Consider the following 144,179-nt stretch of genomic DNA (forward strand, 5'->3'; position numbering starts at 1 on the left):
TCAGACACTATGTTATGTTTTTCAGAAAAAAAACAGGGTCAGTTTTTCGTGCGCGAAGGATTTGACCCCCTTAATCTTATCCAATTTTGAAAAAGTTTAGTAGTTTGGAAACTAGATTAAGAGTACGACAATATTTGTTCTTTTATTATCTTCATATCTTGAGTGGATGACTTCAAATTTTGCCTCTAAGTTCAGGTTCACCTGATTTCAGAAAAAAAAGTGTCCACTTATACCCCCCTTTTTAACCACCATCTTTGTGCACTTACCCTAGGAACCCATATAGCTTTTGAATTTTCTTTCTTTTTTCTTAATAGGCCTTTTTGGTTTTTTAAATATTTCTTTTTCCTTTTGGATCACATTTATAGATTACTGGACTTAGAATTTTATGATTGGCATCTAAGTTGCTTCCAAAGGGAATGGAATTTATGGACAAATAGGAATGATATGAAGGTCTTCTGGATGGGTTGATGTAAGTAGATGGTGGTAAGGTTCTTAAATATGTGTACCTTTGTTGATCTTGAATAGGGAATGGAGGGATATAAGGGCCTAAAATGGATGGAAGGGATGAAGGGCTATATGCATGTTTGTATTTAGACAAAGGGATGTGGAATTTAGTAGAGATACCAATGTCTTGAGAGTGAGCTATGTAACCAAGGCCATGACCATCAAGATTTTTTTTGATATGGAGGAGTTATAAAATGCTTTGTTCATGTAGGCCTAACCCTTTGCCTTGATAATGCATGCACTTTGATAAATCTTTTTATTGATTGGATATTTGTTGCTTTTAAAACAATAGACGAGTCCATTTGGAGGTGGACACGACATGGAATAAATGATACTAGGATCATGGAGTAAACTCGATCAGATGAAGGTGGAGGAACCCATTCGATATATAAGGGGTTCATGAACAACTTGCGTAGAGGTGTTGGTATCATGAGGGGACTAGGAGAATTGATGGGGTCTTTAGGTGGAATAGGTGGAATGATAGGTTTATCAAGGGAGATGGAATCCGAAAAGATAATGGGATCTTATGGTAGATATCTAGAGGAATAAGACATGGAGATCAAGGGATGGAAGGATCTTGATAAGGATCTGAAGGAATTAAGGGATATTGTGGTAGATATGAAGGTGAAGCGATGCTTTGATCTTGACTTGGAAGAGGATCATTGAACTTCATTTTAAGGGTATTTTTCTCTTGATTTTGAATGGAATCATTAGGAAGGATGGAAGGGACATCATGATCTTGCTTAGGAAGCATTGCATCAATACAAATTGAAAGGACAATGTGTTCTTGAGGCAAAAAGGGATCACCTTGGATAAGATGGTCAGGGATAGTGGGATTATCAAAAGAAATGAGATCTTGGTCAAATCTTAGATGCAATGGGAAAGCTTTAAGATCTTGATCTTGATATATTTTTGGACTTGTTTCTTTATTTTTGAGATTATCCTCTTGACATGGGGTATGATTTTGAATATGTATGGGTGATTCCAAGAAGGAATTAATGTTTTGATGTGAGGGAAATTGATTTGGAATGGGACTCTTTGGAGTCGGTTTGCTTGGAAAAACATCATATAGTGACATTGGATCTAGGATGGGATTTGTGTCAATAAATAGAGTAGCTTGGATTTTTATTGTAGATATCCCTTAAAAGGTTGTTGTTGCCACAAAATTTTGCACCCTTGGTGATTAGGCTTGATCACCAACCTTGTGAAACATGGAAACAACCTCTCAAGTATGGGACCTTGTGCTGTTATGAGGTTGAATCTCTGGAGAAGGTCGGATTCCTCTTCAATCTGAAATGTAGAGTGTTGGACCAACCCAACACTTAGTAAAACTAATCTATTGATTCTCAGGAAGAGAGAGAGAGAGAGAGAGAGAGAGAGAGAGAGAGAGAGAGAGAGAGAGAGAGAGAGAGAGAAGGGAATGCATGAAAGAAGGGAAAAGGGTTTGCACCCAGACTGAAATGATGATCTCCCATGCCTATGACTGCATAGAACATCAATAAAACTACCCCAGGTATGCACTAATTTCTATCCTAATTTCTCACCTAAATGTGAGTGAAGGTTGGAATTTGGAAAATGGAAAGAGGAACTGAAACCAGTTCACAGGTGCCACCCAAAGAGGAATCAACACTACACCTACAACTCAGGAAAACCAACAAGAATGTATTCAAACAAAGAGGTAAGACATTACACAAATTGAGTGAAACGAAATGAGGCAAATAGACTAATTTTATTCATGAGAAGGCAAGGCAATTTTTACAAGTGTAGAGAAACATGAAGAGTCCTGCAGAAGAAAAAAAAAAAGGACCAGATCCAATCAAAATGTTATAGGTTTGCCTTTATAGATCAAGCATAACTCGGATGATTTCATTGAGAAGCCTAACCCCACCTGGGTCAGATTAAAAAAATATCAGAGGAGAGAGAGAGAGAGATCAGATAGACAGATCTGATGGCATGGTGAAACATCTCTGAGAGCATCCTATGCCTCTGAAGAAACAAAAATTCCCACAAATCGGGGAAAACCATGCATCTAAATGTGTCTCTGTGTACTTGCAGAGCCCAAAAGTCTCTGAACTGCATTGAAGAGGGAATGGGTGGTGTCAAAAATTGGTCTGTAGGGGTCACCTTTGGAGTTATGGTGTTGAAATGTGGTGGTTGCACTGAAATCGGAACCAAAATCGGGTGTCAACTACGCAAAGAACGTCCTCGACCATCAGGTCGACAACCACCCTCCTGCAGAGCATTCAAGACTCAACGACATAGAGAAAATCAAATGTCCACCGTTGATCTGACAGATTCACGTGAAGATGGATGTGTGATATCTTTCCACATAAGCATTCAATAGGCCCAATAGAAGATTAAATCATGGTCGTCGGATCGGGCCTTTATGAAGATCCGACGGTCATAATTGGCTGACGTGGCACCCCGGGTCCATGTTTCACTTACTATATTCGACCACTGAGAAGCCCTGCATACCGCACAGGATAAGGGGGAACAACCATCCCCTTTGGATTTGCTTTGCCTTCTTATCCCGCGGGTTCCTTTGCACTTCCTGTTTACCTCGTGGGATAAGCTTTCTTTATTTTTGCCTCACTTTCTTATATCTTGGGCCTTTTTCACTCTCTATTCTACCTCATGGGATAAGCCTCCTTGAGTTTTCCTTTATCAACCTTCATTGTCTCTTATCCCACAAGCTCCTTCTTATCCCCTTTTATCTTCGCAGGATAAGTGTTCCTTGTTTTGTCTTCCTTGTTTTCCTATCATGCAACATCTCCCTTGTCTTTGTTCTATTCTACGGAATAATGGTCTCTTTGATTTACCTTTATTTTCTTATCCCGCGGGAATGCGCGGGATGAGAAAGTCCTTCATTTTATCTTCGTTCTCTTATCCCACGAGAGCTTTGATGCCTTTAATTTACCTCATGGGATAAGAGAGGTTGACCCTCTTCTTTCTTGGATCTTATCCCGCGAGGTCTTCTTGTTGACCTTTTCACCCTACAAGATAAGGCGAAAGCCTATACTTTGTCCCCAGAAAGCTTATCTTGCGCAACCCTTGTTGCATTTATTTTATCATGCAGGATAAGGGAAAATCTTCCTCGCCCTTTGTTATTTTCTTATCCCACGGGTCGTTGCTGATGTCTTTCTAACCCCGCGAGATAAGCAAAATGCTTATCATTATTTGTTATCCTCTATGACCTTATCCTTCAAGACCGTTCTTCTTTTCTCCTTGTTAAGGTTGGCACAAAAATTGCCAATATTTTTGGCAACTCGGAGGGGATGGCAAGCCTTCTTGGCACATTAATCAGTAGCCTTATGAAGTCCATTGGGCGTAGAGTCAAAGCCTGAAGCAAATAGATAATCTCTACCCCTGCAACCTGGATTACATCAAAATTTTCTACCACACTAAAAGAGAAGACTGTGCTCGAGCACTTCTTGGAAAGCAGAAGGACATAAATTAAATACAATGTGTCAAAGCACTTGAAGGAAAGAAACCCTACACTATCCTACTCTGACCAATCAACTTGAGGCTACTAAACAAAATCATTCATAGACTGGTTAAAATAGCTTCCCTCCCTAAACATGGAAGGGTGATTTACATGGATATAAAAAAAAATACAGAGCTGGAAAAGTGAAGGCAGAACCATGAATAGTTGCAAGAAACCCTGCAACTTAGAAATGAAAATATATACCCCAATTTGTTGATCAGACACACTGTTGGTCTGAGATACACTTGGGACATGGGTATGTGGCTCTGCAACTTCCTGCTTGGACCCAATCATGGAGAGATATCTGATTGGACAACCCCTTGGTATGCCAAAGGTTGAGGTCTCTCTGTTGGCGTGCTCTCGCTCAACTGTCTCCTTCATCAAAATCTGATCAGGCTCACCAGATTGCCCTCCCCTAAGGGGATGAACTCAACTTCACGAAGGTTGGCACAAGAAGTGTCAATTATATTTGAAAATATGTGGAGATCAAGCTCAAGATCAAACTTGACATCTGCCACATGTTCTACCTCAACCTCATCATCAAAATTAGAGAAAAGAAAATCTTCTCTCTTACTTAGCTCTGATTTATGTTCATGTTCACCTTGAACAGCTACCTCATACAATTCATCATCTTGACTTTCCAAAAGCTGAAAGTCCTCATTTGATTTCTTCTGGACTTGCATGGGACAAGGCAATAAAGTGTCCAAACCTAAACAAAATCCTTCCAATTCATCACAAAAAGAGTCATCTTTCAACTCCTCCTTGCTCTTAAAACACGGGGGATTGACTTGGGCATTATTGCAACTCTCCCGAGGGACTGAAAAAATGGAAGTGGGAGCATAACTGATTTCTCCCAATATTCCATAGTCACTAGGACTAACCTCTTCAAGTGTAGGCCCCTCCTACAGAGAATACACCACTGTCTCAATGTAAGGGAGAGCTCCTTCATCCTCAATGAAGGAGGGAAGATGATCAAAACTTATCAAAGCTTCCTCCTTGTTGCATTCTTCCTTCTTGGTGTCCAAATACTGCAAGTTGTCTTCTTTTTCTTCCTCTAGCACCTCAAGCTCCACCATGGAATCCTCCTCATGAGCAGACCGCCCATCAAAATTGGGAAGAAGATGGCCACCATTTTCCCTCCAAACAATAGGGCCACCTTTGCAAAGATGGATCTCAACAAGGCCAAACCACTGAGGAGCCTGGAAAATTGGCTCTTGCACATCCATAGCTGGTATTCCCATGAAACTTGGGGCTTTGAAGTTAGAGCTCTCTTGGATAGGCTCAGTGTAAGGGTGGATATGCTCAAGTACATGCTTCTCAAAAGATATAGGAGGGTTCCCCTGTCTGAAACTTGGAAATCTTCTTTTAGGGGAGAAAGGAGTGGAGGCCTCTACGTGCATGATTCTGACCTCTAAGACTACCAACTGCCTGATTTTTTCCTTTTGCCTTGCAGAAGCAAGTTGCTCTGGAAGGAAGGTCGCATGTTGTTGTTAAGCCTCCAACTTTTGTTGTTGATGTAGTTGAGCTTGGTAAGCAAGCTCCTCTTATTGTTGTTGGTAAAAGGCCTCCTCCTGCTATTGTTCCCAGAGTTGTTGTTGCTTGATCTCATCAAGTTGTCCTCTGTAATCCATCACGGTGTCTCTTATACCCTGAGTTGCTTGTGACACCATAGCCTCTACAAGGAGGGATATTTCATACTTTCAGGATGGGCTAAGCTGATAAGAAAGCTGAGCAGGGGTGGGTGGGTGGTAAGTATTAGAGAAATACTCACCTGTTGATGGAGCAAAAGTATTTGGATTAAAACTAGGAGCAGTCCTAGTTTGTTCATATTGGTAGGATGGGGAGTGTTGATTGGTATTTTCAAAAAATGGGGGTGAATAGAAATTACACCCATGGTAGAAGCTCATATTGAAGCATTTAAAAGATTATCTTTGTTACATGAAATGCTTGAAAGGCAAAAGATCTGCCCTACCAGAGAGAAAAGGCCACATACCAAGATCACCAAAATAGGTACTTGAAGAAGGACTGCCTCCAAAGGCTTGAAACTAAAGAACACGCCAATCCTTCAGGTGTTTTGAGCACTAGACTACTTAACCAGTAGATTTGTTGCAGAGAGTCGCCAATTATGTAATTTATTGCCTCCACAGGCTGAGTTGTTCATCCACACACCAAGATCAACAAAGATATGGCCACTAACTAAGATTTTGTATCCCTGATGGTCATCTATGAACTAAAAGTTCAACAGTCCCACCATTCATGCCAAAAAATGTTGTCACAAAATTTTGTACCCTTGGTGATCAAGCTTGATCACCAACCTTCTGAAACATGGAAACAACCTCTCAAGTGTGGGACCTTGCGCTGTTGTGAGGTTGAATCTTCGCAAAAGGCCAACTTCTTCTTCAATCTGAAATGTAGAGTGTTGGACCAACCCAACACTTAGTAAAACTAATCTATTGATTCTCAAGAAAAGGGAGAGAGAGAAGGGAATGCATGAAAGAAGGAAAAAAGGGTTTGCACCCGGATTGAAATGATGATCTCCCCTGCCTATGACCACATAGAACATTAATAAAACTACCCCACATATAAACTGATTTATATCCTAATTTTTCACCCAAATGTGAGTGAAGGTTGGAATTTGGAAAATGGCAAGAGGAACTGAAACTAGTTCACAAGTGCCACCCAAACAAGAATCAACACTACACCTACAACTCAGGAAAACCAACAAGAATGTATTCAAACAAAGATGTAAGGCATTACACAAATTGAGTGAAACGAAATGAGGAAAATATACTAATTTTATTCATGAGAAGGCAAGGCAATTTTTACAAGTGTTGAGAAACATGAAGAGTCCTGTAGAAGAAAAAAAAAGGACAAGATCTGATCAAAATGTTACAGGTTTGCCTTTATAGATCAGGCGTAACTAAAATGATTTCATTTGAGAAAACCCTAACCCCACCCAAGTTAGGTTATAAAATATCAAAGGAGAGAGAGAGAGAGAGAGAGAGAGAGATCCAATCGACAAATCTGATGGCATGGTGAAACAGCTCTGAGAGCGTCCTCTGCCTCTGAAGAAACAAAAATCCCCGCAAATCAAGGAAAACCTTGCATCTGAATGTATCTATGTGTATCTACAGAGCCCCAAAGTCTCTAAGCTACATTGAAGAGGGAATGGGTGGTATCAAAAATTGGCTTGCAAAGGTCACCTCTGGAGTTATGGCATTGAAATGCGGTGGTTGCACTAAAATCGGCCCCAAAATTGGGTGTCGACTAAGAAAAGAACATCCTAGACCATCAGGTCGACAACCACCCTCCTCCAGAGCATTCAAAAGTCAACGGCACAAAGAAAATCAAATGTTCACCATCGATCTAAGAGATTCGAATGAAGATGAATGCGCGAGATCTCTCCACATAAGCATCCAACAGGCCCAATAGAAGATTAAAACATGGTCATCGGATCAGGCCTTTATGAAGATCTGACAGTCATAATTGGCTGACGTGGCACCCTGAGTCCACATTTTACTTACTGTGTTCGACCACTAAGTAGCCCTACATATCACACAGGATAAGGGGGAACAACCATCCCCTTTGGATTTGCTTTGTCTTCTTGTCCTGCGGTTCCCTTTGCACTTTCTATTTACCTCGTGGGATAAGCTTTCTTTGTTTCTACCTCACTTTCTTTTCTCGTGGGCCTTTTTCACTCTCTGTTCCACCTCACGAGATAAGCCTCCTTGAGTTTTCCTTTATTGGCCTTCATTGTCTCTTATCCCGTGAGCTCCTTCTTATCCCCTTTTATCCTCATGGGATAATTGTTCCTTGTTTGTTTATCCCACAACATCTCCCTTGTCTTTGTTCAATTCCGCAGGATAAGGGTCTCTTTGATTTACCTTTATTTTCTTATCCCGTGGGAACGCACGGGATGAGAAAGTCCTTTGTTTTCTCTTTGTTCTCTTATCCCGAGAGGCCTTTGATGCCTTTGTTTTACCTCATGGGATAAGAGAGGTTGAACCTCTTCTTACTTAGATCTTATCTCGTGAGGCCTTCTTGTTGACCTTTTCACCCTGCAGGATAAGACGAAAGCCTATACTTTGTCCCTAGCAAGCTTATCCCACGCGACCCTTGCTGCATTTGTTTTATCCTGTGCAATAAGGGAAAAGATTCCTCACCCTTTTTTCTTTTCTTATCCTGCAGGTTGCTGCTGATGTCTTTCTAACCTCATGAGATAAGCAAAATGCTTATCGTTATTTCTTATCTCGCGTGACCTTATCCCATGAGACCTTTGTTCTTTGCTCCCTGTTAAGGTTGGCACAAAAATTGCCAATTGTCGCATCATAGGATGTATCATTTGATGGAGATGGTGTGGACTACACTTGTGAACCTTTAAGAGTTGAAGGAATGGTGGGATGAATGGAGGCTACTTGAGAGCCAATTTTCTTGTGGGACAATGAGCCATTTCTAGACATAGGTAAATGATTGACCAGTTCCAGCTATTGATACTGAATTGTGGGTTGGATTTGTTGTTGGTATTCCACAGTTGATTACATTTGCAGTTGGAATTGCACTGTCGATTGAGGACTAAGTTGTTATGCACCTAATTGAACAAATTATTGGAATTGGGGCACTAGTTGCAACTATTCTTGATATTCCGACACGTATTGTCATTGAGTCTGTTGAACTTGTTGGACCACAGGTCGTTGTTGGACAAATTATTTTTCTCGTGTGCTAGAACCAATTATAGGTTTGAATCATTCAACATGGATCGGTACTTAAGACTTGATGTCATTTTTTAATAATGAATTTGAAATACCTTTTAGGATTTTTAAAGATTAATTCCTCCAAAGTTTCCACAATCCTAGGATCATTTATGACCCTATCAACTTCCTTTTGAGGAATGTTGGTCAAAGAAAGGGGACTCACATGTGAGGATTCTAAATTTGATGATGAGTTTGATTGTATGTTTGAGAGTATTTCTTGTTGAAAATTTGAAGGTGATCGAGGTTTAACATAACCGAAATCAAGTAATGAAAAATTGGTTGAGCATTTGATAAGGATCCTTGTTGAATATAACCCTAACCTAGTCAGTTTGTATGAAAACTTGGTTGCACATTTGTTGGTGATATTGGAACACTACTGAAAATTGGTTTGAAATTGTGTGGTGGGATTATAGGTGAAGCCACATTTGCATTAAAACTTGGTTGTATGATTTTTCCTTGTGTTGGATCAAACTGCCTTGGATCAAAATCTAATTGTATGTTATCCATTAGACTAGACATGGGTTGATACGATGAGTCTTGTTGTCTCTTAGAATGCTGGAATCTTATTTCAACCATATGCACTTTGGATTATGCTAATGTTTTGTTTGTTTTTGGAAAATGTAAGATGAAATGCAAGATGAAATTCAACTGAAGGATGTGTCCTATGCTTTTTATGTTTTTGAGATTTTGGGAGAAAATATAGACAAATGCAATCTAAATTTTGACAAATGCACATAAGTTTTGGATTTTTTTGGAATTTTGGAAAATGGAGAAATGACAGGTGCACCTAATGTTTTTTGGATTTTTGAAAATGAGCAAACAAGAATTAAGGATAGGGAATGCACCCATATTTTTGTTTTGATTTTGGGATTTTGGAAAATCTTTGAGACTAAAAATCTAAAGATGTAACCCTAAGAAATTGTAAAGAAGTCAAGACCTTGAATTAGACAAAGTGATTGGACGAGGATAAAGTTGTGCCCATCACTAGACTAATGAGCTAGGGTTTTGACCTGATAGTGATTGATGATGGACAAGTTTTGATAAGGTTTTTGACTTTTTCATAATGATGTAGGGTTTGATCTAAGATTTGATGTTTTAGGGATGGATTTCCAAAACTCGATTTATGTTCTAAGGATGACATAAAATGAGAACTTAAAGATGATATAAGCTAAGATGATAATGATATTATGAATTAGGAAAAAAATGATTTTTGGACGATGAAAAAGACAAACCCTAGATGTAAGAGGGATTATGACTATGCAAAGCTAAGATGATTTTGATGTAGTGTGAAAATTAACCTGAAAATCTAGGAGGGTGACAATGATATGGAAATTAACCTTAGACTAAAGGTAATGACAATTATGTGGAAATAAGCCTAAACTAAAGATAATGACAATTATGTGGAAATGAGCCTTAACTAAGGGTAATGATAATGACGTGGAAATGAACCTAAACTAAGGGTAATGCTAATGACATGGAAATGAGCCTAAACTAAGGGTAATTATAATGACATGGAAATGAGTCTAAATTAAGGGCAATGATAATGACATGGAAATGAATCTAAACTAAGGGTAATGATAATGACATGGAAATGAGTCTGAACTAAGGGTAATAATAATGACATGGAAATGAGCCTAAATTAAGGATAATAATAACAGTGTCGAAATGAAGCTAAAGTGTGGGCAAGGTTGAGACAGTTTAGATTTCATATCACAATGAAGGGTACACGAAGGGTTAATTTTGGGATACAATTTGCATTCCCTGAGTTAGGAAGTATGGATTTTGGTTTTTCTACAACAATGGTTCATAATATTTTTTTGACGAACAAAATCACAATACAGATTCTCAAAGTAAGTTACTTAAATCTCTAACAACCCCTATAGGGAAAACCCTGACATAGGTTGCACTCTAGCCATATGTACCCTTTGGAAAAGCCTTTCATATGTCATCCCAAAGAGACATTTCACTCAAAAAATCACTAAGAGGAGATGAAATCCCCAAAGCTATTCTAGTTTCGAAATACCCTGTGAGGTGATGAAATCCACACAAAATATTTCTTTTAATAAAAAAAAGTGGGCATCGTTGTCACCTTTCTCTTTCACCCAAGATCCCAAAGGCGAAGGGAGAGGATACTTGGTGCAACTGTAGGTCCACCCTATAGAATGAGCAAGTGCTCAAAACATGAAAAACACAGTCATTCTCATTAAATAACTCAGTTGTGAGCTAAGCTAATGAAAAAGCAAACACACTAATTGTTTGGGTTATGAATCTATGACCAACGTCCTACACCAAACATGTTAGTAGTCTAATTTGTTTTTTTTTTGGTCCCACAGATGCAAAAATGTTACACAAAGTGATCAGTAACACAGAAAACCCTAATACTAAATAGATTTGAAAACTCTACAAAACCAATTGAAAAACCATAATCTAGAAATCACTTATACCTATCAACTACATAGGGACAAAGGATCAACTACTCAATAGGATGAGTCAACTGCACTGCAAGATGCTTCAACTACATAGCAGGATGCTCCAAGTACGCAGCAAAATGCTCCAAGTTTGTAAAAAGATGCTTCAAGTGCACAACAGAATGCTCCAAGTGCACAGTAGGATGCTCCAAGTGCATAGCAAGATGCTCCAACTGTGCAACTCTAGTCTCCACCTACAAAATAAAGAGAAAATCAAGTCAATTTGGAAAATTGATGATGCAAAACACTAAATTGAGCATAAAATGACTGAAATTGAACAAAAACGAGGCTTCAATTTTATTATTTGGTTGTGAAGGAGGTGACTAAAAATCTTGATTTCATTCTTGTTCTTGTTATCATTATCGTTCTCATTCTCATTCTCTATATAGGGCTTCTTTGAGACATTGTTCTCTTTCTTCCTCTCCATCTAAGACAAGGTTTGTACGCATGTACTCTTTGAAGCTAGTTTTTATGTTCCAAGTGAGGGTTTTAAACTTTGAGATAATGTCTTCTTGTTCGTCTTCAAATCCTAGGTTGGGGTGAAGCACATGAGTAATATTATCACCAAGGAGAACCATTTTTGTTTATTTTATCAAATTCTAACCAAGTTGAAGTCCTAAATATAGAATGATGTCCTAATTCTACTAAATAGGAGTTGATTTTTACAACCTTGCAAGATGAAATGGAAACTTTGTGATTCATTCAGCCTTCTACTTAAGCTATGTGTGATTATGAATTAAAATGAAAGGTTAATTGACCTCTTATTTTTATTATGTGAGAGTTTTAAACTAAAAAGGAAAGGTTAGTTGACCTCCTAATTATGCTATGTGCAATTTGTAAACTAAAAATGAAAGGTTAATTGACCTCCTAATTAGGCTATGTGAAATTTGTAAACTGAAAAGGAAAGGTTAATTGACCTCCTAATTGTGCTATGTGCAATTTGTAAACTAAAAAGAAAAGGTTAATTGACCTCCTAATTATGTTATGCGAGAGTTTGAAGGAACACAATTAGGTCACTGAGGGGGGGGTGAATTAGTCAATCTTTAAAACTTTATGTCAAATTGTGCAAACACTAATGATGCAAAGAGATTAAAGTCACACACACATAGAGATAAATCTCATAACACAAAGTATACGAGGAAAACCCATTGTGGGAAAAAAACCTTGGTGAGAATCGTTGTTGGAGTCTACTGCTCCAATCCAGCCTCACAATGAAATAATTGATTACAAATGTTTATGGGCACCCACCCAAAGGAGCACCAACCCCTGAAATTCAGAGCACCTACTCAAGGAGCACCTACCCCTACTCTAAGCACCCACTCAGATGATATACATATAATTCATAATCAAACAAAATTTGATACCTTGTTACAAATTAATTTTGTAACTCTTTGTGACTGTGATAGACTCAACTCTTTTAGGCACAACACTTTGTTTTCTTCTACCACTTCTCTTCTCTGATAAGACCTCTATTTTTATCTTCCTCCATTCTTTTGTCTCTAATCTTTGTCCTCTCTCTCTCTCTCTTGTTTACTTAGTATATATTTTCCTTTCTACTCACTCTACCTTTACAAACACACTTTAGTCCCTTCTTTGTTCTTCCCCTATTCTTCAATCAATCCCCACTACTTCACACACACACACACACTCCTCCTTATTCAATCCAACTACTTATTTTGCACACTTAGGTTCATCACATGTACACTCTAGACTTTCCCTCCAAAAATTCATTCAAACTTGTCTTCTTGAGCTTCTAAGAAACTTGTCCATAGCCGCCATTATTAATTGCTCCATATTTCAGTCTTGGATCCATCTCTGAGTATATATTACTATAATTAGTAATCTTCATTTGTTCATCTATCTTAATGTCATGTCAACTGGAGATATCTACTGTGAGATTTTTTTGATCAAAGATCTTCTGATCTATCTGGAGCCACTCAACCATCAGAAACTACTTCTTCATTAAATGTAGTTATATTCTTGTTTCATCCAGCAATCTACTTGATTAGACTGCAAACTACTTCATTTGGAGAATTTATGAAAACCATCCCTGCAAGCAAAGTCCTCCTTATGCACAAATAGAAATTTATGTTTCATACCCTCTACGTGGTCAGCTTCTCCTCCCATGTCATCGGGTCAATCATGGTTAACCCATCCATGTGGATCATTCACCTATCAACTTACATCTATGAAAAGAAAGTGTCATTTTGGCAGATTTCTGACTTTAAAGTATTTCGTCTAGACACTGAGTGCATCGCAACAAAAATGAAGTCTATCACTATAGCATGAAGGATCTACAAAGGGATATTTAAGTCACACTAAAATGTCATGTTACAAAGACAAGAAAGACGGTGTCGGCAGAACATAACACTCATCACACCGAAAATAAACTTTTTCTATGTAACTCCAACAAGCCGGCAGGAAGGAATTTGGGTTACACCGAAAACCCAAGGTCTGTTAGGAATTGGAAGGACAACTAAGAGGGGGGGTGAATCAATTGTCAATGAATTTGAACCCAATTATAACTTAATCAAACTTAATACTTAATACCGGTAAACCAAACTTAATGTCGATTGACAGATTAGCAGTTAATATCAATACCGGTGAAACTTAATGCATGAAACAGAAAGAGAAACAACATCCACAACACATAACACAGATATTTTGATGTGGAAACCCTGTAAGGGGAAAAACCACGGTGGGAAACGTTACCCACAATCAGATGATACTACTGCAAATAGTATGTGTATACAAATGGGGTCTACACATGCAGAAAGGCCAACCGCCTAGAGCACACTGCTCAAATGGGAGTCGCAATGACTATAGTAGGATGGTTAAATCCTAGAATAATGTACTGCTCAAAATAGCATCTCCAATGCTAGATTCAGTACCGGTTAAGCTCTGATAAACACCTTCAAACCTTCCTTGAACCTTCTCTATGGTCTTCTCATATGATCTTCAATATTCGCACATACCATGTTACAATAGCATACCATAACCATATCATATGTTTATCTCATAAATGAGATCTGACATATATACAAAACCTAAGACCAAATGTGTAGGTTGGCTCACTAAGAATATTACAGTTAAATCAATTACAAATAAGTCTTGATATGATGCATAACTAAAATACCAAAACCAAGTATCCAAACCATGTCTTCAACATAATCAAGTGATCTCCAGATGATAACAAGTCATCATCAGTGTCAGTGAACCATATAACCTGTCGGTGAGCATATACCGGTGACTGTGCATAAGTCAGTGAACTTGTCGGTGAACACAATGTGCCAGTTCAACAGTAAACCTATATAACCATAGTGCCAAATCAACAATGTAGATCTCCAGAAGGATAAGTGTTGACATCAATGAAAAAAATAATCCAACACATCCATAATACCAACAATATCCCCATTTGGCATTGATGACAACACTAGATGGAAAAACATCTAAGTGCCAGAACAGAATGCCAAAAACTAAAAACCAACAATCTCCAGAATAGATCAATACCAGAAATCAAAACCAAAATACAAAGGGTATATATCTCGCCCCCAATGAACAATATCTCTCCAAAGAATGTTTTTCCATAGATCTCTCTCCCCCTTTGACATCAAATGCCAAAGCGGTTAAGAAGAAATACCAGAACATACAACCAAATACTCCCCCTGAGAAGTAGCTCTCCTCCATCAAAGCCGGAAAAAGATTTCTATGTTAATTTATGTCGGTTTGATGCCAGTCTTCAATCATCTAAGTCTCTACCGGTGAGGGTATTACCCTAAGCTGATCTCTGAGATATTCAAAGGTTTCCTTAGGAAAAGGCTTTGTAAAGATATCTGCAATCTGCTCTTTAGTATTCACATAAATCAATCTTACATCTTTTGCTTCAACATTCTCTTTCAGAAAATTATATTTGATAGAAACATGCTTAGTCTTAGAGTGAAATACTGGATTCTTTGATATATCAATTGTTGTTGAATTATCACAATAAATGATTATAGGTTCTTTGCATTTTACCTTTATGTCCTTCAACATTTTCTTAATCCATAATACCTGAGTATAACTATTTGTTGCTGCAACATATTCTGATTCTATTATTGATAATGATGTACAACTCTGCTTCTTGCTTATCCATGAAATCAATCTGCTACCAAGAAAGAATGCACCGCTAGTGGTACTCTTTCTGTCATCTACATCTCCTGCCCAATTTGCATCGATGTATGCACATAAATCAAAATTTTCATCTTTAGGATACCATAAACCAAGATTTGTTGTGCCTTGTAGATACCGAAAAATCCTTTTTATTGTTGATTCATGATTTTATTTAGGATTACTCTAAAATCTTGAAACAATACATACTGCATTCATTATATCAGGTCTGGTTTGTGTCAAATACAGTAAACCTCCAATCATTGATTTGTATCTTGTCGGATTAACAAGAGTTGAATCATCCTTCAATGTCAATTTATCAGTTGTAGTCATAGGAGTACTTACCGATTTAGAGTTTTCCATACCAAATCTCTTCAGTAGTTCCTTCAAGTATTTTGTTTGACATATGAATAGACCTTTATCAGTTTGTGAAATCTATAATCCTAAAAATAATTTTATCTCCCCAATCATAGACATTTCAAATTCTTCCTGCATCTTGTTAGCAAAGTCCTTACACAATCCATCTCCTCCTCCAAAAATGATATCATCAACAAAAACTTCAATAACCAAGATGTCATCATTAGTCACTTTGTAGTATAAGTTGTTCTCAGCATTACCTTTAGTGTAACCAAGCTTCAAAAGATATTTGTCCAATCTAGCATACCAAGCTCTAGGAGCTTGCTTCAATCCATACAAAGCTTTCCTTAATCTGCAAACCATATCTTTAACATTTGTCAATGAAAATCCATCAAGTTGTTCAATGTAAACTTCCTCTTCAAGATCACCATTTAGAAATGTACATTTTACATCCATCCGATATACTTTATAGTTCTTATGAGCTGCAAATGCAAAAAATAATTTGTCTCAATTCTAGCTATCGGTGCAAAGGTTTCATTATAATCAATTCCCTATTTCTGTGAATATCTTTTACAAACAAATCTTGCTTTGTTTCTGATTACCTTACCATCTTCATTAATTTTATTTCTGAATACCCATTTGGTTCCAATTACATTTTTATCTTTAGGCCGAGGAACTAATGTCCATGTATTGTTCTTTTCAATTTGTTGTAATTCATCTTCCATTGCTTTTATCCAATGTTCATCTTGACATGCTTCAATAACAAATGTTGGTTCAATTTGAGGAATTAAGCATACCTCTTCATTTACTAGTCTTCCTCTTGTCATAACACCTTGATACTTATTCCCAATTATTTGATTTTCTGAGTGATTCAGTCTCACATACCTAGGTTTATTCACATGTTGTTGTTCTTCAGTCACTATGGAATTCTCTGATGATGCTGGTGTGACTAGATCCACATTTTGTACCGGTGCAATCTGTATTGGTTCATTTATAATCATCTCAACTGTCGGTTCAGAATCTACAGACCTTGAATTTCCTCTAAAGTGTTCATCTATCTTCACATTAGCACTTTCAATGATCTTCTGCAATCTTTTATTAAAACATATATATGCCTTTCTCTTAGATGAATAACCAAAAAATATTCCTCCATCACTTCTAGGATCAAATTTACCAACATACTCATCTCTCCTAATATAGAATTTGCTTCCAAATATTCTAAAGTATTTAAGAGTAGGAGTATTACCAAACCATAGTTCATAAGGGGTCTTACCGGTTTCACCTTTGATGTGAGCTCTATTGAAAGTGTAAACTGTTGTATTTATTGCTTCTCTCCAGTATACATGAGTTAGATTTGCTTCCAATATCATGCTTCTAGCTACTTCCAGAATAGTTTTGTTCTTCCTTTCCACAATTCCATTTTGCTAAGGTGTTTGGGGTGTTGATAGTTGTCTTTTGATTCCATTCACTTCACAGAATGTATTAAATTCCTTAGATGTAAATTCTCCTCCTCGATCAGATCTCAAACATTTGATTTTCTTACCGGTTTCATTCTCTACCATTGCCTTGTATAACTTGAATTTTCCAAAAGCTTATGATTTCTCCCTGAGAAAAGTAACCCAACACATTCTAGAATAATCATCAATAATTAGCATAAAATATCTATCTCCCTGTAGACTTCTTGTTCTTGCCGAACCACACAAGTCAGTATGAATTAAATCAAGAACATTATTGTATTTCTCATAAATACTCTTAAAGGTTGTTCTAACTTGCTTTCCCATTTGACATTCCTTACATACTGGATTATGAGGCTTACAATCTTAGGTAGATCCCTTACTGCCTTAGTTGAACTGGTCTTTACAATGAAATCAAAATTCACATGACAGAGTCTCTTATGCCATAACCAACTTTCATCAATATGTGCAATCAAACATGTCTTATCATTGTTATTCAAATGAAAGATATTATCTTTAGTCTGATTACCGGTTGCAATCTCCAATCCAGTTTTGTTCATGATTTTGCATTTTCCATTCTTGAACTATAACTGAAATCCCTTTTCAACTAATTGACCAACACTCAAAAGATTATGCTTCAAACCTTCAACATAATAAACATTGTCAATATTGTGCTTACCATCCAAAGATATAGTGTATTTTCCTTTGATTAAACAAGCTAAAAGATAAGAATTTACTTTTATCACCAGTCATATGATGTGAACATCCACTATCAATGATCCATTCATCTTTTTCCTCAATTTTAGCTGTCAGGGCCTGCTCTACCGGTGGGACAGCAGGTGCCGGTTGATCTTCTTTTATTGCAACAAATGCCCATCCATTGTCTGTCGGTTCTTCCTCAGAATCATCTGTAACTCCTTCATCGGTATAGTAACATGATTTATCTATGTTCTTCTTAAATCTGTATCTCTGATATTCAGGGTTAGGCTTATGTGTTCTTTTAGCTTCCTCTCTCAATCTTGCATGTCTATCAGGACATCTAGATGTTATATGACCAACTTTATTGCAATTAAAATATTTAAATGGTGCTTTACCTTCATACTTACTTCCAACTGGACCTTTAGGCATTTTCCTCGCAAATAGTGCTTCAAGTTCTTCCAGTTCTTCATTTTCCCTTCTGATATCTTCAAGTTCTTTAGCATAAAGTGCTTTCCAATCAGATTTGTCAGATGATGATGATGATGTTGCGGATTATGATGCTCTGAAGGCTAAATCTGTCTTAATTGTAGCAACATGACCAAATTCCTCAAGCTCAAATGTTGAAAGTTTTCCAACCAAAGTATCTGTAGACACCTAAAATTAATATTTAATTAATTTAGGCCTATCAACATAATTAATTAATTTAATTGTGTTATCCTTGTTCCTCTCAGAATCAATTAAATCTAATTTAATTAATCTCGTCACTATTGTCCAATAATCAATTTATCAAATAAATTAATTATTCCCTTATTCTTCTAAAGTCCCCTCCAATAATTATTTCCTCTAAATCCACTGAGTTAATTAATTCTAATTAATTAACCTAGTCATGTGATTCCTACAAATCACTTTTCCTAATCCCACTCAACCTAATTAATCCTTCTTGAATCTCTCATAATCATTCTTATCATTATTCTCCTATTTTTAATTCCCATTCATGTCACATCAACATTGAGTCTCTCAAAGAAATTCAAATTTCTTTGAATCCCCCAAAGCATCCTTATTTGGGAATTTTTAATTCCTCATATTTGAAATTCAAATTTCTCCCACCCTTTTTCCGAGGAATTTTATATTCCTGTTTATTTTCCCAAGGCACCCTTGATCCATGCCTTCTATCTAAAATCAATCTCAACCCTTCATAATCAAATCAATCTTGGCCCTCCATTGGTCTTCTCTAATCTATAAATTGGAGCCTATTCTCCTCACAAATCATCCACTTCTCATGCATTGTCATGTTGCTCTTTTCTCCTCTTCTTTCTCCAATCTTTCAATTCAAATCCATCCAAAATCCATCAAATAATCCTATCAAATCCAATCTATCTTGTTGTGAACTTGGAGAGAAATCCACATCCAAATCAAGCAAGCAACACATCAAGTGGAGCATCAAGGGCGCATCCTCATCATCCACTTCATCAAGCTCAATCTGAGGGAGAGGTAAAAATAGCAAGGTATAAGCTTTGTCTTCATGTTTTTATGTGGTTTTATGCATGTTTCATGTTTTAATATCTTTTAGTGTTTTGTTTGTGCACTAACCACCTGAATCCACCTTGCTGGTTTTTCCCTTCTTCAGTATCTCTAGATACTGATGTATTAGCCATTGTTCTCATCTCATTAATAGCAGTTACTTTCATTTTGTAAGTCGGTGGCAAAGCTCTTAAAACTTTAGAAATAATTTCATCTTCACTTAAGGATCCTCCCCAACATTGTATTCCTAAAACAATTTCATTAACTCTTTCCATAAAAGCAGAAATTATTTCATCTTCTTCCATTTTCAAATTTTCATACCTGACCCGGTAACATTCCAGTTTTGCAATTTTGATAGTGGTATCTCCTTCATTCAATGTCTCTAATTTATCCCAAATAGCTTTAGTAGTAGATCAGTCTGATAATCCCATGATTTGTTGATCTGATAATGTGCTCAGAAGTGCTTCTCTTGCTTTGCAATCATTCTCTTGATCTTTACCCAAAGTTGGTGGATTAGGTTGATTCAGAGTAGGACCAACATAGCCATTCTTTGTAACTTCCCATATGTCTCTTCCAATGCAATTAAGATGTGTCTCCATTCTGATCTTCCATATACCATAGTTAGTTCCATCAAGTTTAGGACTGTCCTTCCTGAAAATGTTTGTTGCCATAGGATCTCCTCAAGTTGTTAGGCTTCTGTAAGAAAGAGGACTTAGCTCTGATACCAATTGTTAGGAACCGGAAGGACAACTGAGAGGGGGGGGTGAATCAGTTGTCAATGAATTTCAACCCAATTATAACTTAATCAAACTTAATACTTAACACCAGTAAACCAAACTTAATATCGGTTGACAGATTAGCAGTTAATATCAATACCAGTGAAACTTAATACATGAAAGAGAAAGAGAAACAACATCCACAACACATAACATAGATATTTTGACGTGGAAACCCTATAAGGGGAAAAACCATGGTGGGAAACCTTACCCACAATCAGATGATACTACTGCAGATAGTATGTGTATACAAATGGGGTCTGCACATGCAGAAAGGCCAACCGCCTAGAGCACACTACTCAAATGGGAGTCACAATGACTACAGTAGGATGGTTAAATCCTAGAATAATGTACTGCTCAAAATAGCATCTCCAATGCTAGATTCAGTACTGGTTAAGCTCTAATAAACACCTTCAAACCTTCCTTGAACCTTCTCTATGGTCTGCTCATATGATCTTCAATATTCACACATACCATGTTACAATAGCATACCATAACCATATCATATGTTTATCTCATAAATGAGATCTTACATATATACAAAACCTAAGACCAAATGTGTAGGTCAGCTCACTAACAATATTACAATTAAATCAATTACAAATAAATCTTGATGTGATGCATCATGTCGGCTCAATACATTTATAACAATATCCAATCAATAAATCATTTCCATAATGCGTCGTGCTGATCTAGAATAGATAACGCATACCGGTCCATAACCTAGACCAATCTGTCGGTAACAACAAATATGTCAACCAGATTAGATCAATAACTAAAATATCAAAACCAAGTATCCAAACCATGTCTTCAACATAATCAAGTGATCTCCAGATGATAACAAGTCATCATCAATGTCGATGAACCATATAACCTGTCGGTGACCGGTGACTGTGCATAAGTCAGTGACCTTGCCAATGAACACAATGTGTCGGTTCAACAGTAAACCAATAGAACCATAGTGCCAAATCAACAATGTAGATCTCCAGAAGGATAAGTGTTGACATCAATGACAAAACTAATGCAACACATCCATAATACCAACAAGGTCATGTTGAAAAAGGCTTTTGCTGCCAATTGGAAACAATCGAACACGACGACAAGGCAGGCCCAAAAGAGGTCCCACCGCAGGGACATATGTTGCCATGCTAACAATGGCCCCACACGCACACACCATGGAAAGGGAGGATCAACCATAGGCTGCCACATGGAACCAACCGACCCCACACACAAAGAACCATGTTGGCAAGAGGCAAGAGCTCTACATAAACCAACTTTGATCTTGTTGAAGGAGAAAGTCATAGCAACAAGGAATGCATGTCGCTAAGACCACGAGCATGTTACACAAAAAGGGAAGCATATTAGTATAGCCTAATGGGCCAATAAGAGGCACAATCGGTATCACCGATAGACCAAGTCACACTGAAACATAGGGATGTCGCTAAGACCTAAACTCTGTCATGTCAAAAAATGCCAAACACATGGATTTTCACCAATTTTTAATCTGCAACAAGAATATATCAAACCTGATGGACCAAACATAGCTTGAGGCTAATTCAGAACAATAAGTCTAACACTAAAACACATAAATCTAAACAATTTTGTATCTCTGCAACTCATTATTTTATGTATCCCATTTGCAACCTACAACTACAACCTAATCTAGTTGATATCAATAACAACATTTTCCAACAGAAATGTGGTTCATTTTAAATTGTTTAATCAAGAAATTTGATTGTTAGACCTCCTCATCAAGCTGAATTGTGCATGCACATGTTAGATCTTCCCAAAATCTTGCAAATGAAAACCCTAATCAATAAATTCTTCCATGTGATAACTATATTAGAGAAATTCATGCACGTGAGTAATGAATAATGAAAATTAACTATCCTAATCAAGTGCGCAGTAGGACAACCCATTAATGGGTCTATGATCCTAATGTTTCTCAGGAAAAGATATCTACTTGGCTCTCCCTGGATTCTAGTTGGATCAAAATAAGTTTTGATGGAGTAGCACGTGGTAATCCAGGTCCCTCTAGCATGGGTTATGTGGCTAAGGATTGCAATGGTAAAGTCATTGCAAAAGGAAAGCAACATCTTCCCCTAGGAACAAATAATCAAGCCAAAGAAAAAGATGCTTTGATAGCGGTCAAATTGGCAGGAAGGATTGGGGTGACAAAAATGCTTTTACAAAGGGACTCTTAAATCATCACTCATGCCATTGTTCGGGGTGAAACAAAAAATTGGAAGATAGATAAGGAAATTCAAGACTTTAAGGAACTCTTAGCTACTTTCCATAGCTTCGAGATTTCTCATGTCTTAAGGGAGGGAAACAAGGAAGCCGATTTATGTGCCAACTAGGCGAAGTCAAATTTGAAATTGACCCAAATAACGGCTCTAATATGAATTGAACAATAAAGCTCCAAACTCAAAGCTTGAAATTGAGGTAGTTTTTGCTTGTTATTTGCATATGGGGTGATATGGTTTTGACATGGTGAAATTGAATCTTAAATGCTCCGTCAGTCATAGCATGATGGTGCATCCTAGGAGTCACATATCTCAAAGAAATCTTCTATAATATCTTGGGAGAGTATGTTTTCAAAAGGTGGCGGCATTTTGTTTTTTTAAAGGTGGTGGTGACCTCCTATCATAGTGTATCGAGCGTAGGAGAATTAATGGTGGGTTACTTCTCACACATGTTTGCCACCTTTGCAAGTTGAGTTTCATTAATGACATATGAGGTGGTCTAACTACTTGTATCTTATCATAGCTTACCGGACAAGCTAAATTCTCGAAGTAAATGGAGGTGGAAGAAGCGCTAGTTGTTACTGGGTTTCGAGGAGAGTTCAACTCTAAGTGCAAGTGGCGGCCTTTGTGACCTGCGGATCATGGAGCCTAATTTTTCACTGCAAGCATCCAGACCGATGGTGACCTCCTGGGGCCAAATATCTAATGAAAGACTCATGTGTTTTCAAGTTCGAAAAGAGGGAGTTTCTTACCCGAGTGAAGATGGTATTGGGAGAAGAATATTTGAGATCTCAATGTAAATATCGCACAAACACTGACATAACTTCTATGTTTATGGCCTGGTGTTTTGAACTGGTGAGAAAGGAGAAGGTGAGGTGGATTTTTATAAGATGTGTGAAGGAGGAATGGCGTGGTGGTTTCAAGAGCTTCATGCAAATGTCTCATGAGGGATTGGGCTTCATCTACCCGGATGGTGTTTGGATCCATGTGAGTGAATTTCGCCCCCCACTATGCCCTTACCTTCTCTAGAGTGCAAATTGTAATAAGGAAGTGTGTCGTGTGTTGGAACAAGTGGGTATGCATCAGATAACAAAGTATCTAAAAGCATGACAAAGACAAGATATCAGACATGAGCTGGAGAAATGGGGTCCTCATGACCAAAAATCCGCAGATGAAGGCTCTACTTCATCCTCTAAACGGAAGTGAGGTCAACCAAGTGGCTTGAGAAAGAGGCCGACAAAGCAAAGTTTGTGGAGTGGCTTCCATCTGAAAGATAATGATGACCCGGACGACCCTGAGGAACCACAAATGGAGACCAAAATGACGAAGGGAAAGGCAAGGAGCTCACAGTAGCAAGTTGAATGTTGTTTTTGTTTTTCATAGCCATTTTTTACGTTGTTTTGTTATCAAAACCGTGAACTCTATATAAACTGGTTGGGTTGTAGTATGTTTTGGGGAGGGTAGACATCATAGTTAGGTGATAAGATGAAGGATGCTATCTATTTTGGTTTAGTGAATGGAGATTAGAATCCGGACTATGTCGATGGATGTAATTTTGCTTTCTATTAATTAAAAAATAACATTAACCAATAAAAAAAAAGTGCGCAGCAGGACTGATCAACTACGCAGTATGACTAATCAAATGCACAGGAAATTAATCATAAGTGCACATCAGGATGCTTCAACTACGCAGTAGTATGCTCCAACTGTGCAAGTTTGGACTCCAACTACGCAATTCTAGTCTTGGGCTGCTCAAGAGATGATATTTTTCAATTTTTTGAAACCTGCAAACGATCAGGAACTCATTAGTTGGACATGGGGTCACGTCGAGTTCACCAAATGTAAATTAAGAAAATCTAGTAAATGAACCATTAGCATAATCAAAGTGAATCACAAACTTAAACAATTATGCTAAAATCTCCTAATCTAACCAGTAAAGACATTGAAACAAAATACAAAACACAAAATGATGTCACCATAGCATACCTTCAACGTGGCTCCATTGTTCTTCCTTTGTCCTCTAATTTGATGGAACTCTCATTATGCAGGTGCAACTATTGAGATGAAAGCAAGGATGATATCGAGGATAATAAAAAATGTAATTCTGAGCTTAATGATTTCAACAAAATGATAATGCTAAAACTAGATAATTGCTAAATAACTCGACAAAGTAAGGGTGCTTAAGACTAGATCATTCGAATGAAAAACAAAGTCTCATTTTATAGAATACTTGAGACTTGGGGGACGGCCAAGATCAAAATTATTTTTGGTTGATCAGATAGACCTGATTAAGCCCATGGCAAAGTTGTCATTCAAGGAAGGATGAAGATGAAGGAGACAAAGCGAAAGAGATGGAAGAAAGCTGATTTTCAAATGTGCATATCTCATTTTAAAATTTAAAATTAAGATAAATAAGATATTGCTAAAAGACTAATTTAAAAAAACACAATTAAAACAAGGAAAGATATTAGTTTCCCAGATTTAAAAATTATGAGGATATTATGAAGAATTAATTTATTTTTTTAAAAGTAGATACTATCCTCATATGAGAGGATAAATAGAGATAATTAATAAATAAAATTTATTAAATATATCACCATAAAAAATAGATAGTGTCTTTATTTTAGAAGAACATAAATACAATAAAATAATAAATATAATTTATTAATTTATTATTCATACTTATGACTCAATTAATGAAATACAATGAATTTATTTAATTAATGGACAAAGGGGACAAATAAATAAATTTTAAAAATTATGTATTTAACTTTAAAAGAATTGTTAGTAAAAAAGGGGATTTAATTAATTAATTAATTAATTAAACCTAACGGGGCCAATAAGTCAAAGCAACATCTAGAGACCTTAATTTGGTCAAATTAAGTCAAATTAGCTTAAATTGGGTCAAAATGGGAAGAATTGGAAAGGATTGGATAGAAAATGGGAAGAATTGAATCAAAATGGGAAAATTAGGCCAAACCGGGTCAAAGGACTAAAATGGGACCGATGTGACAACATGGGATAGGAAAAGAGGTCAAAATGATGTTATAAAATTCAACTTAAAAAAAATGAGGTGATCTATACAAAAAAAATGGGAAAGAGGAAGCAAGACAAAATCAAAATCGGAGCAAATTGACCTTATCGGGAGAGGTTTTTGAACAAATTGATGTCGCAAGATTGAAATGGGGATGAAATAACATCAATGGGATGGATTTTACGAAAAATTGATATCATAAAATCAAAATGGGGAGAAAATGATATCAATAGGATAGAAAATGGGAAAAAGGAAGTGAGACAAGATCGACAAATAGTGAAGACTATACGTGTGATAGGTTAAAAATAGGAGACAAATGTATTGACCAATTTTTAGTGTCTACAACAGCCATGTTGGTGCAAAAGAATGAGGAAATTTTGGAGCAACTCATAGCATTGTTCAGTCAAGGCTTGGAAGGGTATGGGTAAATGTATTATTTCGTTGAAAAACATGTTCTTGTTGTTATTAGGAGCCTTAAAAAGCTTATGAATCTTATTTCAAAGAATAAGGTTAATTTGATGGTTTCTTGCCCAAGTGTGAAAGAGTTTTTGTTGAGAAGGAATTTGAATAACAAGAGAGTTGGTTGGATTACTTAAAGTCATGAAATATGACATAGAAATAAATGTCAAAAAGCAGGTACGAGATAAGGGTCTTTGTAGATAGCTAGTTGCTAGCATTCAATGTGCTCAAGAAGTAGAAGAAGAGGTTGTCCTTATGCTTAAAAATGAACACCAAAATGAAACACCTATAGATAAACAAGTTGGACACAAGAAATGGATCATTATCTCCAAATAGGAGATAATGTCCTAGAGGGCTAAACAATGCTAAAAGAAGGTATTTTAGATTTCAATAAATTCCTTATGTCCTTTTAGATGACATTTTGTTTAGAGATATATTTAATGGTGTGTTGTTAAGATGCCTTGAATCTAATCAAAATAATAGGTTTTGGAGGAATTCCATGATGTGACATTAGGAGGTCTTTTTTTCCAATAACAACAACCCTTAAAATAATGAAAGTTGGTCACCATTGGTATTGTTTATTTAAATAGGTATATGCATGGGTGAGAAAATTAAACAAGAGTGTCATGTTTGTGGGAAAACAAAAGTTAGCAGTCTTACCTTTACACCCAATTCAAGTGGATCAACCTTTCATGAAGTGGGGTCTTCAATTTGTCAGAGTCGTTAATCCACCCTCAAGCTTGGGAAATAAAGGGATATTAATAACAATCAACTCTTTCACCAAGTGAAAAAAATTTGTAGCATTGAAAGAAGCAAATGAGAGTGTTATCCTTAACTTGTATGAAGGCCTAGTTGCAAGGTTTAGTGCACATGAATCCATTATATCAGACAATGCTTTGGCTTTTGTAGGGATAAGGATAACTAAATGTATTGTTAGGAATGGCATTAATTTTAGCACTTCATCTAACAACTACCCTCAAGGCAATGGATAGTTGAGTCCACAAATAAAAACTTAATCAAAGTCATCAAAAGGGCACTTGAAGACAACTAGAGAAATTGGCACAACAATTTGAAATCAACCTTATGTTTGCTAGAATAACTTCTAAGAGGCCTACAAGGAACTCACTATATGTGTTTGTGTATGGGAAAGAGGCAAGGTTGCCAATATCAGTAGAGTTCCCAATAGATAGTCTTATTAAAGAGTTGAAAATGGTAGAAGAAGAGCCAATGCAAGTTAGACTTGTTGAGCTTAAGGAGTTGGAAGAGACAAGAAAGAAAGCTTGATGTAAGATTTGGAGATACATCAAGCACAATTTGAGAGATCTTTTGACAAGAGGGCTTCCACTAAAAATTGCAAAGAAGGTGATATGATTTTGAAATGGGAAAATTTTAAAAGTAGACCTAGTAAACACTCTAAGTTAGGAATTTTGGAGTGGGCCTTACATAATCATTGAATGCAAATAGCATAATGCATTCCAACTATCCAAACTACATGGAGAAATGGAGCCAATCCCAATCAATGGGATTCACCTCATGCACTACTTCTAAGATATAAACTATTTATTTGTACATATTAGAATAGATTTATAGAGATCTAATAAGTGGTGCACCACATGGTTTTGTCTCGTTTTCCTTCCTCTAAGTGTTAAAGTACATTGTTTTTAGTTTTGAGTTAGATGTAGTAGCAATTTTAGTTTAGTTTTCTTATTGTTAAGGGTTTCTAATAGTAGTTTTTAGAGTTGAGTTTGAGTTGTTTTCAAATATTGTGACTCTACAGCCCAATGGATGTTTAAAGGCGGTTGGTCCTAGAGTTTTAGCAAATAAAAATTAATTAGAAGTTGCCAATAATGTTATCCATTTTTGTATTTTATGTTTATTAAAGCATTTGTTCTTTGCCTTATTGTTGCACCCTTATTAAATTGACTGAGGGTCTTAGTTCTAGTACATTGAAGGTGAGTATTCCTTTAGGTTTGATTTTATTCACTCCATACTTGACTTATGCCTCTTTGTGTGGATTGGAGGGGAGTTTAGTATTGTTTAAGATAGAAAACAAATTAATATTTTCTTTTTAGCACATGGTGGCAAAATTATGAGGTAAATATTGTATTTGTGTGAGAAAAATGAGCATTGCCTTGATTGGGTCAATGGTTGTTAGGGTTTTACCCTTATGCCTCACTTCCAACACATTTCTCCTTCTACAATGGTGGCCAATAATTAGAGAGGTGGTTTAATGGATTCATTTTCATAGGGATGGAGGAATGAGACTCAAAAACTATGTTTTCTCAACTCCTTATCTCCATGCATGCAAAAGAAAAGAGGTATGACAAATCTCTTGTGTTTTCAACTATTTCCTCTTATCATTATTGAGAGAGTTTTGCTTGTCAAATAAGAGAAAATGTGCATGCATTCTTTTTGAGATGTTTGGAGGAGTTCCATGGGCAAATAATGAAGATAAGGTAGAATGTGTGATAACAACATTTGATAGTCCCAAGATGAGACCAAGAAGTATTGAATAATAGTGATAGATTCATAAGATGGCAATACAAAGTAGAAGACGGTGTGAAAAGGTAAAAATAGGGGATATGTGATAAGCTTAGGGTGAAACCTATGACATTAGGGTTCATTCACACAAGATCAAATGATGAAACTAGGAAGTATAGAAAATCTACAATGTAGAAAGGAAAAAGAACACTCATACCAATAGTAAGAAGAGGATTGCAATAATTATAAAATGACCTAGCACTTTTGCAGTCATATGGTGGAAAGAGTGAGAAGGGATGAAAGAGAATAGTCAAATTTGAAATGCATAGTAACAAAGAATACATGATATTTATGGGTTATTAGACAATCAAGGACAAATGAAGATAGGACATAGTCAATAGGCAATATTGATAGTCTAAAGAGAGATTTGTTTTCATCAAAAAAGAAAATCTTGACAATCTAATGCATGTTGTTCAAACAATATCTATAGAGAAATATCTCTCGCCATTATGCAAAAATAGTCCTTTTCTTCTTGTTAGTCATGCAAGAAACACTCCCCTTTAGTAATATCAATTAAAATACAAAGTTAGGGTCAAAGAAGAGGATCATTGAAGAAAGAAGAAGAAATATAAATAAGAAAGAAGGTAAAGGAAAGCTCATTGGAAAAGTTGAACAATCTATTTTTTGGTATAAATATAAATTTAAATAGATTTTAGAAAGATGAGGGTATAGCTTTTAGAAGTTGGAATTATATTTAAAAAATCCTAGAGGATTTGTAGTGAAATAGGACTCTATTATAGAGGGCTTGAGCTAAAGAAGAATTTATTGTAAGAAAGAGAAGCCTATAACTATAGAGGACTTGAGTTCTATAAGGCTTTTTACAAGTATGAGAGGCATGTATCCAAAGAGAGTAGAGAAGAAGTCACGAGAAGTTTTTACCTAGTACATTTTCTTGATTGAGAATTGTGAAGGTTTTTTTGTTGGTTGAGTCTTATAATTATAAAGGGTTAACACTCTAGGACTAGAAATATTAGTGCAAGTAGAATCTTGTGACTATAGAGGAACATGTAAATCTCTATAGGATTTTATGGAAGTGGACTTGATGTATTCAAGAAAGAGGATGTGAAAGGTCGTGAAGAGACCTACATAAGAGTTTTATTTTGGGAAGAACAATGAGAAAAAAGGTATGTAAAATTTATTATTGAATACTTAAAAATGATTGAGGCTAGATTAGATGTATTAGAGATCGACCACTATAAATAAGTTCTAGATTATACAAGAGAAAATGCAAGGAGAGGTTTTGTGAATGTGACATGGTGGTACATGAAAGATATGATAGGTACATCTTCTATATTATTTGTTGGGTAGGGGAATATTATGGTAGTGTGTGTGATTTTTAGAAAAAAATAATTATGAGAAAGAAGATAAGGTCATAAAAGAGGACCATTAAAGAAATAAGTTGTAGAAACAAGAAAGAAGGTAGATAAAGGCTCATTAGAAAGGATGAATGAACTAATTTTGGTATAGAGATGAAGTTGAAGAGATTTTTTGAAAGATAAGTGTATAGCCTTTCGAATCTAGATGGTGTCTCAAGAAAAACCTAGAGGATTTTATCATAGAATAGGATTCTATAGCTATAGAGGAATTAAGCTCTAGAAGAATTTGTTACAAGACGGAGAAAAGTCTATAATTCTAGAGTGCTTGAGTTGTAGAATATTTTTTACAAGTATGATCTAGGCATGTAACCATGAAGAATAGAGAAAAAGGCACAAGAATTTGTAAGATATGTCTACTTGGTAGAGAAGTGTGAAGGTTTTATTGTGTTGGTTGATGAGTCTATGTTTTGTCTCTTTTTTATAGCCTTTTATCACTCTGGTTAAGACATTTATGTTTTACATGCCGCAAACTTTGATTGTAACTTGACTCTTTCAATTAACTAGGACACATATGAGCACTATAATATTTCTACCTAATCAATGATGATATGTGTGTGTGTGTGTGTGTGCACTTAAAATTACATGATTAATGGGATGGGTTTTATTGGTGTAATTGAGGTATTTTACCTTGCTTATTTCTCACCTAGGTCCTAATTACACGTCAGTTAAGCTTACTTAGGGAATTACATAGAAGTACTTGGAGCATTTCCACTTTAGGTGGCATTTTCATGTTATCTCTTCCACTTTATGTGGTGTCTCCACCTTTAGTTATTTTATCACATTATCATATCCACATTTTGTGGTTGCACTTTTCTCCCTTTGGTGGGTGATCCACTTTTAATGGTGTTATCACACTATCACTTTTCCACTTTAGGATGATAACTTTTTCACTTGTTATCTCATGTCATAATATTATGACACTTGTCACAATCTTATGCACTCCTATATTCTCACCTTGGCTATATAACCAAGGGGTCTCCTATGTAATATTCAATCTCGTTGATCATATTGTATTGCATCATTAATATGAATATAGTTTATTCTTATCACATATTATTTCTCTCTTGTTGTTGTGCTTTCCATTTAGCCTCTAGATCTTAGGTGGCTACCTCCATAGACAATTCTTACATGGTATCAAAGCTTTTAGATTGCCTTTGCTTTGCCATTTTGAGAGAGTTTTGATGGAAATTGGGGTTTTGTATTTCGTGGCTATCTTGTTGTATGTCAAAATTGAAGCTTGCTAGGTCAGATATAAGGTCACCATTAGATTCAAGAGGTTTGATAATGTCACATTTTCCTTTTGTTTCATCTAGATCCAATTTTAGAGGCCAAATCTAGAGCCATTTGAAGTTTGGAGGTGCGGCGGTGATGCAGACATCATAATTACATAAGTGATTTCAAAACAGTGATATCTCAATCATTTGGACTCCTTTTTTCAGTCATTTTTTTTATTTTGGGTATAATGGCATGCTATTCACAATGGTGCAGGAGTTTTCTGATTTTTGTACACGAACTTTTCAAAAAATTATAAAATCCCATTTTTGCAAATTCTAGGGCATCATTTGTGCTCATATGGATTCTTTTTCAGGTGCAATTTTTTTTTGAAGTGCATAATTTTTTCTGTTTTTTGTAGTGGTGCTATCAATTTATAGTCACTATGATTAGAAATTTCACTTTCAGAACATGGCCTTATTTCTATTATTTTTGGCAATTATAATGCTTAGGTCTCAATTTGGTCTTTTACATTAGTGATTTGAGTCTGATATAGGCTAATTGAGGTGATTGTAAATAATGAAATCAAAAGGCCACTTTGAGTTGTTTTGCATTGTAATCGCACCAAGTAATAAAGTGCCAAATCATCATTTTTATTTTTATTTTATTTTTTTATGGGGGGGTTGGGGGTTATTTGATTGAGTGTATTTTGGGGTGTCTTGTGTGCTTGTGATACTCTCTCTCTTGTGATTTTTGGTTTTTAGTTATGGGTTATCTTGAATCTCCTCTTTTAACTCCACATAATTTTGCAACTTGGAAAGTTAATGCATCGAGTAAACTAATGAAAAAAGTTAAGTCATTATGTTGTTGGAACTAATTTTAGAACCCTCAGATCCTAATCTGAAAATGGATTGACTCATTAAAATTTATATAGTTTGTAGATTGGTTCCTAGGTAAAGTGGCAACACCTACTCTAATATGGTATTAGAGTCATCATTTCCTGGCCTCTAGAACTTTGGTGGCTACCTCCATAGCCAACTCTTATAGGTTTGAGTAGTTAGTATCATATGCGATGTTTTATGTGCGACATTTCAACCATACTTACTGAAACAGTTTTTGCATCCAATATTGTGCAAGTGTAATGGGTGGAAATGGGTACTCACTAGTTTAGCTAGATATAAACAAGGAATAAGCCTTTCCAACACTCAATTACATTAAAGGGGGATGAAATCAATAGATTCAACCCAAGAGAGTAAATGTTGATTAATTTTAGTTTCTTCCTTTGTTTGAGTTCAAAATGAACTATAAAAAGATGTAAATTGAATTCAAGATCTAGGATTAAAGTTATGAAATTGACATGAATCAACATGCATTTGTAGTTTTTCAATTTGATATTTAGACATAAATATAAATCAAGAATAAGGAAGTTGAGAGGAACTTGTGTTTGAAATTTTGGCCCGAAAGTGTAGGAAAAGGGTGTTACGAGTGACCTTGTCCTTAGAGTGTTGAATGTGAGCAACAAGTGCCTTTCTTTGATCAAAATGTAGTCTTGAATGATTTCTTGAAGTTTCATCGGAAAATTGCCAGACATATGTGTGTGGGGAACCTTATCCCCCACTTTTTGCCTTTGTCTTCTTTTCTTGAATTCGCAACTATGTCTTCATATCCTACCATCTGCACATGTAAAAGAGGAATATGGTGTTGTGTATAGGAGTTTTCCTAGGTCAAACCCCAGGTTTGGAATTAACCCTTGGATTAAATTGAAAGTGTTGAAGTAAAATGCTAAATGTTATACCTCAAGCCTACTAAAGTTGATGAAGGTTGATGATGCGGTGCTCTTTGAAAGATTACAAATGTTGATGCCATAACAAGATGTGACACGACAAGACTTAAATGAATCAATCATAAATACATTTTTGCATGAAGATTCATGTAATTTGTTGCTTCATGACGCTTAGTTCTAAATAATTCTTGAAGAACATGGTGGGATGAAATGTCATCTTGATGCTTGGGGATGCTCATAACTGGAATTCTTGATGATGGATATTCATGGATGGTAGATTATGAAAATGAATGAAATAATTTTTTTATATAGGGTTCTCAAGGTATTTTGCAAGTTAGTTTGACCTCTAATGGTCAAATTGAGGCACTGTGATCGAGAATCAACTAGAGAGAAGCGGGCATCACTATATTCAAATTTGGGCCCTATTTTTTGGGAGAAGGATGCCCCAGGCACCCTTGTCTAGGAAAAGGGTGTCCCAAATGCCCTTTTCTACCCAAAACAAGGTGAGTAGGGAAAGGATGGGGTGTATTCAACTTGAGACAAGGGTTCAAATCACCATGCAAACATGTGACATTAGTTTCAAGGTAAAAAGGCCAAAAATGGCTTGGATAAGAGCTAAGAAGGGACACTCTAAGGTAGGGGCACAATAAGTGGTGTCAATTATGCAAGGTTACAATTTCTAATGCTACATTTTGCCCCCACATAAATGTGTGTGTGTGTGTGTGTGTGTGAGAGAGAGAGAGAGAGAGAGAGATTACAAAGAGACAAGACATCACTAAATTCAAGGAAATAAGCCCCTAAGATTAAGATCTTAACTCACACAATCACATACAAGGATGCAGAAAACAAAATACAAACAAAAGGAAAAAAGACAAAGAAAGACAAAAGATACACAAAATGGGATAGTACTAAAAACAAAGATTCCAAGTCAACTAATTGAAGAGACCTTGATAATTAAAATGTCTCAGTCGCTAATATCATTCTAGAAATGCTATTGTAAGAGCAAAAGTGACCACACAAAAAGAGCAATAGCATACATCAAATGATGAACCACAATCCAATGACTAGCAAGGTGTTTTTTTATATGGGTTCATGGGGAAATATAAAGGAAACGTGGATTCACAAGCTAGAAAGTTGTGTTATGCTAGGTGATCCATGGGAGAGAGAGAGGGGGGGCGGGGGGGGGGTAGAGAATTGATTCCATTAGCTAGTAAGTTGTGTTATCCTAGGTGATCAATGGAAGAACAAATTCTCACAAGACAATAAGTTGTGTTATGTCGTGTGATCTGTGTGGAATGAAAAAGGAGTCAAAATAGTCTACCAAGTTGTGTTATGTTAGTTCCACTCATCCTGCAGAAAGGGTGACAAGGAAAGTTTTCTTAATGTAAGGTGATTAATCAATGTAAATTGAAAGGAAATATTTTTCCAAGTGAAGATTTCTTATCATAAGGTAAACAACTGCAAAGAAGGTATTACTAGGACACTACAACTAGGATAACCAAACAAAGAATTGTATGTAAGGAAATTTACAAAAATAAATTGAAAGGAAATATCTTGCCAAGAGAAGCTTTCTTATCTCAAGTCAAACAATTGCAAAGAAGGTGTTATGTGACACTACAACGAGGATAACCATACAAAGCACATTGTTCATAAGGAATTCCTACAACATGGAACAAGGAAAACCAAACAAACCACATTATTCATAAGGAAATCATGCAACATGGAATTGAAGAGAAGCAACAAGGTGGTCACACATATGCCCTCCCTTAAGACGTCAACATAGCCATATGCATGTTTTTGTCTTAAGGTAGAATAAAAGACAAGGATAAACAATCACCAATGAGATATCCTTTAAGCAACACTGTGAAATACTCCAAGATAAATAGGCATCACTCTTTTGAAGCAAGGAAAAGATGGTTGTAAAAAGAAATATATTGCAACAAGTTTAAAGGGATCCTTTTATAGGATGCAAAGTGAAAACATGAAGAGATATTCACCTAAATATATCTACCTCTAAAAAACTATAGGATATTAATAAAGATGACATGTTTAAAATGGGAAGGAGACTATGAATACACACCTTCCCTATTGCCAGAAAAAGTGGGTTCTTAGTGAAGGATTGCACACATTCACTAAGGAGATATTATTCATAAAATCTATAACATTTAAATCAAGGAATAGGTCCTAACCAAGGGAAACACATGTACTCACATGGAGGACAATTCTATGCAACAAAGGACATCAAGTTATGAAAAGATGCAACTGAACAAAAGAAAAGGAAATGCTTGTGAAGAGAGAATATTGAAACACTATTTTCTCCCTCCAAGCATAGAGACAAGAATAGAAAAAACTATTATTTTGCTAACAAAGTATGACTGTACATTAAATTATACCACTATGAATGATAAAGAGCCCCAAAAAGGCAAGCTACTAATCTCACATAGTGAGGAGCAACATAATAGGCGAAGGAAGTGCTACTGCACTACTTTCAAAATTAGATTGAGAAAAACCATGAGATATGGTGTGATATTGCTAGGTGAAAATTTTCTAACCTGGTAAAGGTTTACAAAATGTGTGTTTCATGATAGTACACAAGATTATACCTCTCAGAAGGCAAGGTATAATCTCTCCTACTTATAAGGGTAGGCTCCCCCTTTCTACTGCAATTTCTATCTATTCATAATCTACTTGCTAACTTTATGCCAATCCAAGACGATACAACAACTTAGTTCTCTTTTTTTCATAACAAGTTTTATCCAATTTTCTATTTTAGAACAAATTTCTCCTTTTATCAATAAAACAACTCAAACTTGCAGTAATCTTAATAATCTATACTAATTGAAAGCAAAGTGTCCATAAGAGTACAAAGCCTCTCATTGCTTCCTTTTCTAAAAATGACTTTAGAGATAGATCTTTTGTATGCAAAAGAACTCAAAGTTTCTTTCAAATACTCAAGTCCTATGAACCACTGTAACCCAACTATCAATATATTGCTAGCTCAAAGACTTTCAAATATATCATAAGATTTTTTAGTCTAACAAGATAACTCAAAAAAGCACAAATACTCTACCTTATTATCCACTTAATGAAAAGTTTTATAGATGATAAGAAAAAGATCAAAGTCTTTAGACTATTATCCACACCAATTTTCTATTCTCAAATTCTCAAGGTAACACAGCGTTTACTTGTATAAACTCAAATTACTTTTCAATATTTTGCACAAATAACAATGCTCAACTTAGACCTTTTCAAGAGCATACAATACAAATGGCATAAGTTCATCTATATCATACTCAAGATTGATTCCAACACAAATTTTGAAAGCCAAACTTGTCTTCTCTTTGATTAACTTTGCAAATTAACCATATGAACACAAAGTCTCACTTTGCTTTTCACTTCGATAGAGTTTTGTTGCATAAAATAATGATGGAAAAAGATCCTTATTGCAATGAAATCCCTCATATATATAGGAGAGGGATGATGCACAAAAATAGGAAAAGTTACAACTAATTTGTGGCCAAGTCAAAAGTAGAGACCTATTTGACTTAGAACATGTGCAATCCTACATGTGTACCAGAGCATATACAAAATGACACTTAAGGTGTCATTTGGAAATACAAAATGCCACTAGGAAATCATGAAAATGACTAAGTACATCATTTTATTCACGTTGATCCTGTTATGAAATTCTTCAATTTTTTGTAGAACAATCTTCATCTGAACTTCATCAAGTCCTTGAGTACGATTGGTGATGACCTTGACCCATGTGATAGAATCTCCTAAATCAACACAATATTTCTTACGTTTCTTTAGAAGTGAATCTAGAAAATCAAGAATGAACTATAGATCAACCAATTTGTCAATAGAGGACAAAGAGAAGTCCTCTCTCTCAATTTCAGCAGTTAACAATAATTTGAATTCCTTGATAACTACATCAACATCTACGGGTTTCTGATTTTCATCAAAGAAAGTACAATGAATTTCTAGTATCTAATCAACAATCTCCTTTTTATCCATGCACTCCGTTTGAGATTTCCTCGTATCCTTGATAAGCCACTCTAAAATATTCATTTGAATCTCTAGTACCTCTCGTTTCTCAACATGCATATGCCAAGAAAGAATGACACCATCTTTTACTAGATCATCTAAATCAAAATCTTCAAGTTTCAACCATCAATCAAAATCCTTTTCTTTGCTTCTAATTCTTGAGAGAAGATTTCTATGTTGTTGTCCACCTCATTTTTTACGTTATGAAGATTGTTGACTATGGTGACATCTAAGCTTAGAAGTCGCGTAACTTGGCTAAGCATCTTATCCATCCATTCACCCACCGCTCTACTTCATGAAGCTTCATGTTCAGCTTTCTTCATAACCTATTCATCTAGTGGTGAAGTCACCAATTCAATTGCCTCTGAAGACTAAGTCACCTTGATTAGCATGGAGGTGAGTTTCTCAACCTGTGCTTTGAGCTTATCCTTCTATATTTTATCTTCATCGTATCTAGTGACGACAACGTATAGAGTTGTTTGAACATCTCCTGAGGTAGAATTGTGAGTTTGTTTTCCCAATTCAACCTTGTTGATGATATAATGTGATTCTTAGATCTAATCAATATCTTTATCTAGAGGAGGAATGACAATTTATGCATACTTATTTATAGATTTATCCACCTTTACCCTTGATATAGTCTTGGCTTTCTTGGTGGGCTTAGGCTTGGTGGGGATAAGTAGACTAAAATCAAAATCATCCAAGAAAACAACTTGTTTCTTCCTCTTAAGGGTATTTGATAATATCCATGGTGGCAAGGATGAATCATTATCAACACTTGTGACTAAGGCTTGAGAGGGATCTATTTACTCTTGAGTAGTAGTCACAATAGGTGATGTTGTGGTAACAACAACAGGAGAATTTTCTAAAGATGACTCATTAGGTCTAGGACCTATCTTTGTCATGAACTTATCAAAGTCATCCAACATGATGGCGGATACTTCAGAAAATTTTGGGAAAGTAGAGAAAACATTCTCAATATTGTCATGCAGAGTATGCAGGGCAGACTCACTAGCACTAGTGGAAGAAATATGTACAATTGCACTAGGAGTGACACATGTGACAATAGACCCCAAAGGTTCTGATTTAGTGGTAGAAATAGGAGCATGCACCATAGTAGAAGAAGAGAGAGATGTAAGGAAGTTAAGTAGCAGAACAACTTCCTACACTAACCTTGAGAAGAGGATAATGCAAAACTTTTACAAATCGTTACAACAGTTACATAAACTTAACATAAATAGACACAATAACATGCATACCATAACATAGTGATTTACATGGAGAAAACCCTTTCGAGAGAAAAACTCCACACTCCAAAAATAGCTGAATATATTATTCAACAATCAATAACAGTTTACAATATACTTGCAGAGCAAGCTCTTTGTAGGAGTACCACTAATTAGAGACTCAAAGGTAACTCAATCGCCATAAGACTCTTACACACCCTCTATCTCATGCACCTCATATATAGGAGATACAATACAATAAACTGTTAAACGGTATTACAAAACCATGGGCTAAAACCACCCAATAAGGTGTAGCAAACCTTATCTCCCTTTTAGATGCCCTATGACATGTTAAAACACACATCAACACATGTCCCCCCCCCCTTTTATAGCTCATTTATGTGTCCAATATATTTTATATTTTCTATTTTAGGAGTACAAACTTCTCGAGGCCATAACTTGAGAACCGTGTGTCGTATTGATTAATAGTTTGAAGCACCAGAAAGCTCATGAAGTGCTCTATTGCCTCATAAGTTGCTACACTACTTACACCCACTTTTCAGGGAATTTTGGGGCCTCTAAAGTCCTCAAAATTAAATTTAAACCTTTCATTGCACCCCTCCAAAACAAAAAAATTATTATCTTCAAAACTAGTTGTGATCTTGCGATGTAACTTTACCGGAATGCATATCTAGCGAACCAAAAGCTTCAAGGAGAATTTCACACCATTTCATGTTCAAATAAAAACTTACTATAAATAGTGTAGTCACATAAATCTATCCACTTAATTAAATGAATATTTACTATTTATTTGATTATTTATCCACTAGCCAACAATTAATTAAATTAACATTTAATTAATTCATCCTCAATCATTCTCCTATTAATTAAATAAATTATTTAATTTATTTCAATTAATTCATTAAACCAAATTCACAATCAATTAAATGAATAAATCTTATTTATTTAATTTAATCTCCTTTCCTCTTTTTAAATAAATAATTAAAACATTTATTTAAATCACTAAAATCCCCCCACTTGCATTCTCCTACATATGCAAGTTGCAACCATAATTAAAATTATTTTAATTTAAAATCTTATTTTCCCTCACCCACCAAACCCACTTGCAATCCTAAAACCCCTTGTAGACCCTTCTAACCACTTTCTAATCATTCCTAATTAGCCTAATCCATCTCCTAAATATTGTCACATTCCTAAGCAACTTGAAGTCACTTCTCAAAGCCTTAAAAGTCTTTGAAAAGCATTTAATGCTTTATGTGTTCAACAATCTAACCTCTAAAGTCTTCCAAACCACTAATGGCTCTTACATGACCATTAATGGCTCTTACATAACCATTTATGGTTAACTCAACTCACCCACATGGTTAGAGACTTTCCCTCTAACTCAACCCCCATTTAACCCATGTCTTCTCAAGCATTTATTGCTTTGACCATGGTTATCCTCACTAACTCTTGCGCAAGAGCTTATCCATTGGATAAAGACATTATTCACTGAATAATGAATTTATTCATTCAACTCAACATTAACCTTGCCTCCCAAGTTAACCCTTAGGTCATGTCAAGCATTTAATGCTTCTTCCCTCTCCCCTCAACCCATCTCATGTTGACATTTGTGTTGGCATTACAGTATGAAAGATTGTTGATATTTTGTAAGGATATTGAGAAGGTTGTTGAAGATTATTGATATAACTGAAGAAGGATGATAATTATCTTTATAACATTATTTTGTCATTGATGTCAAGAGATTGATTATCTGATTCAGTATGTTGTTGCCATATCTTGAGAAGATTGATTTGAAGAGAATTAAGATGTCGGTAAAAGACATAGAAAGAATGTGATGAATAAAGGGAGGAATAAGTTATTCAATGGGCAACTATTACCGAGTTAGACAATGATGAGATCATGATGTTTAGATTGTTTTGATATTCTACATATGTTGTTTATTGTAAGGTTTATGCTATACTATGTCACCGAGCAAAGAACCTAGTCGGTAAACCCTAAGGTTATCAATATCGGTTAATGAAGGCAGAATGTCTACCGAGTAAAGTTTAGTATTTACCGGGTTGCAACCGAGTTATGACAGTGCGCATGGGTGGATAAAAGCATTATTTAATGAAGGACAATGATTAGCTGGAGATGTATAAATGATTGGTATGTCGTGCATGAAGTTTGTTAAGGATCAATGGCAAAGGAAAATCGGCAGGAAGATCTACAACACAGATTGAACTGCAATAACCTTGTGCAAGTTCCAAGAAAGGACTGCAAGTCTCGAGGCAAGGTAAAACATTTTCAGATCGAAAGGATACATTGAACCTAGTCAATTTTGAAGATCTGATGGCTAAGATTGATCATGGGAAATACGATCAAGGAGATTGAGCGATTAGCAATTGTTTATAAATAAGAAATTGTTAATAAACAATGTATGTGGGCAAGTGTATGCACAGGGATGCTACATAGTGTTTACCGAGCACAGAAGCTTGAAGACCTGTTTGATAATAGAGTAGAGAGCCCAGCAGAGGGACAAGATAAGTCTTATGACTAGATTGTTTTGAGCAAATAAGAATCTGCTTTAGCATTTTAGATGTGAAGTTGCAGATAGATTTGTATTACTATTATTTTGTAAGTGACCGAAAATCTCTTAACTGGGTGGACTTAACAGTCTTATATGTAAACCCTCTAGCAAGGTAACATTCAAATGAGTGTTTGAAATCCTTTGACAAGGTCACTTCTAACAAAGTGAAGATCCTAACAGATCTGAGGGAAATCCCTTAACTGTGTCACATCTAGCAATGTGTTTGTAATCTTTAATAGGATTTGCTTTTAACCGAGCATACTCTAGAAGAGTATATTTCTTAGTGGGTCTGAAATCCCACAGTGGTTTTTCCCTATTTGGGTTTCCACGTTAAAACTGGTGTTATGAGTGTTATGATGATTATATGCTTATGAGTTTGCATGTTTAGCAGTTTTGGTTATATTGTTGAAGTATAAGTTACCGAGGTTGAATCTGTTGTTTTTATGGAAGATTAAGTTTGTATGATTCACCCCCCCCCCTCTCATCTTGTTAGCTATTGGCATTTGTACTTACATTAAGTATCAGAACTATCAATTGGTATCAGAGCTATTGGACTCCGAAAGAAAATTTTAAAGGTACTTGAGGCAAAGATTCGAAGATGTATAAAAGGGATGCACCGAAGCTGAACAAGTCAAGTTTCTCCACATGGCAAAAAAGGATGAAGCTACATTTATCAGGAATTGGAGAATATGCAACATATTATCTGAAGAATGATTATATTGCACCGAGCACCAACCCTATGACCTTGGAAGAGATAAAGCAAAGCAAGAACATATTCAAGCTATGATTGAAATTACATCAGCATTGACCGACTCAGAGTTTAATGATCTAGAAGGTTGTAATGATGCAAAAGCAATGTGGACTAAGCTCATATCTGTGTATGGAGGTGATGAACATGTTCAAAGAGCAAAAGTAGATAGTCTAAGAGGACAACTTGAATCCATGAAAATGAATGAAGGTGAGAACATAACCCAATACAGTACAAGACTAAAGGAGATTGTCAATCAAATTAAAGGAGTAGGTGGAACTATTGAAGAAAAGGATATAACAAGTAAGATGTTGAGAACCCTTCTACCATCTTATGCTATTTGAGTCTCTACAATCAATGAATTGAGGTCTGTACCTAACATGCCAGTTTCTTTGGATGCTACTATTGGTAAGCTACATGCATTTGAGTTAAGTAATTTTGATAACAGTGGGTCTTCGATAAATAAAGTTGAATCTGCATTCAGTTCTTTTCATATTAGTGAATCTGATGATTACAATGATAGAATGAGTAAGTACTCTGAAGGGAATCACAGTGGAGCAAGTGAAAGATTTTGTAAGAACATGGAAGAAGTGCACAAGTTGTATGAGGAAATCAAGAAGCAAGAAGATTTTGAAGCATTATTAGCCAGAAGGTTACCGAGAGGAAAAGGTAAGTATAAAGGGAAGCTACCTTTAAAATGTTTCAATTGTGATAAGATAGGACATATGGCTTCTAACTGCCCTGACAAAGAATCTAGTGAAAAGAGAGAATACCGAGATAAAAGGCAGAAAGACAACCAATACAGAGGACACCAAGACTTCAGAAGGAGAGATAGAAAGACATGTCTAGTAGTTGATGAGGAATCCAATGATGACAAATCTGATGAAAGTGATACTGAGGAAGTTGTTTATGTGGCTATCAAAGATAGATCTGATGAAGAAAGGTATGAATGAAAAGCTCTAATATCTCACATAAATATTAATGATTCTTGGATCATAGATAGTGGATGCTCACATCATATGACAGGTGATAAACACAAGTTTGTTAAATTATAAGACTATGATGGAGGCTATGTAAGATTTGGTAATGATGCACCATGTCTGGTGAAAGGTAAAGGATCTATAACACTTCTTGACAATGCTAAATGTGATGATGTATACTGGGTTGAAGGATTGAAATACAATTTGTTGAGTGTAGCACAGCTAAACAATACAAGATACTGAATAGAATTTCAGAAAGGAATTGTCAAAGTTCATGACAAGCATGGAAAGTTAGCTGCTACCGGGACACAAACAAAAGGTAATACATTTCATCTTGACTCAACTAGGAACAAGTGTCTTTATGCAAAGATAGATGATACCTGGTTATGGCATAAAAGGTTTTGTCATGTAAATTTTGATAATCTGATCAAAATAAGTAAGAAGCACTGAGTAAGAGGTCTACCGAGTCTTGAATAACCTGAGAATGCTATGTGCCGAGGATGCCAGATGGGTAAGATGACAAGATCAAGCTTTACAAGTAAGTCCTACACTTCTAAAGGAATTTTAGATCTAGTACACACTGATCTTTGTGGTCCTATGAAAGTTCAAAGTTATTATGGTGATAAATATTTCATATTATTTGTGGATGATTACTCAAGGATGATGTCAGTCATGTTTTTAAAAGAAAAATCAGAAGCTTTTCAAATGTTTAAATGGTACAAGGCAAGAGTTGAAAATGAAACAGGAAGACAACTGAAATGTCTTAGATCTGATAGAGGAGGAGAATTTGCTTCTGATGAATTTAACTTATTATGCAATGATCATGGTATAAAGAGGCAATTATCTGCACTGAGAACACCTCAGCAAAATGGGATAGCCGAGAGAAGAAACAGATCAATTGTGGATTGTGCCAGAACCCTGATGATAGAAAAGAGGGTACCTCAAACATTTTGGAGAGAAGCAATTAGCACTGCAGTTTACACCCTGAACCGAGCTCAATTAAAGAAAGGAACTATGAAGACACCTTATGAGATCTGGTATGACAAGAAACCTAATGTAAGTTATTTTAAAAATTTTGGAAGTAGATGCTATGTTCACAAAGATGACAGAAATGGAAAGTTTGATCAGAAAAGTGAAGAAGGAACATTTCTTGGTTATTCTTCTAGAAGTAAAGCATTTAAATGTCTGATCAAATCATCTAACAAAATAGTGGAAAGTGCAAATGTGAAAATTGATGAATTTGCAAAAAGAAATGATGAAGGAAATTCCAAAGAACTAGAAGATTATGAAGAATTTGTTTATGTTCAACCGAGAAGTCCTACCGAGAAAGCTGTTGAAGAAAATGAAGATAATGTCCAGTTACCGAGTGATGAAGAAGATCATACAGAACCTATTGAGCCTATATTAGCCAAATATGTTAGAAGACATCATGCATCAAGTCAAATTATAGGAGATAAGGATGATCTAGTGATGACAAGGAACAAACTGAGACAAAACACATGTCTAATATCTGAATTTGAATCGAGAATAGTGAAAGAGGCATTTAACAGTGAAGATTGGGTAAATGCTATGACAGAAGAGATTGATCAAATAAAGAAGAATGACACATGGACACTAATCCCAAGACCAAAGGACAAAAATGTAATCGGTACTAAGTGGATTTTCAGAAACAAGCTAAATGAGAAAGGTGAAGTCATTCGCAACAAAGCAAGACTAGTTTGCAAAGGTTATGCTCAAGAAGAAGGAATAGATTATGGTGAGACTTTCGCACCTGTGGCTAGACTTGAGGGAGTAAGAACATTGTTGGCATATGCTGCTTTCAAAAATTTAAAGGTATATTAAATGGATGTTAAATCTGCATTTTTGAATGGTATACTAGAAGAAGAAGTTTTCATTGAACAACCTGAAGGATTTGTTGAAGACAAGAATAAAGATCAGGTATGCAAACTGAACAAAGCTTTATATGGTCTGAAACAAGCACCTAGAGCATGGTATGAAAGACTGCACTCTTATTTAATCAAGATTGGTTTTATAAGGACAAGTGAAAACAGCAACATGTACATGAAGAAAGATGAGGACAATGGAATACTGATCTCAGCCATATTTGTTGATGATATTATATTTTGTGGAAATGATTCTCTATGCAAGAACTTTGGAAATGAAATGTGCAAAGAATTTGAGATGTCACTAATCGGTGAGATAAAGTATTTTATAGGTTTACAGATATTGCAAATGAAAGATGAGATTTTCATTACTCAATCCAAGTACATAAAGGAAATCTTGAAGAAATTTGGAATGGAGGATTCTAAACCAGTAAGTACTCCTATGACTACTAACTGTAAATTATCAAAGAATGATGAATCTGCATCTGTTGATGAGACACTTTACCGATCTATGATTGGAAAATTGTAATATGTTGTGCATAGTAGACCGGATATAGCACATGTAGTAGGTATTGTAGCAAGATTCTCTGCAAATCCCAAGGAAACACATATGACAGCAATCAAGAGAATTTTTAGATACCTGAGAGGCACTGAAGATTATGGCTTAGTATATGAAAAGAGAAATGGTTTTGATTTAAAAGTTTATACTGATGCTGATCGGTAGGCAACATTGATGATAGGAAAAGCACAAATGGTGGAGCTTTCTTTTTAGGAGAAAGACTAGTGAGTTGGCTTAGCAAGAAACAAGGATGTATCTCACAGTCAACAGCAGAAGCTGAATATGTTGCTGCAGCATTGAACTGTACCAATATAGCATGGATCAAACAACTGTTGGAAGGTATAAATGAGAAATTTACCGAGCCAGTAACTATATTCTGTGATAATACTAGTGCCATTAACATTTCAAAGAATCCAGTGATGCACTCTAAGACAAAGCATATATCTATAAAGTATCATTATCTTAGAGAAGAAGTTCAAGAGAAGAAAGTTGTGCTGGAATATATCAGTTCAAAGGAGAAATTAGCAGATATCTTCACAAAGTCATTGCCAAGGGACACTTTTGAGTATCTCAAAAGCAAGTTAGGGGTCCTACCCCTATCTTCTACTCACTGACTGAGTTCGGTGAAAGCATCAATTCGATGAATCTACAAAATACTATGTGTGGATTGATGTTGATTTACGCACGTTAGGAGGTCATCTAAAGGTGTATAGGAAATTGTGACTAGAGACAAGTTACTCTGACCAAGATTGAAATGTTACACAGCAAGGCAAATCGCTTCACAAAGGCAGAAATCATAATTTAGTTCTTTTACTTTTTGGCATTGTTGTCAAAGGGGGAGAAGACTATAAATGGTTTGGCTGGAAGACTAAATGGTTGACTGAATGATGGAAATAAAAGAAGACTAATGATAGGGGGAGAAGACTAAATGCAAGACAAAAACTCAGTAGCCTAATGAAAAGGAAGAAGACTTTAGAAGATTTTAACAGCTCAAGGATAATAGGAGAAGTCTAACAGCAATCTGAATTCAAATCAATTTGAATATCTTGTTGGTATTACCATTTAATTATTGGTTTTGCCATCAATTCCAAAGGGGGGGATTGTTGGCATTATAGTATGAAAGATTGTTGATATTCTGTAAGGATATTGAGAAGGTTGTTGAAGATTATTGATATAACTGAAGAAGGATGATAACTATCTTTATAACATTATTTTGTCATTGATGTCAAGAGATTGATTATCTGATTCAGTATGTTGTTGCCATATCTTGAGAAGATTGATTTGAAGAGAATTAAGATGTTGGTAAAAGACACATAAAGAATGTGATGAATAAAGGGAGGAATAAGTTATTCAATGGGCAACTATTACCAAGTTAGACAATTATGAGATCATGATGTTTAGATTGTTTTGATATTCTACATATGTTGTTTATTGTAAGGTTTATACTATACTATGTCACCGAGCAAAGAACCTAGTCGGTAAACCCTAAGGAACCTAGTCGGTAAACCCTAAGGTTATCAATATCGGTTAATGAAGGCGGAATGTCTACCGAGTAAAGTTTAGTATTTACCGGGTTGCAACCGAGTTATGACAGTGCGCATGGGATGGATAAAAGCATTATTTAATGAAGGACAATGAATAGCGGGAGATGTATAAATGATTGGTATGTCGGGCATGAAGTTTGTTAAAGATCTATGGCAAAGGAAAATTGGCAGGAAGATCTACAACGTAGATTGAACCGCAATAACCTTGTGCAAGTTCCAAGAAAGGATTGCAAGTCCTGAGGCAAGGTAAAATGTTTTCAAATCGAAAGGATACATTGAACCTAGTCAAGTTTGAAGATCTTATGGCTAAGATTGATCATGGGAAATGTGATCAAGGAGATTGAGCGGTTAGCAATTGTTTATAAATAAGAAATTGTTAATAAACAATGTATGTGGGCAAGTGTATGCACAGGGATGCTACATTGTGATTACCAAGCACAGAAGCTTGAAGACCTGTTTGATAACAGAGTAGAGAGCCCAGCAGAGGGACAAGATAAGTCTCATGACTAGATTGTTTTGAGCAAATAAGAATCTACTTTAGCATTTTAGATGTGAAGTTGCAGATAGATTTGTATTACTATTATTTTGTAAGTGACAGAAAATCTCTTAACTGAGTGGACTTAACAGTCTTATATGTAAACCCTCTAGCAAGGTAACATTCAAATGAGTGTTTGAAATCCTTTGACAAGGTCACTTCTAACAAAGTGAAGATCCTAACAGATCTGAGGGAAATCCCTTAACCGTGTCACATCTAGCAATGTGTTTGTAATCTTTAACAGGATTTGCTTTTAACTGAGCATACTCTAGAAGAGTATATTTCTTAGTGGGTCCGAAATCCCACAGTGGTTTTTCCCTATTTGGGTTTTCACGTTAAATCTGGTGTTATGAGTGTTATGATGATTATATGCTTATGAGTTTGCATGTTTAGTAGTTTTGGTTATATTGTTGAAGTATAAGTTATCGAGGTTGAATCTGTTGTTTTTATGGAAGATTAAGTTTGTATGATTCACCCCCCCCCCCCCCCTCTCATCTTGTTAGCTATTGGCATTTGTACTTAGATTAAGTATCAGAACTATCAATTTGTCATCTTGGGATTGGGTTGAAAGCCCTCACATGGATCATAAACCCTTTAATCCTGACCCTTGTTGAGATTACTCAATCTCAACCATCCATTTCTCCATATATCCTATAAATAGAGCCCATTCCTTCATAATCCAAATCCTGAAATCTTGTATGCATCTAATTTATAGTGAAATCTAGAGAGCATTTATCATAATCATTTACATTTGTCTTTTTGAGCTAAAATTAACATTAGATAATTAGATAATATCTTGTTTTTAGCTTGTTCACATTTGCATTCTCATAATCATCCATTTTACAATCTTGAATCTCCATAAGACATCCAGAATATTGCAAAAAGCTACTGAGAGCTACACTCATTTGGGAACTTGGAGAGGAGAGGAACAAGGGAGGAGTAGCTACAAACATGGTGGAGGGCATTTTGAGATGCCTTATTGCATTTATTATCAAGCTTTCTATTTTATGTTTTGTGTCTCTCTTGATATGCTTGCTTAGGATAGTGTTTAAATTGTGATTTCTAACACTAACACTTGGTTTTTTTGCTTGTTTGTTTGTATTTGTCTTCACAATATCCTAACCATCCTTTTTGTAGAGCATCAAATAGTAACCTCAGGTAAATGCAAGGTTAAGACACCATTTTCCCAACATTCTCCCACTTGTCAAACACCTTGCAAGAGAAAAGGGAGTATCATCACAATAAATCAATTGCTAGGGGACATGAGGCCCATAGACTCTGAACACCACCTAAACTTCTTTGTGCTCACAGCCTTAGTTAAAGCATCTGCAACTTTCATCAAATTTTCTACCTTAACTAGTTCACCTTGCCATCTTAGACCATATCTCTAACAAAATGATACTGAACATCAATATGTTTGGTCCGGGCATGAAATGTCAGGTTCTTATCTAGGCAAATCGCACTCTGACTGTCACAATACACTGTCATTGTACCTTATTTTATTCCAATATCTAAACACAATCTCTTAAGCCAAATGGATTCTTTACAAGCATGAGTAGTTGCCATATACTCTGCTTCAGTAGTGGACAAAGTAACTATAGTTGGTCACTTACTCATCCAACTAATAGCACCACCAAATAAAGTAAACACATAAGAACTGGTGGATCTTCTGCTATCAATATCACCTATCCAGTCTGAATCCACATAACCATGCATATAAAAGGAATTCATGTCTCCAACCGAATTACCATGATAACACAAAGAATACTCTGAGGTACCCTTCAAATATCTGAAGACTCTTTTGACTGCATCCCAATGAACTCTACCAGGATTAGACATATATCTAGAAATAACTCCCACTGCTTGGGCAATGTCTGGTCAAGTACAGATCATAGCATACTTCAAAATTTCAACTTCACTATGGTAAGGTACTCTGCTAATGTCTTTCATCTCCGATGGGGATGTAGGACAATCTGAAGCAGAAAATTTAATTCCAACTGCAAAAGAAACACATAATGGTCAATAATCCTGCATGTCGAACCTCCACAAAACTGAATTCACATACTTACTTCGGCCTAGCCATAGATTTTTGTTCACTACATCTCTTCTAATTTCCATCACAAGGATGTGCCTTGCAGCACCAATATCTTTCATTCTAAATTTAGAAGTAAGCTGAGACTTTAGTTATGAAATCTTACCTTTCCCTTTACCAATGAATAACTTATCATCAACATACAATGCAATGCACATGAAATGATCACCATCAGATTTATAATAAACACAATGATCTGATTTAGAACACTCAAATCCCAAACTCAACACATATGTATCAAATTTCTGATATCACATCCTAGGACTCTGTTTGAGGTCATACAAAGATTTATTTAATTTACAAACCAATTTACTTTTACCTTTCACCACATAGTGCTTCGGCTGTGTCATATAAATATCCTCCTCCAAATCACCATGAAGGAAAGCAATTTTCACATCCATTTTCTCAGCCTCTAAATCATAAGCAGCAACAATAGAAAGCAAAAATTTAATGGATTTCATTGTTACAACAGGAGAAAATATCTCACCATAATCAACACCCTCAACCTGAGAGTAGCCTTTTGCAACCAACCTTGCTTTATACTACTCAATGCTTCCATCTGAACCAATCTTTTTCTTGAACACCCATTTGCAACCAACAGGCTTTCGTCCTTCAGGCAATGGTACAAGATCCCATGTATTATTCTTTTTCGAAGATGTCATTTCTTCTTCCATAGCAATCTTCCAAGATTCTACATCATTCATACCTAATGCCTCTTCTACAGATCTAGGTTCATCCATATCGGTATTCAAAGAAAAAATACAACTCCAATCATTAGGTGAATACCTTTTAGGTGGTTGTCTATGTATTGTAGACCTTCAAACAAGCTGAGTTGGAGGTGTTTCCTCCTCTTTTGAAGATTCAGAGCTAGATGAGATCTCCTCAACTTCTTACCTATCAAGTGGTCTCAATTCAACTCTTTCACACGTAGAAGGGAATTGAATCACATCTTTCTGTTTAGTCTATGTGGCTGCAATGTAACAGAAGGAATCTTAATTTCTCTAAAAATAACACTTCTACTATGAATTACCTTTTGTGCAATAGGGTCCCAAAGCTTGTATCCTATCACACCATAACTGTAACTGTAGACACCTAAAATTGTCTTGTCTTTATTTATTTAATTATTTTAGCCTAATTCTTCTATTAATTAAATGAATCTTTATTTATTTAATTAATTCATTTATCCTCCTCTAGCCTTATTTCTCATTTAAATAAATACATTTATTTATTTAAATTATCTTTTTCCTAAAATAAATATCTTATTTATTTAATTGATCCCACTTCCTCTATTAATTAAATGAATTTTTATTTATTTAATTAATTCATTAACATTTTCTACCCATGACACATGTCATTCATCTCTTAATTCCTACCTACCCTCTCATTATTTTCTTATTTCCTTTACCTACCCTCTAATCATAGCCGATCATTTATCTTTTACACCTCTTAATCTTATCCCTCCATATCTTATAGTGTCTTCTATATAAAGAGATGCTTCCTTCATTATCAACCCTATGCATTCTAATCAAGTCTTCTAGCATTCGAACTTTCATATGTGATCAAGCCTACTTGCAACCACATTTCCGTTCTTTGTTGAGCTCTTGTGCACATATAAAATCTGAGAGCAAATATATCAAGCAAAATCAATGGAGATAGGAAGAATGGAGATTCAAACCCTATTGGACATGTGATGGTATAATCTTTGTGATTTCATTTGATTTGCATTGTCTTAGGTAATCTTCATATGTTATGGTGGATCTTTGTTGTTGTTAGGCTAGGGTTTTGTGGTTGAATTCATTTAGCCTTTCAATATTGTTTTATCCATTTTCACCATAAAAATTTTGGCACGCCTGGTGGGACATGGATTTTTGCTAGATTTGTGTTTTTTGCAGGTTTTTCTAACCCTATATTGTTGTTTTGTAAAATAATTTGGAGAATAACCTTGTGCAGCTAGGGTTTTGGACACAAAATCAAGATCTTGGAGAGATTTGATCCGATCTCACAAACAGATTGGAATTTTTCCACAAAATTTTGTTGGCAAGTTGAAGATAGTATCAATAGCTTTCAATCCAAAATTCAGAATTTTTGGAGCAAATTTTCATTTTATATGATTTTTTTATGATTTTTCATAAAAAATTAATTTTGAGAGCAAATGAGCGAATTTTTCATATTTTCTTAAATGTTTGGAAATCTCTCATAATTATACATAGGATCTATTCTTTGTGATTTTCATTTTGATGCAAAATATTTCCTAAAAAATCAGATCTTTAAAAATTAGGGTTTTTCATTATTTTGATCAAATCTCACAAATGGCTTTGAATTGTGGTATAAAATTGTTTTTGCAGGTCAATAACATTATCAGAAGTGCTTAGTAAAACTTTCAAATTTTTGGGAGCATATTTGAAGTTTCTATGAATTTTTTATATATTTTCATAAAAAATTAATTTTGAGAGAACATTAGAGTATTTTTCAGATTTTCTTACATTTTTGGAAATCTTTCAGAATTATACACAGGATTTGTTCTTTGTGATTTTAATTTTGATGCAAAACCATTCCTAAAAAATTGGATCTTTGAAAAATAGGGTTTTCCATTATTTTGCTCATATCTCACAAACTGCTTAGAAATTTTGTAGAAATTTTTTTATGCAGGTTTGGAAGACCATCAGGAGCGTCCAGTAAAAATTAAATATTTTTTGGATCAATTTTGCATTTTATATGAATTTTTTATGATTTTTCATAAAAAATTAATTTTTGGAGCAAATTAGCAATTTTTTTGGATTTTCTTACATTTCTGGAAATTTCTTGAAATTTTACAGTTGTTCTTTTTTTATGATGAATCAGATCTTTGAATTGGTCAAAAAAATCGTTTTGTCGAAGACCCCTATTTTACAAAGTCTTTTGGATCTAAAATTGACCTAACTTGTGTGCTTGTAGGAAGGGGTGATCATTTGAAACAATCCAAACTACTAACAGATCTTTGTTGTAGGACCTTGACAAGGATTTTTTTTTATTGTGTGCCTTGCTTTCATAGATTATCAAACACTTCAATTGGTGCACTAAAATTGAACTAGTGTCTTTTGTGTCTTGAGCAATAGGCTCTTTTTGTTTAATCTTTAGAGGGTTTGTCTCCTCGTGTGGTCATTAGGACTACTAGTGAGGAGAGAACGACCCAAGTGGTAGCAAAGAAAACACACCTCTTCTGAACCACTATAAACAACTGTATCCATGGTGAAAACTCTGGATAACGTGTGCTGATTAGTTCATACCGACACTATGTCTCCCCATAAACCTGTTTGATCAAATTTATTTGATCAGTTGTAGGGTGTAACCCCTACCAGCTGGGAGCCTTCTGTATTTATAGAGCTAAAAGTGCCGCATGTATGGCCACATGAGTGGATGCCCTTACTAGCACCTTCTTGTTTTAGAAAGCCAGAATCCTTCTAGTTGTTGAGGCAGGAGGTCGGACCTCTAGAGCAGCTCACACACATATGATTCTTAGTAGAGATACAAAGTTCGCCATGGGGATTTTTCGTGGGGACTGATGCTTGGTTGCCCCAAGAAGTGAGTGTTGAGGGTGGAGCCAGTGGGGTCAAGCATCTCAGTATCCACTTTGAATAGCGTAGCCTCATGTGGGATCAACAACTATTGTCCTGGCCAACCATAAGAATTGTGCTTGTCTTATTTTGAACAATCAAACATTCAAGACCAAACATCAAAACATTGTGTCTTTTATGTCTTCAAGTGTATGCAAAACATTTATACATCAAACAACACACTTTTCTTTGAGTCATTTTGAGTCTAAACACTGCAAACATTGAGTCCTCATCAACATTGTGTCCTCTTGTCACGAAAAACAGTCAAACAAATTCAGATTTGGTCATAACAACAACTTCACAAATTGGAAAAATTGCACTCAGATTTTAGAATCGTGTCTGTGAAGTATAAAAACACATTTGTGTCCAGTATTGGGAAAAACACACAATCCAACAAACAAGAGCATCTAGTTTCGGAATTCTTGAGCTTCCTAAGTTATTTCTCTAGATTTTCATCTAGCATTCAACCTACCTTTGGGTCTCACAAAGTTCATCATTGCTTTACACCTTGCATTACATTCACATTTTTCTAAACTTGAGTCAAAAGGTCACTTGCTTGTCCTCATCATACTTTGTCAACACACTACATACAACAAGATTTTTCTAAGTGGTCCCTCATCAAGGTCTATCACCTTTGGGTCTCATTTGGTCTTACTTAGAGTCAAGGTCAACTTAACTTATCAAGAGAAACTATCATCTCTTTGGAAGCCACACCTACTCTACTACATACATACTTGGTCTTACACTTTGGACATTGCAAGTAAACCTCAGATTCATTTACATTCCATCCAACTCTTGGTCTTCCATACTCTTTTCCATTTTTATCTAGTCTCACACATCTTGTTCAATACCTAGTTCATGGTTGAAACCCGTTCCCAAAAATCTAGGAGAGAAGCTAAAGAGGCTTAAGAGTCCGCAAACATGAGTTCCTATGAGTATGACAATGATTTCTTTTTCAATTCTGATCATACCACATTACCTGACATGGATGCCTATAGAAACATTCCAAATGTTGAGAACATGGACACTACAAACAACAATGATACACACAATGACAATATGGACAACATTTCAGTACATTCAGCACAAGCAGAAGACTCCATTATGGATCCCTATTTCAATCGATTGGTTGAGGAAATAATGAGGAGAGATAGACAATATTTCTTACAAGTGATGGCACAAAGTGGAGTCAAGATCCCTCATGATTTTGACATGTCTCAAATAATGGAAAATCGACCTTTGCAACAACCTCACCTCAACATGGATCAAAGGAGGCCTAATAGTGGAGGAAATAGAGGACCACATCTTGTGCCTGAATCACCATCATCTTTGTTTCAAAAACCTGAGGTCCCATACACACATGATACTCACCTTCGCAGACCATTATGGAAGTCTTATGCAGAAAAATATACTCAATCACATGCCAATGCTAAGGACTAACCAGCAAAGCAATTGGATATCCAAAGGCATGATCAAAATTTGGACACAAGGAAACCCCGTGTCAAATTTGGGGGCAACACATTAGAACAAACTCATGACATGCCTGTAGAGTATGGTATACATGGACAAAACAGATATTTTATTCCTCATCATGAATCTATACCAAGTGGTTCCTATACGTAGCATCACTATAGACCTCCTCCATATGAACATGTGTATGATCAATACCATCCATATATGCAACATGCTCCTTCTCCACCTGGTGGTTCAGGCATGGGGTATGGTCCAAGAAGTCAGTCTCCACCTAAGAACAATTTGGAACAACAAATCAAGGACTTACAAAAGAAAATGGAGGACATAAATACACTGAAGCCAACTTACACAATGAGAGACATATGTCCCTATCCATTTGACAAGAGCATTCCAATGCCTCCTTTTCCAAAATACACAGCAAAAATGTAAAAAAATCCAATGCCTCCTTTTCCTAGAGCGCATTTTTCTAGAGCGCATTCCAATGCCTCCTTTTCCTACACATTAGAACAAACTCATGACATGCCTATAGAGTATGGTATACATGGACAAAACAGATATTCTTCCTCATCGTGAATCTATACCAAGTGGTTCCTATACGCAGCATCACTATAGACCTCCTCCATATGAACATGTGTATGAAAAATACCATCCATATATGCAACACGCTCCTCCTCCACCTGGTGCCTCGGGCATGGGATATGGTCTAAGAAGTCGATCTCCACCTAAGAACAATTTGGAGCAGCAAATTAAGGACTTACAAAATAAAATGGAGGACATAAATACACCGAAGCCAACTTACACAATGAGAGACATATGTCCCTATCCATTTGACAAAAGCATTCCAATGCCTCCATTTCCTACACATTTCGTGATGCCTAAGTTTGATAAGTACAGAGGAAAAGGAGATCCTAAGGCACATATAAGACAATTTTTCACAGCTTGCCTTGAGATAGCAGCAGAAGAGACATGTTTGATGAGATTATTCCCACAGAGCTTAGGTGATCGAGCTATGGAATGGTTCCCCCAAATTCCACCTGGAATTAAGTCATGGGGTGACTTAGCAGAGGCATTTATCCAACATTTCTCATACAACATAGAGATAGACATATCCATTACCACTTTTTACAACACCAAGCAAAAGGATGGAGAGTCTTTTTCATCATTTTTACAAAGATGGAGGAATCTAGCCAGTAGATGCTCTTGTGAAATTCCACAAAAACAAATGGTAGAGATGTTCACCCAGAATGTTAACAAAGGCATTGGTTATGACCTAAGAAAAGCTTGTTTGTCCACCTTCAAGGACATCATTAAAAAAGGCTTAGCGACATAAAAGGTCCTAATTGAACAAGGAGTAATTAAGATATTTAAAGAAAACAAAGAGGACTTTAAAGGAAAAGACAAACCAAGATTTTGGAATAAAAACAAGAACACAGTCAATGATGGTGTTGTTGATGCCAATACAGTGCGACCCAAAATTGTTTTTTCCGGATCAAGCTCTACAAACAATCAAGTGAATACTCAAACAACTTCTAAATCACGAAGGAAGTACACCCCGTTGGGAGAACCACTAGAGTTGGTTTTCAAGAAGCTAGTGGCAAACAAAATAATAACAATTCTAGATTTGCCTCCATATGAGCCAATGGTTAAACCAAATTGGTGGAATGATGATGAGTATTGTGAATTTCATAAGAGCAAAGGTCATAAGACAGGAAATTGTCATCGACTGAAGAACATCATACAAAATCTCATTGATAGAGGTGACATTGAGATTGAAGGACACTCATCCAATCAAGAACGTGAGATGTTTAAAGAACCATTCCCAAACATGACAAGGGAAAAGCCAAAACCACAGATGAGCAGACAAACTATACCAGAGCATCCTATAACTATGATTCAACTGTCAATCACATTTCGATGGACAATTATATCTCTACCATTATCATCAAGGACAAAACACCTGAGAATTCTGCCCAAAGACCCAAGATTGTCCTAAAAGGCATTGGATCCTCTTCCAAACCTACCTCTGAATGTAATGTTACAACTTGTTGAGGTAAATTCACCTTGCAAGGTAGTCCAGCTAAAAACACCACTTCCTTGTCAACCAAGCCTGATTATGACCTTGTAGAACAGTTAGGGAAGACACCTGCGCTTATCTCAATCCTCGAGCTCTTACGCATATCCCCTGCACATAAAGCCATTCTTGACAAGACTTTGAGAGACACTATTGTCCCCATCGATTTGAACGTGGACCAGTTTCAAGCCATGGTGGGATACCTTTCTGTTCCACACTCCCTTACATTCACAGAAGTTGATGATGTCTTTGTAAGCCAACCACATAATGCACATTTACACATTGAAGCCTTCCTACACAAACATCGAATAAAATGAGTCCTGATAGATGGAGGAGTTGGTCTTAACATATGTACTTTGAACACAATAATACAGTTGGGATATTCTGATAAAGCTGTGAATGCTACAAACAAAATTACCATCAAGGCATACGATGATGAAGAGCGTTCATCCAAAGGCACAATCACCTTGCCTCTTAGAGTTGGACCAATTACTAAGGATGTGGTTTGTCAAGTCCTAGACCTTGATCTCACATACAACATATTGCTAGGACGTCCATGGATTCATGAGATGAGCATAGTCCCATCTACATATCATCGATGCATCAATTTTCCACGCAATGGAGTTGAAATGACCGTCAAAGCTGACCCAAATCCGTTTATATATTGCAATAACCTGCGACATAGATCATAAATAACAATACCAGTCAATCGAGAAGCTATTCCATCTTCAGTATATGTGGATCCAGAATCCTCAAAAGCTTCTGATGCTCTACAAAAAGGACATGGTTAGACTAGAACCTATGGTAGAATAACACACAAAAACACAAGAAATCGTTAGTGTTAATCAACCAAAAACTAATCTAAGCAGATATATCAAAAGAGACACCAAAAACATGAAGAAATATTTAACTAGGAAAGTAAATATAATGAGACATCTCCAAATGCCTCCTAACATGCTCTTAGCTCCTTCTCCTTTGTTCTTCTCCTCTCCAAGTTCCAAACTAGTGTAGCTCTCAGCAACTTTTTGCACTATGGATGCTTATGGAGGTTCAAGATTGAAATGTTTACTCTAAAATGCTATGCAAATGTGAACAAAAGCTAATATTAGATGTTATGTAAAGACGTAAATCGAGCTAACTTCAAATAATAGCCGAAATACTCTTTAACCTTAAATAAACTCATAATTCAGTTAATAAATCTATTTCATTCTATTTTTACATCCATAGCTTCATTTGATCATTCCATTTAGATCGTAATACACACGAAATGTCTATAAAAGATAAATATTCTTTATTCAATAAATCGATAAAAGTAGTATTTCGATCATACAATACTTACGCATTTCAAGTTGTCGTAAGTTCAATAACAAAATAATACAAAGTAAAGGGTGAGATGCATCAGTTGATCTGCAACCCAAGCTGTCGCCAATGCAATCTTTAGCATGAGGACGAGAACAAGATTCAGGCGCTTTTTTCGCCCAACCTTGAAGCTTACGCTTCCCCGGAATTCTTGGTCAATCAAGAATACCCGACCCTGCACGATTTGCTTAGCAAAAGAATTCGAAAGGCAAGATGGAATCTGGTGCGTGCCTAGATGATACATGCATTTTCAATTTTCTACTTCTATTGAGAAACAAGCATTCATTATCATTCAAGGGTATGGTAGAGAAGATAAAATAAAAGAATTCTATTATTTCAATGGTTAATTCAATTTGATTACTCGGCCGAGTATAATGCCATGCACAGCAAAATAGATAGTTGGAAAAGCAACTATTCTCTCTATAATCCACATTCGGCACCCATCCTGGAAGGTAACTTTCCACAAACACAAGCCTATCTTGCTTTGTTCTAAAATAAATTCATATAGAAGACAATCTTTCACCTTTCAATTCTAGCTTCCTATTTCTTGCAAGATAAAGTACTATGCTAAGAAGACAATCTTTCGTTTGAATAGAAATTGATAGAGTAAATCTTTTATTATGACCAATCCTATCTGATAGGAAACAATCTTTTATGGATAATCAAATATACATCTAAAAGAAGACAATCTTTCCCTTCTATCTTTCAAGAAATTTTAACGACAAGATTAAAATATTAAGAAGGTGTAACACATGTATGTATCTTACATATAAAATTGAAAAAAATGAGTACACATTCTTTTATTCAATTATCAAAACATAGCATACTCATTAACATGCATTCCATTTCTTATGGTTTAGAATTCTAAGTTTATCTCATCTAAACTCTCTCTATCTTTCCAAGTGTCGTGGTTCATTTAGCGCTTTTCTCAAAACCTCATATTTAGTTTAATACTAATATGTGACCTTTCATGATTTTAAACTTAACACACCAGCTTCACTAATTTGCCATTACGACAATCTAATATGATACAAGTTCATAAAACGCGTATCTATAAAACTTTTCAAATGAGGCACTCTATAACCATCTTTACTTTTCATGCAAAATTCCAAAGTGTAAGTCTTTCCTTGTGATATCAAAATAACTTCATTATTTAATAAGTCGTTATCCTATTATTTCATCTTCTTCGTGGTTCAATCTCCAAGTTTCTCTCTCTATCCTCTTCCTTTATTTCTAGAGGATTGGGTGATCTATGAGAGTTTTACTAAGTTTATCAACAAACTTTAAGAAATTATTTCACTATTGTATCTTTATTTACATGAACGTAATTTTTGAACAATTAACAATGATTCCTTTTTCAACTCTAACTCTTCTATTAATATATTGCATAGGTCTAAAACTATATCTTCCTTTAGAGAATATGTAAAGCAACCTATAATGCAATTCCTACTACTCTTTAACATCTTCCATGCATGTTCTTAGTTATTTTATCATATATACCTCATAATACATTTCTCTATAAGATTATTCAAAAGCGAGTTCAAACAATTTTGTTCTAATCATGGCTTGACTCAATCAAACTTCATTCTAATAAACATTATATAACTTCATGAATCACTCACTATCCTTGCATAATGACCAAAGAATTAAGGTAGATCCTACCTCCTTATGCTCTTGTTACTGGCTTGAGGTGATGAACTTGCTTCCCTCTTCACATTTGCCTACTCTCTTTCAAGATGGTTCACAAACTCTTTGTCGCTTTCCATCTGTCGATTCTTCTACTAACTCCATCCTCCATATCCTACTTTTCTATCTCTTTTATCTCTAAACTTTACTCTGAAATTTGACTCTAAATCTGAGATGATCGTGGTCAATCGCTTACGACTCGATTGTAAACAAATCTAAATCTCACTACTTTTCTCTTCTTCATTCCATTCTCTAATCCTTGGTTGCATCTCTTCCTTTTTCCTCTTCCATTTCCCTCTCCTCTCTTCCAACTCAATGGTCTATATATAGTGTTGTTGTCTACCTTCCTTTCCTACTTTCGGGCTATCTCTCCTAGAGGTGGATTGGTTCTAAGTGACACCACTCATGATCATAACAGTCCTAATCGTATTTGAACACCTATGTGTTCACCATGTAAAGTTATCCATTATCCATTTCATGACACCACACCACTAAAGTTGTTAAGTCCATATTTATAGATTATCCATGTGGCTTTTAACTCCAAGACTAAGTCGACTTTACTAGAAATGACTTCCTTAAAACATGCAAGTTAAATAACTAACTTTATACATGTCGATCACGATGGATATCGGTGGCTTTATGGTTGTTAGACCACATTACCTATTAACCATTTCTTATTTGGTGGTTTATGTATTTTCACGTGGTTTGTAGCATAATTAAAATGGAGGAGAAGTGGTAGTTGGTGGTGTCTACTTCCCTTAAACTACGTCTACCTTAATTCAAACAACTTACCTTAATTTGCCTCCCACCGTGAAGGATCTGCAATGTGGAGTTTGGTTTATAAATAGGGAGGAGGGTTTTCTTGCAACGTGGTGAAGCTTTTATTATATGGGAGGAGGGGTGGTAATCGATGTGTATCCTTTTAAAACAACTCACCTTAACTTACCTCCCACCGAATTCAGCCTACAACGTGGAGTAATTTAATTCTCTTTAAAAACTTACTTCACCCGCCACTTTATTTAATTTGTTTTATTTTCATTTTCATTTTTATTATATTTTTAATATATATTTAATGACTTATCATTAATATATATATATTAAACATTAAACTTTGTTTAATAAATCCTTTCTATAATATATATAGGAATTTCATTACATAATTTAATTTCATAAATACATTATTTCAAATGGTCATGATCATAAAATAAGGAAATAATCACTTAAGCATAATTAAATATTATATATATATATATATATATATATATATATATATATATATATATATATATATATATATATATATATATATATATATATATATATATATATATATATATATATATATATATTATGGATTTTTATAAAATAGTTTAATTCCTCAAACCTATTTACATATTTGATAATTACACTCTTATCTATAAGTTTGTGATCGAATTATCATTAGAATTCATATACACATGTATATAATGCGTATATATTTTTGATCTCAAATGATTTCGTATATGTATAAACAAAATTCTTGACGAAATCAAATTTCACTATAATTGGATATTGATATATGTATATGATTGAATTCTTATATACATATACATTTTATACTATTGACCAATTTACAAAAGTACTTATTAGTACGCTTTTCCATACATTATACAAATCTGAACAAGAAGGACATAAAAACCTAGGGTCGATATTCGTTTTCGAATCATCTACACATTTTATCTCTTTTAACCATAAAGCTTAATATTTCACCGTTATTCATGCAACTTAAATTAAATTCAATTGCCACTCACATCATGCAATCAATGCACATGTATAATTATTTAAATTAATCTACTACTCATTCCAAATTCATCATTTCAATTTGAACAAACACTCAATAAAGGTCATTTAAATCATCCATCTTTCAAGATGCAAATATAAATCCTAATGTGGTGTGTGAAAGATTCCATCTATCCTAACAAAATACAAGAGCTAAGACAACTCTACCTGAACCATGTTCTCGTCTTTATCATTGTTTACTTGTTCCTGCATTCACTTTGCACTCAATCGCTCATTAGCAATGACGATCCCAATTTACAATAAAAATTATTACTGATCATTCAATTGTATATCAATCATATCAGTACATTTGATATCCTTTCTTGTTTCATTAAGAGTTTTATTTTCATTTCATTTCAATTTCATTTGAAAAATAAACATTATTTTCCTAATTAAATAATTATGGAAAAATAGGGTTCGTGACATGCTATGATGCTAAAATGATTTATTTTAGGCCAAAATAACAAGATATTAGTGATTTATGCTAAATGTTCTCTAAAATTCTCTATAACTTAGATGAATACAAGTTTTCAAGATCTGGATTATGAAGAAATGGGCTCTATTTATAGGAAAAATGGAGCAATGGATGGTTGAGATTGAGTAATCTCAACAAGGGTCAGGATTGAATGATATTCAATCTATGTGATGGCTTTCAACCCAATCCCAGGATGACAAGTGTCCATATAATATAGGTTGAGAGGAGAGGGAATAAGCATTAAATGTTTGACATGACCTGAGAGTTAACTTGGGAGTTAAGGTCAAGGTTAGATTGAATGAACAAATTCTTTATTCAAAGAATAAGTTGTTATCCAATGGATAAACTCTTGTGCAAATGCAAAAGGGATAACCATTGTCAAAGCAATAAATGCTTGAAGAGACACATGAGTGCAAGTTGAATTAACCATAAATGGTTATGTAAGAGCCATTAATGGTCATGTAAAAGCCATTAGTGGTTTTGGAAGACTTTAGAGGTTAGATTGTTGAACACACAAAGCATTAAATATTTTTCAAAGACTTTGAAGTCTTTGAGAAGTGACTCCAAGTTGCTTAGGAATGTGACAATAATTAGGGGATGGATTAGGTTAATTAGGAAGGGTTTAGAAGAATTTAGAAGGGGGTTTAGGAGTGCAAGTGGATTTGGTGGATGAGGGAAAATAGATTTTTTATTTAAAATAAAATTAATTTATTTCAATAAATGTGTGCAAGTTGCATTTGTAGGAAAATGCAAGAGGGGGGATAAATTATTTAAATAAATGTTTTATTTAATTTATTAAAAGAGGAAAAGGGGATTAAATGAAATAAATATGATTTATTCATTTAATTGATTGTGAATTTGGTTTTAATGAATTAATTAAAATAAATTGAATAATTTATTTAATTAATAGGAGAATATTTTGAAGATGAATTAATTAAATATTAATTTAATTAACCAATGGCTAGTGGGTTTTTAATCAAATAAATAACAAATATTCATTTAATTGAAATGGACATATTTATGTGACTACATTTGTCCCTCTTTGAGACGGTGCAGTTTATCGCGTCGTTTCAAAGAAAGAAAAATAGGTGTGAAGAAATGTCCCATAAAATGTTAATTTAATGGGTGGTATGCCCTCTCGAGAGATGGGCCGAAAATTTTCAAAAAATCGGGCGAGCTCTCAAAAAAGAATGAAAATTGGCAGGGTGATAGAAGAGAAGAATTTAGCAATGCTGGTAAAAAATAAAAGAAATCGGAGATAAAATGGAGAAATGGGAAGCTCGAGAAGTTCACAGGGACCACGGCGGTGAGCGGGGAAAAATTAGGGGTACTGCGAAGGGTTTATATGGGGAGAAAGGGGTGAAAACATGCTCATTTGTATCTACGAGCATAGTGAAATTTTAGCTCTGATAGTAACTTTCTAGAAGAGCAAGGAGCAGTTAGGATGCTTGTTCCCATAGCAGAGCACTGATTAGAGCGAGTCCGTCGATTCCAGCGGCCAGATGACTACGGACTAACGGTATGTGAATTTGAATTTTTGAATTTTATCCATTTTTTATGTGTTTTTAGCTAGGTCCAAGTTGAGTCAAGACAATAGAGCTAGAACTTTGTTTTGGCGCTTTTGTCAATTGAATTAGCGATATTGTGTCATAATGGCGCTATTGTGTGGTCATTTTAGCGCTTCAGTGAAAATTAACGCTATTGCATACATGTTTGAGTGCTATTATTTGTTTAGCGCGATGGAGTAGTTGATTAAGCGTTATTGTTGTTAAGTAGCGCCATTGCATAGCTAATGTAGTGCTTTTGTGGTTTGAGCGCTTTTGCATAGTTGATTAAGCACTTTTGTTAGGGTAGTAGTGCTTTTGTTAAGAGATAGAGCTTTTGTTTGCAAGGTAGCGCTTTTGTGCAGGAAAATAGATGCCCCAGTTTGTGTGAAAAAAAAATCTCTCGATGCCAATGATGGATGGATGGAGAGATGAAGGTAAGAGTTGTTAGCAGTCCTGATGAGACTTAGGTCATTAGGATAAATGTTTGTTGAAGTCTAGGTGTGCCATGATTGCTTACCTGTTGAGACCCAAAGATACTTGATCAAAGTATATGTTGATAGTCTAAGTTTAAACTTAAGAATGTTTGAAACAAAACAACTGATGATGATGGTTGATACACTTGTATAGGAGGATCTTCGTGTCTTACAGTTGTGCGAGAGGCATCCTGCCACACAAGGGTTGCGCGATCGGTTGACAGAGGCCGAGGTGGATTGTATTGCAGTGACTAACCTGTATGATATGATGTATATGCCCGTGATTTGGATGAATCACGGTTTGATGACAGCATTGGCAGAGCGCTGGCATAGTGAGACATGCACGTTTCACTTGGCACATGGGGAGATGACTGTTACACTGGAGGATGTATGGCGCATCCTGCATATTCCCATTCGAGGTGAGCTGGTGATCTATGATCGAGCATGGGGGACCCTAGCGGTGCAGAGATTTTTTTATGAGGACGTCTATATTGATGATGGATCGATAGCTTGGGAGGACATAGCCGGGTTGTATGAGCCGCTTCCAGCAGTGTTATCAGGTATTGTTGGGGGACTACTGTGCCCAGATCGTCGATCACATGGATTTGCTGTTGGTTAGGGGCAGGTGATTGAGCAGATGATGATAGAGGGGACCCAGTTTGTATGGGGACCGTGCGTGCTAGCGCACTTATATCAGGAGTTGCATGATGTAGTATGCCGAGGGAGGGGCTCATTCGAAGTGGGAGTCATGTTGCTGCATATTTGAGCGTGGGAGCACCTACCAGTTACCTGACCAGTTAGTCTGATATTTCGGGTAGTCGACCAGCCATATGTATATATGTATAGTGGTATGATGAGTCAGCCCCACTTGGGGAAGTTAGAGTGGTGGCAGCGGGCACTGGATGATTTGGATGCAGTGATCTGGAGACTGTATATTGAGTGTGAGCCCTGGGAGGATGATGCGGAGGCGTTGCCGTATGTCTTCATGACCCGATTCTTCATTAGGAGGATAGCCTACCATGTGGAGAGATAGTTTCCTGGCAGAGTTTTGAGACAGTTTGGATGGCAGCAGGGATTGCCTAGGGGATCGGGGGAGTATGCCAAGGTGGTCCGAGAGAGGTATGCATGGGGGCCAGTACTACCTTATGATCAGGCTTTAGCAGAGTTTCGGATGCTATAGGCGAGACCATGGGATATACGGCTGAGGATGGTAGGTGCAGGGGTGTCAGAGGAGTATACGCAGTATATGGCGGCTCATCCAATTTCTTGGATATCAGATCCGACAGAGCCGATTCCAGATTTTGAGGAGGATAGGGAACGGAGATGGAGGAGGAGAGGAGATCGAGGACCTATAGTAGATGGATGAGGGAGAGGGGATGGTGGTGATGGAGGAGGTGGTGATGGAGGAGGAGGGGGGATGGTGGAGGTGGCGGTGGTGGTCGAGTTCAGCGGAGAGGGAGAGGCGGCTTTCCATTGCGGATATCACAGGGACCTTTGATGCAAAGAGGAGTTAGATTGGGTGGGAGAGGTATGGGGGAGAGGGAGGTACTGATAGATAGAGGGGAGGGAGCCACTAGAGAGGGAGCTATAGGCGAGGTACCTATGGATACAGGGGAGAGAGCCACTGGAGATCTTCGGGATCATATGATATTACATTTGCATACTCGACTTACAGCAGCAGAGATACAGGTGGAGGATCTGAAGGCGGAGGTTGTAGCTAGAGATGTGCAGCTATTTGCATGAGATTCAAAGCTTACTGTGGTTCTGCGGGAGAGGGATGATGCGGTGAAGAGATTAGCAGAGCTGCAGGAGAGAGTTCAGGTTGGAGTAGGAGCACAGGGTCCTACTAGGGAGGTGATGAGGGAGATCCAGTGAGCACAAGCTGAGATAGAGTATTGGCATGGGTTATATGAGTAGGTGGTGCCATCTAGTCAGCGAGAACTGAGCTATTTATAGATGCGCCAGGCCAGATCAGAGCGGTCTCAGAGGATGTAGAGCAGTGGGGGTGTGATGGGTCCTCCACGGAGAGATAGGTCAGGCGATGCATGAGCTAGTGGGGGTTTGATGGGTCCTCCATAGAGAGATAGATCAGGTGGTGCAGGGACTAGTGAGGGAGTAGGTGGTGATGGTGGTGAAGCATCTGGTCAGAGTGGCATCTGAGAGAGTATTTTGCATGCATGTATTTATATTTGTCATTTTGGACTATGTCTTGGATGGCTCTTGGTAGTTGATTTTGTAGACTTCATTGTACTCTGATACATAAGATGATATATGTGAGGAGATCCCATATTTTTGTGATGATATGTATTTTGATATGTACGGAGTTTATGCTTGATGATGATTTCATGATTTATGCTTAGATGACTACTTGTTCTTTGCTATATGTATGTGTTTATGAGATGATTCCTGTATGCATGTTTTATGATGATTTATTAATACATGATGTCTATATGCATGTTGTATGATGTTGGATGCTAACATGTGGATGTAGGTTGATATATGTGTGCTTTTGATGTTTTGGGATAGAATGTCGGATGTATGCAATGCCATAATGTTTATGTATGCATAAGAAAGTGATGATTTGTGATGGTATAGATAGTAGTTTGTACTTTATATTAACACAATGATGGGATAATGATATGCAATGATGTTAATTTAATGCTTTTGAATGAATGATTTATTTATGGATATGCATCTAGATGGTTTAAAAATGAGTGTATATGTGGATAAACAAAATGTAAAGTACAAATGTTTAAATGATGATTTCTAAATGTCAAAATATGAGGAAGTAAAATGATAATGTGATTATAATGCAACTCATGTTTAATGAATAACTGCACCTTAATGCAATTAAGAGGGATAATGAATGAAATCTAATGAATCCTAAGTGAGACAAAATGAGTATAAGAATATACTAAAATGGATGAATGAATGCACTTTAACTAATGGATAGATAAATGAATGTATGCAATTATGGAAACCTAAACAAATGTATGATACATAAGTGTGGAAATGATGATAAATGATGATCACTAACTGATGTTTTAAATGAATGTATAGTAATGAGTAATCATGGTAGGAAATGCAAATAAGGAAAATTATTTATGTAAGTGAATCTAAATGTCCTGAGGGTAATAATGAAAGGATATAATGATACTAATGCAATTAAAATGAGAATGAACTATATGGGGTAAGTGCAACTAAATGATATTAAATGCACGCTGATGAATGGCTAAAGAGTAATGCAAATGCAACTAAAATGTAATGAAATGATGATGGGATGATGGTAGATGAATGCAAGGTTGTTTTAGACTTTGCATGATGCACTTGATGATGTATCAGAGTACTCTGTCGTGATTGTTTCCAAGACAAGCTCAATTTTCATATAGTTGTTCACATCAATTTTGTTCACGCTTGCATGCAAAATCATGTATATGAATAATGAATGAGTAAATGGATGGACGGCATGCAACGAAATGCAATATAAACAGATGAGATGAAATGACAATCCATAGGGCTTTATTTTTCATCACCGAGCTTTAAAATGTTGTAAGAAAATACAAGCAACTTGACATAATGATTCAAGATAACTAGAGTATTCTTTACATGGATTTTGATATAGCAAGTTAATACAAACAACTTGATATAATGGGTCAAGTTGACCTGAGTATTGCTTGCGGAACAAACAAGGATCATCACCTTTCATGCATGACTTGGATCGTCCTCCTTGATCTTGGGTTGATCATATCCTGAGACAAGTTCATACCGTAATAAGAGATAAAAACCTTTTATCCAGTTTGGATGAGGTAGGAGGAACCAAAGAAAGAGCATTGTACCTGTAAGCAAACAACATATATAAAGAATAAAGAATCTGGATCCTCGATAATGTTTCATGCTCATATGGTCGAGGTATACGTTGTAGTTAGCAAGCCATAGTGATCTATGACTGTATTTTGCCTATGATCATGTAGCTTAGTGAACTTCCCACGTAGACACCATTAGGACATACCCCAGTACTTCATTGGAATAATGCGTAGAAGATACACAAACAATGTTGTAGGAACCTGATATGAATAAATAACCCACAAATCAACCAAGTATTTGACAGCTTAAACAGAATTTTCTTGTCAAAGAAAATGTCATTTTGTCTTTGTTTTGGTAAGGATGCATCCTTGTTGAAGACAGTTTGAGTGTTGATGTTGATTGTTTGGTTAAATGTGATAAGTGGTCGTCATTGGAGTATTTCACAGTGTTTGTTTGGTATCTACTTTGAAAAATGTATGTACAATGCGTTGCCATGTTTTTGTTTGATTTTTGATGTTTTCTGATGTTTTTTGGATTTTGTGATTTTTTGAATGTTTTGGATTTTGATGATTTTTTCCAATGTTTTTGGATTTTGATGATTGTTTTCCAATGTTTTTGGTGTTTTGATTATTTTTTCCAATGTTTTTGGATTTTGATGATTGTTTTCCAATGTTTTTGGTATTTTTTGAGATAGTTTTGAAATGAAGAACTTAGTGAATCACCAAACAATGTAGAATCCACTTCCATCAATAGGTTAAAGGCATTACCCCCAGTTTCTAGACATGACTCTGAAAAAGCGGGATGCAAGACGCATGAAGTACTATCTTGGATGGCAGATCAATAAGAAGTCATGGTTTTGGACTGATGGATGTGTGTATGAAATGAATGTGATCGCAACAAGCCTGAAAGACATTGGAGTCATAGCCTTTACGAGTGGCGCCTATTTGCTAGGTTTTCACCATCGCACTTACCCAAGGTGCCACCGGAGTGGTTGTTCACCGTTTGGATGCATGATTTTTCTTTACTATTTTGATGTTTTTGTATTTGTATTCAGTTCATTTATCTTAATGTTTTTGGTGTTTTTGCTGGTATGCATGGGAGCTTGAGGCTCTATGCAGCTTATGTATAAAACCATTTGAGGTGCATGCTATTGATCGGATCTGCTAGCGGTTCTCCTTCTGAAGTAGCCAACTAATATGCCCCGGACCCAAATACAGCAGTGATAACATATGGACCCAGCCAATTTGATTCAAACTTTCCCTGATGTTCATGGTTTGGTTGGTTACGAGGATTCTCTCGAAGAACAAGATCGCCTACCTCGAATGTATGAGGTCTAACCTGATGATTATAGCTTCTACTCATGCGCTGATAATAGGCCTTGAGGTGATTGTATGCAGCTTGTCGCTTCTCATCAAGTAGCTCTAAGTCCTGAAGACATGATACTTTGTATGCCTCATCATCAATGAGATTGTATAAGGAAACCCGTAGTGATGGTATCTCGACCTCAATAGGTAAGATAGCTTCTGCACCATAGACCAGTGAGTAGGGAGTTGCGCCTGTAGGGGTTCAAATGCTAGTTCGATATTCCCATAGTGTTGGATTCAATTAAACGTGCCAATCATGACCGGCATCATTGACTGTCTTCTTGAGGATTCTTAATATGTTTTTATTTGATGCTTCAGCCTGACCATTGCCTTGTGGGTAATGGGGCGTGGAAAAGCGATGTTGGATGTGAAACTTCTCACAGAGCTCACGAACATCCTAATTCTTGAAAGGAAGACCGTTATATGTGATGATGGACATGGGTACACCATACCGACAGATGATGTAATTGAGGATGAATGAGGCAATCTGCTTGTCGGTGACTTGGGTAAGTGGAACAACTTCGATCCACTTTGTGAAGTATTCGGTGGCGGTAATGATAAATTTGTGGCCGTTAGATGAAGATGGATGGATTTTACCCACAAGGTCAAGGCCCCATTGACAAAAAGGCCATGGTGTTGTGATTGGTTTCAATTCCTATGTCGGTGCATGTATCAGGTCTCCATGAACTTGGCATTTCTTGCACTTTCTGACAAAGTAGTAGGAGTCTTTTTCCATAGATGGCCAATAGTATCCAGTGCGCAGGAGTTTCTTGGCTAGTGACGAACCGCTTGCATGAGTTCCACAAATTCCTTCATGTACCTCTTCCAAGGCCTTTGTTGTCTCATCATGTTCTAGACATCGAAGGAGAGTACCATCAAGACTGCGTCGGTATAGGGTTTCAGCAATAATGGTATATTGAGCAGTTTGGCAAATGAAGGTTTTACGTTGGTTATTCGATTGGTTAGGAGGAAGTGTGTGATCACGGAGGTAGGTATAGAACTCACCGTACCATGGGGATTCGGAACCGATAAGGCGACATATCATCTCAGATTTAGGGATATCATAAGCGGGGATCCAAAGCTATTCTACCAAGAACTCATAGCATGTTGAATTATGTGGAAGATCTAGGAGAGATGCAATGGTAGCCATAGCATCAGCAGCTCGATTCTGATTTCTTGGTATCTGTTCAAAGGTGATAGTAGTAAATGATGCCTTTAATTTGTCCACCATTTGTTTGTATGGCATGAGTTTGTCATCTTTAGTCTGATATTCATCAGTTGCTTATCGAATGATCAGTTGGGAGTCGCCATATACTTGTAGTTCTTGTAATTTCCATTGTATGGCTAGCCTAAGTCCTATGATCAAGGCCTCATACTCTGCTATGTTGTTGGTGCATGGAAATGTGAGTTTGTAAGATTTTGGGATGCTGTCACCTTGACGTATGATAAACAGAATGCCTGCCCCCAAGCCATGCCTAGTGTATGAACCATTAAAGTATAGTTTCCATGGTTGTGTTGTTGTGATCATGAATATCTCTTCATCTGGAAAATTGGAAATGAGGGGATGATCGCCTATGAGGGGAGCATCGGCCAAATGATCTGCAATAACTTGGCCTTTGATAGCCTTACGGTCCACATACTCGTTGTCAAATTCATTTAGAAACATCACCCACTTGGCCAAGCGGCCTGTCAATGTTGCTTTGCTGAGTAAGTATTTGAGTGGATCAATTTTTGCAATTAGATGTACTTTATGTGTGAATAGATAATGCCTTAGTTTAGTGGCTGCCAAGATTACTGCCAGGCAAGCTCGCTCAATAGGTGTGCAATTGAGTTCATAGCCAACCAGTGTGCGAGAGTTGTAGTAAACAGCACACTCTTTCCCTTCTGCATTGTGTTGTGCCAATAGTATACCCAATGCTGTATTTGTTGCTGATATATAGAGTAGTAGAGGCTTACTCGGATCTGGTGGGATCAGCAATGGTGTATTCATGAGATAGTCTTTAAGCATCTGGAATGCTTGTTGGCATCTGGTATCCCATTGAAATCGGATGTTCTTGTGTAACAGGTGTGTAAAAGGGTGACACTTATCTTCCAGTTGTGCAATGAATCTACAGATAGATTGAAGCCGCCCTTGTAGTGTCCTTAGTTGGCTGATGTTCTTTGAAGGTGGCATGTTCATGATTGCTTTGACCTTTGTTGGATCAACTTCAATGCCTTTGCTTGAGACAATGTATCCTAGAAGCTTCCCGGAGGTTACTCCAAAGACACATTTCTTTGGGTTGAGTCGAACATGATATTGTTCCAGTCTGTCAAATATTTTTTCCAATATGTCTAGATGACCTTCTCTTGTGAGTGATTTTTCCAGTAAGTCATCAACATAATCTTCCATTATGGTATGCATCATGTCATGGAAGATGGTGGTCATTGCTCGTTGATAGGTCGCTCCTGCATTCTTGAGACCGAAAGGCATTACATTCTAGCAGTATGTGCCCCATGGACATGTGAAGGTTGTCTTATGTTGATCCTCTGGCGCGATCTTTATCTGATTGTATCCTGAAAAAACCATCCATGAGTGAAATCATGGCATGTCCTATTATTAGGTCTACTATTATATCGATGTTTGGTAGGGGGAAGTCATCTTTAGGACATGCCTTGTTCAAATCTCTAAAGTCAATACAAATACGGATGCCCCCATTTGGTTTGCCGACAGGCACAATATTGGATATCCAATCTGCATAATCAATTGGTCTAATAAAACCAACATCTAGGAGTTTCTTAAGTTCTTCTTTGACTAGTACTGCAATCTGAGGATGCATCTTGCGAAGTTTCTGCTTGATAGGTTTGGCTCCTTCTGCTACGGTGAAGTGATGCATGACTAAATCTAGATCAAGCCCAGGCATGTCTACATATGACCATGCGAAGTTGATCTAACGTTTCTGGAAGAACTCTACAAACTTAGGCTATGCCTCTGGAGTTAAAAGAGATGCTAGATGTATGTGGTGAGGTGTTTCAGGAGTCCCCACATTGTATTCTTTTGTTTCTTCAATGAGAATTGTTGATCGTTCCTGCTGTGTACTAGAGGGGAGAATGTCAAACCTTTCATCCTTCGGTGCCTCAGAGAGGTTTTCACCATTGGATACACTCTTTCTTTTTACTTTTGTGGGATCAAACAGTGCCACAGTGTGGTTTTCACTGGAAGATTCATGTTTTATTGTTATATTTTTGCAACTGAAAGGTTTGGCATCTGCCCTGAAGTATGTTGCGCTATTAAGTTCAATGGAGAATTTGGCTTTATGATCCCCACTTGGTATGTTATCTCGTAGTTCCAAAAAGTCAATGATCGCCTCAACATTTTGGAAAAGGTCAAGACATGGGGGATTAGGTTGGTTCCATTCGATGAGTTCAGGATGAATAATGGGCATTACCTCATCGATTAGGTTAAGTTCATTAGATGTGTTAGTGAGGGTTAAGATGTTGTGGTGAAGGTCATTGATGGTACTCTCCCTATCAGAATCAAGCATAGGATGGGACGTAGGGTCTGTGGAAGAAGTTTCGAGCTCAGGAACCCAAGAGGTCTTTATTTGTGCTTCTCCGTAAACAGGGATGTCTTTGCAAGGTGGAGGTAGTGATGTGTCTTCCTCATCTGAAGTATTAAGCTGGATGGAATCAAATTCCCATTCATGTGAGTCAGTCTCTGAGTCACTTTCCAGTATCCGATTACTATACCATACTGGGATCTCCTTTGAGCTAAACACTACAGGTGTGATTGGCTTTGTAGATGAACTGATTGGTGCTGCAGGAAGGATTATGGGGATCAATGAATCTGATACGGGGAGTATCAGTAGTGTTGACTTTGCTGCTTCTGCTAGAACTGTTGGTGTCATAGATACTGTTGTGGGTTCTGATACAGTTGTTGTTGCTAATGGTGCTATTGATGTTATTGCTGCTGCTGATGGGATCGTTGGTTTGATTGGTGGGATGAAGGGTGTTGTAGATGGTTTTTTTGGGATTTTTAGCCTCGATGGGGCCATTGCCATGGTGTTTGATGTTACTTTTATAATCAAAGGTGACCTCTTTGTAATAGGCTGATATAGTGGTTGGCTGGGTTTTCCTTTGAATCTGAGCTTAGGAAGGATCTCCTTTTGAAAGCCTAGTCCTATATTATCCTTGGGTTTTAATTTCGGCTGCAGCAATTCATGTCTTCCTTGCTTACAATGCCCTAAAGCACTTTGACCATCATAACCCATTCTTTGCATAATGAGAAGGCCTTTGCCATACTGATATGTGGGAAGCTTATCTTGCGGAAAATTGGTGATGATGGGATCTTTATAGATCCATTCTGCTAAGTCCTCATCTCGTGTTTCTTCTTCTTGACTCTTTCCCAGGATGAATGGCGTCAAAGGACATGCTGGATTGTCTAGTGGCATTTGAAGTAACCATTGAGGTTCGCCATGTGTTCTAGGAGAAGTAGGCATTTGTCCCACACAAAAGAGTTGGCTCAAATTGTATTCCCCAGGACCTTCCTCTGCTATTTTCATCTTGAGCTTTTCTTGCTTGGGTATAGTGGTGTTTGAACTGGCAAGAGAGGCTGGACTTATGTATGATGTGGAGGAGATGGCTTCTCTATTGTTAGGAATGGTAATCTCTGGTTGATGATTGATATTATGACAACATGCAAAGGGGTTTGCATCTCCCAGGATTGTGATTTCTACACCATTAATCAGGAACTTGATACACTGATGGTAGGTGGATGGAACGGCTTGCATGGCGTGTATCCAAGGTCTTCCTAACAATAAATTGTATGGCAGAGGTAGGTCCAAAACTTGACTGATGATGTGTTTCACCACAGGGCCCACTCGGATTGGTAGCACTACAACGCCTTTGGATGAACGCTCTGCATCATCATAGGCTTTGATTGTGATCTTCTTGCGGGGATCCACTGATTCAATCGCATATCCCAAAGTTGTGACTAATTGTAGACTACAAATATTTGGGCCTGCTCCATTGTCAATCAATACTCGCTTGATCCTATGCTGCTTGATAAACCCTTCAATATGGAGTGAGGCATTATGAGGTTGCTAGAAGGAGGAGTTGTCACTTTCTGAGAAAGTGAGACAAGGTGATGATCTTAGATTTCCCACCATGGCTTGGAACTGATCTGTATATAGGTTTGCAGGGACTAACGCCTCTTGGAGAGCTTGATCCAAGATTGTTTTATGGGATGGAGATAGGCACAATAGCTCTAAGATAGATATTAGTGCGGGTGTTTTGTCTAACTGGTGCACAAGGTTATACTGCTTTGGGATAAATGGGGTGCCTTGTGGAGCTGCTTTTATGGTAATCTTGTTGCGACGTGTAACAACATTGCAGTTGGAACTGGGTTTTTTATGGTAATAGTTGCAATCTGTTCATTGGCATCATATAGGTGATTCACAGTGTAATTATACGCGGCTTGTGTATAATTGGTGGTATCTGTGTTTCGCCCTGAAGTGGAAGGACCCCTTTGATCTTGTGATGGAAGCGGATTTTTAAACATGAGATGATCATTGTTTGTTGTCTTTGGGTCATGTCCTTCGATTTTGATTTCACCTCGGTCAATAAGATCCTGAATAAGATCTTTCAATTTGTGACAATTGCTTGTCTTATGTCCTTTCCCTTGATGGAAATCACAATGTTCAGTATCCCTCCACCATGAAGGTTTGACTTGAGGTTCATAATTTGATGTTTTGGGTAAGGTTACCAGATTTTGAGAAACCAACTGTCGTAACACTGTTTCGATGGGTTCCCCTAAGGGAGTGTATGTTCGCTTTGTTTTTTGTTGACGTTGTATGGGTTCATCTTGAGAAGTGATGTGGCCTTGATTTGGAGGAGCAACTGTGTTAGTCTTAGGTGGGGGATTTTGTCCTACAAATCGAAATACAGATTGTGCACTTTTGATAGTTCTTGCATCCACAACTTCGTCGTTGACGACATTTTTTTTTTGTTCCAGAAGCTTGGTTTGTCACTATTGAAGCGTGGGCGAGGGTCGTCCTTTGGTTCATTATAGATTTTGATAAGTCCTTTCTTGATGAGAGCCCGCTCACATTTTAAGCCTTTTGTGATCATGTCATTGAAAGAGTCTGTGTCTTTTACGTCGAGGTGAAATTCCATTTCATCATTTAAGTTGGAAATAAATATTTCCACTAGTTCTTGTTTAGGTAACTGAAGAGAACGTCTGCTAGACATTTGACATCGTCGTTGCAAAAAGACTGAAAATAGCTCACCCAGTTTTTGTTTAGTGTTACATAGATCAGCCATGGTGATATCACGTTCAATGTTGTGTGAGTAATGTGCCAATAATTTCTGGACTAACTCTTCAAATGTCCTAATGCCACCTGGTAATCGGGAAAACCATGATGTGGTTGTTCCTCCCAAGCTTTGGGGAAAAAGGCGCATTAGGTATGTATCCTCATATGCCACTTTGAGGCAAGTTGAATGGAATTCTCTAACATGATCACGAGGATCTCCTTTTCCTCTATACTTTTTGAACTTGGGTGTTTCAAACCCTCGCGGAAAAGGTGGCATATGAAAATTTCTATCAAAGGGATAGGGACAAATGTCATTGAGTGAAAATTGATTTTTTTTTACACCACTATGAAGTTGTTGGGTGAGATTTTTGACTTGTTGCCGCAACATTTCTATGTCATTCGGAGGAGGAGGAGGTGGGGGATTACCTTGATGAAAGTTGTATCTAATGTGTTCTTGACCTCTTTCATCCTCATTACGACTTTGGCGTTCTGATGCTTGTCTTAGTTGTGCAACATCAAAGTCAGAGGGTAGTTTAGCCCCTTCTTGAGAAAGTTTTAAAAAGTGAGCATCAGCATTACTCTTGAGTATCTCATCAAAAATCCTGTTGAAGAGAGGGTTGTGTTGCACCCTTTCTATTGTCGCAAGAGTAGGAGTGCCTGGATTTTCATCATTTACATTTCCTCCAAGGGCTTCTTGGAACTCATTGATATTTTCTTCCTCTTCCTCTTCAATTTATTGTTGTCTAGATCGTGATCTGGTATGAGCCATTTTGTTTATAAGTTTTTGTTGAAGTTGGGTGAAAATGATGATGATTTGTTGATGAAATGAGAGATTTATGGTTGGTGTGTTGTGTTGCATATGGATCTCTAGAACTTTAAAGGTAGATGGGACCAAAGTTTTCTTCTTGAATTGCTTGTTTGTGTTTGATAAGGTTTTGATGTGATAAGGTTTAGAGAAATCTGAGATGTGTTACAGACTTAACTACCTAGTAATGAGAGGATTCACTCATAGACTAGTTTTAACCTGCGTAGAAATATTTCTTAGGACAAGTTTATCCTAGATGTAGAGACAATCTAAAAAGTGATGTTTTGCATTTGATTCAAGCAATATTAGAATAGAACTTAGGACAAAAACCTTTGGGTGTGTTGAGAGTTGGAATGGAGTTGATGAGATATGGATATGATAATGGATGAAATGCTTTAACTTCAGTAAAAGCTTTGTGTCACATATGGGACAAATTCTTCCTCTTCTCTTTCGGGAGTTGGTGGTTCTTCTCGAGCTACGTTATATGTGATGCAAATGTCCAGAAAGAAGCCAGGATTGATCTTGCCTCCTTTGTTTTTGTGATAACTCAAAGCTCGATATTGTGTAAAAGCTCTGCGGTTCAATGACTCTGGATCAAATTCGTTTGATTTTCCTTGAAGATAAAGACACATGTGACGTAAGAAGGCTCTATGAGAGACAAAGATTTGTCTATTAAGATAGAATAATTTCCTCCTTTTGATAAGAGTCTTTGAGTTCAATGGTCTTTTCTTTAAGTTGATGTGTTGATGAAGATTCTTCTTTCTCAAGATGTGAAGAATGGTCATATAGTTTGATACTCTTGCTCTTTGTTTTTGATCTTTTGTTGGTGTTTGGAAATGTTTATGTTGGATGAATACTTGTTCTTGGAATTTGATTTTTGATTCTTTCTTTGACAAGAAAACAAAGCAAGCACACAAACATAAGAATGTTGCCTCAAAAAGGCACAAATAAGTATGGGTCTAGATCAACCCAATCTTTGGACTTTTTATGACCCTTTTTTCTTTAAGTGTATTTTTGAGGTGTGTTTTCAAAGCCTGAAGTCAGCTCAATTTGCACTGGTCTTGACTCAAAAATGAAAACACTTCAAACACTTTTTATCCCTAAGGTCAAATGGCCAGTTGCGATAAATTCAGCCCACATCTTGATATTTCTTCGACTTTGGTACTACATACCTTATGAATCCCGTCGTGGCAGGTAAGGATGTGATATACTAAGTATTGCACAAGCATAACAAATAAATGATCCCTATGATGGGGGAGTCATCACTTTCATCAAGCCACAAGTGACTTTTCAAAAAGCTATGTTTCTACTCAAGGAAATATGTATGGTGAGTATCTTGGGAGCAAAACCATCTATGCTCTTGCACTGAATTGTATCACAAATATTCTCAATCAATAGAACGGGTGGGCTACTACTTAAAGGTGTTTAGTAATGTTCAATGTTTTTGGACATAAGTTCATTCTGCAGTGACTCACTTAAGAGCCTTGTAACTTGTGGTGGGGCTCATTTGTCCTTTTAGCAAGTTACACTATAGGAACAATTATACCCAAGGCTACAGCTTTCGCTCTCACCTGATTTCTATAGCGGTTCAAAGGATTTACCATGTGTGGTCATTCCCAAGAGTGATGTGTCTCTTGGCAGGCCTCTCTTAAAAAGATAAAAATTGAGTGTTACTAACACTTTTCTCTTGCACCTAGGACCACGAAAGTCAAGGGAGAGGATAGTGTGTGTTAGAAGTAGGACCACTCGACAAACTCTTTTGCACAAGTGTGCCAAACACAAAATACACTTGTTCTTTTTAACTTGTCATTGCAATGATGTTTTATCTATTTGGAGATGTTGCTCCAACAACCATGATGTTCTTTTTAACTTCCAAAGCAATGTGTTTGAGTAAACTAGAATTTGAAATCCTGGTCAACTGAAATTGAAACACGTATGCATGAAATAAATCGTTTTGCAAAATAAGACAAGTTGATTGTTCTTTTTAGTTGCCCAAAAGTGGAAGTGTGGATTGTGAGTTTTGCTTAAGTTTGATGCAATAAAATAAAATTTGCCTTGTCTTGTTTTAAGCACTAAAAAGAGAGTGTATCCTAACTTGCAAGAAATGAAATTTGTGTTGTTCAGTTTTAGAGCACCAAAACAAAATTCATCCTAACTTGCAAGAAATGAAATTTGTGTTGTTCAGTTTTAGAGCACTAAATGAAAAATTTTAACTTTTAAACAACAAAAGGAGTTAGTTTAAACCTGCACAAGAAACGAATAGTTAGGAAAATCCGAACCTATGGTGGGCTTCTACAAGCCTAAGAAAACTTATTTTCTCGGTTACATGGCATTTTTTACAATGTTATGTTACAATAGCGCTACTCTGTGTTCAAACAGAAGCGTTATTTAACACAAACGCGCTAAAACGAAGACAAAAGCGCTAAAATCAAGATATTTATGCAGCCGGACAAAACCGCTAAAACTTAAACAACAGTGCTAATTAAAAGACAACAGCGCTAGAATATATGCAAAACCGTTAAACTTTGGACAATAATGCTATTGCATAAACAAAAGCGCTAAACTACTAAATGACAATAGCGCTGGAACACGAACAAAAGTGTCGAAGCACGACCTGTGTGTCAAGTTAAACAGTCAAACAAGTTAGTCTTGTTAAAAAAAATGTTTTTGGGTGTTTGGTTTCACGTCAGGTTCACCAAATGATGCTCTGCAAAAGGAACATGGTTAGACTAGAACCTGTGGTGGAATAACACACAAAAACACAAGAAATCGTTAGTGTTAATCAACCAAAAACTAATCTAAGCAGGCATATCAAAAGAGACATCAAAAACATGAAGAAATATTCAACTAGGAAAGTAAATATAATGAGACATCTCCAAATGCCTCCTAACATGCTCTTAGCTCCTTCTCCTTTGTTCCTCTCCTCTCCAAGTTCCAAACTAGTGTAGCTCTCAGCAGCTTTCTGCACTATGGATGCTTATGGAGGTTCAAGATTGAAATGTTTACTCTAAAATGCTATGCAAATGTGAACAAAACCTAATATTAGATGCTATGATGCTAAAATGGTTTTTTTTAGGTCAAAATAACAAGATATTAGTGATTTATGCTAAATGCTCTCTAAAATTCTCTATAACTTAGATGCATACAAGTTTTCAGGATCTGGATTATGAAGAAATGGGCTCTATTTATAGGAAAAATGGAGCAATGGATGGTTGAGATTGAGTAATCTTAACAAAGGTCAGGATTGAATGACATTCAATCTATGTGATGGCTTTCAACCCAATCCTAAGATGACAAGTGTTCATATGAGATAGGTTGAGAGGAGAGGGAATAAGCATTAAATGCTTGACATGACTTGAGAGTTAACTTGGGAGTTAAGGTCAAGGTTAGATTGAATGAACAAATTCTTTATTCAAAGAATAAAGCTTTTATCCAATGGATAAACTCTTGTGCAAAGGCAAAAGGGATAACCATGGTCAGAGCAATAAATGCTTGAGGAGACACATGAGTGCAAGTTGAATTAACCATAAATGGTTATGTAAGACCCATTAATGGTCATGTAAGAGCCATTAGTGGTTTTGGAAGACTTTAGAGGTTAGATTCTTGAACACACAAAGCATTAAATGCTTTTCAAAGACTTTGAAGTCTTTAAGAAGTGACTCCAAGTTGCTTAGGAATGTGACAATAATTAGGGGATGGATTAGGTTAATTAGGAAGGGTTTAGAAGAATCTAGAAGGGGGTTTAGGAGTGCAAGTGGATTTGGTGGATGAGGGAAAATAGGTTTTTTATTTAAAATAAAATTAATTTATTTCAATAAATGTGTGCAAGTTGCATTTGTAGGAAAATGCAAGTGGGGGGATAAATTATTTAAATAAATATTTTATTTAATTTATTAAAAAAGGAAAAGGGGATTAAATGAAATAAATATGATTTATTCATTTAATTGATTGTGAATTTGGTTTTAATGAATTAATTAAAATAAATTGAATAATTTATTTAATTAATAGGAGAATATTTTGAAGATGAATTAATTAAATATTAATTTAATTAACTGATGGCTAGTGGGTTTTTAATCAAATAAATAGCAAATATTCATTTAATTAAAATGGACAGATTTATGTGACTACAGCTTCTATGTCAACACAAGCAGAGATCAAAGAAAAGTTCAAGATTAAAGACATGGGATGTGGTGAATATATCTTTCATGTTGATCAACACCCACTATCTCCTAAGGTATTCACTCGACAGAAAAAAAAAAATTATAAATAATTTGCAAGGAATTGGGTACGAACCACCTAGTGTTGTGGCTACTAAGTCTGAATGCAAATCTCCTCTAGTGGTGCAAGCATCTCTTGATATCAATAGTCCTAAGAGTGGTTCCAACAAAGAATCTATTGAGTGTATTGCCAGCCCTCTTGATAACTCTTATAGCCTAACCATTTCATCCACTCATTCCATTTCCATTCCTCTCCCAGACTTGGATCAACAAGAATTACAAAAGACCTTACTCATTAAGGATCAAAAATCAAGCTTTGAAAAGAAAAATCTAAAAGTCAAAAATAAAGAAAAGTCCTTTAGTCCAAATCAAAATTAAAAGCTATTGGACTCTGCAAAAATCAAAGTCAAGGATAAAAATCATATGAAGAAAAAAGAACAAGAGTTGATCTCCCCTAATATCAAAATAACTGGGGGCAAAAATTCTACAATTTTAAGTCAAAAAACATACTTGTTGATCCTAAGTCTCCATCATGCTATCCTACTTTCACTTCTTTTTGCAATCATAAGCCTTCATCACTCATCCACTTGTTCCACACATCCTTTCCCTTCTGGTGATACATCATGGACCTTTAATGGAGCTTCCTCAAGTGACTTTGTTACCAGGGATGCCCAAACTTCTTTAGGTGACATGCATATGGGCAGACGTAGTCCACACATTAGTAATTCTATTTCAGTTCCTTTATCAAGGAAGACAGTCACTCGAGAAACATATCATTCAGTCAAGGAACAATGCAGTTACAATCATAAGATTAAGCCTCACACATTTGAGGTAGGTGACTTAGTTCTCAAGGAAAATCCTAAAAATCAGCAAGACAGAGAGAAGAAGGGCAACTTTGAACCAAATTGGCTTGGTCCTTACATCATCACAACAGCCTATAGATTCGGCGCATATCAGCTTTCAACTCCAGATGGTGAACCTTTGGAGGATCCTATCAACAACATGCACCTTCGCAAGTTTTACACATAGCTCTTCAGAAGATCCTAATTCAAAAATGCAAAAAAATCAAAAAATTCAAAAATACAAAAAAATCAAAATATTTTAAAAAACACAAACAAAAAAATCATAAACATAAAAAATCGTTACTTGGTGAAAACCTGGCAAACAGGCGCCTTGTGACACAAAAAAAAATTAAAGAAAAAAACATTTCATCCAACAGTGAAAACCACTTCGGTGGCGCTCTGGGCAAGTACCATGGTGAAAATTGGGTCACTAGCGCCATGCATAGAGACATTGCTCCTCCCTCCTTCAGGATTCCATTTCATCCTTTCACTTTGCACACACTCACAACCTATCCATTCATAATAAACTTACCCATTCTCACCATGGCTTGTTATTGATCTACCCAAGATTGGTTAGCCATTCATAATACACCTTCCTTTTCACCCCTTTCCATCCATAATAAATCAGCTCCTATCTATGGCTAAGGCAAATCCTACGTCTAGTGATGGGTGTGGAACTGAGAGCATCACATGTTTCGAGGAGTACAGTTTCTTCCAATTTTCTTTAGTCTATCTGCGCACTATACGTAATAAAGCAACACTTGCATCGCCAATCTGCAATAAAGCAACATTTGCATTGCCGATCCGCAATAAAGTTTTGTCTTCTCCGCAATAAAGTATCAGTTTCATGGATTCAGTCAGTTTCAGATGAGACACAATAGTAACAATGGGCTTCAACAAATCAAATCTTTCAATAGACTCAGACAACATTATGGTTCAGTGATATCCATCCTTTTGTGAAAGTAAACATTGTGACCACAATCAAATAAGACTTATACAAATGACAAGAGACACCAAACTTGAGGACTACAGTGGATGTTGGTGTCGAGTCTTGGTTTTATTTTTTATTTTATCTTTTGGTGACATGTCTTTTAGCTTTTCCAGGATGTCTCTGACTAGAGATTTTATCTCCAGGATGTCTTTGACTAGAAAGGCGATGATGGGGTATTGTCACCTATTTTTCTTTTGCTATTTGTGGATTGTCTCTTGGTAAGGCTATGACTTGTCCAAGGATATGAGGACATTGTGAGTCTAGTGTGAACTGGGGCATTCCTTGTTTGCAACTGTCTTATCTCCATGCAAACAAGTACAATGACTTTCTGGGTCGAACATATGCCTACATTGTCATAACCTATTTTGCCATAATAAAGCTCAATGATGATAACGCACAAGAAGCTCTTTCACTTCCATATCTTCTATCTTTCATCCCCCTTTCTTGGTTGAATTCCATAGTCCTTCTCAAGTCCGTGTAGCCTGCTATCACATGACTGAGTATAATGACACCAAGAACATTTGCATTTCATGTAGTTTTGTACCTACATTATCACATATTAAGCATTTCATACATACATATAGATATCAAAATTGCATCACATCCTGCACACAACACATGTTAGCACATTTTACATTTTCATCATATCAATAGTTATTTGCATAATCATATTCATTTGCATTTCATACATTCACATTTGCATAACATAAAAGAACAAAAATATTGCATTTCATCATGTACATATTTGCATCCATATCATAAGCATCACATATAGCAGCATCACATAGGTACAAATGCATATAGTTGTCACAAGGATGAATCATCTCATATATGTAAATACAATGATGTCAAAATCATATGGCTACAATCACCCGAAGGTGTCATCATACAAAATGGTACAAAAACTGATACATAGGGAGCCCTTTAGGCTATGATGAACTCCCTCCCTCGGAGCCGGTTGGCCTCGACAGTCTGAGGCCTAGGAGGACCCGCCCTAAGATAATCTCTCCTGCCCCCTCTATTTGGTGGTGGTGGAGGACCCATAACCCCACCACTAGACGCTTGTCTCCTATCTCTCCCTCCAGAGGTCGTCGTAGTCCACGTTGGTCTCCGGAAGCTCCTAACCCACTGATCACTCCTTCCACCATCGCCAGTAGAGACAATCATGTCATTTTCATGGTATCCCAAGCCACGTGTTTAGCCTTTATCTCCAATCTCGGATCCTGAAACACTCATCTCAGTGCATCCCTGTCTTCGTCTCGATCATAAGGAACCAACTCCCTATCGATCAATATCCTCAGTATCTTATATACATCCTCTAAGGTGACTGTCATCTCACCCATCGGCAAATGAAACGTGCAAGTCTCTGAGGGCCATCTCTCAGCTAGCGCAATCATCAATCCCATGTTTGCCCGAAACTCGGGCACATACAGAATATATCGCAGACCCATGACCTCAACTGCTACTCTATCCTTGAATTTCAACTCTGCTCGCAAACTCTGAGTCGAAGGGAATCTCTTCCATGAATCTAGCATAGGTAGGTCCTCCTGCAGTCAAGCAAATCAACTGTGTCAATCCTAGTGGTACTCCTTGTTCAACACAAAGTATTGCTTTCTATCCAAGTGGTACTCCCTGTTCATCACAAAGTACTGCTTTCTATCCTAGTAGCATTCCCTGTTCATCACAAAGTGTTGCTTTGATCCTATCTTTTAGGGCACCTACTTGAGTGTATCCTCTTGAGTAGCTTATCCAGTTGACAACGTATGTTCTATCACAAAATTGTCAATTTCAGCCTTATCCAATTCGCAATGTATGTCCTATCATAGAATTGTCAATTTCTTTGGTACTCCCTATTCATCACAAAGTGCCTTGATCTATCCTATCCTAGAGCCTCTCCTTGAGTGTATCCTCTTGAGTAGTTTCTTGATTGGCAACGTATGTTTTATCACATAATTGTCAATCCTATCCCTATCTGCTATTCTGGTCTTCCCTAAAGGACCTTCTTGAGTGTATCCTCTCAGCAGCTTATCCAATCGACAGCCTATGTTTATCATAGAACTGTCGATTCGACCTTGAAGACATAAACGCGCATTCATGACACAAACGCGCCTAGCCTACCCAGATGCGCCTGGCACCAACGCAGACGCACCTTAATTTTTTCACCCCACTTAACATTTTCTAGAGTGCATTTATTACCTACCTAGAATGCATTTATGACAACAATTAATGCAACAAAGTACAAGGAGGTTTTGTGGTACTTACCGGCTCTCCTGCATCTCACGGCCTCTGATATCGGCGAACGCGATCGAATTTGTGAACCAATGCCATCGCTGCTGACTACTGCTGCTTTATTCTCTCTCTGCACTCTGATCTCTTGGATGTGTGGATGATAATGAGGATGTTTTTCCCTCGTGGTATATCTTATAGACTGCCCTAGCCCTAGCCCTAGCCCTAGCCCTCGTTTCCCAGGTCAGTCTTCTTTATCCAGTGACTCTGTCACTTCATCTAGTCAGTCCATTCTACCCTTTCTTTCTTATCGAGAGATTGTCTGTGATCTTTCCAGACATTTTCATCCAATCTCTCGAGGGGGCATATCATTCCCATCTTGGGGCAACTTTGTATCAGTTCATATTATCTTCTTTGAAACAACGCGACAAGCTGCATTGTCTCAAAGAGGGGCAAAATGTAGACACCTAAAATTGTCTTGTCTAATTAAATAAATATCTTTATTTATTTAATTATTTTAGCCTAATTCTTCTATTAATTAAATGAATCTTTATTTATTTAATTAATTCATTTATCCTCTTCTAGCCTTATTTTAATTGATCCCACTTCCTCTATTAATTAAATGAATCTTTATTTATTTAATTAATTCATTAACCTTTTCTACCCATGACACATGTCATTCATCTCTTAATTCCTACCTACCCTCTCATTATTTTCTTATTTCCTTTACCTACCCTCTAATCATAGTCGACCATTTATCTTTTACACCTCTTAATCTTATCCCTCCATATATTATAGTGTCTTCTATATAAGGAGATGCTTCCATCATTATCAACGCTGTGCATTTTAATCAAGTCTTCTAGCATTCAAACTTTCATATGCGATCAAGCCAACTTGCAACCACATTTCCGTTCTTTGTTGAGCTCTTGTGCACACATAAAATCTGAGAGCAAATATATCAAGCAAGATCAATGGAGATAGGAAGAATGGAGATCCAAACCCTATTGGACATGTGATGGTATAATCTTTGTGATTTCATTTTATTTGCATTATCTTAGGTAATCTTCATATGTTATGGTGGATCTTTTTTGTTGTTAGGCTAAGGTTTTGTAGTTGAATTCATTTAGCCTTTCAATATTGTTTTAACCATTTTCACCATAAACAGTAACCGATGAAGATACATTTCATATCCTTGTTCTCTAATTTTCTTTGCTTCTCCTTTGGCACATATGCATGTGCCTCACAACCAAAAACTCTAAGATGTCTCAATGAAGGCTTGTGACCTGACCATGCTTCCATAAGTGTTTTATCAACAAGAGCTGATGTAGGAGACCTATTAATCAAGCAGCAAGTAGTAGCAACAGCTTCAGCCCAAAACTTTTGTTCTAGACTAGTACCACTCAACATACTCCTATCCTTCTCCATCAGTGTCCTATTCATTCTTTCTGCAACTCCATTATGCTGCAGAGAATATGGAGTTGTCTTATATCTATTAATATCACAGTCTTTACAAAATCTATCAAAATCATTAGAGAAAAATTCACCTCCATTATCAGTCCTCAAACATTTAATTTTCTTTCCAGTCTGCAACTCAACCATTGTTTTAAACTCCTTAAAATGACTGAAAACTTGAGATTTACTCTTCAGAAAGTATACCCATGTCCTTCTACTAAAATCATCAATAAATGAAACATAATATGTGGATTTTCCAATTGAAGGAACATCTACATGACCACAAGATTTATGAGAACTCGAGTGAAACTGAACGTGGTTTTGTTTTCCGTAAATGCAATGCTCACAGAAATCAAAGTCAAGATTAAAATCATTCAAACCTTTAATAAGGTTTTTATTTTTTAAGGTCCTTAGACCCTTTTCTCTAATGTGGCCAAGTCTCCGGTGCCATAACATAGTCTTCTTTGCTGGTAATTTTGCTTCAGAAGAAAGAGCACCCTTAGGTATCCAAAATCCATGTCCATCCGTTGAAGGTGAAACCCTTAAATCTTCTGGCGAAGTATCCATAGATTTACTTTTTATAGAAGTGCTATTACACTCAACATTGTATGCTTCTAGCTTATACAAAGTTCCAAACATGACACCTCTAGCAATCACCATAACACCCTTAATCATCTTACATCCTGCATCAGAAAAGACTACCTGCACACCAGAATCTATATGTTTGCTCACAAATAATAAATTTCCTTTTAAGATAGGGATATGCAACACACCACTAATCCTTTTTATTCTACCATTAGGAAACTTGATCCTAACTTTACCTCGACCAACAATATCTAAATGTGAATCATCACCCAAGTACACCTTGTCTCCATTAAATTCTTCATATTCAGAAAACCAATCTTTATTGGAAGTCATATGAAAAGATGCACTTGATTCAATTAATCATGCGTCATTACCTGCACGAGTAGCCAAAGTTGCAATGAATGCATCACCATCTTCCTTCTCGGACTCATAATCAAAATCGAACTTCTTCTTTTTCTTCTTCTTTTCTTCTTTACAGTCCTTACAGATGTGACATGGTTTACCACAATTCCAGCATATGACTTTGGACTTTCCAAGAGATTTGCATCTCCCTTTGGATTTGGACTTATTGCGCTTCTTATTCTTCTTTCCTTTTTCCTTAGGCCTTCCATGAACAGTTAGGGCTTCCTTCAAACTGATGGATACCTTCCTTCGTATCTCTTCACTAAGTAGGACAACCACCACATCTTTAGATTTCAAAACAACAGAAGTACTACCGATAGCTATAACAAAAGAATCTCATGAATTAGGCAAAGAACAAAGCAAGATCTAGCATTTCTCCTCTTCGTCCATCTTAACACCAATGGATACCAATTGATACACCTATTAGTCCCAACTGGTATTGAGAGGGGAGGAGTGAATCAGTACATTACCAGTTTTTATTAATTGATACTTTTACTTTAAGCATGAACTAATTAACCATTCACCAATGTAAACATTTACTGTAGAAGATTAAGCATACATGAAAAGATACACAAAGACACAAATTTATCTCATGGAAACCCAATAGGGAGAAAACCATGGTGTGAGTAGGAACTCACAAAATTTGTACTCTTCTAGAGTATGCTCAGTGAAGAGCCATCCCTGTTAGGAGATTACAAAGACACTGGTTAGGTGCCACCTGGTTAAGGGATTTTGAACAAGGCCGGTTAGTGCCTTTACCCTGTTAAAGGTAGCCTGGTTAAAGGACTTAGAACATCAATAAAGATGTTACTTGGTTAAGGGATTTATACAATGGGACCTATTAAAGTCCACCGAGTTAAGGGATTGATGTTGCAGTTATTAGAAAGAAACAAATGGATGATCAGATACAAAAAGCTACACATTAGCCTAATTAGATCACAATTAAGTATCACTCTAGGTCTTCATTGGTTGTGCTTGTTCTCCACAACTCTGTCTTCTGTCGGTTTGCTGGTGCTTGAATTCTGCACTGTCGATCCCCTGTCACCTGAGTCACTGCTGGGTGAAACCCCACTCTACCGGTCCTCTTTCACTCGACTCTCCAAACTCTCAAACTCCCCATGTGTCCACTTTCACACTGACTTAATTCACCTTGACAACAACCATCTCAAGAATGAGATATGTGTATTTATAGACCCTTTAGTCTATCGCCAACTTTTTCCCTCCAAAACATACCTTTCAAAATTTCATTGTCAGGCTTTAAATTGCGCTTCTGAAATCATGCAGGAATCTCTGTCTATATAGTCGAACATGCCGATAAGTCCATCGGTTGACTGTGAGAAGACTCCTGATTTAGCTGGTTGTAACTGAACGTTACTAGTCTATTGGTTACCGACTCTTCCGGTGTACCGATCAAAACCTGTATGGCCGATTTCTTTATGTATACCGGTTCGCTCTTTGCTTAGCCGGTGGACATCTTCCTTGCCGATTTACTCACCGCTACCCGATCTCCTTACCGCTTGTCGGTCTTCTCATTGCTTGTCGGTCTACTACTTGTCGGTTTACTTACTGCCTGCCAGTTTACTTACTGCTTGTCGGTCTACTGCTTCCTGATTCACTCAAGGCCTGTTGGTTTACTTATTGCCCGGTTTACTCACTGCCTATGGACTGTGAAGACTAAGGAGATGATGTTGCCAAAAATGACAACCATAACATTTACCGGTCATACAAAATTGCATCAGAATGCCAACAAACTCCCCCTTTGGCATTGGTGGCAAATTCTACAAACTGTTGTGTCGGTTCCATGGCCCCTGTTCCTAACAAGATTCCCAAAATTCCAAAATTCCCCCTTTTGCCATCAATGGCAAAGACTATCCAAGAAGATTTGTCAAAATAAAGCAAAAATCTCTTTCAAGTTTTCTTGAGCCACTTTTAAAGAAGATTCCCATGAAGATTGAATGTGTTTCATGGTAATGAAGTGGCCATGTAATATTGCAATAAAGACCTCCATATCATCAACTGTCTTATAGTCAGGTGCATGAATTAGGCGATCTGCCTCATTAATGTTCAATTGCATGAAATCAATAATTGGTGCTAAATAGCAGTGGAGCTCTAACAAACTAAGACTTCTTTTGTCTTCTTCATCTTTCAACTTTCTAATTTTATGATTGAGCATTTTGAGTTTTCCAGTAAAGGTTGATGTTGAACTGCTAAGGGGATCAAATGAGCTTACCGGATCCTGAATCTCCTTTTGAATCTGATTTCCTTTATCATCTAAGTCTTTGATTAAAACAGGAAAGTTTGAAGATTTCATCAATAGTTGACCAACTTGCTCCAGTATGGTCTTAACTTCTTATGTTCTGGTTGAAAGAACAACTTTTCCAACCGTTATCTACTCCATTAGGTTATCTCCTCGCTTTGTTTCATATTGCCTTACTGCAACCTTCTCCAAATTGGTTGCCTCTGAACCGATTGCCTTAACCAGAGTATCTAACTGATCAATAATGGGTGCAGTATCATCAACTGCAATGTTTGGGATGAGATCAGAGAGAATTATTTTGGCAGAAGTGAGGATTCTTGCCTTCTTTTTCTTCTCTCTCAGTTTGACCTTTTCAGCTTGGATTCTCAGTTTTTCTGATCATCAACTGTTTAGGGGTCATTTTCTTTATATCAATGACTGAGTCACCTTCTTCTTCCTTCTCTATTCCTTCTTCCACTTCTAAAGTCTCAACTTTTGAGCTATTTGTTGTGATGATTCTTACCTTTTTCTTTTCACTTTCATTGTCTAAGTCTAACTTCCTCTTTGCCAGAGGGGTATCCATCACTATTGTGTTATCCTTTATATTCTTCTCTTCCTCTTTTCCTTCCTCTGTTTTCTTCTCTTCCTCTTCTCCTTCCTCTGATTTCTTTCCTTTCTCTTTTCCTTCCTCTGTTTTATTTTCTTCCTCATTTCCTTCCTCTATTCTCTTCTCTTCCTCTATCTTCTTTTCTTCCTCTTTTCCTTCTTTTGCTTTCTTTTCTTCCTCTTTTCCTTCCTCTATTTTCTTCTCTTCCTCATTTCCTTCCTCTATTCTCTTCTCTTCCTCATTTCCTTCCTTTGTTCTCTTCTCTTCCTCTGTCTTTTGTTCTTCCTCTTTTCCTTCTTAAGAGAGATGAGGATTTGGTGTTAATAAGGTTATGTGAGGTGTATCCTCCTAAGGAATGTCTTCAACTAACACTTCATCTTCACCAAAAAGTTTAGTTTTATCAGCTTCCTCCACCGGTGAAGTATGAACCGGTTGTTCAATATCCTTTGTCAGATTGGGGATGTCTGACACAACATTTCCTATTATGTCCTCAATGGTGAACATATCAAATCCTTCAGTGGAGTCTTTTTCTTTAGCTTTTCCTTTATCAAGGATAGCTGCACCTTTGTCTTGTTTCCTGTTCAATTTCTTCTTCAACCTTCTTTTGTTGGTCCATAATTTCCTTCCACAAGGAAACACCTTCAGCGTGCACTTCTTTAACTTCCCCTACTGCCACTCTTCCAGTTATGTTCCTTATTTTGAAATGCTGAATGCATGCTTCGGCCACCAGTGAAGCTTTATCAAGATCTAATTCTTGTTGCACTTCCATGAGTGCTTTTATTCTGAGTTCCTTTTCAATAGCTAGAGCATTCTTCCATCTTCCTTCAATTTGATCTAGCAAATCTGATGGGATTATGCCATACAATTCACTGGGAGTTCTACAAAATTTGTGCAAGTTCCAGATCAGAGCTTCCTCAATTTTCCTCTTATCTTCTTCATTGTTGATGGAATATCTCCTTCCAACACCGCCCAGACCTCCAAATTCTTTGATGCCATGCACCATCTCATCAATTGTTGGAGCTTTATTTCTTTTACTCCTTCTAACCTCCTTTATTTCCACATCTGATACAATGTCACCTTCTTTCTTATCCTCTTTAAGCTTTGGATCACTCTTTCTCTTTCTGGTGTAAGTTACTCCTACCGGTCTATCTTTGCTTGGTGAAGATACCAGAGTACCTAGATTCTTTTCCTTTGTGTATGTTGTCGGTTTAGTTGCTGCAGTCCCCTTTGGTTTTGTTTTTGTCACTTTCTTCTTTCCATCGGTCAGTTCTTCATCTTTGGCAGGTGTGACCCCTATTTGCTCACTCGCACCGGTGGAGGTAGTGGCACCAGATGCTTCACCTTCATATTTCTTGTCAAGGGTATCAATCATTTTCTTTACTTTTCTTTTAATGATAGGCACCTAAAGTTCTTGTTTTATTTTAGAGCTTGCCTCCTCATATGTTCCAAACCTCTTTGCCTTAAAGTCTATTCGTTTAGATAGAAGCATATTGATATGAATTTTAACCAGATCTGTTGCAACCTCGTACCCCATAGGTGGAACCCAAAACATTCTAGGTTCAACTGCTTGGATAATACAACAATCTGTATCTATAAGAAAATAAATGTTGTTCTTGTATTTCTGCACTATTCCAGTTGGAATTCTTTCCCTCTTGTGCATTCTAGTTTGGAATTCCTTGAAATATCCCCACATTGCTTCCCCAAATTTATTTCCTAGATCCCTAATCATTTCACCTATTTGAACCATGATAGGTTTCTCCTATGACCATACTACATTACCTTTACCGGGAAAATATTTTAGCACATAGAAAAATATACATACCAGTAGAGAGCCATATTTGAAGGATTTCTTCTTATCCTTCTTTATTCTTTCCATGTTCACCATGAACTGACTTTGAATCATCTTGCATATATCATATGTTGCATCTTCTTTGATAATCCGATATCCAACATGGATGGCACCGCTTGACACACTGTTCATCCAACTTGATTGATATACCTTGTAACCCAACACTACAGAGGCAAATCTTACTTCAGCATCCTCAATATGAGTGATAGTCATTGCTCTACTATCACACTGGGATTTGGTTAACTTGGAGACTTCAGTTGATGAAATTGTTCTTAGGGTTAATGCTTCACTGGTTGCACTAAACCCTGTCACTCTCTGAATCATCTCCTTTGTGATCTTGATGGGTACATGATCTTCCAACCACAAAAATTGATCATGAACCCTACTCAATACATATATAACCTAGTCTCCATGAAACTGATAAGGAAATTCTACAACATATGCCAAACCCTTGGTCTTCAGATGTAGGAAACGTAATTTCAACTGATCATTGTCACAGAACCCTTTAAACTCACTACGAATGAACTTATCTTCAAGTTCTTTGAGCTTGTAATGAATGTAGGAGAGAATATCTTCTACAAATAATACACCAGAGGGCACAGATGATAAAGCATTGGTCTTGTCTATTTCATCGGCTTTCATTGGGTGCAGCTTGAACTCGGGTTGGGGTTCCTTGATAGCTTCAACCAACACAAGAGTCGATACCTGCGCTGCCATGATGACCTTCAATCAAGATTTTCTTAGATGCAGTTGAAAACCCTTTCCTAGGGAATTACCAAATACCACTATCGCTCTGCTTGAATTTCTTTTTTGCACAAACAAAGCTTAGCAATTTTCAAATCGCCTTTGAACACATAGGAGCTCAAGAAAATTCACAAGTAGTTAGGTAAATGAAAATGCGCTACCATTTTCTTATATATCCGTTGAGATTTATCGGCGCTAGGATCCAACAGTCAGATTTGAAGCTCACAACTTAAAGTACACCTATTTGACTTCACCGGTTATTTGTTGCCGATATGGATACTCAAATAAATACCTCACAGGACAAACTACAATTAAGCAATTTTAGACCAAATTTTATGCATCACAACTATGCAGATAAACACATCCTTACATTTGTTGAGGGAATTCAAGAGTAATCTTACCATATGTGCTCACCCTGGGCATCAGTATGCCTAGTTAGAAGTGGAACTGTCATCACCAATGGATGATGACTTGGTTTCAAAATGCCTTAGTCCTTCTTTTCCTTCATCCTTCTTGATCCATGTATTTTTCATTTCATCTCTTATTTCTTCAGTTGTCTTCTTTCCTTTCAAGTCATTTTGCTCTTTCTTCTTGCTAAACCGGTTCTTGTCTACAGACCGGTTGTAGAATCGGCTCCTGCATTCTCTGGCTAAGTGGCCGATCTTATGGTAGTTAAAGCATGCCATACCAGTTGTCCTCCATGGTCCTGAATTGTTTCTCTGACCCATTCTCATTTTGCAGTTTTCTGCAACATGATCAAGACTACCACACGTGAAACAGGTGGCATTCAATTGATTACTCCTTTTGATAGGACTAAGCGGTTTGAACGATGATCTTGATACATTTGTCTTGAACTTGCATTCTTCAGATTTGTGTCCAAACTTATTGCATGTGAAGCAATGTCCAGTAAATCTTCTTCCATTTGGCATACTACTCGATTAAGATCTGCACTCATAAGCAGTGTGGCCATAACCATCTGTACACGTATAAAAATGACCACATTCCTAAATGAATATTTAATGTTCATTTTATTCTCATTCCTCTATTTAGTTAAATCCAATTTAATTAAATCATCCACATTCCTCTATTTGATTAAATAAATTATTCAATTTATTTATTTAAATTCACCTAAGCCTTTCATGTCATTTAATTGAATAAATCATTTTTAAATCCCTTATCTCTCATTTTAATTAAATTTACATTTAATTAAATTATTCACTCCAAATAAATAAATCTAATTTATTTATATCCTTCACTTACAACCGCAATTAAAATAAAGTAATTTATTTTAATTAAATTCTATTTTCCCCGCCCACTTGCAAAATCCTACATCTCCCACTTGTCTCGTAAACCCCCTTTCTAAATTCTTCCAGAACCCATCTAATCCCAAACAATTAGCCTAAACCTTTCAATTATCCCTTTCCCCTAAATTTGAGGATGTCACTTCTCAAATTTGGAGTAAAGTCTTCCAAAGGCATTAAAACCTATATGCCTTCAACAAGCTAACTTGTTGAATACCCCCAAATTTGGAAGGACTCTTACAAATTTGTCCCCAAAGTCTTCCAAACCATTAATGGTTAACTAACCCTTTGTGGCATGGTTAGAGACTTTTTGCCTAACTCAACCCTCATCTAACCCAAGGGTCTCATCAAGCATTCATTGCTTTGACCATGGTTATTCCTTTAACCCTTGCACAAGAGTTTATCCTTTGGGTAAAAGCTTTATCCAATGGGTAATCTTAACCTAACCTTAACCCTTACCTCCTAAGGTAACCATGAGGTCTTCTCAAGCATTTGATGCTTCTTACATCTCCTCTCAAGCAGTCTTATGTTGACAATTGTCACCATTTCATTGGTGAGAATTGTAAACATGGATTGATATCTTTCAATCCTGGCCCTTGATAAGATTATCCAATCTCGACCATCCATTGCCTTGTTTTTCCTATAAATAGAGCCCTCATTTTCTCATTCTGATATCCAAGTTTTTAGCATCACACTTATACTCATTTTTAGAAAGCATTTAATCTCTCTTTGAAATAGAAATAATCTAATAAACATTTTAGAAGCTTTTCTATCATCATAGTTAATCATATAAGCTAGTATATCATATTAGGATAGTCTTTTACTAATCTCTTCATCTTATCATCACTGTTTTAGTTCATATTTGTTATAACCATGCATAGATAGGATTGCATTCATATTAAGATTGATCAAAAGCATCCCTCATTATCATGATTGTCATCCCTAAGTCACTTTGTTCAGTGATATGAGAGCAAAGGCATTGGCTTGAGGGGTCTTGTGAGATAGAGAACAATGGAACACCCCTTGGGAAGTTGAGCTATTCCATATAGCTCCATAACTTGCACCAAGAGTCCCATTGGTGTGTGGGCAAGTCATTGATTTTTTTAATTTCCATTTCATTGCACTGCTTTTCCTCCCACTGTTCCCGTACAAGAGCGCCCCCCAAATCATCTGCATACACCATCAAAGGTGAAAGTCCTATTTTGACTAACCGATTTGTTTCTACGGGCATTGGTCTTATGACCCAACTTACCACAATGATTACAAGAGAATTTGGAAGACTTCATACCTTTTGCTTCTAGATGGTTTCTTTTATCATCCTTCATCCTTTTGGATTTAGATGATTCTCCAATTTCCATAGGACCTGAATCGAGGTAACCAAGGCCGGTTGTATCCTTTGTTCTTCTCTGAGATTTCAACTGTTTATCTACCTTCTCAGAGCTTTCATTGAACTTTCTCAGCTTCTCATTTCTCTGATTCTCTGTTTTCAACTCACTCTTGAGTTGTTCAATCTCTTTCATCAACTTCTCCTTTTCTTCTGCATTATCATTCAGATGTTTGTGTATATATTCATTCTCCTGAGTTAGAATTTGGATTTCTTCATCTTTCTCAATCATGATTGCATCATTTTCTCTCAGAGCATCTTCAGCAATCCTCCTGGCTCTTTCAGCTTTTGACAGTTCTTCTTCTGCATCCCTTTTTCTTTCATCAGCACTTCCGTTGGCTTCCAATATCTCAGTCATTCTCAGGGCCTAACCTTCTTGTTCTCTTTTGCGATGAGTAATTTCTTCGATCGGCTTCTTGTTCTTTTCCATGAGTTCTGAGACTGCTTCTTCAGCTTCTTCAGTTCCACTATGTTCAAAGAGTTGATCTATGATATCCTAACTCTCATTTAGCTATTGAGATAATTCCTTCCTTTTTGCAAGAGATTTTGTCAGTCTCTCTTTCAGCTGAGCAATGATTTCATTGGCTTCATCTGATGAATAAATGATAAACAGTTAGTACCAAACTGGTACTGAGAGGGGGGGGTGAATCAGTATAGGCAAAAACACTTTTCCTTAAACCGGTTTGACTGAAAACTCTGCACTTGACTGGCAAGCAATAACACCAGTCTAAACCAGATTACTGCCGGTTAAACACAGTAAAAATGTGAGACATAAACCGGTAACTCTTAACTTTCCACATAATCTAACATCTTATTTCCACTTCACCCATATGCATACACTAGTTATATATCAACAGAAATGTAAAGACTTACTGGTTCAACATGATTTACCGCTTGACAAAAAATAACAAAGCATCACATGAAAAAGCATCACACATAACACACTTATTTTTTCACGTGGAAACCCAACTGGGAAAAACCACGGTGGGGATGAATACCCACAAGCTATTCTTTGAACCCTTTTGAAGTTCGCTCTATTAGGAGCCTAGTCTGGTTAGAGACTTTTACAATAGGTTATGTTAGGAACTGATCCTGCTAGGGATCACCCGGTTAAGGGATGCCTAAAATACCCAGTTAAGGGTTAAACCCTGTTAAAGGTTACCTTGTTAGAGGATTTCAAGAACTCAAAGATTTTGAGTCACCCTGTTAAAGGATTTACAACAAGCTGGTTAAAGCTACCCTATTAAAGGATTTTCCAACTGTTAAAGTGGTTAGAGGTCAATAGGTATTACAATGATCTGGTAACAGCACTTCAATGCCAATGCAGATACGCTTTAGTTCCTTCCTTCTGCAATCACACTCTGCAGGTATCTATTCTCTTATCTGGTCTGGCAAGAATCACGTATCTCTGCACTTAGATACACACACAACATTTTCCAACAACCTCAACATGAAAAACAACATTGACCTTATAGGAAACAGATAGGTCGGTAGCATAAACCCTAAACTTTAAACCCTAAATATTTGGGTTAAGCAAATTAGTCGATTCAATCATAATCATTGAACATATTGCATTGATTACAACAGTCTTGAATAGATCTCAAGACGTTCTCCATCGTTCGTTCTTCACCGCTTCTTGGAGGCTGATAACCCATCACACGTTCTCCACCATTTACAAAGACTACGCACATTCCTGAGGTAGATAGGATCAATCTCCTTCATGCAAGATCCTTCATGCACACAAGGTTGACATGGCAACACAATCTGTTCTTCATTACAATGCTAACTCATCACATGATGCCATCGGTTGAATCACACAGGCTTGGGACACTTCAACTGGATAGTTGTTTGTGCTTCACCTCTTGAAGGGGAAGCACCCCTAATTCACCTCTCAAATAGGTAAAGGTAGCCTTCGGTAGAGGCGTGGTGAATATGTCTACTAACTGCTCCTTACTAAAAACATGTTCCAATACAATCTCTTTGTTCTGAACCTTTTCCCTCAAGAAATGATACTTAAGCTCAAAGTGCTTGGTTCTAGAATGTAAAACCGGATTCTTGGAGATGTTAATCGCACTTGTGTTGTCACAAAATATACTTATCGGTTCAGATACAAGAACTTTGAAGCCATTTAATACATGCTTCATCCAGATTGTCTGGGTGTAGTTCATAAATGTTGCAACATAGACTGAGAGATACAACTCTGCTTCTTACTCATCCATGAGACTAGTCTACCACCAAGAAAGAATGCACCACCAGTTGTGCTCTTCCAATCGTCCACATTACCAGCCCAATCAGCATCTGTAAACACTTTCAGGTTGAAATCATTACTGTAAGGATACCATAATCCATAGTCAATAGTTCCCTTCAGATATCTCAGAATCCGCTTGACTGCTACCAAGTGGGATTCTCTTGGGCTTTTCTGAAACCGTGTAGTAATGCCCACTGCATGTGCAATGTTCGGTCTGCTATGTACTACATAGTGCAATTTACCAATCATTGATCGGTATTCTTTCTCATTTACCAACACTGAGTCATCCTCCTTTGATAGTTTACAACCGGTCACCATCGGTGTACCAACCAGTTTGTTGTCTTCCATTCCAAAAGTCTTCAACACTTCTTTGACATACTTGGACTGAGTGATAAAGATTCCATCTTTCATTTGTTGAATATTTAGTCCAATAAAGAACTTATCTTCCCCTATAAGTGACATCTCAAACTCCTTTTTCATCTCATCTTCAAAATCATGACTCATCTTGTCATCTCCTCCAAAGATTATGTCATCAACAAATACCTCACAGATTAGAATTTGATCTCCTTCTGACTTTAGATAGATATTGTTATCTTCACTTGTTCTCTCAAATCCAATCTTCACAAGATGGGAGTGCAAGCATTCATACCATGCTCTAGGTGCCTGCTTTAGTCCATACAAGGCATTATGTAGCCTACACACCATGTCACTAACGTCTGATAGGGAAAACCCATCTGGTTGCTCTATATACACCTTCTCTTCTAGTATTACATTCAGGAATGCAGATTTTACATCCATTTGATATACTTTGAATCCCTTGAATGCTACATATGCAAGAAGCATACGAAATCCTTCCAATCTAGCTACAGGAGCAAAGGTTTCTCCATAGTCTTCTCCTTCTTCTTGAGCATATCCTTTGCACACCAGTCTAGCTTTGTTTCTTACCACGGTGCCATCTTCATTCAGTTTATTTCTGAAAACCCATTTGGTGCCTATGACATTTTTATGCTCAGGTCTGGGTACCAAAGACCATGTACCATTCTTTTCTATCTGGTCAAGTTCCTCTTTCATTGCCTTGATCTAGTATTCATCTTTATGTGCCTCTTTGAATGTTTTAGGCTCAAATTCAGAGATCATGCAAGAGTTTTCTCTAACCTTTCTTCTTGTAAGAATTCCTACATCCTTGTCTCCTATGATTTGCTTTGGATCATGATTCAGCTTTACATACCTAGGAATGATCTTAGTTGTTTCCTCTTGCTTTTCTTCTTCATCCTCATCTTCATCAGCATCAGCATCTACCGGTGTAGGAACATTGTTACTAGTGCTAGGTTGTTTTGCAACCGGTTCCCAGAAGGTTACTACCGGTTCATCTCCTACTTGCTCACTACCGGTTTCCTCAAATTTCTCAGAGGTTTCATCAACCCTAACATTGATGCTTTCAACAATTCTTTGAGTCCTATTGTTGAAACATTTGAGAGCTTTGCTCTTTGTGGAATACCCTAGGAATATTCCCTCATCACATTTAGCATCAAACTTGCTCTGATGTTCACTCCTCTTGATATAACATTTGCTACCAAACACTCTAAAGTAGCTTACCACTGGTGTCTTACCGGTCCAATACTCATAAGGTGTTTTATCCTTACCCTTTTTTATGAGCACTCGGTTCATTGTGTAGACTGTAGTGCTCACCGCTTCTCTCCAAAAGGTGTGAGCAACCTTCCCTTGGATCAACATAGTTCTAGCTGCTTCAACCATAGTCCGGTTGTTCCTCTCTGCTAGACCATTTTGTTGTGGAGTCTGAGGGGCAAACAGTTGCCTCTTGATGCCATTCTCTTCACAGTATTTGTTGAATTCACCAGAAGTGAATTCTCCTCCTTGATCAGTTCTTAAGCACTTAATCCTCTTACCGCTTTCTTTTTCAACCAGTGCTCTGAAGGCTTTGAACTTTCCAAAAGCTTCATATTTGTCCTTCAAGAATGTGACCCACATCAATCTTGAGCAATCATCAGTAAGAACCATAAAATACCTATCTCCCTACACACTCCTAGTTTTCATAGGACCACACAAATCAATGTGCACAAGATCAAGTAAATTGTCTGCGGTGAAAGATTTACCTTTGAAGGTTGAGGAAGACATTTTCCCTAGTTGACACTCTCTGCACAAAGGATTTTCTGGTTTTCTCAGCATAGGCAATCCTCTAACTACCTTGATCTTACTAGACTTTACAATATTATAAAAGTTTACATGGCAAAGTATCCTATGCCATATCCAACTATCATCAAACTTAGCCATTAGACATGTACTGGCATTAGCATTCAGCTGAAATAGGTTACCTTTGGTCTGCATATCGATGGCCATCAATTCACCACTCTTACCTTTTATTTTACACAGTCCATCTCTGAATTCCAGAGTGATTCCATTATCATTCAATTGGGCAACACCCAAAAGGTTGTGTCTGAGACCTTCTACCCAGTACACATTGTCAGCACTGCTTTTTCCATTCAGAGAGATGGACCCTTTGCCTTTTACCATACATGGTGCATCATTACCAAAATGAACCACACCACCATCATACTCTTCCAGAGATAAAAACTTACTCCAGTCACCAGTCATATGGTGAGAACAACAACTGTCAATAATCCATTCATTGGAATTATCAAAGTGGGAGACAAGAGCCTTCTTGTCTAACACATCTTCCTTGACTGCTACAAACACAATACCTTCACTTTCTTCATCTTTTGATTCCTCATCGGTGACACTTTCATCAACTGCTATAAAACAGTTTCTCTGGTTTCCTCCTTTGAACTTCTTGAACTTTTCCGGTTTGTCCTTATTATCACCATTAGGACAGTTTACAGTAACGTGTCCTATCTGGTTACAAGAAAAGCATTTCAAAGGGATCTTACCTCTGTAGTTACCGGTTCCTTTGGTAAGTCTCTTGGAAAGAAGAGCTTTAAATTCCATCAGGATCTCCTCGTCATCCATTTCTCTACTTTGTCTTGGTTCACCACTGGTACTAGCTTCTTTGGCTTTTTTAGATGGTGCAGTAGATGCTCTGAAGGCTGATTTAGTCTTCTGAATATTGCCATCATAATTATTTATCTCATAAGTTGTTAACTTTGCAATGATGGAGTCCAAGGATACCTTTGTCTTGTCTACAGACCTCAACTCCTAAATAGTATCAACCCTTACTGCATAGACTGGTAATAAGGATCTCAAAACTTTGCTAACAACGGTGGAATATTCCATTTTACCACCTACACTATTGATATCTCCAACAACAGTTTTGATTCTTATTCCATATTGTTGAATGGTCTCTCCTTCAACCATCTGCATGTCTTCAAACTTTCCCCTAAGGCTTTCTTCCTTAGCTTGTTTCACATGCTCATCACCGCCATAGATATTCTCAAGGGCATCCCATACTTCTCTGGGATTCTCTTTATCCTGAACATCAATAAACTCAATGTCAGATAAATTGTTGATTAGGGCTTCCATGACTTGCCCATTCTCCTTAATCTCTCTCTTTTGATCATCGATGAGAGTACCGGTAGGGATAACATAAGCATTCTCAACATAGCTCCAGTGTTGAGCACCCATGCTTCTGATGTATATCTTCATTCTATCCTTCCATATTTTAAAGTTGTCTCTATTGAACTTTGGACCTTCCCTCTTCATCATTAGAATAGGATCTTTGCCTCAAGTGATTAAGCTTACAACACAGAGGACCTGGAAGAGGCTCTGATACCAATTGATGAATAAATGATGAATAGTTAGGACCAAACCGGTACTGAGAGGGGGGGGTGAATCAATATAGGAAAAAACACTTTTCCTTAAACTGGTTTGACTGAAAACTCTACACTTGACTGGCAAGCAATAACACCGGTCTAAACTAGATTACTGCCGGTTAAACACAGTAAAAATGTGAAAGACATAAATTGGTAACTCTTAACTTTCCACATAATCTAACATCTTATTTCCACTTCACCCATATGCATATACTAGTGATATATCAACAAAAATGTAAAGACTTACTGGTTCAACATGCTTTACCGCTTGACAGAAAATAACAAAGCATCACATGAAAAAGAATCACACATAACACACTTATTTTTTCACGTGGAAACCCAACTGGGAAAAACCACGGTGGGGATGAATACCCACAAGCTGTTCTTTGAACCCTTTTGAATTCTGCTATGTTAGGAGCCTAGTCTGGTTAGAGACTTTTACAATAGGTTATGTTAGGAACCGATCCTACTAGGGATCACCTAGTTAAGGGATGGGTAAAATACCTGGTTAAGGGATAAACCCTATTAAAGGTTACCTTGTTAGAGGATTTCAAGAACTCAAAGATTTTGAGTCACCCTGTTAAAGGATTTACAGTAAGTTGGTTAAAGCTACCCTGTTAAGGGATTTTCCAACTGTTGAAGTGGTTAGAGGTCAACAGGTATTACAATGATCTAGTAACAGCACTTCAATGCCAATGTAGATCCGCTTTAGTTCCTTCCTTCTGCAATCACACTCTGCAAGTATCTATTCTCTTATCTGGTCTGGCAAGAATCACGTATCTCTGCACTTAGATACACACACAACATTTTCCAACAACCTCAACATGAAAAACAACATCAACCTTATAGGAAACAGATAGGTTGGTAGCATAAACCCTAAACCCTAAACCCTAAACATTTGGGTTAAGCAATTCAGTCGATTCAATCCTAACCGTTGAACATATTGCATTGATTACAACAGTCTTGAATAGATCTCAAGACATTCTCCATCTTTCATTCTTCACCACTTCTTGGAGGTTGATAACCCATCACGCGTTCTCCACCGTTTACAGAGACTACGCACATTCCCGAGGTAGATAGGATCAATCTCCTTCATGCAAGATCCTTCATGCGCACAAGGCTGACATGGAAACACAATCTGTTCTTCATTACAATGCTAACTCATCACACGATGCCATCGGTTGAATCACACAGGCTTGGGACACTTCAACCGGAAACCCTGAAGCTAAGACTAGCAACCGGTAGTCATACCATATGAAACCTTCATACAAAACATTCCATATACTAGTTCACATTCCAACATACCGGTTCACTTGGACAGACATACCGCTTCACTTTTTCACATATACCGGTTCACTACATCATACCGGTTCTTTTGCAAGTTGCTTACTTTAATATATCGGTTCACTCTTCAGGATATTGACATCACTTTTTCACATATACCGGTTCTTTTGCAAGTTGCTTACTTCAATATACCGGTTCACTCTTCAGCATATTGACATCAATGACAACATACAATATCATCATGTCATCATACTCTACACGTATGCCAACATCATCAATCTACTTCTGATACTGGTACTCTTCTATGATCTTTATCCTCGAGCTATCAAGATTCACTTCAGAGGAACTGAGCTCTGATACCAATTGTTAGTCCCAACCGGTAGTGAGAGGGGAGGGGTGAATCAGTACATTACCGGTTTTTACTAATTGATACTTTTACTTTAAGCATGAACTAATTAATCATTCACCAATGTAAACATTTACTACAAAAGATTAAGCATACATGAAAAGATACACAAAGACACACAGATTTATCTCATGGAAACCCAATAGGGAGAAAACCATGGTGTGAGTAGGAACTCACAAAATTTGTACTCTTCTGTAGTACACCTGGTGAAGATCCATCCCTGTTAGGAGATTACAAAGACAATGGTTAGGTGCCACCTGATTAAGGGATTTTGAACAAGGTCGGTTAGTGTCTTTACCCTATTAAAGGTAGTCTGGTTAAAGGACTTAGAACATCAATAAATATGTTACCGAGTTAAGGGATTTATACAATGGGACCTATTAAAGTCCACCGAGTTAAGGGATTGATGTTGTAGCTATTAGAAAGCAATAGATGGATGATCAGATACAAAAAGCTACACATTAGCCCGATCAGATCACAATTAAGTATCACTCTAGGTTTGCATCGGTTGTGCTTGTTCTCCATGACTTTGTCTTCTGCCAGTTTGCTGGTTCTTGATTTCTTCACTACCGATCCTCTGTCACCTAAGTCACTGCTCGGTGAAACCCCCACTCTACCGGTCCTCTGTCACTCGGCTCTGCAAACTCTCAAACTCCCCCTGTGTCCACTTTCACACTGACTTAATTCACCTTGACAACAACCATCTCAAATGAGATATGTGTATTTATAGACCCTTTAGTCTATCGCCAACTTTTTCCCTCCAAAACATACCTTTCAAAATTCTGTTGTTAGGCCTTAAATTGCGCTTCTGAAATCATGCAGGAATCTCTGTCAATATAGTCGAACATGTTGATAAGTCTGTTGGTTGACTGAGAGAAGACTCCCAATTTAGTTGGTTGTGACTGAATGTTAGTAGTCTATCAGTTACCACTCTTCCGATGTATCGATCAAAACTTGTCTGGCCGATTTCTTCTTGTATATCGGTTTGCTCTTTGCTTAGCCGGTGGTCATCTTCCTTGCCGATTTACTCACCGCTACCCGATCTCCTTACTACTTGTCGGTCTTCTTATTTCTTGCCAGTCTATTGCTTGTCGGTTTACTTACTGCCTACCGGTTTACTTACTGCCTGCCGGTCTACTACTTGTCGATTCACTCACAACCTGCTGGTTTACTCACTGCCCGGTTTACTCACTGCCTATGGACTGTGAAGACTAAGGAGATGATGTTGCCAACAATGACAACCATAATATTTACCGGTCATAATAAATTGCATCAGAATGCCAACAACACCAGCATATTAAATGCTTCCAAGTGATTTGAATTTCGTCCACCCTCTTCCATCTTCAAGAAATATAATTTATTCCTCAAGAAAATATAATTTTAATAAGATTTGGCGTGATACATCTCACCAAGCTTAGTCCATAACTTATTTGCAGTGTTTTTTTCATGGACATTGAGTAGAATAGAATCTGTCAGGCACAATCTAATTAGACCATTGGCTTTTAGGTCCATGACATCATACTGAGCAGTCGTAGTAGGATCTAGAGTTCTTGAGACATTCGCATCAACAACATCCCACAAATCTTGATCTATTAGCAAATCTTCCATCTTCAACTTCCACGTCTCAAAATTACTACCATTAAATTTCTCTACTTCTATTCTCCCTAACGAACTTTCCATATGAAAATTCATGCAACAAGATCAAAAAGTGTCTTCTATACAAGCTCCCACTCAAATCTGGATTAGTTAAAAAAACCCAACAACCCACAACTGAAACCAAAGGTGATTAGGCTCTAATACTACTTTTAAGGAAGTTAAGTAGCGGAACAACTTCCTACACTAACCATGAGAGGAGGATAGTGCAAAATTTTTACAGATTGTTACAGTAGTTATAGAAACTTAACAAAAATAGACACAAGAACATGCATACCATAACACATTTATTTAAGTGGGGAAAACCCTTTCAGGAGAAAAACCCCACACTCCAAAAGCAACTCAATATATTATTCAACAGTCAAAAATAGATTACAATATACTTGCAGAGAAAGATCTTCACAGGAGTACCACTAATCATAGACTCAAAGGTAACTCAATTGTTATAAGACTCTTACACACAACCCCTATCTCACGCACCTCATATATAGGAGATACAATACAAGAAACCGTCAAACAGTATCCATGGGCTAAAACCACCCAATAAGGTGTAGCCGACCTTATCTCCCTTCTAGATGCCATTTGAGGTGTTAAAACACACATCAACATGTGTCCCTCCCTTTTACAGCTCATTTATGTGTCCGATGTATTTTATATTTCCTATTTCAGGAGTACAAACTTATGAAGGCCATAACTTGATAACCGCATGTCCTATTGATGAATCATTTGAAGCGTCAGAAAGCTCGTGAAGTTCTCTATTGCCTCATAAGATGCTACACAACTTACACCCACTTCTCAAGGCATTTCATGTAGTGTCCCTTCCTGATTCATCTTCCCTTTTTGTGCATTGATAGACTATATTGATATAGCCTAGACTATTTTGTGATGCTTTGATTAGATGTTTATGGATTTATATACGATCTGGATGCTTCGTTATGGATGATAGATATATTATATTTGCAATTGACATTATGATTTCATGTGGATGATGACATTCATAGATTATTATGATGATAGACTCTTATATGTACTCATTTTATATGTGTGGTTTATAATTGACTATGGTGATTTGATGTTATTTTATTATGTACTAACCCTATTTCATGATTATATTAGATGCAATGATGATTATGATAGTGTTTGCTTGATTGTGAGTGTCTTCTATTGTATTCATGATAGAGATGATGTCATATCACTCATTGTGAGCATGATATGATGTTGTGATTCTCTTCACTTGTCTACCTATTTTATGATATATGTTATGGTATATGTTGTTACACTTGTATTGGTGATGATAGGTTTGCAGGTACCAGACATTGACTCCACCTGGTTTCACAGGTCTAAGTGTGTCTTATCCCAAGGATAAGTTGATCGAAGATGACATGAAAACTCATTCTACACTCTAGGTTTAAGTTGATTACCATTATCAGTTTAGTGTCTTGGTGTGAGTTGTTGTTTAGTGTCAGTCGTCTCTTGAGTTATCCTATGATGGATTGGTTTGTAGTATTATGATTATTGATTAATTAAATTATTAATTCATTCATTCATTTATATAGTTTAATAAGTTTAAATTAATTCAATGGATTACAATAAGAAATTAAATAAATAATCGATATTAATATTTAATATTAATAAGAGATTTAATATTATTGTTTTAAACCCGTTAATGGGTCCTTGCGGCTTAATCCCCCTTTAGAAAAAGAGTAGGTTACATGGGAACCGCCAAGAAAGGAATGGATAAAAATAAACTTTGATGGGGCATCAAGGGGAAACCCGAGAACCTCAGGAGTGGGAGTAGTTGTGAGAAATGATAAAGGGGTCATCCTTTTCAAGGGTGCACGATGACTGCAGGATGGAACAAATAATGAAGCAGAGGTACAGGCGACACTTGTGGCAACTAAATTGGCTATAAACATGAAAATCCCAAAGGTGCACCTGGAAGGAGATTCCCAAGTGATCATCAACGCAATTGTTAAGGGAAATACCCCATCTTGGAAATTATCCCATTGGGTGGAGATCATTCGAGAAAAACTCAACCTCTTTGAGGAGTTTCGGGTCTCCCACGTCAGGCGAGGTGCCAATGCAGTGGTAGACCTTCTCTCCAACATCGGATGTGACATGACAAGCCAAATGGCCAAGTGGTGGAAGGGAGATGGCAGAGTGTGGAAGTGGATTTAATGCAGTCCTAGAAGCATGAAATAATCAATATGCACGCAAGGTAGCCCGTAATGACAAGTACGCCCTCTCAAAGGCACTACAGTTAATGAGGCAGTTACCGAGTGCAGAGTATCTATTCGAGATGATGGCGGAGGGCAGCAAATCTGCTGCGAAATCTCATTCCTTTTATATCATTGATTATGCATTTATGACCCGTCGCAAACGACGACAGAGGAATTACTACTTTGGTTTGTGAGTGAAGTATTATCAAATAATTTGATTAATGAGAGTTTTTATGTCATTTGCATTGTAGTGTTTGGAGATAACAGTTTTGTGCAGGTTCAATGGAGGCAAATTTTACTCTGAGAACCGAGAAGAAATTGGTTCCTTTTCTGGGGACGGTGTCAGATAAAAGAATGCAAGGACTCTTCAAATACAAAGAAGAGAAACTATGGAGTGCAGTGTGTCTAATGTTGGGGGAGGATTTGTGGCACATTCACTTCTGGTACAGGACGAATATGGAGGTTTATTCCTTGATTATGGCCTGGGCATGCGAATTTGAACCAGAGGTAGAGAAAATAAAGCTCACGATGACAAAGTTGATTGACGGGGACTATCTGATCAACCTTGACTCCATTTTGGAGTGGGTTGTCCCTCAGACAGGAATCCGCATTCGGGAGGGAGATGTTGAGGAGGAGATACTACCCTTTGTTCGAGGGCTGGAAAATCGAATAAAGGAGCAATGTCGTGAGCGAGCTCGCATAGGCTGGAAGCCATGAAGCTCTGCGTCAAGCTAATCAGAATAGATGAAGTGTTGAAAGCCCTCAAGGTGGTGGCACGTATGGAGGTTGGGAGAGAATTGTGAGACCGATTTGATGAAGGGCGGGCGGTCTAGTTTTTAGCAAGTCTAGAAGGAGACATTGATTTCAGGAGTTTGGATTGCATCCCGAAAATGAAGACCGAAGCAGCAAAAGGAAAAACACTGGCAAATATTGCGAATGAGGAGGAGAAGCAGATGAACCAGAGTGATACCGACTGAGCGACAACGGGTCTATAAATTTGTTTTTTCTTTACTTCTACTGCTGGTTTTTTTTTTTAAACTATATTTTATGGATGACTGTAATATCTTAGTGCAGAGATGCACAATACTGGTGTCGTATTTCCTTGTTTTCAACTTTGAATGTTTTCCATAGTAGGTTAGGACTGTTATTTTTTGGGGCTGATGTTTAAATCTGGTAGGGCCTCGGATGATTGTATCTCTTTTTTGGAATCAATATACCACAAAAATTACCGATCAAAAAAAAATAAAAAAATATTGATTTAATGATTTGAGTATTCAATTGTATAGCCTTTGGCTATTTTCAATTAATGGAATTTTATATCTAATTGTGCCCATAGTTTAATTTATCATTGGTTGTTTATATTATTATTATTTCCTTTTTATCTTATTGGGTTAATTAAATATTATATTCTTTACTTACCATATTTTACTATTGGTTGTGAGTTTGGGGTAAGTTAATTAAATAATATTTTATTATTCTTACATTGGTATTTGGAAAGTGTTGGTAAGAAATATATTTTTATGCAACATTTTCCTATAGTTTGCCTTTGATTTTCTATTTATTTGATTTCATGTGCAATATGTCGGGTTAGCATTTCTTGAATTTTTTCTGTAATTCTCGTTCTTGGCCGAAGATTTGGATTTGGATTGTGGATTGTGCTTCTTCAACTTCTTTTGCCATTACTTCAGATTCCAAGTTGGATATTTTCTCTCTTTGTGTATTTTTATTTTTCTAGAAATAATGTTTGCACTGTGCCTTTGAAAAGATTGTTTTGGGAGGTTCTGGGTAAATACTTTTGAGAAGGATTAATTAAGGTATTTTCATATATTATATAGTTGGAGGGAATGATTATTTATTTGTTTGAATGTCGTGTTTTGTCGTGAATGACTTTCAGCATTGTCTCTGTGAAACTTTGCATATTTTGTTCTCTGGAGTGTATTACTCGAGTGTATGGATTTGTTATATCGTGTATTGAATTTGGAGATTAATTTCGTTGTTCTAAGTGAGCTTGTGTTGTTCCCTGTAGTGTATTCCTTTGTCAGGATTCTTTTCCTGGAAGTTTGATTTCTTTTTTTTGGACTTTATTTAATCAGATTGATTAGCCCTTGAGTTTCTATTATCTTGGGCATCTCTTTTGATTATATTTTGGCATTTGTTTTAGTCTCAGCAATTTTATTTTGCCTTGTTGAATCTTGCTTCCCGTCTATGTATATGCGCTAATCTAGGTTTTGTATGTGTCATTCTAATTATCGTATGCGTTGAACTGTGTTTTATATGCATCATTTCATCTAGTATATGCATTGTTATGTTGATCATATGTGTTGAACTATGGTGTACATGCGTTGTTTCAAATGTTATATGCACTAAACTATTTTGTAGATGCGCTAATATGTTATTCCAATGCGCTATTCTATTTACCAAATGCGCTAATATGTTCTATGATTGTGTTTCTGTCTGTTTTGGCTTCTGTGTCTTTTCTGAGGTTACTGCTATGGTCTTTTTATCTGTCCAGAGGTTGTGCTAGTGTGTTTTGAGTGTCTTGAGGTTTACCAGGACTGTATTGTTGACTTAAATTAATCTTTTGTATTTTTGATTAAAAATTGGCTATCACCTTTTGAAAATTTAGCAAGATGTGTTTTGCCTTGCTGTGATATTAGGGGCTCATTGGATTGCTTTTGGTATTATAGATAATGGTTTATTTATGGTTGTATAATGTGGCAATGGTATTGATTTGTATTCATTATTGATAATCTCATTTTGGAGGCCTTGGTTAGCTGGGTGATGCTTTGAGAACCCTTGTTCTTGTTGTGTATGTTTAGCTTGAGGCCTATGTGCATGGTTAGGGAGAGTGGGCTTCCATGAGTCTATAGAGGTCACGAGAAATATATTGCTAGGATTCCTTGTTGTTTAGAGTTGGGGTCTAGACCATTGGATAGCTCATTGGAGGTTTATTGTCATAATCAAGTGATGACATAATAAATAATCTTAGGTGGGTTGGGTAGCCGTAACTCATCTAAGTAAGATAAGAAATGTGTTTGTGGTGTCCCATCTCATGGCTTGGAAGACTGAAGTGAGGTGGCAGATCTGGTAACCGGATAAACCGAACTCCCTTTATTTCCTCAAAGGTTGAGACGGTTCCGTATGTGTATCACGGATGCATGTGATGACACTCTTCCCTACATGTTGGTCCTAGCCCCTTATGCTTTGTATTGTGGTGCCTAGGATGTCCTGTATGGTGGTTTATGTCATGTTTTGTGGTTTTGGAGTTGTTTCATCTCTTTGGTAGTTATGTGTTTCCCTAGATCTAGAGTGTGAGTGGGATCTTGTGTCATCTCCTAGCACGGGGGGTGGTTCCTTACGATTCCACATGGTCTGGTGGTTTGATGCCTTCCTCCATTGGGATGTTCTTCGTTGGATGCTCTTGTGCGTGGATGTGGATTCATATCTTCTCTTCATGTAGACGCATTCTTGGAGTTTATTCTATATATTGGAAATTGAGATTATGTATCTTGTATCATGAGGGAAGGTGTAATTATAAAGGAAGAATATGTGATAGTATCTTGTAATCATATGTAATAGGATTTGTAGTAGATTGAGATCATGATGTATTGTAATATAATATGATTGTCAAAATAATTGGAAATTACTATGTTGTAATTGGATATTCATTATGTATGTAATTTTATATTGGGAGGGACCAAATGATTGAGTGATGTGTGTGTTGGCATTAAATGAATGTTCCTAATGGAAATGATGTTATTCTTGGTTCATGGATATCTCTAGAATTTGGATAGAAATGAGTAGCTTGTAGAATTTATGGTTATACTTAAGGAAGTGAACTAGATTGCATTAGTTGATGCCTACTTGAAAATTCATGATAACTTGACATGTTAGATGGTTTAGAAAGGAATTAGTAACATTTGGCTTGGTGATTTAAAATGAATCAAATGGATAATGGGGATATGATAGGATATGGATTTGTTGAATAATGATTCTCATATTAAGAAGGAAAGTAATTGATTAGGAAATGAATGTAAATAATGCTAAATGGTATTATAGATAGAGATGTGTTTATGTGTTAAGAATTATTTATGTGATGGCGTTGAAGTACCCTAGGGAAGATTAAATGTAGAGTTGTGTTTAATTCTTCTTGGTTTATGTACACTTGTGATTATTTTCATGATGATTAATTGTGAATCTTGTTAATGGATGTTAAATGCATATGAGTAGTTAGTTGTATATGATGTAATAGTAGGTGTTTTGAAAAAAAAAATCTCTAATTGCATGTTAGATAGTTGTATTTCTATAGGATATTTTGGCAGGCATTACATTTTGGGACCTCTAAAGTCCTCAAAATTAAATTTAAACCTTTCATTGCACCCCTCCAAAATGGAAAATTTAATATCTTCAAAAGTAGTTGTGATCTTGCGGCGTAACTTTACCGGAATGCATATCTAGCCAACTAGAAGCTTCAGGAAGAATTTTGCACCATTTTGTGCTCAAATGAAAACTTACCATAAATAGCAACCTTAGGTAAATGCAAGGTTGAGACATCATTTTCCCAACAAGAGATAACTGGAGTAGGGATTCATGGCACTTATCTAATTGTGGTAGTCCTTCTTCATCATACACGTCATGCTCTTCATTATCCTCCTGCTCATCTTCACACTGATCAACATCAATGGGCTCCTAATTAGGATGTTCATCATCCAAATATTCATCTTGTACTTTGGACTCTTTTGTCTCTTGAGCATTTGAAGTGGATGGTTCTCCTTGGGCTTTTCCTTTGTTTTCCCTAACTGTACATTTCAACTTCATAGCCTTCTGAGGAGTAGCAGGATCATGTTTATTCTTTGTTCTAATCTCTGACCTCCTACCAATAGGTCCATCTATATCATCATTAGATCCAATAGAGAAGGGTTTCAACTAAATTCCCTTGCTTGAAACACAAACATTGGTATTTGCAAGAATACTCTGAAATTTGTCTCTGATTGAAGTTGACTCCTTCTGTGACCATTGAATGAGGGGCAAGGGAGTTGATGACACTTTATTTTCAACATAGGTAAGTTCTAGGATATTACCTTCTGATAGGGAGGATCTCACAAAAGACTTGGACCTTGATTAGTAGGTTGGTAAGAGATGTTAAAATCAGATTCCATACTTGTTTACACATTGCTCTTCTCTTGTATTAATCCCAACAACTAAACTCTTTTGGAAATCTCACAATCAACTTGTTTGCTCCCATTACTCAAGATCATGGCTAGGATTCACCAGGGTAAATCCAACCACCAAGTTGTCAAAATCTTCAACATTCACTTTCAGGGAACTAAGAGGATGTTGAGATGGTGTATCAATTCCCATCATGTGGTTCTGTGATTGATTTCACTCCATTTCTCCATCGCTTTCACTAGTTCCTATTTTCTAGGCCTAGTAGTCCTAAGAGCCCCTATTAGCCCTACCTTCATAGTTTTTGTTTAATTTCTTAGAAAACCTCCAAAAGACCTCCTAAGAGATTTAGTGATCCAAATACCCTTTTGGACAATCTTTTAGATTTAGGAGGTTAGGCTGTCTGATACGTCCGTACAGGTACGGACCCCAAAATGGCTCTTTTTGAGGGTTTAAGGGTTAAGAGCCTTCTCCAATAGGGTTTGTTGATCCCCACACTCTATCACACCTCCATACTTCTACTAAGACTTTTTAAGGCTTCCTTCTTCAATCAAAAACACTTAACACAACCATATTTGATCATCCCTGCAAGCAAAAGTGCACATAACAATCAAGTTCCCTAGCCGAGCTATGACAAAGCTCGCCTACGACTTGATAGAAAATTGTTTCAAAGAAATATCTAAGGTACCAAAATGGATATACACACTATACACAAGCTCCATGACTTGAATCCCAAGGGCCATTGAGAAAACACAATGGGATTTCAAGTTGGAGCCATTGCTAGGGTATTAATCCCTTGCTCAGACTGAGAGCAATGCAGTTTAAAACAATTTACAAATAAAGCCCTCAAATTACACTATGAAATAGTATAAAAACTTCCTAAGAACCACAACAAATTATTCTAAACTACCATGAAAGGACAATACCAAGATCAATCCATCTGATACGGACTGCTATAACCAAAATTACAAGTTTTATGCAAAAATCTGAAAATTGCCTTCAAGTGTTATTCAAAATTTGCTCTTGGATCTTCCAACCCATTTACAATGATTTCAAAAGAATTTTATATGCCTCCTTTCGCATAACCAACCCCCCATCGGTTTCTTAACCACCGATTTGATCAATTTTTTAAAAGTTGCTCTGAACGTTGCAAAAAGTTGTCAAGCAACAATGACAACTTTTGCTCCACTTTGTATTTTTGAAACTTATGCATCTTTAATCACTCTAAACCCCCTAGGATGCTTCCCTAACACTAAACTAACATGTCCAAAATCCTTATGAGGCATTACAAATAGTTTTACACTATTTTGCAAAATGACGCCATTTTTGGCTTACAAGGACACATTTGCCAAAACTGAGAAAACAAACTAACACTAGAGACAAACACACTTCATATAACCCGAAAATACTATTGTGGACCTACCAAAAGTCCATTATTCATTCATGTATCCTATTGAGGATCATCCATTCCAAAATTTTGAGAATTTAGCAAGAAATCAAGGTGCTCCTGCACCATACTCCCCCAATGAGAAAGAAGTCAAGTGATTCCTTTATGCAACAAAGAGAGGGAAAGTCTAAGATTTGGAAAATATGCTTCAGGTACCTAAGTGGCCTCAGATTCTGGAAGGTGCTTCCAATTAACCAAATTCTCCATATAGGCGGTATGCCTAGTCTTCTTGAGGATTCTATAATCCAACACCTTCTCGGCTTGAAACCTAGGTGTAGGTGACCAAGGCATGTTTGAAATTGATTGAGAGACCTCTAAGACTCTAAAAAATTCCTCTGGAAGTGTTCCTTTGTACTGCCCCAAGTCTACAACATTAAAATAGGAGACAAAGCTATGTCCTCGGGTAGATCAATCTTATAGGCATTTTGCCAATGCTTAGCCAAGACCTTACAAGGTCCAATCCTCCTCATTTGAAGCTTTCTAGGGATACCATTTTGAAGCCTTGTTTTTCTCAAATGCACCATCACTAAGTCACCAATAGCAAATTGCACATCCCTCCTTTTTCCATCCACTTTGTCCTTGATTCTTTGAGAGTTGTCTTGTAAAGCCTGCCTAACTTGCTCATGGATCTCCTTCATGGACTGAGCCGTGTCATCAGAATGTCCACTCATTTTTTCCATACTCCCAATGTCTCTAATCTCCAACACATCTCTTGGATGAATCCCATAAACTACTTGAAACAGACTCTTACCAGTGGACCTATTTACATTGTCATTGTAAGCAAATTCAGCTTGATGAATGATCTGATCTCGAGCTTGTCCATACCCCTTTGTCAAACATCTTAGAAGGTTCCCAAGTGTCTTATTTTCCACCTCTTTTTAGCCATCCATTTGGGGATGGTAGGATGAACTAAAAGACAAGTTAGTACCCAATCTCTGCCATAAAGTTTTCCAAAAATATCCAATGAATTTTGTATCTCTATATGACACTACACTGATTGGTAAGCCATGAATCCTAATGACTTCCTTGAAAAACAAATGAGCAATATGACTAGCATCATGAGTCACCTTACATGGAATGAAATGGGCCATTTTACTAATTCTATCTACCACAACATAAATGCTATCAAATCATGATTTGGTCTTGGGTAAACCAACAACAAAATCCATACTTACACACTCCCATGGTCGGTTTGGGACTGGTAAAGGCTGACAGAGTTCAGAATTAGAAGAGGTTCCTATTTCTCTTTTACAAACAACACATTGCTCCACATATTTTCTGATATCCCTTTGCATCTTTGGCCAATAGTAGAATCTTTGAACAAGTTCCAAAGTCTTATTCAACCCAAAATGTCCACTTAAACAACCATTGTGCTTCTCTTGCATCAAATTTTCTCTCATGGACCCTCTTGGTACACAAAGTTGTCCTCATTTAAATAAAAGACCATCTTGTAAGGTAAAATCTCCATATTCACCATGAAAATAATTTTTAAACTCTTGACAAACCTTGTAGATGGCAGCAAAATCTTCATCATCTTGGTATAGCCCTTTGAAACTATCCACCCCAGTTCTCTTGAGCTGCACTTCTTGAACTGTTAGCAACCTTCTACTTAATGCATCAACAACCTTATTACATTTACCTTTCTTATGTTTAATGGTAAAGGTATAGGATTGCAAATATTCTACACATTTGATATGCCTATGATTCAACTTTTCTTGGGAGTTGAGAAAACTAAGAGCTTGGTTATCAGTAAAAACCACAAATTCTTTAGGTAATAAATAATGCCTCCATTTCCTAAGTGATTGAACAATTGCATATAACTACAAATCATAGGAGTAATACCTTTTCTTGGCTTCATTGATCTTTTCACTGAAAAATGCAACCGGTCTATTGTCTTGACTGAGGACTGCTCCAACTTCTATGTTGCTTGCATCACATTCTATGGTGAAGAGTTTGTCAAAGATTAGAAGAACAAGGACAGGTTGAGTAGCCACCTTTGTATTCAAGAGATCAAATCATTTTTGTGCCTCTTTTGTCCATTGAAACTTAGTCTTTACACCTCCTTTCATTTTATCAAGCATAGGTGCACATATCTCACTCAATCCCCTGATGAACTTCCTGTAAAATTGTGCCAAACCATGAAAAATCCTCACTTCACTTGTTGTTTTAGGTGTAGGCCAACTAATTATGGCTTGCACCTTTGAGGCATCCATCTTCAAATCACCACTTGAGATGAAAAACCCAAGATATAGAAACTCTTGTTTCATGAACTCACATTTCTCCAAATTGATAGTTAGCTTCTCATCACATAATTGCTTCAATACAATCTCAATATTCTTCAAATGTTCTTCTTTAAAGTTGCTAAAAATCAAGATGTCATCTAAATAAACAACGACAAATTTACCAATGTAATTCTTGAGTACTTCATTCATGAGTCTCATGAATATGCTAGGGGCATTTGTGAGTGCAAATGGCATAACAATCCATTCATAAATTCCTTATGTGGTCATGAATGTTGTCTTCCATTCATCTCCCTCCTTGATTCTGATTTGGTGGTATCCACTCTTGAGGTCTATCTTGGTAAAATATTTAGCACCCCCTAAACAATCCATTAAATCTTCAATTATTGCAATAGGAAACTTATACTTGATTGTAATCTGGTTAATGGCTCTTGAATCAGTGCAAAGTCTCCAAGTACCTCCCTTCTTTGGTGTCAAAACAGTGGGAACTACACATGGGTTGATGCTCTTTCTTATCAAACCATTGTCTAATAGTTCTTGGATCTGTTTAGCCACTTCTTTATTCTGCTCCAGTGTCACTTTGTAGGTTGATTTATTAGGCAATGAGGCTCGGGGAATGAAGTCAATTTGATGACTTATGGCACATTGAGGAGGCAAATTAGTAGGTGCTCCATCACTTATGATCTCCTTGAACTGATTTAGTGTCTGCTGCACTTCATCAGGAATACATACCTTCTTGTCCTTTTTTTGCTCTTTTGGTTTCAAAACAAGTGCAAATCCCACTCCCTCTCCTTCCTTGAGAGTGTTTATAAACTCCTTCTCACCAACTAGTAGCACATTGGAACCTTTAGATCTTATCTCTTCTTGATCCCCTATGGACTAAATTTTATATGTAACTCCATCTTTTTGAAAGGTATAGGTGTTCTTTTCCCAATGGTGTATTGCCTTCCTGTCGAATTCCCAAGGCCTTCCTAAGAGTAGGTGGCATGCATCTATTGGCAAGATATCACACAAGATCTTGTCTTTGTATCCTCCTATAGTGAACTCCACCCAAGTTTGTTCATTCACCAAAACATGTTGCCCCTTGTTGAGCCAAGTAACCCTATAAGGATCACTATGTGGAATTCTTTGCAGGTTGAGTTTACTTAATGCTTCTTTTGACACTATGTTATCAGTGGAACCTGAATCCACCACCACTCTACACACTTTACCCATGATCTTGCACTTTATCCTAAACAAGGATCTTCTCTGACTAGGTTCCTCCTTAATCGGTTCTTTGATCAAAACTCTTCTCATCATGAGATTCTTTCCAACCTTGAAATCTAAACTTACTTCTGATGTCTTCACATTTGTTGCATCTTCTTGAATATAATTTACTCTCCTTTCACTTCCTTGGGATGAAGAAGACTTATCAGGAGATTTATAGGCCAAGTGTCCAAGTTGATGGCAACTGTAGCACTTCATTGTGGCAAAATAGGACCCTCTTCCTGATCCACTAGACCTTCCTCTATTAGATTTGCTAGATCCCCTTCCTCTATAGCTACTCTTGCTATTGGAATCCCCACTTTTCTCTACCAACTTGGATTCCCCTTGGGATCTTTGGCCTACACCTCTTCCACCATAGCTACCTCTATGACCTCTACCATCTCTTCCCCCACCTCTGCCTCTATTGCTTTGCTCTTGTTTCGTTGTACTCTTCTCTTCCACCTTGAGTGCCAATTGATAGCACTTGTGGACATTATTAGGACACAACAAACTTAACTCTTCCTGAATATTCAACCACAAACCATTCAAGTACCTGGCAACCTTGATGCTTTCATCTTCCACCACCTTGGATCTCAAACACAACTTCTGAAATTCTTCAGTGTAGCTTCTCACATCTAGTTCTCTTTGTCTCAAATTTTGTCTCCTCTTGTGTAATTTAATTTCATAGTCTTTGGGGATATAGGCTTCTCTCACTTTGGCTAGCATTCCTTTCCAAGTGGCAATTGGATTCTTACCCTCCTTTTATCTCTCCTCTTGGATGAACTTCCACCAAGTCAAGGTTGCTCCTCTCAACCTAGATTTGCTTACCTTAACCTTTTGTGCTTCACTTATTCCATCACATTCAAAGCGATTCTCTAAGCCTTCAATCCACTCCATGACCACTTCTAGTTCCATTTTCCCACAAAAAACTGGTACTCATTCTAGGGGCTTTCCTCCTAAGGCTTTGATGGCTCTAAGGAAAGGTTCTTTAGGCATAATAGGATCTGGTTTGGGTGTGCCATCTTCTTCTACCACTTCTTTACTTTTTTCTTCATTAATTTTGATAGTTACCTTCTCAAATTTGTCTTCTACTTCACCTAATTTGTTCTCCATTTGTTGCAATCTTACCCTGAGGAGTCTATTCTCTTCCTCTTGGTCTTCTACCCTTTTGGGTAACTCGGAATTAGTCACCATCCTAAGGCTATTTTCACCTACTAACTTAGTCTCTGACATCAACTGGTTTCTTCCCAAATCTTAGCTTGCTTTGATACCACTTTGATAGGGAGGATCTCACAAAAGAGTTGGACCTTGATTGGTAGGTTGGTAAAATATGTTAAAGTGGGCTTCCATACTTGTTTATAGCTTGCTCTTTTCTTGTATTAATCCCAACAATTAAACTCTTTTGGAAAGCTCACTATCAACTTGTTTTCTCCCATTAATCAAGATCATGGCTAGGATTCACCAGGGTAAATCCAACCACCAAGTTGTCAAAATCTTTAACATTCACTTGCATGGGACCAATAGGATGTTGAGATGGTATATAAATTCCCATCATGTGGTTTTGTGATTGATTTCACTCCATTTCTCCATCGCTTTCACTAGTTCCTATTTTCTAGGCCTAGTAGCCCTAAGAGCCCCTATTAGCCCTACCTTCATGGTTTTTGTTCAATTTCTCATAAAACCTCCAAAAGACCTCCTAAGAGATTTAGTGATCTGAATACCCTTTTGGACAATGTTTTATATTCAAGAGGTTAGGCTGTCTGATATGTTCGTACAGGTACGAACCCCAAAATGGCTCTTTTTGAGGGTTTAAGGGTTAAGAGCCTTCTCCAATAGGGTTTTTTGATCCCCACACTTTGTCACACCTCTATACTTCTACTAATACTCTTTTATGATTCCTTATTCCATTCCAAACACTTGGCACAACCATACTTGAGCATCCCTACAAGCAAAAGTGCACATAACATTCAAATTCCCTAGTCGGGCTATGACAGAGCTCACCTAGGACTTGATAGAAAATTGTTATAAAGAAATATCCAAGGCACAAAAATGGATATACACATTTTACATAGGCTCCATGACTTTAATCTCAAGAGCCATTGAGAAAACACAATGGGAGTTCAATTTGGAGCCATTGCTAGGGTATTAATCCCTTGCTCAAACAAAGAGTAGTGCAGTTCAAAACAATTTACAAACAAAGCCCTAAACCTACACTATGAAAGAGTATAAAAACTTCCTAAGAACCACAAAAAATTATGCTAAACCACCATTAAAGGATGGTACCAAGATCAATTCATCTGATACGGACTGCTATAACCAAAATTACAAGTTTTATGCCAAAATCTGAAAATTGCCTTCAGGTGTATTCAAAATTTGCTATATTGAATCTTCCAACCCATTTACAATGATTTCAAAATAATTTTATATGCCTCCTTTCGCATAACCAACCCCCCATTAGTTTCTTAACCACCGATTTGATCAATTTTTGAAAAGTTGCTCCAAAAGTTGCAAAAAGTTGTCAAGCAACAATGACAACTTTTGCTCCACTTTGCATTTTTGAAACTTATGCATCTTTACTCACTCTAAACCCCCTAGGATGGTTCCCTAACACTAAATTAACATGTCCAAAAGACTTATGAGGCCTTACAAAGAGTTTTACACTATTTTGCAAAACGATGCCATTTTTGGCTTACAAGGGCACATTGGCCAAAACTTAGAAAGCAAACTAACACTAGAGACAAACACACTTCAAATAACCCTAAAAAAATCTTGTGGACCTACCAATAGTTCATTATTCATTCATTGATCCTATTGAGGATCATCCATTCCAAAATTTTGAGAATTTGGCAAGAAATAAAGGTGCTCTTGCATCACTGTCCTCTTCTAGATCATCCGGGATATCTTTTAGATCAAATTCTTGAATTTGGTCCAATGTGAGCCAACAATAATCAAGTTTCCTGATATCATGCTCTATTTTGCAATCAACTCAGATGTCTTCAATACAATACACATGCACAGATGTTATGTTAGGTTGTTCCTCATTCCTCAATAATCAAAGTCTCTCCTAGCCTTGAATAATCTCATTATTACTCTCCTCGTCTCTTCTTCCATTTCCTTGGCTTTGAAGATTGATATGATAAAGTACCTACTAATAGTCAAAGATAATTTCAAACCTGTCTTGTGGGAACCTGATTGTGCTTCATGTACGACCACCATTTGACGAGCCAATTTCATCAAAACAATTTTATCTAATGGATATCTAGGGAGCATGAAAGGTTCGCCATTGAAGCAACCCACCCTTAGATAGGTGAAGGTATGGAATTGCAAGAACATGCATCCATATTCATTCACAACTTCCCAAGCATGATTTGATACCCTTTTGTTGTATAAGTATTTGTTCAACATGCACGTGTGATGACCAAAGAATGAAGCATTTACTCTTTAGAAATTATTCAAACTATTCTTTAGTACCAACTGGGAGTAGTACTCATATACAACAACTTGCCTTTTATCTCCTGATGTAGATAGTCCTACGAAATGCCTCATAGAAAGGAAAGACAAAGTGTAAGGCATACCCATAGGTCTATCATACACCAAGAAATGTGAAGATTCAAGACTGGTGCAAGGCGGGTTTGTGGGGCCGACTTACAACATGTATTGGAAGAGAGGCAAGGTGGGGCACGAGCCCATAAACCTAAAATCCACCAAAGACTGGTGTGGTTCGGGTTCACGAATCCACACCACACCAAAGGTTGGTGTGAAATGCAAATGATGGACTTAGGTGTCGCTCAAATTCATAGACTCGAGCAACACCACGAATGTGGTGTTATTCGGGCCAATGAACCCGAACACCACCAAAACATGGTGAAAAGTCTTACAAAGTGCTATTGATAGAGAGAAAGAACAAGGTGGGTGTTCGGGTTGATGAACCCGAATACCACCTTTCAATGGTATGGTTCAGGTTCATCAACCTGAATACACCATTCATTGGTGAAGAGCACAAGAAATGGTCCGAAAGAAATTTGAAATCCATAAAAAGAAAATGAACTAGGGTTTTTAATACCCAATCGAATCAAAGAAATGTATTCAAAACCAAAACCAGAAAAATATGATATGAAAAATGAAAACTCATCGATTATGGAGAGAAAGATACAAATTCAAAGGTGAACCATATTTCTAAACACCCACCTTAGCTCAAAATGGTAAACCGAAAAGAAAATGCAGAGGAAAGATATATAAAATCAAAACAATAAAGACTCTTAATCGAATTGGTACAACAAGCATTGATAAAAACTCAAGTGGCATAAATATATGTGAATCGAGTTTGTAAAACCGATTTACACTTGTCATTGGCAAGGTGCATTTCGGGTTTAAAAACCCAATTTGCACCTTATGCAAAAAGATATACATAAAGGAGGTGTAAATCGGGTCTATTTGCACCTTGTGCAAAAGGAAAGACATAAAGGAAGTGTAAATCAGGTCTATGAACCCGATTTGCACCTAGATTGCAAAGTTGGTGTAAATCGGGCTTATAGGCCCGATTGACACCTAGAATGCAGAGTTGATAAAACTTGGAAAATGCAAAGTGACAACCATGTGCGAGATAATGAAGTTGTCTCGAAATGTATGCATAGAGCAATTAAACCACAAATAGGCCAAAACTCTGTGGGGTTACCCCAAATTTTCCATGTATCTAAATTGAGGATAACAGATATCTATACAAGCTATATCACATAAATATTGGATAAATGTGTTGAATATCCGAGTAACTAAGGGGGGGGGGTGAATTAGTTGATCTTAAAATAATTTCTTCTATTATTTTTACAATTGGATCCAAACCAATAGAATTAATTAACATAGATACACGAAAACATGAACATACAACAAATCACACAATGAACACTAGATATGGCATGGAAAAACCATGGAGAATGCTAGTTCTCAATAGAAAACACCAGTTAAGGTGATTTTTACAAAGGGTGGCTCATTGCCAGAATGCTCACTACAGGTGGGCTCACTACCTAGAAAAAGGCTCATTGCCGAAGAAAGAAAGAAAGAATGAAAAAAAGAATCCACCATTGAATACACTTTTTGCAAAACCAGACTGTTGATGGTGCCTCAACACCAACACACTCTCACATATTACCAACAGTCGGATCTTTCCTTTCCAATCTCACATATCTTCAAAACAATGCAACACTTTTTCTATATGTAACACAATCAAATCATCCTCATATATATTGTCTTCCAGGAAGCATAATATTCCAAGTCGGCCAAGACAGAGATATAAAATATGTCAACACTAAACATTACAATGGTGGGAAGGAATGATAAGTAGACAATACCACAACACACATCAACAGTCAGATCAACATGTTACAAACATTAAAAATTCTAGACCCAAAAAAGGATTCACACACTACACCAAAAGCCGCTACACATCCTCAAATTCCGAACTTAATTCAAACCCAAACAACATTGCCCAAACCATCAAAAATAAGAATAGAACCAAGATACACATGGATGTCGTCGATCAACACCATATCTGATAACTAGAAATATCCAAATCACCAACAACACATCTTCTAGAGCACCAAAGATTCTAGGAACACATATTTTGGATCACCAATACCAAGAGCATCAGGACATCAATGCCAATCATTACGTTGACATAAGTGTCAATCACTCATCATCATCACCATCAAATTTGCAACAATCTCCCACCTGTGTCATTGATGGAAATATCCATCAACAACAAACACATGACACTCTTTGCACAACTTTGCAATAACTCAAAAAATCTGAGACAACCATCTGAATCTCTCATATCCTCTCAAGATCTCTCCCCCTTTGACATCAAGGGAAAAGGTGGGCATAACTCCCCTCAGAAACTTACACCTACCCCCTATGAGGAAGCACCCAAGAATCAGTCCAGATAAAAATATGCAAGTTGTTCACTAGACTAATGCACATCTAAATGTGCATCAGTGCACACGAGGAAGGGGTAATACCCCTAACTTTTGTCGGAGATTCTCAAAAGTATCTTTACACAATACTTTCATGAAGATATCTGCAAACTTCTCTATTGTAGGTACATACTCAAGCTTTACTTCATTATTCAACACCTTTTCCCTCGAGAAGTGATACTGAATGGATATGTGCTTTGTTCTGGAATGTTGTACCAAATTTTTATAATGTTTATTGCAATTGTGTTATCACACATAATGGAGATAGTTTTATTGAATGTTACACCAATATCCTTCAACATCTGCTTCATCCATAGAATCTGTGTGCAATATGAAGATGTTGCAATCTATTATGCTTTAGTTGTAGATAAAGAGACATAATCCTACTTCTTACTTGACCAAGCAACTAACTAGGAGCCAAGAAAGAATGCTCCATGACTTGTAATTTTCCTGTCATCAACACTTCTGACCCAATCTACATTAGTATAAGTTGTCAGAGTGAAATCTGAACTTCTAGGGTACCACAAACCAAATGGCTCTGTTCCTTTTAGATATATGAAAATTCTTTTCATTGCCACAACATGTGATTCTTTCGATTCTTGCTGAAATCTAGCCACCAAACAGATTTCATACATGATGTCCAATCTGGTAGTAGTCAAATATAACAATCTTCCAATCATTGATCTATACTAACTTGCATCTGCTTTAGGGGACTTATCATCTTTTGTCAATTTGCATCCAGTGGTCATAGGTATACACACTGATTTGGAGTTCTATAACCCAAACTTATTCAACAATTTATTAATATATTTAAACTAAGAAATGAAAATTCCTTTATCATTCTGATTTATTTGCAAACCAAGAAAGAAATTCAAATCACCAATCATAGTCATCTCAAATTCTTTCTGCATCTCATTAGTAAATATTTTGAACATACCTTCATTTCCTCCAAAAATTATGTCATCAACATACACTACAATGATTAAGATTTTACCAAAATCACTTTTGAAATATAAATTATTGTCAATCGAACCTTTTTGAAATCCTTGATTAATCAAGTACTTATCTAGCCTTCCATACCAAGCTCTAGGGGATTGTTTCAATCCATACGGGGCCTTCTTCAATCAACAAACAATGTTCAGATCATCTTTAAACTTAAATCCTTCTATTTGTTCAATGTAAACTTCTTTCAATTTTCCATTCAAAAATGTTGATTTCACATCCATCTAATAGACTTTGAAATCCTTAAAAGTTGCAAAAGCCAAAAACATCCTGAATGCCTCCATTCGAGAAAACAGGGCATGTGTTTCCTCAAAATTAATGCCTTCAATATGAGTATAACCCTTACAAACCAACCTTGCTTTTTTTCTCACAGCCTTTCCATCTTCATCCATCTTTTTTCAGAATACCCACTTTGTTCCAATAACATTCTTATCTGTCAGTCTATTAACTATTTCTCATGTCTGATTCTTCTTAATCTGATCCAGTTCTTCTTTCACTGCCTTCATCCAATTCTGATCATTGCCAGCTTCTTCTACTATTTTTGGTTCAATCTCTGAAATTAAACATAACAGGACTTGTTCTTGAGTTGCTTTGCTTCTTGTGATGATACCTTTGTTCTTATCTCTAATAATATAATCCATTGAATGATTCTTCTAACTATATCTTGGTGTCTAAGATGTAGGTGTAGATATCTTGTAATAGGTACATCTTTTTGAGTCTTTGTTGGGTAGAGGAATATTGTGGTAGTGTGTGTGAGTTTTAGAGACATTTAATCACTTGAAAGAAGTCAGGGACAAAGAAGAGGATCATTGAAGAAATAAGAAGTTGTGCAAATAATAAATAAGGTAGAGAAAGACTCATTGGAAAAGTTAAATGAAATATATTTTGGTATAGAGATGAAATTGGAGAGATTTTTGGAAAGATGAGGGTATAGACTTTGGAACCTGTAAGATGTCTCAAGAAAACCACCCTAGAGGATTTGTTGCAAAATATAATTTTTTAAATATAAAGGACTTGAGCTCTAGAATAATTTGTTATAGGAAAAAGAGAGGCATATAACTCTAGAAGGATTGAGTTCTAGAATAATTATTATAGTTAGGAGAGGCATGTAACTAAAGAGGGTAGAGAAGAAGGCACAAGAAATTGTAGGGTATATCTACTTGATGGAGAAGTGTGAAGGTTTTGTTACAAGTAGAGCCCTATAATTGCAAAGGGTTAACACCTTGGAAGTGGAAATATTGTTGGAAGAAGAATATTATGCTAAAAAAGGACATGTGTATCTCCAAAGGAATTTGTGGAAATTGAAGAAGATTTATTCAATAAAGAGGATGGAAAAGGTCATTAAGAGGCCTACATAAAAAAACTATTATGGGAAGAACAACGAGAAAAGAGATATGAAAAAATTATTATTGAATACTTAAAAATGAACAAGGCTAGATTAGATGTATTGGAGATTGGTCAATATAAATAATTTGGAGTAGATAAGAGAGAACGTGAGGAAAGCTTTTTTAAGGTGACATGATGTTAGATGAAAGATATGATGCTTAAAAGCATGAAGAAAGGATATGTTACTATCTTGAAGACAAAAAAGAACTAGATGTCTCTCATGAAATAAATAGATTTGGGAAGAAGAAGTGAAGGAAATAAATGTTGCAACCCTTAGATAGGAGAGGGATGGAAAGAGAAACCTATGGGAGAAGCTCACATAATTGTAGAAGAAGAGAAGAAAATAAAAAAATGGAGAAAGAAAGAGAGAATGGCCACTAAACCATACATTTAGTATTTGTAAAAAAAGTAAAGATGGGGAGTGTAGAGAAGGTGATAGTACATCATAGGTTGAGGTAGAAGAGAAAGAAAAGAGAAAATATAATGATGAAGATTTTATTTTGTCTCATGTAGTTTTGTTTGCAATAAGTGGAGAAGAAGAAAATAAAAAATAGATACAAAATAGAGGATTTTAAAAACTAGACTTTGAGAGTTGTGTGTTTGATGAGGATTTTAAGGAAAATGAGGATATTATCCTATTGAAAGAGGAGATGTGAAAAATATGTAGATTATTTAAAGGGAAAGAATTAGATGAGCCCAAGGAACCGAAAAAGTTGGTGCAAATGGGAGAAGATGAATCTCATGGTTATGCTAATATTTATTTGAATGTAGTCTAAATAGAAGAAGAAATTGAGTGTAATGTAGACAGCGATAAAGAATAATAAATCTTCATGCAAGAGGAAAAACAAGAAAATAAGGAAAAGGTATTTGAAACTTGTCTTGTTGAAGGCATAAAGATAGCAAATAAGTATATTACATGTGCATAAGAAGAAATTGCAGTAGCAACAATAGAGGTGTAATCTTATTTTTTAGTTTTTTTATAAAGATAACCTTGATGCTATATTCTCTATAGTGGAGATGAAAGAAATGGTGGATAAGAAAGTGTGCAATGAAGGTGGTGTTGCTAAGGAAATCCAAATATCATTGTTGTAGTAGAATTTTGTCCTTTGAATGACATAAAGAATATAATGTAGCTAATAACAAGAGGAGGAAATTTCAAAGAATAAGACATAGATGAGGTAGAGAAGATTGAAACCCATGTTTATACTATTATGTGTAATGATAATATGTATGTAGGTGTACTAGTGACAGGGAAGTGGTTAGAAGATTCCTGGAGGAGATGGGTGAATAATAGTGGGTTTGATCCCATAGAATGAGGAAAGGAAGAAGAAATATATAGGAGGAGGATGGTTTATGGTGAGTTAATTCTCATGGAAGAGGAAGATGTGAGTGGAACTTGGTAGAGGTGGTCAATTTATGGTGCACCAAATTCCACAAGACAAGAAAAGGATAAAAGCATTAGGAGGAGGCAGATGATATGTGGTGGGTTGAAGACCACAAGGGGAAGGTTAATCTGGAAAGTGTTTTGGGTAGGAATTTAGGATATGGTGGAAAAGGGTCCATGAATGAATAGAATAGTGGAGAAAAAATTTGGAAGAGAAAGAAAGAACCTATTATTTCCAAATGCTAGAAGAAAAAAATGGAATAAATATTGTAGGGCACTAGTCACAATATTGGAGTACATTGCAATTTTTTTTGCAACCTAAAAGGGTAATTCTAGTACTCAAATCTATTTTTTGATCTATGATCACAAACTTCTTACTTGATGTATTTTATGTAAGAGAAATAGGGTTCGCATGTGATCCTGCAACACCCTAAAATATTTTAGGTTAGTTTTCTTTTTTTATAAATCTTTGGTTCATTTTGGGTTGGTTTTTGACAAGTTTACTTTTGGAGGAATCTTTCATGATTAGTTTGGTTAGGTAATAGTTCTGTCTTGTAGAAAGACCTAGTAGACATATGCGTTTTCAATTTGCTATAAAAAGAGTAAAATTTGAGTAAGTCAAGCCAAGTTGGAGGTTTGACTTTTGTCATAAACAAATCAGAGGTTCAATAGGTTCCAACAACCCCTAGAACCCCTAATAGGTTTTGAGTTCCTTCAAAACATTTGATCATTGATAAATTTTAAGATTTTGGGTTTTGGCAAAGTTTTGGTTCAACTTCTAAAGTTGCTAAAAGGGTATCTCTATTTCAAGTTTGGGAAAAATTGGACAAATTTAGGAAAAGAACTTATAAGAAGTTGGAACTTGGAGCACTTCTAGAAACTAGCAGAACTCCCAAAAAATTTAGAGTCCATTCAAAGTACTCAAACAACAATAAGAAGACTTAGTGTTTTTAGAAAAGTTCTTGGTGGGTTGGGAAGTATTGACGAGGGATTTGATCATGGACTTTTCAAAGCTCATTGTAAATTCAAAAGCTCTTGCAAAGTTAAAAACAAGGATTGATGACAAGTTGGTGGTTGAGATAATTTCTTACACATTGAGAACCCTCAACAAGAGTAGGTTGCTACCCTAATTCATAAAAAAAGATACCAAAAGGTAGAAACTTAAGATCTGTAGAGCCCCAAAAAGTGTTAAAGTTTCACAAGAATTCTAAATCCTAGTAAGAAAGGAAAAGTGCATGTGTTTTTTATGACATACGAACCTTGCCCAATGAAATAAAAAGATCAAGTTCCTAATAAACCCCAACATCTTGACATGCGAGGCTTCACATCTAGCTCCCAACATAACATTTACCCCAATGAAAATGCAGATGACAAGGTGTGAATTTCTTATCAACCAAAAATCCTAACCAAGTGGAAGAATGAACATGTAGAATTGTTGAATGGTAACGGTCAATAATGTAATGAATACTCAAGTGGAGCAATTAAATAATGACATGTGATAAGTGATTAAGAGATTAAGAGTCATTTGAATCCTCATTATTAGGGAATGGTTCAACTTCATTGGAGGAAGCATAATAAGATAGATTTTCATGTTGTAATTGTTGGTGTAGGTTTATATTTTCCTCGTGGCATATTCATTTTACCTTATTCCTAGGCTTTTCCTACACTTTTATTAAGATTTTTTAGGTCAATAAAGTGATTTTAGGTAATTGATAGCTAGGATATGATGTTGAGATGTCCCCTTCCTTGAAGGGTGGATCATCCCTTAAAGGTTCAATCATTTTCTATTTTTAGACTACTTGGTGGTCATACCCTATTGGTTGGATTTTCCATCTTTGTCCTCTCCCTAGTTCTATATAGGCTCACTACCTAGCTTGTATCTTGAATTATATTTTATTATAGACTTGAGTTAATCTTTCATTGTCGTAAGTAGCTATTCTTTTGTAGCTTTTTCTCTGAGATCCTAATGTAATCTTTTCATCTTGACATTTGCACATCTCTTATTACATGACTAGAGATATGATATTATAAGGTATTTAGGTGGATGGATATGTTGACATGTGGCACACATCCCTTATGTTGGTTATATTGGGTCATGCAAATAATTTATATAATTAATTATATCAAGAGTTAAGTAGGCCTTCATTAGGATTTACCCTTTCCTAGTATTATTAGGAAGATATATATATATATATATATATATATATATATATATATATATATATAAAGGAAGTTAATTATCATTGTAAGAGATGCGTGAAGTATGATATTGTATTTGGGATATCTTGGAGATACATCGTGGAGTGACTTCTTCCTTAGGGAGTTTTATATGGTGTTACCCTACCTTAAGGGTTTACTCCATTTCAACATATATTGGATATTAGGACATATTGTCCCTCATACATCTTTGTATCATGTGAGATCTATATTTTGTGATATCTTTTTTTATTATTATATGTAAAGTTCTTATCAAGTGGTATCAAACCATGATCTTGGCATCAAGAATGTAAGGCATTTTTCTTCAAATTTGGAGGTCATTTTGAAAATCAAATATATTTCAAATTGGAGTGAATTTATTTTTTACGTTTAAAGGGTTTTTAAGAATATATCAAAGCATCCTTGTGTTAGTTAGATGAGAGGGGGGGAGTGAATCAGATAAACTCACAATGCAATATATTCATCAGATTCAACCTCGGTAGAACTTTACTTGATATGCAACTATGACTGTAAATCATTCAAACTCATAAACAGATAAACTTAAAACAACATAACACATTTAACACCAGATTTAACGTGGAAACCCAAATAGGGAAAAACCATTGTGGGATTTCGGACCCACAAAGAAAATATACTCTTCTAGAGTATGCTCGGTTAAAAACCAATCTTGTTAAAGATTACATAAACACATTGCTAGATGTGACCCGGTCAAGGGATTTCCCTCAGATTTATCAGAATCTTGCACTTTGTTAGAAGTGACCTTGTCAAATGATTTCAAACACTCATTCAGAATGTTACTTTGCTAGAGGATTTACAAATAAGACTGTTAGGTCCACTCGGTTAAGAGATTTCCTGTCACTTACAAAAATAAATAATAGTAATAAAATATATCTGCAACTTAACATCTGAAATGTTAAAGCAGACTCTATGTGCTCAAAATAATCTTGTCATAAGACTTATCTTCATCCTTGTTGGGCTTCTCAATCTATTCTTTGATCAGATCTTCAATCATCTGTACTCGGTAATCACCTCTACAGTATCATTGCTCTTCTATTTGCCCACATCCTTTCTCATCATCTTTTCCTTATTTATAAATAATTCCTAACCGCTTAATCTCCTTAATCACATTTCCCATGATCAATCTTAGCCATCAGATCATCAAACTTGACTAGGTTCATTGAATCCTTCAATCTGAAAAATGTTTTATCTCGCCTTGAAACTTGTATTCCTTCCTTGGTACTTGTGCTCAGATATGACCGTTCAATCTGTGTCGTAGACCTAACTCTTATATTTTTATTGTTGTAGATCCTCAACAAACTTCTTGCATGACGTACCAGTCATCTATAAATTTCTAGCTCATTGGCATCCTTCATTTAATAATGTATTTATTCATCCAATGCATTCTATTACTGCTCGGTTGATACTCGGTTAATACTGAACTTTACTCGGTAGACATTCTGCCTTCTTTAACCGATATCAATAACCTTGGTGTTTACTGACTAGCTCCTTGCTCGATAATATAGAACAGTATCAAACCTTTACTCATTCAATTGCATGAAATCTTTTCTTCTTCTTATTCAGTCTTCGAATACTCATATATATGATATCACAACAATCAAACTATCATAATCTTATCACTGTATAACTCAGTAATAGTTGCCCATTAAATAACTTATTACTCCCCTTCATTTTCACATTCTTTCTGTGTCACTTACCAACATCTTTATACTCATCAAAACATACTCTTTAAAATATGGCAACATCATACTGAATCAGAAAATCAATTGCTTGACATCAATGACAAAATAATATTATTAAGACAGTAATCATCCTTTATCAATCATATCAACAATCTCCAACAACCTTCTCAATATCCTCATACCAACAAACTTATTGAAATTCCAACAATCTCCCCCTTTGGCATTGATGGCAATACCAACTTGATTTATTCCAATTGATTCGATCTGTTGTTAACTTCTCCCCCTGTCATTAGTCTTCTCCCCCTTTGACAACAATGCCAAAAGTAAAACTAATGCATGATTTCTTCCCCTGTGAAGTAATTTCCTTGTTGTTAAAACATATACAAATGTATCATCTTAGTTTCAGTCAGAGCATCTTGACTTCATTCACTATTTCCTGCACAACTTTAGACAACATCCTAAAGTGTGTAAATCAACATCAACTCACAAATAATATTCTGTAGAGTCATAGAATTGATGCTTTCACCGAACTCTGTCAGTGAGTACTAGATAGGGATTGGACCCCTAACTTACTTCTGAGATACTCAAAAGTGTCCCTTGGCAGTGGCTTAGTGAAGATGTCTGCTAATTGTTCCTTTGTGCTAACATATTCCAGCACAACTTTCTTCTCTTGAACTTCTTCTCTTAGATAATGATACTTTATAGAGATATGCTTTGTCTTAGAGTGCATTACTGGATTCTTTGAAATGTTAATAGCACTTGTATTATCACAAAATATAATTACTGGCTCAGTAACTGTCTCATTCATACCTTCCAACAGTTGTTTGATCCATGCTATATTGGTACAATTCAATGCTGCAGCGACATATTCAGCTTCAGCTGTTGACTGTGAAATGCATCCTTGTTTCTTGCTAAGCCAACTCACTAGTCTTTCTCCCAAAAAGAAATCTCCACCGCTTGTGCTTTTCCTATCATCAATGTTTCCTGCCCAATCAGCATTAGTGTAGACTTGTAAGTCAAAATCATTCCTCTTTTTATATAGTAAACCATAATCTTCGGTGCCTCTTAAGTATCTGAAAATTCTCTTGATTGTTGTCGTATGGGTTTCTTTGGGATCTACAAAAAATCTTGTTGTTATGCCTAATGCATGTGCTGTATCCAGCCTGTTGTGAACCACATATTGCAACTTTCCAATCATAAATTGGTAAAGTGTCTCATCAACAGATGCAGATTCATCATTCTTTGATAGTTTACAATTAGTAGTCATGGGAGTACTTACAGGTTTAGAATCCTCCATTCCAAATTTCTTCAAGATTTCCTTTATATACTTGGATTGAGTAATGAAAATCCCATTTTTTATTTTTAGTATCTGTAAACCCATAAAACACTTTATTTCACCAATTAATGACATCTCAAATTCTTTGCACATTTCATTTCCAAAATTCTTACATAAAGAGTCATTTCCACAAAAAATAATATCATCAACAAATACTGTTGAAATCAGTATTCCATTATCCTCATCATTCTTCATATACATGTTGTTTTCACTTGTCCTCATAAATCCAATCTTGATTAAGTAAGAGTGCAATCTTTCATACCATGCTCTAGGTGCTTGCTTAAGGCCATATAATGCTTTGTTCAACTTACATGCTTGATCTTTATTCTTCTCTTCAATAAATCCTTTAGGTTGTTCAATATAAACTTCTTCTTCTAGTATACCATTCAAAAATGCAGATTTAACATCCATTTGATATACCTTAAAAATTTTGAAAGCAGCATATGCCAACAATGTTCTTACTCCCTCAAGTCTTGCCGCATGTGCAAAAGTCTCACCATAGTCTATTCTTTCTTCTTAAGCATAACCTTTGCAAACTAGCCTTGCTTTATTCTAAATGACCTCACCTTTTTCATTTAGCTTGTTTCTAAAAATCCACTTTGTATCGATTACATTTTTCTCTTTTGGTCTTGGAACCAATGTCCATGTTTCATTTTTCTTGATTTGTTCAATCTCTTCTGTTATAGCATTCATCCAATCATCATTACTTGATGCCTCTTTTACTATCCTCGGTTCAAATTCGGATATCAGACATGTGTTTTGTCTTAGTTTGTTCCTTGTCATCACTGGATCATCCTTATCTCCTATAATCTGACTTGATGCATGATATCTTCTGACATATTTAGCTAATATAGTCTCGATAGGCTCTGTATGATCTTCTTCATCACTCGGTAACTGAGTATTTTCTTCATCGGCTTTCTCGGTAAAACTTCTCGGTTGTACATATACAAACTCTTCATAATCTTCTGGTTCTTTGGAGTTTCCTTCATCATTCTTTTCTGCAAATTCATTAATTTTAACATTTGCACTTTCCACTATTTTGTTAGATGATTTGATCAGACATTTAAATGCTTTACTCCTAGAGGAATAACCAAGAAATGTTCCTTCCTCGCTTTTCTGATCAAATTTTCCATTTCTGTCATCTTTGTGAACATAACATCTACTTCCAAATATTTTAAAATAACTTACATTTGGTTTCTTTTCATACCAGATTCCATACAATGTCTTCATAGTTCCTTTCTTCAGTTGTACTCGGTTCAGGGTGTAAACTGCAATGCTTATTGCTTCTCTCCAAAATATTTGTAGTACTCTCTTTTCTATCATCAAAGTTCTAGCACAATCTACAATTGATCTGTTTCTTCTTTCAATTATCCCATTTTGTTGTGGTGTTCTCGGTGCAGACACTTGTCTCTTTATACCACGATCATTGCAAAATAAGTTAAATTCATCTGAAGTGAATTCTCCTCCTCTATCAGATCTTAGACATTTCAACTGTCTTCCTATTTCTTTTTCAACTCTTGCCTTATACCATTTGAACATTTGAAAGGCTTCTGATTTCTCTTTTAAAAACATAACTGACATCATCCTTGAGTAATCATCCACAAATAATATGAAATAATTATCTCCATGATAACTTTGAACTTTCATAGGACCACAAAGGTCAGTGTGTAGAAGATCTAAAATTCCTTTATAAGTGTAAGACTTACTTGTAAAGCTTGATTTTGTCATCTTACCCATCTAGCATCCTTGGCATGTTGCATTCTCAGGTTTTTCCAAGCTCAGTAGACCTCTTACTTGGTGCTTCTTACTTATTTTGATCAGGTTATCAAAATTTACATGACAAAACCTTTTATGCCATAACCAGGTATCTTCTATTTTTGCATACAGACAATTGTTCTGAGTTGAGTCAAGATGAAATGTATTACCTCTTGTTTGAGTCCCGATAGCAGCCAACTTTCCATGTTTGTCATGAACTTTGACAATTCCTTTCTGAAATTCTATTCGATATCCTATATTGTTTAGTTGTGCTACACTCAACAAATTGTATTTCAAACCTTCAACCCAATATACATCATCACATTTAGCATTGTCAAGAAGTGTGATAGATCCTTTACCTTTCATAGGACATGGTGCATCATTACCAAATCTTACATAACCTCCATCATAAACTTCTAAATTAACAAACTTGTGTTTATCACCTGTCATGTGATGTGAGCATCCACTATCTATGATCCAAGAATCATAATTATTTATGTGTGATATTAAGGCTTTTTCTTCATACCTTTCTTCATCCAATCCATCTTTGATAGCCACATATACAACTTCCTCTATCTCAATCCCGTCAGATTTATCATCGTTGGATTCCTCATCAGCTACTAGGCATGTCTTTCTATCTCTCCTTCTGAAGTCTCGGTGCCCTCTGTATTGATTGTCTTTTTGTCTGTCATCTCGGTATTCTCTCTTTTCACTAGATTCTTTGTCAGGACAGTTAGAAGCCATATGTCTAATTTTATCACAGTTAAAACATTTCAAAGATAACTTACCTTTACCTCTCGGTAACCTTCTGGCTAATAATGCTTCAAACTCTTCTTGCTTTCTGATTTCCTCATATAGTTTGTGTACCATGTTTTTGTGAAATCTCTCACTTACTCCATTGTGATTTCCTTCAACATACTTATACATTCTATCATTGTAATCATCAGATTCACCAAGATGAAAAGAACTGAATGCAGATTCAACTTTATTTATCGAAGACCCACTGTTATCAAAATTACTTAACTCAAAAGCATGTAGCTTACCGATAGTAGCATCCAAAGAGACTGACATGTTTGGTACAGACCTTAATTTATTAATTGCAGAGACTCGAATGGCATAAGTAAGTAGAAGTGTTCTAAGCAACTTACTTGTTACGTCCTTTTCTTCAATAGTTCCTCCTGCTCCTTTGATTTGATTGATAGTTTCCTTTAACCTTGTACTGTATTGGATTATGTTCTCACCTTCATTCATTCTCATGGATTCAAGTTGTCCTCTTAGACTGTCTACTTTTGCTCTTTGAACATGTTCATCACCACCATACACAGATATAAGCTTATTCCACATAGCTTTGGCATCATTACAACCTTCTAGATCATTAAACTCTGAGTCGGTAAATGCTGATGTTATTTCAATCATTGCTTGAATATGTTCTTGCTTTGCCTTTATCTCTTCCATTGTCATCGGGTAAGTGCTAGGTGCAGTGTAATCATTCTCCAGATAATATGTTGCATATTCTCCCATTCCTGATAAGTGCAACTTCATCCTTTTCTACCATGTGGAGAAACTTGACTTGTTCAACTTTGGTGCATCCCTTTTATACATCTTCGGATATTACCTCAAGTTCCTTTAAACTTTTCTTCTAGAGTCCTAAGCTCTGATACCAATTGTTAGTTAGATGAGAGGGGGGGTGAATCAAATAAACTCACAATGCACTATATTCATTAGATTCAACCTCGGTTAGAACTTTACTTGATATGCAACTATGACTGTAAATAATTCAAACTCATAAACAAATAAACTTAAAACATCATAACACATTTAACACCAAGTTTAACATGGAAACCCAAATAGGGAAAAGCGACTGTGGGATTTCAGACCCACAAAGAAAATATACTCTTCTAGAGTATGCTCAGTTAAAAGCCAATCCTGTTAAAGATTACATAAACACATTGCTAGATGTGACCCGGTCAAGGGATTTCCCTCAGATTTATTAGAATCTTGCACTTTGTTAGAAGTGACCTTGTCAAAGGATTTCAAACACTCATTCAGAATGTTACCTTGCTAGAGGATTTACAAATAAGACTGTTAGGTCCACTCGGTTAAGAGATTTCCTGTCACTTACATAAATAAAATATATCTACAACTTCACATCTGAAATGTTACAGCAGACTCTATGTGCTCAAAATAATCTTGTCATAAGACTTATCTTCATCCTTGTTGGGCTTCTCAATCTATTCTTTGATCAGATCTTCAATCATCTGTACTCGGTAATCACCTCTGCAGTATCACTACTCTTCTATTTGTCTGCATCCTTGCTCATCAACTTTTCCTTATTTATAAACAATTCCTAACCGCTTAATCTCCTTAATCACATTTCCCATGATCAATCTTAGCCATCAGATCATCAAACTTGACTAGGTTCATTGAAACCTTCGAACTGAAAAACGTTTTATCTCGCCTTGAAACTTGTATTCCTTCCTTGGTACTTGTGCTCAGATATGACCGTTCAATCTGCGTTGTAGATCTAACTCTTGTATTTTCATTGTCGTAGATCCTCAACAAACTTTTTGCAGACATACCAATCATCTATAAATTTCCAGCTCATTGGCATCCTTCATTTAATAATGTATTTATTCATCCAATGCATTATGTTACTGCTTAGTTGATACTCGGTTAATACTGAACTTTACTCAGTAGACATTCTGCCTTCTTTAACCGATATCAATAACCTTGGTGTTTACCGACTAGCTCCTTGCTCGGTAATATAGAACAGTATCAAACCTTTACTCATTCAATTGCTTGAAATCTTTTCTCCTTCTTATTCAATCTTCGAATACTCATATATAGGATATCACAACAATCAAACTATCATAATCTCATCACTGTCTAACTCGGTAATAGTTTCCCATTGAATAACTTATTACTCCCCTTCATTTTCACATTCTTTCTGTGTCACTTACCGACATCTTTATACTCATCAAAACATACTCTTTAAGATATGGCAACATCATACTGAATCAGAAAATCAATTGCTTGACATCAATGAGAAAATAATATTATTAAGACAGTAATCATCCTTTATCAATCATATCAACAATCTCCAACAACCTTCTCAATATCCTCATACCAACAAACTTATTGAAATGCCAACACTTTGGTCCAATTTTTGAAGAAATTGAAGCTTAATTGAGCGATTTATTGTAGAATTAGGGTTTATACCCTAAATTTTTGTAAAACACATTCTCACATATCTCAGTGACTTTATTCCTTTTTTCTAAAGGGTTATTAATTATATCATTGAAGATTCTAGTGCAAAACTTGGGTTTTTAGCATTTATATTTTATGAGTTATCAAAATTTCATTGTTTTTCATAAATTTGCCTTCCAGTCATAGATCAACATTTTTTTTAAATTCTTACATTTTTTGAAAGAGCGCAAAAATTCATTGAGGGTATATCATTGAATACACTAGATATTGAGAGTAAGGGGTGAATCATACCCTTTAAAACTTCAACTTTTATGCAGCAACTTTTGTTTCAAACCTTTAAACTAATTAGTACCAATAAAAGATAAAGCATTCAACACAAAGTGCATAAGGGATGTACCAAATGTATGTGGAAAACCCCATAGGAGAAAAACCAAAATGAGAAGAGTTGCTTGGAGCTACTATCCAAATCTAGCCTCACAAAATATAAACAATTAAATCAACTTTGTTTTAGGGCTACAACTCCCTGAAAATGGTTTTATGGATACCACTAAAGGAAGTTCACTACTCCGTAAATATCACACACTTATAGATGAGACGACACCCTCATAATATCATGAATGATTGATGAGTTTTCACTGTAACACTTCTACACCATTAGTTGCATTATGAACAATGCCTCTAACAAACTTCTAGACTTATTTGAATGTAGATACCTTCAACTCATTGCTTTTGATATGCTTAAAGATTTTTTGTGCACACTTGACAACTGTCACAATCACCACAAACCTTACATTTTGTAATTGATTTGATCTTTCATTTATATCCCGCTTAAGCATCAAAAACCTTCTCCAAGTCATCCAAGTATGATGAAATGTGCACTATCTAAGAAGTCGGCCCCAACAACATCAATAGATAAAGGAGACCAACTGCAATCCAATTTAAGAGATAAACATGACCTAATTCAATCTTAAAACATATATGCATGGTTGAAAATATCAAATTAGTGGTGCGCATACTCCAAGTCAAACAAGATGAAATGTGTAGGCATGCAACATGCATCCCCCAAGGAGGTCAACCCAAACCACTTTCATGATGGAAGGGAAGTAAATGGGGATTGATGAAAGAGATAAAATAGACCCAAATCACCTTAGCGGAACTCTCCATGTTGGCACAAAGCACAATGCATTAGCATAAGTATCCTAGGTCGGCTAAACAACGACTTATCCTTCCAACACATCCAATCCAATTACCAAACAGTTTTGGAAAGATTAGGAACATTAAAACAGAGCACCAAACAACACCATATATCTTTTTTCATGGCTTTTGTACCATTCTTTCATATTGTCACATACAATTAAGTTGGTGCAAGCAAGAAGATACAATATGCTTTATTCTTGATTAGCTAGAAAATGCTATCTTGAGATAGAACATTAATCATCATACTTGTGGTACAATTCCACACTTGAAAATTGAAACTTGAATCGAGAAATTGCATAGATTACATAAGCACATCCACCGAACCACAATAGTAAACATATGAATGCGGGGAAATACAAAGCATTTCTCGAATTGGTCTGACATTCAACCAAATTGTCTACATATTTCAGTTACTAGAACCAGCAATGACAACTCCTATGTTCTATAGAGGGAGAGATAAATAATTCATAGTACATACAAGCTAATTTCTAAATTGTAAGTTTGCATCTTCATCTATAGAGAAATGTAAAGCATTCTCCCAGATAGTCAGCAGTATAACTTCCTACATTCTTAGTCTTTTAACAATATGTAGAGGATAAAACATCTTTATAACCCATGCACAAGACCGTATCCAATTCATCATCATACTTCTAATCCTCATCTTATTAGGTCATCATGATACTTCTACTCCTCATCTTAATATGTCATCATGATTCCCACTCATACTGACAACAAGTATACACAATACCACCTTAGTTGGCTGCAATCAAGGCATTATGAAATCAAAGCATGACATCCAATCATGAACTTCAATATCAACACTACACATTATCAACATACAAGTGTAGGAATTAAAGATATCACACCACACTGAGGGTTGACATCAATGACAACACAATATGCTGACACCATGTCTGCAACAATCTTCCCCTTTGTTATTGATGACAACACATATTTCACTTCCTCTCACTCTTTGACATCAAGGGAAAAGGACAAAATATCCCCTTTTGAATCTGCATCATCACACATGCTCCCCTGTTAGCTATCACCATCTACTAGCTCCCCCTGAGCGGTAGCTTCCATCAGTATCGAGATAAAATAAGTCTTGGATTACTACCCCTATATGCACAAATTATAAATCCCCTAACTTCTACCTAAGATATCCAAATGTATTTTTTGAAAGTTCCTTTGTAAATATGTCAGGAACTTAGTCCTTTGTAGGTGTATACTCCAATTTTACTTCCTAATCTACAACCTTCTCTCTCAAAAGTGATATCCGATAGATACATGATTTGTTCTTGAATTTATCACTTGATTCTTTTAAATGTTGATGGCATTGGTGTTATCACGCACAATAGAAATAAATTCATCATTAATTACCTTGACATCCTTCAAGGTTTGCTTAATCCATATCACTTAAGTACAACAAGATGCTACAACGATATATTTCAATTTTGCTATAGATAATGATACCGAGTCTTGTTTCTTGCTAAGCCATGAGACCAACTAAATTCCTAAAAAGAAGGGTCTACCATTGGTACTTCTTCTATCATCAACACAACGTACCCAATCAACATTAGTATATGCACTCGGGGAAAATTTATTATTCGTTTGATACCATAGTCTATGGTACAAAGTTCCTTTCAAATATACGAAGATCCTCTTTATTACCTTCACATGATTTTCTCCTGGTTCAACTTGAAACCATGCAACCAAGCACACTACATACATAATGTATGGTCTAGATGAAGTTAAGTACAATAATCCTCCTATCATGGATCTATACAAAGTCTAATATGCCAAAGGTGACTCATCATTCTTTCTCAATTTGCAACTGGTTGTCATTGGAGTACATATTGGTTTGTTGTCTTCCAGACCAAATTTCTTCAACATCTCCTTAACATACTTAGCTCGAGATATAAAGATGTCATCATTTAGCTGAGAAATTTGAAGTCTGAGAAAGAAAGATATATCACCTAACACAGGCATCTCAAATTCCTTCTATGTTTCCTCAACAAACTTCTTACTCATTCCATCATCTAGAAAAAAAATGATATATCAACATATACAACAACTATCAAAATTATTTCTTCGTCAATTTTAATATAAAGATTGTTATCTGCAGTCCTTTTCTTGAAACCCTATTAAACTAGATACTTGTCCAATCTAGAATACCAAGCCCTAGGAGCTTATCTGAGGCCATATAGAGCTTTCTTGAGTTTGTAAACCACATCTGAATCTTTTGATAATTAAAACCCATTAGGTTGCTTTATGTAGACAAACATTCTAGTTGCCTCCCTCATAGCCACCAAAACAAAATTTACCTCAAATAAAATTCCTTCTACTCATGAATGGCCTTTGCATATCAACGTTGCTTTATTTCTTACCACTTCCCCATCTTCATTCAACTTGTTCCAAAATATTGCATGCAAATGACGTACAACTAAAATATACCTAAAATCTAAATTTGTCACGCTTCACATTGGAATCAAACTTTTCCAAGAGAAAAGAATTAGCAACATTATGGTGGAGGGTGATTCCATGTTGGTGATCAATGCTATGGCAAATCACATGACTCCAAGATAGAAGCAACATATTTGGATAGAGATGATCATTTCAATTATAGATTAGATGAATGGGGTTTCATTCAAACATGTTTAAAGAGAGTCGAATACAATGGCGAACTTCCTCTTTGACTACATATTATCCCATGATGTGGAAGCTATCTTCTCAAACACTGTGTCTCATTGGCCTAATGTTCAAGTCATCGTTGGTCAAGACTCAATCTCTGGCTCAAAGTAACATTCAACAAGACTAAAGTTTTACTTCATCATTTAAGGGAGGGTGCAGAGGGCAACATTATAAAGGGTAGTTTATGATCATTTGAAGTGATAGTAGATTTTAAGATGGTGTCATGGGCAAGCATCATAAATTTTAGTAGAATACGGCTCTTCTTTGCAGATTGAGTGGACCCATAAGTTATTTCTTCTTGGTGTTCACTCTTTGCTATACAATGTAAACTTTGTTTTTTCATTAATAAAATGGGAGCTACCCCACTAGTAGAATTTCGCCTAAAAAAAATGCCTCAAATCTAGACTAATTCAAACCAAATACATGTAAACCTAAAAAAATAGTTGTGATGTGTTGATAGATTGAGTGAGGTTGCTCATAAATCCAACAACATGATAGTATGGCTGACATGATAAATGATCAAATGGATAGCATAGTAATAGCATAATATTAGACTCAATAAAAAATGCAATAACACAAGGATATAATGAAAGTGGATTCATCAAATGGGATGGGAGGCCTCCAATTAATAGACTTTCCAAGAGGGGAATTAAGGGCTCCTATGTGTTGTTCAATGGATGGATAGGATTGATTGAGGTTTAGGGTTTGAATCAAATTTGTACCCACGTGACGAGTGTCCCATGGGGTGGAAGAGCTAGGTGTGAGGAATGGAGGGCTCAAAATCGCTGAGAGCTCTTAAGAAAGGAGGGCTAGACAAGTGTCAAGACGAGATTAATTAGAAAAGGTGTCTATGAGATAAATGACAGGGATTGGACATAGGAAGGTGGATAGATTATATTTGGTGGGATATTTGAAAGAGGTGTATTGGGAGGCAAGATTTTATTTCAAAAGTTAAGTTTTCCTTTATAAAAGAGATAAATTTTCTCTTATTGCACATTCCCAAGGAGGCGAGGGAACACAAAATTAGGATTTGTTTGAACAGAAAATCTTGTCACATGTGCAAAAGGTTAGGGGTTAATTAGCCTAAATAAATTAATTAATTACATTATTTGATTGATTTAGTTGGAGGATTTTGGGGATAAGGTTGACTTAATTAAATAAATCTTTATTTAATTAAGGTGGGGGATAAAGGTGATGGGTTGAGTTAATTTAATAAAAAATAACTATCTATTTAATTGATGGTTAGAATAGGGTAAACTAAAGTGTGGTTAGTTATAATCTAATTTCTAGGTGCCCATACTACTAACTTGTGGATGCCCTTTAACACACCCTCTTATCTTCACACAATAATTATCTTTATGGTCTTCTCTACTATTCTTAAATTCTATTTGATTTATTTAGAAACTCATACTTTAACTGGATAAATTTAGGATCTGATATCAATTTGTGGAATATTAAGAAAAGAAAGCTATAAGTAAAATTGATGATTAAAGGAAAAGGTTAGTAAGTATTAAAGGGATCATTACATAAAAGGTTGTCAAGGAGAAATAAAAGGGGTTGGGATCAAGGCTAAGGTTAAAAAAATAGGGTTTTGAATTGTATTCTAGGTAGGTGAGTCTATTATAAATAAATCAATATAATTAATTGAGGTTTAGATCATAAAAAAATAGTAGTTTTCTTGATATAAACATTTCTTTTCGTAATCATAGATCATTAGAGACTTTTCTTAGTCAATATTTATGCCATCATATTCAATATAATAACCATAATGTCAGTTAGTAATTTTTTTAGACAATATCTAAACCCACATTCAAAACCATGACATGTACCCATAGAGAATTGTAGGCTACTAATATGAATAAATATAATTTGTTGTTTGTGTTGAGCGTCTAATTCCATGTGACAATGCTAGTGGGCTAGAAACCAACTTTCAATATATTATAGAGTGTTGATCACATCCAATTGGATTCTTGATAAACATTTATAATACTTTATCATGATTTTTTTCCTTTGTCTCTTTTTGGTCATTCAATTAGAGATCAATGATCAATGAAGTTTGCAATATGAATGTGCTTTCACTTCTCTTTACCTCTTACTATCCAATCAAACTATTGCATTGAATCCTTGAAATAAATACTATCTTGCCAAGATATCCACATCACTCGAGTAGACCAATCACACAACTTAGACTTGAGTCTTCCTAAATTACCACCACAAAACCTTTGGAGACACATGACCATGGATATTGATGACTATTTCTCATTCATAAACAAATGCATGCCATCCCTAAAAAATTCCTTAATTAGTCCAAAGGACCAGTTACATAACTATTTATCATGTTGTTTGGTAGTATGGACTAACGAGATACATGCAAAAAATATGTAATCATACTAAGAAAGTGACAACGATCCGTTGTATTGCTTCAACCAATAGGAAGTCAACTAGATAACACGCTTGAAACACAAAGGAAAGGATTTGATAGCCCATGTGCACTCCTTTAAGTTGAACCAATGGGTCATGGAGTTTGAGATCAACATTTCCACTCGAGAACCTTTGTGAATGAACCAAAATACCTTGTTGATATCTTCTAACCAATGATAGGAGCTCCCTTCCTTTCTTCTATAAATATTTCATGACTCTTATTGATTGTCAAAAAGGGGAAATGGATGATTGAAAAAAAAAGGAACTAAGAGCATTAAAATGACTCAAACATCCCAAGTTCTATTTGACAAAGAGATGAATAACTAGTGTACTCCAAGATCTTTACAAACATAACATTTCACCATGTCGACTTAGAACACAAAGTAGGGTTGTTAGGGATACAAACATAAAGCTCAATTGTCATATGTATAAAGAATGAAAAATTAACATAAAAAGGAAAGAACCAAGGCATATGGACATGCGATATGACCATGAAACAAATGTCAAATCAATTATGATTTAGAGGGCCACAAATAAGAAACATGGAAATATAGGGATTGGCAGAAGCATAAAAATGGAAGTTAAGTTGAATATCTCTTATTGATTGTCAATTCCAACCATTTGGGCACAAGAATAGTATTGGAGAATAGAAAAATGTGACAACAAGGATGTGAAGAAGTAGGGATAAAAGTTTGAAAATGCAGTGAAATGAGTACTCTTCAAGAACTATCATATTAAAAATCAAGAAACGAAGAAGGCCAAAGCTAAAGGTAAAAGCCTATAAGCTATAGGATTGCACAAGTTTGCCAAAATGAAAGGAAATAAAATGACCCTTCAAATTGTTGGGAAAATAGTGTTGTACACCTTGCATATTAATGTTTTATTGTATTATTTTATTATTGCGTGAGATGGACATGGAATTATATTTTAATATCATATTATATTATTGAACCTAGGAGCACCTAGATGGGCATGCAACATGTAGAGATTCCCTTGGAATATTCTTGTAACCACTTGATGAGTTGTATTGACACATTGGTATTATTATATTGTATTTATTTAATATTGGGGAATGTAATTGTGATGAAGTACCCAATATTAAATATGGGTCAAGGGTAGGTAGGAAAAATATTATATTTCATTGTCACATGGTTTTGAGCAAATGGTTTTGATGTAATACCACTTGGTGGCTTTGTGGGAGCTTGTGTTTATAAAAGCAACCACAAGGGTAGTTGTTTGAGTTGGTCAGTTAGTCAGGTTAGCATTTGTGAAGGTTGGGATCATGACATGGGATGTGGATTCATGCTTGTTCACATGGAGTGCTTGTTGATGGTTTGTTATGGATGGGTTTCAAAAGCTTTCCATAGTTGTATTGTAATGGACACATTGCTGATAATACATGGTGGATGATGCTTTTGAAGGCTGGGTTTTTTACCCCACGAGGATTTTCCCAGGGTATATCTCGTGTCACATTTTTATGGGTATGTTGTCTATTCTTTGCATGTGGATTCTATGTGTTGATTTGATTAAGATCTAAATTGGGTTATGTGGAAATTGTCAAAAAGTTGGTTGAAAGTTTCCTTTCAAGTGGTATCAGAGCTTTGGTTTTATGGTG

The sequence above is a fragment of the Cryptomeria japonica genome, chromosome 10 (assembly GCF_030272615.1).
Source record: "Cryptomeria japonica chromosome 10, Sugi_1.0, whole genome shotgun sequence".
NCBI lineage: Eukaryota > Viridiplantae > Streptophyta > Pinopsida > Cupressales > Cupressaceae > Cryptomeria > Cryptomeria japonica.